Below are 122,705 nucleotides of genomic sequence, written 5' to 3' on the forward strand. Positions count from 1 at the left end.
TTCCTCAAGGCCTACTATCACTTAAGAAGAAAGGTATGGTTGGCCCAGTGTCACCCCAACACAGCAGCTTCCTTGTACCTGCGACTTCCTCGTGATTTCTGTTTGTAGACGTCAGGATTCTTAGTGCAGCCAGGTAACCATCAGTCAGGTCAAAGGATGATGTTAGTTTCCCCAGAATCTCCATCACCACCACCCTATCCCACTCAACACCCATCAGTTATTTCAAATAAACATACAGTGTTTGCTTTTAAAAAAAAAAAAAACACCGATAGACTGAGTTGGGGGTTAGTTCAGTGGTAGAGCATGTGCTTAGCATGTGTGAGCCCTAGGTTTGAGCCCCAGCACCAACAAACAAAATCCAAAACAAAATAAACCACCTTCAATAAAAATCCATTTCTTCACCTCTTCTAGCACTTAACTCTTTTCCCAAAGTCCTCCTGTATAAATGTTCTAGAATATTCAATGATGATCCCTTGAACCTCACCAACCCATACCGGTGAAGAGTGGAAACTCTACCACGCTCACCACCTCACATTTATAAGCTGTATTCCCCCATGCAAAGAGCACTTTAAATATTTAAAATGTCTCCTCATTTTTCTTCCTTTGTTTGTTTTGTTGGTTCTTTTTAGTTATACATGACAGAAGAATCCATTTTGGTATATTATACAAGCATGGGAGATGTATAATTCTAATTAAGATCCCAATCTTATGGTTGTACACAATAGTGAGATTCACTGTGGTGTATTCATAAATGTATGTAGGAAAATTATGTCAGATTCATTCCACTGTCCTTTCTTTTCCTATCTCCCCTCCCTTCCCTTCATTCCCCTTTGTCTAATCCACTGAATTCCTGTTTTTCCCCTCCCCCACTTATTGTGAGTTATCATCTACATATCAGAAAAAACATTTGACCCTTGTTTTTTCTTTTTTAGATTGGCTTATTTTACTTAGCATGATAGTCTTCAGATCCATCCATTACTGGCAAATGTCATAATTTCATTTTTCTTTATGGCTGAATAGTATTCCATTGTGTACATATGCCACAATTTCTTTATCCGCTCGTCTACTGAAGGGCAAGTACGTTGGCTCCATAGCTTAGCAATTCTGAGTTGAGATGCTGTGAACATTAATGTGGCTGCGTCACTGCTGTATGCTGATTTTAAATCCTTTGGATATACACCAAAGAGTGGGATATCTAGGTCAGATGGTGGTTCCTTTCCTAGTTTTTTGATTGCCTCAGTTTTCACTAAGGACATTTTAAGAACCAAGCTGTGTATACACATTTTTAATTCTTGATATATCTGTATAGTTTGTATCATTTCATTTTTTTTAATTTGTGAGATGCTCAACTAATAGTGGCTTTTAAAAAATTCATCTTCATTACTAATTAAAATATTCTCATATTCCATTTTATTTGGCTCTCATTGTTTTAATACTCTAGCTCTTTATTTGCAGCAGTACCTACATTATCTGTCACATCTACAGATAGTATCATTTCTGTTTTTAAAAAATATATTTTTTAGTAGGGGATAGGAAAGGTAGTAGAATACAACAGTCACTAATATGCCATTATGTAAAAATGTGAGTGTGTAACCGATGTGATTCTGCAATTTGTATTTGGGGTAAAAATGGGAGTTCATAACCCACTTGAGTCAAATGTATGAAAGATGATATATCATAAGCTTTGTAATGTTTTGAACAACCCATAAAAAAAAAGAAAATGGTTTTGGGATCACCACCCAAAAAATAAATAAAAAATAAAAAATATATTTTTAAGATTTTTTTTTAGTTGTAGATGGACATGCACGATGCCTTTATTTTATTTATTTATTTTTATGTGGTGCTGAGGATCAAACCTAGTGCCTCACACATGCGAGGCAAGCATTCTACCGCTCACCTACAACCCCAGCCTAGATAATATCGTTTCTTACGTTCTTATTATATACCAGGTACAATAGTAAATGCTTTACTATCATTTAAGGTTCACCATAACCCTAAGAAACTGCCACTCACAGAGGTTATGTCACTCCCAGAAAGTCTGTGCTAGCACTTGCTAGAATGTTGCACTCAGATCCAGATCTGTTTGACAGTGTAGCCTTTGTTTTTAACTAGAATCAGAAAATACTGGGAAACACTGTTGGCCTTCAGAATAAATAAGCTTCAGGGTTCTTGTTTTGTTCCAATTTTTACTCATGTTATTTTTTGAAAATCAACTCCTTTTTTACACTAGAGACCCAGTTGTGCTTTATGTATGTCCAACATGTTTCCACCTCAGTGCCTTTGAACTTAAGTTCTCACTTTGGACCATCAGATGTCTATGCAGCTTGCCCAGACCCTTCTTCCCTGATCTGCCTTCTCAAAACAGCAACCCCTTGCCATCTAGTCACAGCTCTCCCCTTACCTGGCTTACTTTTCCTTCCAGCATTTAATATTCCCTAATATGGCAGATAATTGCTTGTTAGTGTATCATCTGTCTCTCCCCTACCAGAGTGTAAACTCAGTGGGAACAGGGACTTCATCTATTTTGTTCCAAGGCAGTAAGACTATTGAGCACATTGTAGGTGCTAATAAATACCTTTTAAAAGAATGAATGGATTATGTATAAAAGAAAAAAATGAGTTGCCTAGGAACATGGAGAGAACTTTTCACTAACCCCCACAGATCCTGAGAGGTGAGCAAGGCATGCCACTTTAAAGCAATTAGCAACTACTAAGCATGGGGTTCAGCCTGCAGCCCCGTTCATGGATCAAGTTTGCTTTCTCATACCCTGACTCAGGGTATGAGTTGACTAATGCTGAACAGCTTGGGGTTCAAGGGAGCAGTCTTCTAGTCCAGTTGGAGGAACAATCCCCCCCCCGCCCCAGTGGCTGATATTGTTCCTGTAGATCGCATTTGCCTCTCTGGGCTATTCTTAATTTATTATACATTTATTATATAGCTATCATTCCTTACTATAACTTTATTTTGATGCTCAAATTTTCCTTCAAGCTGGCTTGAGGTTCCTTTTGACATGAAGGACCCTTACTCAATATATATGTATAGTATACTCTCTACTGGGGCACTTCTAATATTTTCTGAGGAGCACAAACAACTCCAGTAATAATAAATAAATAAAAACTACAATGGAAACTGAATTTTATTCTTTTTTGGGAGTTTTTTGGGGGGAGGGGTAGCCAGGCATCATGCCATCTGTTCCTTGTGCTTGATCATATTCAATATTAAAAAGAAGCATTTTACTGATGATGAGGAAATTGAGACACAAAGGTGTTTAGCAATGGGCCAAGATAATCAAGCTATCAAGCAGCTGAATCAGGATTCTGTCTGTATCTGATCATAGCCTTTCATAATTTTTTGTTTTGTCTGACCTGAAAGCCCTTGCACACTAGGGAATAACAAGAAGAGCAGAGAGCACTTTACACATGTGGAATTTTCTCTTGACTGCAGGTTCCAGGCCCGTGGTGCTCCTGCAGCACGGCCTGCTTGGAGATGCCAGCAACTGGATTTCCAACCTGCCCAACAACAGCCTGGGCTTCATTCTGGCCGATGCTGGTTTTGATGTGTGGATGGGGAACAGCAGGGGAAACACCTGGTCTCGGAAACACAAGACCCTCTCCATAGAGCAAGATGAGTTCTGGGCTTTCAGGTACATGGAGGAAGGTAGATATGGATGTCTTCAGGAGCACTAGGTAAAAAATTATAGCTTCTAGTTTCTGGATAATTCATTTTGGTTGTGTCATCAATATCCTAATATGATAATCCTGAATTTTCTTAATTCACTAGTAATTCTTTGGGGGAGATGGAGAATATTGGGTCCCCACATAGAAGGTTGGGTCTGGCTAATGGAGTGAAAATGCTCATTGGTGTCAGGTGATTGAGGCTGGAATGAGAGACGTGTAGACCCATTTCCTTGTAGGTGGGTATCCTGAGACTGGCTTCCATAAATGATAACAAGGAGAGTGCCCCCCAAAAGGAGAAGAGACCAGGTGACATATAATGGAGTGGGGGGACTGTTATACCTTGGGGGCCATTGATTTGATTAACATCTCTCATGGCCTAAATAGTTACTATTTTTACCCAAATTATATATTGATATTCAACCTTCTCTTTATACATTTCATCAAAGAGTTCCTGCCATGTCTTTAATATGTTTCCTATAAAGGAATCTGTATGACCTGCTGCTGATCTGCTAACTGGGTAAGAGGACCCCTCCATTAGGAGGTGGATCGTGTGCTCAAATAAATATTCACTGATGATCATTGTTCTATGATAACATCTGGAGAAAGCAGAGAGGTTCACTGACAGCCTGTAACCCCAGTGACATCCATGGATGGCAAGTTTGAAGCAAGTCCATCTGAGTGGCATAGTGATGAGCTATCAGGGCTGACCAGTCAAGAGCTTATTTGCAAATCCTGGGAGGGGGCAGTGATTCTGTCTGTATCTGATCATAATTTTTCATATAACTTTGTCTTTTCCCCTGTAGTTACGATGAGATGGCTAGGTTTGACCTTCCTGCAGTGATAAACTTTATTTTGCAGAAAACGGGCCAGAAAAAGATCTATTATGTCGGCTATTCACAGGGCACCACCATTGGTAGGTTCAAAGTCCATCAGGTTTGTATGCTCAGAACTGAGACATGAGCCTTTGGCACAAGCTGTGCCTGGAATCACTCCCTCATACTTCTTTCTGATTGGATGGTTTTCTCTTTAAAACTGAGCTGAGAGGAACAGGAATTGAATTGAGGGAGGGATGCAGTATGGTAGAAAGAGCAAGGGCTTTGAAATCAGAGAGATGTGGATTAAAATATTGTCTTTGCCAACCCATACCTAAATATCCTTCAGCAGATTCTCTAACTCCTCTGGCCCCAGTTTCCTCATCTACAAAATGGGGATAATAACTCCCTCTTAGCAGTGTTAGAACTGTTGGACTACTCAATATGATGATGTATGTAAAATCAGTGTCTACTCTCCTTTTGCTCTGGATGATTTTGTGAAAGACTTAATAGGTGGCCCATAGGATTCAGAACACTTACCTGGGGAGATGGAGATTGTGGTCATCTTAGCTCCTTATTGTATCAAAGTCAATAAGTGAAGTGTGATAGGCTTATATTAGGAGGCAGAAATATTTCAGGAGGCATGGCATGTGACGTGAGGAGGTGGCTTTCCAGAGAGAGATCTCTTTCCCCTCATCCTGAGGCCAAACCCTAAGATATAGGCCAGGGTACACTTTTCTAAGGAGAAAAGTGAGCAGTCACTTACTGTAAGTAATACTCATTCTTTAACCAGGACAGCTGGGTCCAGCCACCAGGATAAGGTTTATACTCATTATTATGGAAATATATAGTTTTGTAAACAATTTAATTTCGGGCCTCCTTTGGTATCTGTATTTTAATATCATCTTTATATCATGCAAGCCTTCATAATAATAATAATAGCCTTTTTCCAGGCACAGTGGTGCATGCCTGTAATCCCAGTGGCTCAGAAGGCTAAGGCAGGAGGATTGCAAGTTCAAAGCCAGCCTCAGCAAAATTGAGGCATTAAGCAACTCAGTGAGACCCTGTCTCTAAATAAAATACAAAATAGGGCTGGGGATGTGGCTCAGTGGCCAAGTGCCCCTGGGTTCAATACCTGATACCAGCTAAAATAAATAAATAATTGCCTTTTGTGAACACTTAATAACTGCCACCCCTTACATATGCATCATTTTGCTTTGTCTCTGCACAACAATATGTGAGAAAGATTTGTATCCCTATTTTATAGATAAATAATTTGTGGCTCACTGAAAGAGCTTAAACAAGTGCTTATACAGTAGGCTCTAAGCCAGGGCCTGTACCCATGTACTCAAAACTCATGCTAAATAATCACTGTGCAGTGAGGTCCATAAGGTGAGTAGGAATTATGTACACATTGCTAACTCCTATAAGAGTCTTTACTGACACCTCCAGAGACAATCTTAATGTCAAATTATTCCAAAAAACAAAAATAGATGACCTCTAGGATGATAGGTTCGTCATCATACTGAAAGCCTTATGAATGCAGGCCAATCGTGGGGATGCTTCAACCAGCCTTTAGTTAACTCGAAGGTTGCTTATTGTTCCCTTGATGTGACAATATACCATGCCATCAGTCTGAAACCATGTTTCTGAGACCTCAGTGGTCTATTCTGTCACTTTGTCTGTGGATGCTGACTTGCCAGGTGATTTGCTTCTGCAATCTTTCACAATGACTATTAAACATCGTCAGCAAGCCACGAGTTCACCTTTGGCTCTTTATCTTCAAGCAATAGTGGCCTCTTTACCTTTCTCTGAAATTACTCAGGTTTGGGCTCTGTCCTCAAGCAAGTAAGGAAAATAAAGTAGTTTACATACTCGCTTTGAGAAGTTTCAAGGAAAAAGGAACCACAATTAAAAGGGGGAAATCCAATATATATGTAAGGCAAACATTTTCTAAGAAAGCCCCTTCTGTGTCAAATTATTTGGATCTCTGCTATAAGTTGATTGGCCCTGACAAATATATCCTAAGAAAGGAGGCTGAGACTCCTGACAAACCTGGTTGGCAAAGACTAAAAAACATATGGCCCACATCCTCTGGTCACTGACTTTTATTAAACAGAGAGCACATGTAGTTTACCACACAGGATGAACCTGACTCCAAAGGAGAGTAAGCATTGCAGAATAATTCACTATTTATTCATTATTTTTATTTGATTCTCTCTTGTTTGTGTAAATCATAATGCTGCTGTCAGAATCCATTGAGGATGATGTGATTCACCAGGCTTCACACTACCAGTGTTCAATTTCACATGAAGGCAAGGTGCTGATGACAAGGCTAGGTGCTATTTTGAGAGGAAAGAAGGGGTAAAAAAGCATAAGGGTTTTCAAGTGGTAAACCATGGAGCTGTTAATATGGAGAACTTGAACATGCTTTGCATACAGAGAGGTAGTGCTGGGAGGGGTTATCTAGAGTTCTCAGATGTTGACATTGCTCAGGCTTAAGGTGGGGTGTAGTTTGTGTATTTCCACCCATTCCTGCTGATGGTATCACTGAGAGAGCAGAAGGTAAAAACATGTCACTTCTGTGCCTGCCTTTCTTTGCATGTGGCTGCCAAACCTAATCAGATGGAGGGAAAAGTAGAGAAAGAGCCTCTTCCTCATGCTCATCCACCTTCTAGGAACTAGCCTGAAGGCATGTGATTCTAGTTTTTCTCTGCCCAGCATTCTTCGCTGATTCCTCAAACTGCAAATACCACCCTAGGCAGAGCTTATGCAGGCTTTTTAAAAACAGACACATGGTATTTAAAATATAATGACAACATCCTGGCTTTAGGTAATTTCTCTTTTTCCCATGGGCTCCATAAAGATCTTCCCTAAATTTTGAGGAATTTGTCTCTATTCTACAGATATAGAAACTGAGTCACAGACTGATTTAACCAAGATCTTATGCCAAGTTTAAGGCATAAATAAGAAATGGAATCTAGTTCATTAGACAATTAACTGTCTATCATACTATGCTACAGTTTGGGTTCCTGAAAAGTTAGGGATCAAGGAAAACCAACCCAAACCCCGTGACCCCTATGCTCATTGTTACAGAACATACCTCTTACAGAGCAAGGTAATTTCTTAAATTCTGTTTCTTTCACTATAAAGTTGATTTTTATTTTTTAAAAAATAAGCTCAATTCTGGGAATTAGATGAGGTAAGAACCATGAATTTTCCCAGTAAAGTGTTCAGCATGTAATTACCCCAACATGTATATTTTTTCTCAAAGTCAAAATTTTTGTGTATTCAATAATTCAATGGAGAACTTACTGATTGAAAGCAAATATCATAGAAACACAGAGGAGTCTTTGCTGTTGCCCCTGCCAGAAGTTTATAATTTTATAGAATGATAATTAAGACACAATCACACTTAACTATTAAAATATTTTAACAAATATCCTTTTTACAGGTTCTAGGACATTTTGTGTCCATGATGACAAGTATTTCTCTCTTACAGGCTTTATTGCATTTTCCACGATGCCAGAGCTGGCTCAGAAAATCAAAATGTATTTTGCTTTAGCACCCATAGCCACTGTTAAATATGCAAAGAGCCCTGGGACCAAATTTTTGTTGCTGCCAGATATGATGATCAGGGTAGGTGACACCTCAGATAATCCCTTGTGTATGAAGAAGAGTCTTTCAGCCAAATTTTCTAAAATATAAACTTTTAAGTTATATTTTAATGTTTTTTTACTGCCCATACTTTAATGATTCCTATTTTACTTCATATTTTCACAGGGATTGTTTGGCAAAAAAGAATTTCTGTACCAGACCAGATTTTTCAGACAGTTTGTTATTTACCTTTGTGGCCAGATGATCCTCGATCAAATCTGTAGCAATATCATACTACTTCTAGGAGGATTTAACACGAACAATATGAACATGGTAAGTAGGAGCCTAGTCTCCAAGCCTAGTCTTCCAAGTCTCCTAAGCAAAGCGGGGCATAACTAGTGTCGCTCCGGGGATGTAAACTACTGTCAGTGAAGACAGTAAAGAGAAAAGATGTGCACCCAGTTATTTTACGTTTTAAAATTATTAGGAAATTCTACAAAGCTTCAGCAGGGGCTGAAGGTTGACCTTAGATTCCAGATGGAAGATTAGAATCTGGAAGTCAATAGAGGAAATGGCCATGCGTCATCCACCTCTTCTTTCCACTGGGGTCTTTTTGGTTTAAGTTCTGTGATGGGACATCTGAGAGTTTCAACTTGGCTCAGGCATAGCTATCAATTGGAGAGTGTCACAGGATGGGTTTCCTGCGGCAAATTGAGTTGGAGATTATTGTGTGGAATGATTTTGAGATCTGCTCTTGAGATAACACCCAGAGAAGGAAGGACACAAGATTTGGTGGGTGAAAATGTGAAGCATTGATGCAGTCTCAGGAAAAAACCTCAGTGGATTCTACAGGGATTCATGAAGATGGGGTGACCCTTCAGCCCTGTCCCAAGTTGGGAGGAAAGGGCTGGTCTTTATATTCCAAATCTCATTTAATGCAGACCACACTTGTAATGAGGGAGGCATTGGGCAGGCACTTCTCAGAAGCCAGGGTGATCCCAATCAGGACAGTTATTGGAGGAATGCCAGCAGCTGGAGGAACAGATCTTTAATTCCTGAACTTTATTGTTTTTCAGTTGATAATTTCACTTATAGCTACCATTTGATAGATATTCATTATGTGTCAGCTGCTACTCCCAATAACAAACCTATGCAATAAATATTATCAGTATCCTCACTTTACAGATTAGTATACTGAAATGTAGTGAGTTAAATTACTTGCCCAAATTTAAAAATTAAGCAGCAGAGTTAGACCCAATTCCAGAGTCCTCATTCTAAATATCTCTAGTATTATTTTTTAAGTGAATAAGTCAGTTCTAATGAGAAGCTATTCTCAGATGAAAAATGTAGGTGCCTGAGAATACATTTAGTGATATTTTATTGATGTGCATATGTACATTACTGTCTCATAGGTAATTACTAATAATTTGATGGTGTCTCTATATAGAGATTTGGTCTTGACAAGGTACATATCTTGTCAGTTTTTCCATGTCTCACAAACCACTCATGCTGTTTTACAGAGTCGAGCAAATGTGTATGTCGCCCACACTCCTGCTGGGACATCTGTGCAAAATATTTTACACTGGAGCCAGGTGAGAATGTTAAATTTGTAATCTTTCTAAGAGCTCTTGCACATTTTGTCTGGAATAGTCCAAGGATGCCCTTTTGACAGTTCTGGGGTTTGTGTTTATTCCATGATGATATGCAACCTGGTCACTGATGTTTCTATAGTGGACTTGATATAGATCAGGAAAATGAGAGGAAAGGACAGGAATGGTTTAAGGACATCTGCAGAAGATCTTAAAAATAAAATGGCCTATGTGAGAAACTTCTCTGTCTCTATCCACTTCAAAGACTGGCCTGGAAGAAATTATGTTTCCACATTCCCCTTGTGGCTTCTCCAACAGCAGAGTCAAGTAGGAACAAAGATACTCAGGTGGGCCTAGGGGCCCAGAGAGATTTTCACAGAAGTCCACTGCACTGTAGACTTCACCTATCATCTCAGAAGAAAAAGCTCTTTGTGTGTCTGTCTGTGAGGTGTGTGTGTGTGTAGAAAAATATTGCATGATCAAAATCAAAGAAAAATTCTAAATTGAATTAAGCTTTAGTCACTATCTCCCAGAATCACCACATTGCACAATTCCAGGGGTGGGCACTTTCCCATTGTAACCTCTAGAATTGTGTCAAATACCTACCCACGTGGATTACACTGAGGGTGCACTTCCTGGAGTTGCTAATGTGGTGGTCAGGTGTTTCTGCAGTCCGTCTCTTTCCCTGAGAGAGTCTGGTTCTTGCCTTTGCACTTTCTTAAAGATTATCCCAGAATGGAAGAGCAACTCAAAGGGTCTTGTTCTCTATTTCTCTCACAGTTTCAGATGTTACAGTAGCATATTTCCACTACCCCATCACCACATTTGAATATCTGGTAAATTTTTCTCTCCTAGGCAGTGAATTCTGGGGAACTCCGAGCATTTGACTGGGGGAGCGAGACCAAAAATCTGGAGAAAGGCAATCAGGTAAGAAAGACAAAGAGCATCTGCTGTACACATATCCTTTGGAAATGTGTGAGAAAGAAATTACAATGATAGGCAAGTTCAGGGGTGGGAATAAAATACAAGAGTTCAAGAAGGAAATGAGAGTTCATGTTTGACTCCATTTGAAAATGGAAAAAAAAAATCACAGCTTAGCCAAGAGACCTCTTGGCTTCTAGAATGGAATAGAAAGAATTTTTGCTAAGGCTTCCTTGTGAGCAAGACACAGTGCCTCTCTGGAACAAGATGAGGGAGATTTAGTTTAGGTATGAGTATTGTCTAGGAGGGAGAGTAGAACAATCCTTTTCTGATCAAAACAAGCAGACTGATGGGGATGGGAATATGAGGTTGTTGCATGACACAATAAAAAGAATGGCAAGTGAGGATTCCTGTATTAGTCTTGCCTCTGCTGTATAAGCTTGTGTGATAGTGGGTAAGCTGCTTTGATTCATCAGGACTCACTTAGCTTTAAAATAAAAAATAACTAAGATGGGTGTGGTGGTGCACACCTGTAATCCCAGTAGCTTGGAGGCTGAGTCAAGAGGATGGCAAATTCAAAGCCAACCTCAGTAACTTAGTGAGGCCCTAAGCAACTTAGTGAGACCCTGTCTCTAAATAAAATATAAAAAGAGCTGGGAATGTGGCTCAGTGGTTAAGCAACCCTGGGTTCAATCCCTGGCACCAAATATATATTTTTTAAATTATTGGATTAAGAAATTCTTAAGAATTATTCCTGATTACACTTTTAAGGAATTTGTAACTTGTAAGTTACAAATATGAAAAAGAATATTAGTAACCTAGCAAATACGTAGCCAGTGCTATGGAATAAATAAAAAATAGGAGTGTGAGGATCAGAATTGGATAAGGAGCTATTTTGGTCATTAAACTTTCACTGAGGATTATTGGTTAGCATAGATGTGAAGGTAAATAAATATTGATCATACAAACAAAATACGGGAGAAGAGTGGAAACAGCCTCATCTTACTCTGAGAAACTCACATCCTACTTAACATCCATTCTATACATCCATCTAGACAGAAAATGCTAGGAAACTGAACAGATTATGGAGTTATCCCTGGATAGCAAACTCTCAATCAGCTATCAACTACTTCTTTTTAGATCCTTCTTTACTTGTTACCTTAAAAAATATATATGTCTTTAGAAAAAGAGTTACTGTTCTGAGATAGTTTTAATTTATCAACATTTGTGGACTGAGTCCTAGAGAAATGATTCATGCAGAGTAGACACCAGAAAATGGTAATAGAAGGAAAAGGAAATAAAACACATAGAATGGGTTCATAGAATCAGGGCAACACGGACCTGGACAGGACATTTAGTTCAATCTCTTTCCATGTGGGATGAAAAAAAAATATGACTGACTCCATAGAATATTCCAACCTTTTATATCTAAATTTTTCTATGACTCTAAATTCTTAAGGGTGTCTAAGTTTGGAGCTGGGATACCATGGTGAATTTTGTGATAAGAAATGAGCCAATTCTATGGAAAATTCTGGATGCCAATTAATCTCAAGGACTCAGACTGCCAAGCATATTTATTAGCCCAGCTTGAAATTCCCAAGAAATAGGAAGATTATAACCCTTCTTTGGATAATTTGAGCAGAACAGGGAATTGGAGTTAGAACAGGCATTTAACTTGACCTTATTAAATTACCTGAGTGCCAGAGGCCAATTTGCGATTTCCCTAAGTGTTTGGAGATGCAGTCAAGCTGGGCATGTGCCAAGGGATGCTTGTGATCATTTAGTTTCTGTGAGGATCCAGAGGCCTTCCTAGCAGGATTTCTTGCCTTTCTATGTAGAATATTTCTAATTCTTGCCTGCTGAAGCATCTGTGAAATTATCTTTAAACACTAATAGTGACATTATTTTAAAATGTAATATATTTACTAGGAAATAATTAAACGTTATTCAATGTCTAATCCATAAGGTGTAGGGGATGGTGATGTTGCTCAGTGATAGAATGTGTGCAGGGCATACACCAGGTCCTGAGAAAAAAATATGACTGACTCCATAGAATATTCCAACCTTTTATATCTAAATTAGTCTATGACTCCAAATTCTTAAGGAACCACTCTCAGCACCACAATCACCCACAAACTGAAGGTAATGTTTTCTCACTTGATCTTGTAATTATCCCCATTTCATAGATGAAGAAACAGGTTTAATGATATTAGGTAATTTCCTTAAAGTAAGGAGCTGGAACAAAATTTTCATTTATTTGTTTGTTTGTTTGTTTGTTTGTTTGTTTATGTACTGGAGGGTGAACCCAGGCCCTTGTGCCTGCTAGGCAAGTGCTCTACCACTGAACTACCTCCCCAGCCAGAAGCTCTTAACTGGAATTCCAATGGCTCTAAAGCCCATGCATCTTTCACCACAATACATGCCATGTTTATTGTATTTATTTGAAATATAAATTATGAGCTTGGAAGTTCAAATATTTCAAGTTAAAACTATTTCAAGTTAAAACTATTCTTTCTCTCTAGCCAACACCTGTGAAATATAAAGTTCGAGATATGACAGTCCCGACAGCGATGTGGACAGGAGGTCAGGACTGGCTTTCAAATCCAGAAGATGTGAAGACACTGCTCTCTGAAGTGACCAACCTCATCTACCACAAGAACATTCCTGAATGGGCTCATGTGGATTTCATTTGGGGGTTGGATGCTCCTCACCGTATGTACAATGAGATCATACATCTGATGAAGCAGGAGGAGACCAACCTTTCCCAGGGAACTTGCAAGGTCACACTGTAAAGCCTCTGATACTGACAAGTTTGGGGGACAATCTTATGGGGTTAGGGCCAAGAGTAGAGAATTTTAAGGGGAATTTCCAGAAAAAGTAGAAGAGAGGGCAGAGATACAGTGTACATTCTTTGATATTTTTGCATTTGGCACTAAAACCATTATTTATTTTTTTTTTCCGATTAGTTAAACTAAACTAACTTGGTAAATTCAGGTTTTCTGTGCTATTAGATTTTCTATCATCTTGAAGAGTAGGTTCTTCCTGACAACCAAAAAGTATCTCTATATTCCCTACATCATTCAGGGAAACCTCCTTATAACATTTATTTTTTTCTGTAAGTCATATTTTTGAAGCAGTCAAGTAAAATGATAAATTGGGACAGACATTGAGGTCACAAATTTCTGAATTATTGTTAACTTTGACAAAATAAAATGACATTTGCACATTGTTACTATAGACAGGGTACTACCTAAGAAAGCCAGGATGCTTTAACAACAACAAAAAATCAAGGTACAGTGTGATTAAAATATGTTAAACATCCTCAGAATAGGGCCATGCTTTATACTTATATCTTAAAGAAGATAATTAGATAATTCTGGAGGATATTTATGAGTTTTCCAATAAATGCATAATGCTCGTGTATAGGACATATGTGTATATCAGCCCCTCAATTCTAGTTTATACCTGTTTGAGGGCTTATAGACTGTTGCTAGGAGACCTACTGGCCCAATTTTCTACCTCCAATAATTAAGAAAGGAAGAAAATATTTTACTGTCATGCACATAAAGAAATAAATTGTTCAGTATCTTATATTTTGATCATGAGAAAGTCACTGTTAGTCTCTACAACTCATTCTAAGGTAGATTTGTTTCTTTAGAAAACTGTTCAATTTTCACACAGTTTCAAAGAGTGCTGTTTTGAAAAATCTCCTCTGAAATCTATCAAAAATATACTGTGTACGTCAGTGGTATACTGTTGAAAGTACATTGGTGTGTGATGAAGGTATAATTTTTAAAGTGTACTGCTGTGTGAAATTTACATTTTTTTCATCCCCAGGCTCACCTGGTAACTCCGTTCAATGCTAAAGAATCTTGAATAATTTATGTAAGTCACACTTAAATTCTTCATAATCATGTCTACACTACTACTTCCCTCAGGGCCTGTACATAGTTCAATAAATATTTTTTGGATTTGATTTTTTTATTATACCTTTGTTCTGTTCAAGGATAATAAATCTTTCACCCTTAGACTAACTTGTTACCAAATATAGTATGGTTTAGTCCATGTCTACAGCTATACCTACGTGCCGAGAGCCATCTGTGAACTGTGCATAAACTAAAGTGATGTGGAAGCCATTAGGCAGGAAAGCCTGGAATCAGGAACTCCCAGTGGCAACTCCCAGTGGCTGGTTTGAGAATGTTTGGTTCGTGTGGCTTCCTATCCAGCTCCATCACAAGTTCAGCACAGCCTTGGAGATGAGATGACCCACTGGAACCACACAGCCTCTTGAAAATGGGTGTAGCTTGACAAAATGCCAATCAACCTGTTTATTGCAAGACCCCTGACACACTGAGAAGCAAGTCTCCTCCTGCTGAAACCTGACCCCTGCCTCTGATGTACTCCCCCTTTAATAAAGAAGAGGGACCATTTTTTGTTGTTCAGTTCCAGCTCCTATCAGGACTGGAAGACCTATCAGGTGCCCCAATCTACCTAATTTCTGGCTCTGGCTCTATTTCTTACTAATTATTTCAGACTTTCTAGTTCTCAGGAGGTTCACACCTCCTGAGCAGGAAGCTACCCTAGCAGGGTGCTGGTTGCCCCACAATACCTAAGTCAGACATATTTTAAAAGTGTATTTATTTCTACTCTGTCTTATTCACAAAGGAAATAAAATAGATATTTGATATTCATAGTATCTCACTTAAAAATACAATCCAGATACCACCTCATTATGTTTTTCTATTTTTTGTGAAAAATTTCTTCATCTGAATAAGTTCCATCAACGTTTAAAATTTTATCAATAAAATGAGCCAAACTGGAGCTTAGGGTGCAGCACTGGGCATGCTTAGACCCTGGGTTCAATCCCCAGCACTATGAAAATATAAAATAAATAACACTGCCAGGCAAGGTGGTGCATGCCTGTAATCCCAGCAGTTCTGGAGACTGAGGCAGGAGGATCTCAGTTTCAAAGCTAGTCCCAGCAAAAGCGAGGTACTAGGCAACTCAGTGAGACCTTGACTCTAAATAAAATACAAAATAGGGCTGGGGATTTGGCTCAGTGGTAGAGTCCTCCTGAGTTCATTCCCCAATACCGAATAAATAAATAAATAGATAGATAGATAGATAGATAAATACTAATGAGCTTAGTAATCAACTTACATTTACATGAGGATTTTAGTTTATTTTTTTGGTACTAGGGATCAAAACCAGGTCTTCATGCATGCTAAGCATACACTTTTCCACTGAACTCCCCTTGTCCCAGAAAGATATTTCTGAACAGACATTTTGATAGTGCCACATACTGTTCAAACAAAGATAATTTTTGTTTGTAAACTGAAACCAAAATGTCTAGTGGTATGCTGGTAAACCAGTACTGGGTGAGCAGGGAGGAAGAAGCTCTGCTTTGTAGCATTTGCTAATCTGAGGTATAAAGACACCCACCACTGACAACTGAGAGGTATTTTTATTGAAGTTGTTTTGATCCAAGGAATGTTTACACTGGACTCTCTAAACTGCCCCGCCACACACACACACACACACACACACACACACACACACATTTACACGGTTCTATACAAATGTACATACTTTGATTCTTCCTCTTGGTAGTTAAAGGACCCTGAGAGGAACAATTTGTCTCTTATTGCATGAGATAGACAGGATAGATTCTTCACAAGCCTGACACAACTGGGAGGAGAGAACTCTACCTCAAATAACACTGATGATCTTCCTCAGGAGAAACTGAGTTTGAAATATCAGTTTGGGGCAGAATTGGAGACACCAACAACTTTAATGTTTTCCCTAGAAGGATGGTGGCCATGGTATACTCTGCTGAGTAAAAAATATTATAAATGAAAGGCTCTTCAAAAACATTAACTATGGCAGCCATCGTTGTCCCATTAAGTCCAGGTACCCAGGTGGAATGGCACAGACCAGTAGTCCAAGATGGAGACAGAATGCAGTCCTTTAACTTTGTTGGTATCTCTATCTCTGAGGTCACAGGATTATAATGCTTTCCTTAGCATGAATTCAATCTGGGAAAATTTTAGTCTCTGTGCAATATCCAGTGAGCTCTCACCATTCTGAGGAGAAAAAGAAACTTCAATTATTTATTTCCAATAGAATAAAATGTCAATGCAAATATAAACAGATTAGACTGAGCCTCAGGCTTGGCAAGGCCTTTAAAGGTCGTTCAGTTTTAAAAGGAGTGGCCTAGCTCCTTTCTTCCTTAGAATGGTTAATTTTAGCATTATTCACATGAAAGGAGGTTGATTTCCTTCAACACAAGACCTGGATTAGAAGATTATGCTGCTAGGGGGAACTTCAGACTCAGGTTTGCAGATCCTTACCTTGTCCTTTATCATGGGGTTTGCACCGGCTTCCAGGAGCAGAGGGATGAGAGTCTGGTTTTTCATTTTGCAGGCATAATGTAATGCAGTGCAGCCATACTGAAACACAAAGGGCCAACATTGCAGCTCATCAACCAGGCTTTCCAAAAACTTTAGCACATGTTTCTTTGGCAACTATTCACATTTGGTAATGTGCGACTAAGCAGAACAGATTGCAAACCATCTTGTACTGAAAAGTTTTCTCCTCTCCCTCCAGATGTACATTAGTATCCTATATGCCATCAATATCTTCACTCCTCATTTTCCATTACAAATTATAGAATGTAACTATGATAACATATAAGATATATTTATAATAATATATGATGCTTAATTATACCAACATTTCTTTGTGGAATTTTATATATCTGGGCAAGCACTACCCTGATAATTTTACCATCTTTTCCCTTAGAGAGTTTCCCCATGGACCTTTTTGTAAATACTATCCTTTATGGTTTTCAATCAAAATCCTCAGTCAGAAGAAGGTAGCTGCTCATATCACTACAGAATATGTATAAGATCTTAGGAGTTTGATGTACAAGTCCACACTTAGTTTGCTATAGTTCATATTTTGTACTATAAATTAGCAGTCATACTCTGTTGGTACCAATTTAAAACACTAACCACAAGTTAAAAATATTTTATAACGGGGGAATTTGTGTTCAAAATTTGCCTTTCAAAAAGTAGCCAAGAAACCATAGTTTTGGTAAGAGAAAACAATATCCTCAACTGTTAAAACCAATAGAATTAATTCTAGACCTTATTCCCTGGAAATTATTCTGAGATCATAGGAAATTATGTTACAATCATTGATTTTTATCAAGTGATGGCATGATGAATGGAAGAAGGACTCTGGAATTTTCCATGTGAAATAAAGTGAGTCTAATTAGCTAAAAATATAAAATACTTCCTTGGGACTAGGAATGTGCTTCAGCAATAGAGTGCTTGCTACCATGCAGAAAGCCCTGGATTCAATCCCCAGCACCACAAAAACAAACAAACAAAATAAAACCTAGATTTTTTTTGAGTTAGAACTTGGATCACATGTTTGGTGGAAAAAGATGGTGCCTGTGTGCATGCACACGACACATGTGTGCTTAGGAATATAATATCTCTGTCTAGAGATAGATAAAGACATAAATAATTAGAAAAATATCTGGAGAGAAATTTTGACCACAGGCACAAATTTTAAATCTTTTGCATTCAAATGAAAAGATCAACAAAAACCTTCAAAAACCTCCAACGTAACCTTTAATAATCTCCTATTTTAATAAACTTCAAAGCTGTTTAGGAGAATAGGATGCATAATAGTAGTCTATACAAATTAATTTTTAAATTCTATTTGAATTAAAAGACATAGATTACATCAACTTATTGTCCTGTGCTCTCTCATGCAAGCTTGCACTGTCTTACCCACACAAAAATTATTTCCATTTAAGCCTTCTTCAAATTTAACAAAAACTAAAATAATGCAAAGAATTAATAGAAACAGGGATAAAGACATATTTTTTTTTCTCATAGAACAATGGTAATACACAGAGACTGTCAAAAATAGAACACTGTTTTCTGTAATCAAATTTCAACTTGCTTTTCTTAATATAACACTAGAAACCTAAAATTTTATCCAATTAATTTAAGCAAATAAAACACCATACAAAAAATGTTTGATCCACTATTAGCATTTAAGGGAAGAAGGTGAGTACAGAGGTGCAAGGATAAAAAGTCAAAACAAAACCTTACACATCCTTATGGGAAGAAGTCAGCGGATGCTGCTACAGACAAATGTTATTGTGGCTCATAACATCACTTGGATTTTCTTTGATCTTTGCCCTTCTTGAACTTTCATTTATAAAAGGGGCCTCTCTTAAAGGCTCTTGGCTGAAGAAGCAGCTGTTAACACCCAGTGAGCACTTACTAGGTAATAAATTTATAATTGGCCACCCACCTAAGTAAAAAGTGGCAGGCCTATTCACACAGTGGCATTCTGACTCCAATTTAAGCACTGAGGATGGTGTTGTTATCAAAGTCTTCCTTATCTTTATTTCTTACCAATGTCAAAACCAGTTCTTTTAAAGATGTTCTGCAATCAATAAAGATTCTGTACTCATGAGTTTAGTGGAAGAATATAAATAACCTCAAAGTTGCACGACTGGCAGTGAGTAAAAAGAAAACTAAATGAACATTATTTTGGAATGGCTAAAAATATAAACTTACACAGTCTTTAGCATCGACTTGGACGCCAGCATTAAGGAGCATTCGCACAAGAACCTCATTCTGCTTTGTCTTCGATACCTGTTGTAACAAACAGTAAGTGCAAGAGAAGTGGTTTGACAAACATTTTCTTCATCTTGTGTCTGAGACTATTGTAATCAATTGGCTTCATCTGAATCTCAACACTCCTAAACATCTCTCATCTTAAAATCCTTGAAGACATATCAGGTTGTGCTCTTGGAAGGGCAATCTCAGCACCCAGGCACTTGTTTGAAATGTACATTCTCAACCCTCACCCAGACCTACTATCTCTTGCTGAGGATGGGATCAGTTTTCTATATTTTCCTTCCTGATTCATAACTCTTCATAGCTTCTCATCATTCTGAAGACAAATCTAAGCTATTCAACATGATCCCTCTAGGGCTTACTGCTCTAATCCTCTCTCACAAGAGCTACCTCCTGGATCACCCTGCGTTAGCTACACTAGCTTGTTGTTAAGTCCTCCATTCCCACCAGGCTCCCTCTGGCATTATTGCACAGATGTTCCTTCTACCTGGAAGCTTCCTACCTCCCGTTTTTGCTTTGCAAATTCATCCTTCATATCTCAGCCCATGTTCCTCTTCCTCCAGGAACTTAGAGCCTCTATTTTCCTTGCTGCTTCCCAGTGTCAGACTTCCTGGACTTAACTGACCAGGTGAAGAAATCCTTTTCTTCTAGGCCCTCAACACCAATCACTTCTCTGTATCACCTGTTTCATGGCGATTTCTCTTGTGTTTGTCATTTGATTAATGACTCCCCACCATCCTCTAATGCTCACGAGGTCAACAGCTATGCCTGTTTAGTTCATCATGGTATCACTAATCCTTGTACAGTGTCTGGTTCATAACAGATCCATGAAAATACAGGTTGAATGATAGAACAAATGAGTGAAACCAACAAAGTTCCTCAGAAACTCACTTTTCCTTTTTGGTCCCTCAAGGTTCTGACTACCTGACAGAGCCTTCCCACTACAGAGGTTCATCTGAGAAAGCACAGCTCTCTCTACACATAAGGCATCAGCCCTTTGTCATCTGGAGCTATCCAGTTGTCTTCTCTCCTCCTTCTTCCTTCCTGTGTCACCTGCTCAACTGCCTTTTTTTCTCCTACCTTTCTTTGAAGTGACTAGATCCTTTCTGATCCTTTCCCCTATACTTGCCTCTCACATCACTTATTCCTTATGCATCACAAATTTACAATGTCAGGCTCCATTAATAAATAGTGTATGTGAGCAATTGAAGCCAGGCTGTTCATTGCAATCTATATTTTTGCCTAGGCCTCTCCAGCTTCTAAACATTGGACCATCTTAAAAAGCAGAGCTATGTGTCAACAAATTCCAAATGGGCCTTGCCCGTAGTTGTGATGTTTTTCTTCAGAACCTCTGAAAAAGTCAACAAATTACTTCTGACCCCAAATGACAAATATTCCAATGACGTGTGCTGAATACACAGTGAATTTCTCAAAACATTTTTAAGGATATAAGCAGATAATTTATTAGTGAATTAAAATTTTCCCTCTCCCATAAATTAAAAGATCAAAACCAACATTTTCATATTTAATTACAGTTCCTCAAATTCTGCAACATTCAGTATCTGAAGAAATAATAACACTTTCAACTGACTGAATTTATACTGGAGCTTTTGTTAAAAGGGAAAACTGAGGGAGGTTTGAGGTCAATTAGCTACAGAAAGGGGGGAAAGGTGGTTATTTAATTGGAATAAATGATGTATCTTTTGAGTCATCTCTCAAAGGTGGAACTGGCTACAAGAGAAGCAGGGGTGGGGGTTTGGGGGTGGAGAATCAGTGCACAGCTGTCACCATATTTGAAGGTAAAACAAAAACCCTCAAACTCCATCTTCTTCTCATAATATGAATACATTCCTACACCAACTATATATTCCCATTTAAACATGATTCAATACATCAAGGTAAAAGATGGGCTTCAAATTCCCCATAAATATCTTCTGTGTTTGTCGGCTCCTTGGTGCAAATCCCTTAGGAACTGTCTTCTATCTCATCACCAGGATGTGTCCTTAAATGTCAGTAGTTCATAAAGAGATGTGCAAAAATATAAATTCCACTGAGAGAGAAAGAGAGTAGTAGGAATAGGATTTTTCCCCTAAATTTTCAGAATTTTGTAGTTCCTTCAGATAAAACATAAAACTAAGTCAAGATTAAATTATTTTTATAGATAAATCTTTCACAGACTATTTTACCATTGGTCTACTGTTTTTGCTACCTTCTCTCACTTTACATAGTTAGCATTGCATGAATATTGGAAATGGTTTTCGTAGAATACGCTTGGTATTCTACAAAACTCACAGTGGTTCAACTTAGGATTTTTCAACTTTATGATGGTGGGAAAATGATGGGCATTCAGAGGAAACCACACTTTGAATTCTGAATCTTGATCTTTTCCTGGGCTGGTGATATGCACATGATACCCTCTGATGATGCTGAGCAGTAACAGCAAGGTACAGCCGCCACTCAGCCACACGGTCACAGGGGTCCAAGGACCCGTACTCTACAGAGTACGGTGTGGTTAAAATGTGATGTTTGGTAGGTGAGGTATATTAAATGTATTTTCTGCTTATAATGTTTTTATCTTTGAGAGGTTTATTGGGATGTAACATCATCAAACGTCAAGGAGCACATGTACAAACCAATAGCTTATTTTGTTATTTCTTTACAATATCTTACTGGCCTAGCAAAACTTGCAAATCGTGCATAGTTCTCCTATTCATTTTTCCTGTACCCTAATAAGTGTACTCACCATGAGAAAATACCCAATAAGCAGGACAGGCATCAAGAGGACAATGAGCAGATAATCAAAGAAGGTAAATCTTTTCTTCACAGCATAATGCAAGCAGGTTCTCTCTTTCTACAATTAAGAAAAGAACTCTTCATTTCACTTTTCATATTTGCATATTACTACATCAAAAAGTTCATGCTTTTTATTTTTATGGTACTCAGGGCATTTCTTTCTGTAGGGCTTGTCTGATTAATAAACTTGGATTTCCATTGACCAGAATATTGAACAGTCCAATCTAAAGGAAAGACAAAGATCAACAACAAACAACAGAGGTGAAGATGCATTTTAGAAACCATTGAAGTCTAGATTTTCACATTCATTTTAGTTTTTGAGGGACAAATATATTGAGATACAAATATAGGACTGAACTTAGTATGTAATGCCATAGTTATCCTTAATCAACTATGGTGGACAATTGTTCATTTAATGATATGTTTACAGGAAAATCTTAACCTCATTTCAATTTTTCCGTGTTCCCTCATGAACACAGACAAGAATGCACATAACTTAATTATTTGAATATATCAAGATTTATCAGGTGGTGGACTTAAGCTTTGAGGGGTGGTATATAGAATGTGAACTCTCAGGGGCTCATAATCAAAGGTGGCCAGAAAGATGTGCAAATAAGTATAATGCGAAAAAGCTATGGTATAATTGGAACACTATTCAAATCAATAAAAGGAAAGGGAATGTAGGAGAGAAAAGAGAAGTGAGTTTCTACTTGGAGGTAGCTCTATTCTTAAATAAAAACTCTTGTTTTCCTAATTATTAAGGTATACATGCTACCTGTAAACATTCTGGAGAGTAAAGAAGATTAGAATGATAGAATTCAGAATTATGCATTATCAAATAGTACAGAGTTAATTCTTGACATGATGCTATATTCTATCAAGGTTGTTGTCAATTCCATACACATAGAATTTTAAAACATAGAATCATATTGCATATTCAAAATCATATCTTGCTTCTTTCCAGTTTAGAGATGCACATTTAGAATATGTACATTTTCCATGCCATTAATATTTTTAATTACATGTTTGCAAGGATTGACTGACTGCTCATGTTTTTATTAGTATGTCATACGTATACATATTAGTGGAGCTCATTTTGACAGATTCATAAATTCATAAGACATTATTTACTCCATTTCAATCCCCAGTACTTCCTCATTTCCTCTCTTCCTCCCTTCCTCTGATCTCCTGCCTCTACTCTATTGGTCTTCCTTCTACATATTTATTTTTTTATTGGTGTGTTATAGTTATAGATGAAAGTGGAATTCATTGGGATATATTCATACATGTACACAGCATAATTAGTTCAACCTCATTCCCCAGTTCTTTCCTTTTCCCTCTTCTCCTCCATCCTCCTTGGCCTCCAACCTCTACTCTACTGATCTCTCTTCTACTTTCACAAGATCCCCCCTTTTTTGTCTTTTTTCCCCCCATCTAACTTTCACATCAGAGAAAACATTCAGCCTTTAAGTCTGGTTTATTTCTGAGTCTGGCATATTTCACTTAACATGAGACTCTCCAGTGCCATCAAATGATACAATTTCATTCTTAGTTAGGACTCCATTATATAGATCACATTTTATTTATCCACTCATCTATTGATGGGCACCTAGCCTGATTCCATAACTTGGTACTGTGAATTGCTCTGCTATAAACATTGATGTATCTGTATCATTATAGTATGCTGATTTGAGTTCTTTTGGATAACCACTGAGGAATGGGATAATTGGGTCCTGTAGCAGTAATATTCCTAATCTTTTGAGGAATCTCCATACTGCTTTCCAAAATGGTTGTACTAATTTACAGTCCCACCAACAATGGCTAAGTGAACCTTTCCCCTATATCCTCACCAGCAATTGTTATTTGTATTCTTGATGAATGCCATTTCAATAGGAGTGAGATGAAATAGCAATGCAGTTTTGATTTGCATTTCTTTGATTGCAAAGAATGCTGAACATGTTTTTATATATTTGTATATATTTTATATACATATTTTTATAAATATATTTTTATATATTTGTTGACCATTTGTATTTCATCTATTTATATCTTTTGCCCATTTATCAATTGGGTTATTAGGGTGTTGTTTTTGCTTTTTTTGTTTTTAATTTGTTTGTTTGGTGTTAAGCTATTTGAGTTCTTTATATATCTTAGATATTAATCCCCTATTGGAAGAGGAGCTAAGGACTGCATGGCTTCCTACTGAATGGAGCTTTTCTAATTGATTTAGGCAAACCCTCTATCTATTGGACATTTCAAGTTTTTAATTTCTTATTTTTATAAATATCATTGCCTGGATATCCTCATTCACAAATCTTTGTCAACGATTCTAATTCATCTTTTGCATAAGTTTCCAATGACTCCTTAGCATGAAAGGTATTGTGTACTGCCAAATTGTGCTCCAATAAGATAATAATAATTTAAACTTTCTCTCTGGTCAACATTTGATTTTATTTTTAAATCCTGATTAATTTGCAGACCAAAAAAGTATCTTTATGTTTTAATTTAATTCAATCTGTTTTCCATAGAACCAGTGTTTTCTATAGGCATCTGCTTCTCAATCACTAAGATCTTTGTTTGTTTAGTACTTCTGAAAATAATTTATCAACAGACTTAAGAAATGTAAAAGTATTGGTTTACACTATTAATGAACACAGACTAAATATCTGGGGAAAATAAAAAATATTAAACACTAAAACACCATTAGAAACATTTTAAAAAGTAGAAATTACAAACCAAAACTCTTCTGATAAAATGTCTATTAGTTTAAAATATGCCATGAAGTCCTTTTCATACTTATGATACCAGCAGACCCCAGCAGGCTGGCTGAGGTTCTTCTTTACAGAGCAGAGATAAGGGTGCCCCCTCAGCCCACCCTGAGCTGTCACATATCTCCCTCCCTCAGCTTCCCCGTGAGCACACTTCTTGAAAGAGGACAGAAACTCACAGAATCTGACTTTGGGTGGAACTGCTCAAAACAGCTTTATATACCTGGTCCTTCAACTGTGTTCTAGGGACATCCTGTCCCACACTGTACTAAGCTGCCTATCAGACAGAGCATAGTCATGACTTGCTTTTAAACTAGCCCAGAACTGGAAGTGTAACTCCATCTTAGAGCACTTGCCTAGCCCTGCATTGGATACCCAGAACCTAAAAAAAAAAAAAAAAGAAAGAAAGAAAAATTAAAAATTAAAAAGAACACCCAAGCCAAAAAAAAAAGAAAAAGAAAATAGAAAATGGTAAGCACAAGCAAGAAACTCCTGTAGTGATCAATTTTCTGATAACACATTGTTACTTTCTCCCAATAAGCTAGCTTTTAAATTGATATGGAAGGGGCAAGTGGGTCCCTATGAGCTGCTTTTCTCATTGAATGCATATGATATGATTCAGGACATTTATAATTATTGCAAAAAATGACTGCAGATATTTATTTAGTCTAATTTAAATGTTGCCTTTAGTATATGATGATGCTAGATGTTCAGAAGAAGTTCTAAAAGGATACTGACAGTAAGACACACATGCTGCTCTTCCTTGGTCCTGAAGACCCCAAGGTAGTAACATTGCAGCTGTAAGCACATTTTCTGTGTGATCTCAAGTAGCTTCAAGTCATGAGCTTATTTCTCCTTAGCAAATTTCTCAATAGCATTCTTTCATTCTATAAGAACACTATAGTGTCTTTTGGAGAACAGGGCATTAACATAGTAGGTAAAAATCTAACAAATAAAATAACATCACAAGATAAATATTTCTTTTCCAAAAAAATTTTCAATTACTTATATAAGAGTGAGCAAGAGGAGAGAAGAAAAAAGACAGGGAGGGGAAATGGAGGATGGGGAAGAAGAGAAGAAGAAAGGAAGAAGCTCTCTCCAGACAACTGAGTGAGCCATTCTCTTTCTCTTCAGAAGTACAAAGACATAATTAATCACAAAATATGCTTGCTGGTTGAACTACATTTTATTTTGCTTTTTAGCCAAATAAAATGTCCTTGGTATGTGTCAGTCTCTCTAAAGTAAGGCAAAAAAGAATTGTTAAATTGTTAATAAGGAGCTATAAGCAATGAAAAATTTACATTCACAAGACATCACCTAGAAGAGACCGGAATGGTGACAATTATATTTCCCACCATATGTCACAGCCTCACCTGGTTTTTGAGGTTGACATTAGCATTCCTTCTTAAAAGGAAGGAAACAATTCTCACGTGCCCTCGCCTGCAAGCACAAATGAGGGGGGTGTCTCCATTGAAGCCATCTTGAATGTTGACGTTGCAGTTGTCTTCTCTTACCCAATGCCACACTTGACCCAAGTCATTCTGGTAGGCCGCCTGGCAGATGGGCTGAGTGGAAAAACAGAGGAACTGTTCTTGAAACATTAGCATAATTAACCCCATACACAAACATCATCAGGTAACCACTTAAATTTGCAGTGTTTTCAAATTGTAATATATTGTCAAATAGATGAGTTTTTGTTTGTTTCTTTGTTTAGTTTAGTTTTTTTGTTTGTTTGTTTTGTTTTGTTTTGTTTTTGTCTCAGCTGTGCCTCTTCTTAAGTTAGCACATGTGTAAGCACACACAAGGAACTTCTTCCATTTTCCTAAATTGGTTGGCACATGAAGCTAGATAAATAGGGAACAAAGGACTGAAAAAATGAATGAAATTCTACCAATCCAACTCAGTAAGGAAATTGTACATTGTAGTCATGAGTAAATAGTCCTGCAGAAAAGCAGGATCTTGCTAAAGCTGAAGTAGGCACAGGGGAGGAAGGAGTAGAGGGAGCACTAAGAAAAAGAACAAGAAAAAAATAAATAAAATAAAAAGAATCACCTGGCTCTGAGCTCAAGGAACACAGAACAGTGAAAAAGACAAATAATATAAAATAATATAAAAATACCAGTTTCTATAGTTACCTACAACTGATTAGAGGCTGTTCCTGAAAAGCATGATGAAGAGCTCTGCACAGCACTACAGGCAGCAAGTCCTTAGCTAGCCTCATCCTGCCAGCTTTCCCCTCTGCTCCAGCCCTTCTGGACTTCTGTTCTTCAAATAACCCATGTTTCACCTCTTTCCTGTGGGCCTCTTCCCTGCCTGCTGTCCTGCCCCAAACACTCCCCCAGCCTTCACCTAACTCCTAACTCAACCTTCACATCATAAAATTTTCACTGTATCCAAGAAGTCTTTCCTGACTCCTAGCCCCTGCTATTTCTCCTTCACAGATTCTGACATAACTGTATCTCTTCTCTCACTTATTTACAATCCTATGTTTTAGAATAACATACATCAGAGAGTTTTGAGGCAGCACTGCATTGAAACTTAAGCTATTAACCTGTGGGGACCAGAGCTATGACCATTCCATTCACCACCATATCCCCAGTATTCAGTACAGCATGGGGCATGCAGTAGGCAAAGAAAATATTTTTAGACTGGTTTTATGGAGAAATTCTTTGTTTAAAAAAAAGATAATAAAATAAGTTTTTTGTTTTTATACAATGTATCTGTCACAGGGATAATGCTCAATTTATAGAAGGAATTACTGCTTTTCAAGTCAGTCTTTGTTTTACGAACCTCTGTTGTATACTAGTTAAAGGTGCTAGGGAAAAGATAGTATAAACCATGTTATTCTTAACCATGTGGAATCAATTCATCCAGCAGGAAAACAGGATGCATACAGACAACACAGTAAATAATGTAGTTTTGAGGGTTTTTGGCTTTTGATTTATTTTATATTTTATATTTTTGCCAACTAAATGTATATGTGTATATGTTGCTGGATATTGAACCCAGAGACTCATGTGAACCTAGCATGTGCTCTACCACTGAGCTACACCTCCCATCCTAAGAAAACAATTTTGAAGCATAGTTGAGTATATAAGACCTGCAGAAGTTAAAACAGATCAGTGACAAACTTGAATGGATCTATTTGCCAAGCAACTCAGTTTCTAACATAGCCAAATATATATGTATGTGTGCAATATATTATGCATATGTATAACTTTATATATATATATATATATTTACATAAATATATATGCATATATATAACTTTATATATTATTATATTTATGTATTACTTTCTATGTATATTATATAAAACGTTACTTTATATAAGCACATACAAATGCACATATGTGTGTGTCTGTATATTTTATATATATATATATATATATATATATATATATATATATATATTTTTTTTTTTTTTAAACAGTGTTTGGGTTAGAAATCAGGGCCTCACAAATGCTAGGCAAGCATGCTACCATTGAGCAACATCCCCAGCCCTGTAATAAACTTTTAAAGCTAAAGGCCTACTCATGAAAGAAAAAAAATAAAGGAAAATCAACTTATAACAATTATGAGACAAACTTCTGTACCCCAAAATGCAATAAGCATGACACATGGGTTGAAAATTTTAACAGAAATGCTCAATTATACAAATCGCCTATTCCATTACCCAAAGTCTTCCCACCATTCAGGTGGACACATCAGTGTCTCAGTACTGTCTGACTGACACAGACAGGACTGGAACAATTGAAAGACTGTGTATTGGTATTGGGAAAACAGAATGTAATTGTGGCTCTGTTCTAACTCCCTAAGTAACCATGGATAATTCTTTTCCTTGAGTGTATCTTAGTGCCCATGGACATGAAATAAAATAACAAGGCAAAAATTCCTTTGATTTTTCACATTCTATGACTTCCGAGACTTGAATCACAATCCATGCATCTTCCATATCACTGCTGGAGTCTAAGGTTATCCTGACACAAATAGTGCTTAAAATTTTTCAATGAATTTTTATGGTCTTGATAGCAATGCCCAGTCATTTGGATTTTAATAACAAATAAAACAAAACTAAATGCAACAAGATGATGTAAAGTTCTCAATTCTTAATTTTGCCAATTAAATGCTTCAGAACTAATAATATCATTTCACAAAAGACATTTTAACATAAACATAAAAATAGGGCTGGCTATATAACTCAGTGGTAAAGTGCTTGCCTGGCATGCACAAGGCACTGGCTTCAATGCCTAGCATGGCAGAAAAAAATATAAATAAATAGAACAGGATGTTTTAATAAAATACACAGAGATGATATAATCATGGGAAGAGTCAGTCCTTTATATTGAGTAAATTTATCTGTACAGAAAAATTCATTTCATTGTCCTTTTGTTATTGTTGAGACAGGGTCTCACTGTGTTGCCAAGGCTGGTCTTAAACTTGTGGACTCAAGTGATCCTCCCACCTCAGCCTCCTGAGATGGTTGGACTGCATATATGTAGCATCACCCTTGACTGTTTCTCTTTAAAATTTTCATCAGAAACCAGTGAAAATTTAATTGTAGCTTTATTAATAATAGTAGTAGCTACTAATAGTTACTTATTAGGAAACTGATGATCTACCATGAAAAGCATGTGGCCTTGCAGTTATTTATTTATGCAAATTTGTAAATATTTTATGTACTAATTTGACTTTCCATTTTTTCTTTAAAAATGTGTAGTTTTGCTAACACTTGGTTCACATCCCCATGGGAACTAAATAACCAGTATTTAACGGTTTTCTTGTTCACTTTGGTCATCTGTGTAGCCTACCTGGACTACAACCTCCAAGATCAAGACTTCTTTCTTTGGATTCATTGAAATCTTTACTAGAATTAACTAAAAAGACAAAGAGGGAAAGGTGGAGAGCTATCCTGAGAGAATCACCAGGTGCTTTGAAGTTTTTATCAATCCCACTTAAGCACTATTACTTAAAATATTAACCTTTTATGTTTAATCTTTCCTGGGCTTCCTATAGTCTAAAAACAAAGTTTCTGTTTATGAAAAGTTAAGTGTTGAGGCTGAGGCTAGCTCAGTGATAGAACACTAATACAAGGCCCCGGGTTCAATATCCAGCACCAATAACTAACTAACTAACTAAATAAATAAATAAATAAATAAAGTATCTTCCTGGATCATTGAAACATGCAAGTAAGTTGACAGGAATTGCACCAACAGCAAGATTCTATGCTGTTATGAACTCTCAATTTCCAGCAGGGAATGTTAGAAAATGTTAGAAAACCATTGACAACAGACAGGAAATTCAACATACTGGTGGCCTAGGAGTAGTAAGATCAAATTTTGTACAGCACAGTGGGGTGACTATAGTTTACAATAATTTGTCATATATTTTACAAACAACTACAAGAGAGGAGTTCAAAGGTTCAGCACAAAGAAATGATAAATGTTGAAGGTGCTGGAAATGCTGTTCTCAAATAGATACACATGATTACTTAAAATCTCATGTCTTTCCAACTATATAACCTACCACTCCCTTATCCACGGCCTTGATGCAAGTAAGTAATGGTATTTGTGCTTTCTATGGTTTGACTATGTCCCCCAGAGTTCATACATTGGAAGTTTTATCCACAATATGATGGTATTGAGTGGTAGGACCTAAAGGGAGGTGTTGAATCATGGGGACACACTGCCCTCATGAATGGCTTATGCATTATCTTAGGAATGGGTTTGTTATCACAGGAGTGGGTTCCTTGTAAAAGGATACATTTGTGTCCCTCTTGTTCTCTCTTTGCCCTTCCACCTTGGAATGATGCATCAAGAATGTCTTCACCAGATGGCAGCCTCAATCTTGGACACCCCAGCCTTAGAACAATGAGCCAACATATTCCTATTCATTATAAATTACCCAGTGCATGTCTGTCATAGCAGCTGGACTAAGACGTGTTATTAACAGCAATCTCTACAATTAGACACCAGTTTACATGAGGACAAGAATTGTGTCTGTACTTATTCATCATCGTTTCCCCCAGCATCCTGCACAGTGCCTGACATTATGCAGGCATTTAATGTGTGTTTGACAAGTAAACAAGCAAATTATAAGGGGAACACACATTTATTGAGGTGAGTAATTTCACTTAACCCTCACAACAACCTTGTAACATAAGTAGTGTTATTAGACTCATTTTGCACAAATTAAACTAAGATTATCTTTTTTGCCCACTGTCACACAGCTCCTAAATGATGGGGTGTTTTAGTCAGCTTTTTTGCTGCTGTGGCTAAAAGACCCAACAAGAACAACTTTAGAGGAGGAAAAGTTTATTTGGGGGCTCATGGATTCAATTATCCGTAGATAGCTGGCTCCATTCCTCCAGGCTCAAGGTGATGCAGAACAACAGGGTAGAAGAGTTTGGCAGATGGAGGCCACTCGCATGATGATCAAGGAAGCAGAGAGAAAATGCAACTGCCAGATACAAAATATATACCCCAAAGGCAAGCCTCCAATGACCCACCTCTTCCAGCCATACCCTACCTGCCTTCAGCTACCTCTCAATTAATTCTCATCAGGGGACTAATCCACTGATTGGGTTAAGGCTGTCATAATCTAATCATTTCTCTAAACCTTCTTGCATTGCTTCACACATGAGTTTTCAGGAGACACCTAATATCTAAGCCATACACAGTGTCAGTGACCAAACTAAGGGGAATAACTGCAGAATGCATATATTCTGCCTGCAATTATTTCAGCTTTAAAAATCAACCAGAAAAAAAAAAAAAAAAAACATCTTCTGGGTGCGGGACTTTGGTTTTGAGACTTGCACCCAACGTTAAGCTACAGTCTACACTCTCAAGATATTGATCAGTCCTCCTCAGCATTGGCCTGCTGGAGCTCAGTTACATATCTAGATACTTTCTTGAGACTAACCTAGGATTAGCAATATCTGTTAAGAGGTAAAAAGTTGTGGCTTCAAGAGAAACCTGAAAAAGGTTTGACCCAGAGGTCAAGAAGGGAAGTTTCAAGTAGAAACATAGGCTTAGATTTGAAAATTAATGGCTACCCAGTGATCAGTTTTCTAGTTTTCATACAGTGACAGGGCACAAAGCAGAATACAGGAGCTTCAGTACACTGTCTATGAAGATTTAGAAACTGTGATTGGAGAGGACTCTCTGGTAAGTTTGGCAAGGAAAGCTCCTAGTGAAAGCTAGTGATTACACAGGGTATAGTCAACATTTTGCACATTTTGAGAGCAAAATGCTGTGTGTTGTCATGTATTTATAAATACAAGTTCTGAAATTAAATTTTCTGATGCAAGGTTGGTTCAACATACGGAAATCAATAAATATGATTCATCACATCAATAGACTTAAAGACAAGAATCATATGATCATCTCAATAGATAAAAAAAAACGCATTGAACAAAATACAGTATCCCTTCATATTCAAAACACTAGAAAAACTAGGGATAACAGGAACATGTCTCAACATTGTAAAAGCTGTCTATGATAAGCCCCAGGCCAACATCATTCTAAATGGAGAAAAATTGAAAGCATTCCCTCTAAACACTGGAACAAGACAAGGATGCCCTCTTTCACCACTTCTATTTAAGACAGTTCTTGAAACACTAGCCAGAGCAATTTGACAGACAAAAGAAATTAAAGGGATACAGATAGGAAAAGAAGAACTCAAATTAACACTATTTGCCAATGACATTATTCTATTCCTAGAAGACTCAAAAAATTCCACCAGAAAACTTCTAGAATCTAGTAAATGAATTCAACAAAGTAGCAGGATATAAAATCAATATCCATAAATCAAAGGCATTTCTGTATGTATATCAGTGACAAATTCTCTGAAAGGGAAATGAGGAAAACTACCCATTTATAATAGCCTCAAAAAAAAAATACTTGGGAATCAACGAAAGAGGTGAAAGACCTCTACAATGAAAACTATAGAATGCTAAAGAAAGAAACTAAAGAAAACCTTAGAAGATGGAAATATCTTCCTTGTTCTTGGATAGGCAGAATTAATATTGTCAAAATGACTATACTACCGAAAGCACTATACAGATTTAATGCAATTCCAATCCAAATCCCAATGACGTTTCTCATAGAAATAGAAAAAGCAGTCATGAAATTCATCTGGAAAAAATAAGAGACCCAGATAGCAAAAGCAATCCTTAGCAAGAAGAGTGAAGCAGGTGGCATCACTATACCAGACCTTAAACTATACTATAGAGCAATAGTAATAAAAAAAAAATCATGGTATTGGCACCAAAATAGACTTGTAGATCAATGGTACAGAATAGAGAATACAGAGACTAACCCACATAATTATCTTGTATTAGACAAAGGTGCCAAAAACATATATTGGAGCAAATATAGCTCTTCAACAAATGGTGCTGGGGAAACTGGAAATTCATATCCAACAAAATGAAATTAAACCTCTCCCTATCTCTCACCATGCACAAAACTCAACTCAAAGTGGATCAAGGACCTAGGAATTAGACCAGAGACCCTATGCCTAATAGAAGAAAAAGTAGGCCCAAATCTCCATCATGTTGGATTAGGCCCCAACTTCCTTAATAAGACTCCTATAGCACAAAAATTGAGTCAAGAATCAATAAATGGAATGGATTCAAACTAAAAAGCTTCTTCTAAGCAAAAGAAACAATCAGTGAGGTGAATAGAGAGCCTACATTTTGGGAACAAATTTTTACCACATGCACATCAGATAGAGCACTAATCTCTAGAATATACAAAGAACTCAAAAATCTTAACATCAAAAAAATAAATAACTCTATCAATAAATGGGTCAGGAAACTGAACAGACACTTATCAGAAGATAATATACAATGAATCAACAAATATATGAAAAAATGTTCAACATCTCTAGCAATTAGAGAAATGCAAATCAAAACTACTATAAGATTTCATCTCACTCCAGTCAAAATGGCAACTATTAAGAATACAAACAACAATAAGTGTTAGCAAGGATGTCGGGGAAAGGCACACTCATACATTGCTGGTGGGACTGCAAACTGGTGCAGCCAATGTGGAAAGCATTATGGAGATTCCTGGGAAAACAGAGAATGGAACCACCATTTGATCCAGATATCCCACTCCTTGGTTTATATCCAAAAGACTTAAAAACAGCATACTACAAGGACACAGTCACATCAATATTTACAGCAGCACAATTCCCAATAGCTAAACTGTGGAAACAACCTTGATGCCCTTCAGTAGATGAATGGATAAAGAAAATGTGGTATATATACACAATGGAATATTACTCAGCATTATAAGAGAATAAAATCATGGCATTTGCAAGTAAATGGATGCAGTTGGAGAATATAATGCTAAGTGAAGTAAGCAAATCCCAAAAGACCAAATGCCAAAGGTGTTTTCTCTGATATAAGAATGCTGATTCATAGGATGGGGGGAGTATGGAAGGAATGGACGTACTCTAGATATGGCAAAGGGGAGAGAGGAGAAGGGAGGGGGAATGCAGGTAGGAAAAGTAGTGGAATAAGATGGACATCATTACTCTAAGTATATATATGAAGACACAAGTGGTGTGATTCTACATTATGTACAACCAGAGATATGAAAAATTATGCTATATATGTGTAATATAAATTGAAATGCATTCTGCTGTCATATATAACAAATTAGAATAAAATTTACAAAAAAGAAATTAAATTTTCTGTGACCCAATCTGAAATCAACAACTTAACAGCTATGTTATTTGGAACACTTACCTAAACACTTTGTCCCAGATCTCCTTATCATTCCTTCTTTATTAGGTCACAGAAGGAATTAAATGTGATTGTGCAGATAAAGCACTTAGTTCAGGTCTGGTTCATATTAAACCCTCAATTAGAGTTAGCAACTCTTATAATTATTAAAACAGAAGAAACCAGTGAAGATGGGCAGGGATGGTTGTAAAGCAGTAGATAACTACTCAGTGAAGAAATATTGGGACAGAGAACAAAAATGGAGTAATTGGCCTTACTACCTAGAAGGACAAATCCGGTCCAAGGCCAAAGCAAGGGAGCATGGATAGATATATGAGGTAGAAAGAATTTTACTGGATGAATTTTTTTTTTTGCCAGAAAGTAAAACAATTGGTCTTCATAATATATGTTAATACATATTTATTATAAATGAATAAATTGGCAGATACAGCTAGACAAAGAGCATTGAGTTTAGATGAATATTTAATGATATAGGAGATGTGATTGGAACAAGAAGATGAGACTCTTGAACATAATGGGCAAGATTTGGGACAGTCATAATTAAAAGTAGGAATAAAAGTATGAAATGGTTTTAAGCATCAGGTTGTAGAAACACACTGAGAAGCTACAGCTGGCTGATTTTACATTGCTTTTCTGTGACTTGCTTCAGCAAACCTATGGCCGAGGAAGGGTGGAGTAAAGGGGCAAAGGGTAAAGACTAGGAAACACGTCTGTCAGCCAGGGAAGTGAGAGGACAATGGTTTTCCATGAGATTCAGACTGAATGCCCCATGTTGGCCAGATGGAGACAAACTGACTTTACAAAAAAGAAACAAGCAAATAGAAAAACACAGGGATTAGAGCAGAGTAGAATATGGGATCTAATAGGAAAAGTGACCAGTTCAAATGCGAAGATGGATAAAGTCCCTCCTTTCTCCTGTAGGGACAACAGCCAAGAGCCCACGTAAGCAGAGGTGCCAGAGACAGAGGGCAAGAAACACTTCCGGTCACTGTGCTGCCTGCTTGGCCGCCTCCCTTCTCTCAAAGGATATGGCTTTCAAACTCCAGAACATGGTCATCCTCAGGCCACAGATCAAGGAATGGGTCAGCTTTTTCACTGCTGTGACTAAAAGACCTGACCAGCACAATTGTAGGGAAGAAAAGTTTATTTGAGGGCTTGTGGTTTCAGAGGTCTTCGTCCATAGAAGCAGGCTCCATTCCTCAGCGCTCAAGTGAGGCAGAACAGCATGGCAGGAGAGTGTGGCAGAGGGAAGCAGTCACATGATGATCAGGACGCAGAGGGAGAGAGCTCCACTTGCCAGATATATCCCAAAGACATGCTCCCAATTCCCACCTCCTCCAGCCACACCCTACCACTTCAGTTACCACCCAGTTAATCCCTATCAGGGGATTAATTCACTGATTGGCTTCAGATTGCCACAACCCAATCATTTCTCCTCTGAACCTTCTTGCATTGTCTCACACATGAGCTTTTGGGGAACACCTCATATTCAAACCATAACAGGTACTGTGTGCCAGAGGATCTCCCAAAACTTAGGCCTTCAGCATCTCTCCAGAGGCCACTTCTTGTGGGAGAACCTCAAAGCCAACACAAAAATTGGTGATGTGGCAAAGCAGTACCTAGAGAAAATCTTTTGATTCCAGATCTTGTGATCACATGCTGAATGATGTCATGGATAGATGCCAGGAGCAGTCAGCACTGGCTAATAGATTATGTTCAGAGGACATTAGTACAGGCAGAGGCCCTGGATCTAATGATGATTTTGAGAAATCCATTTGAAACACTTAAAGACTGTCTCAGCCATCATTGGATCCCTATTAAGGGCACTGTATATAACCTGGACTTCAACCCACCTCTTATGCATGGGATTGATGCCATTTCTCATGAATCATTCATTAGGAAGATGTTAAATCTGAAGTGATTGACCGTGGTCTAAGACTGTATAAAGACTTAGCAAAGCCAGTCACTGAACTATACAAGAACAGAGTAGTTCTGGGATAGAAACTAATACAATCTGGCCTTATGTTTACAAACTGTTCTCCAATAAGACCATACCTATTCAGGACTAGGGGTGTAGCTCAATGGTAGAGTGCTTGCCTAGTATCCACGAGGCTCTGAGTTCAATCCTTAGCAAAGGAAGGAATGAAGGAAGGAAGGGAGGGAGGGAAGAAGGGAAGCCGGAAGGAAGACAACTATTCAGTCCAAAGAAGCACACTGAGCCTGTCCAGAGGAAGAATCAGCAAGACACGGTCATTCATTCAGTCGTTGTTTGTGTAATGCTGGTGCTGTGTCCATGTGAGAAGCTATCAGCAGTGGTTTGCAGCATCTTTTCTAGTTTAAAAGGTGAACTGATAGGAAAACAAATGGGAACACAGTTCAATGAAGAAGCCCTCTCCACCCTTCAAAAAAGGGTTACCGGCAATGTTTAAAGTATCTCTGCACATATGTCAAGTTCTTTGCAATTAAAAAATACATATATATACTGGATTTCAAATGGTGTAAGACCTGAACTCTAGCTGTTCTTTTTTGGGGGGATGGGGGAGGGGCAGGGGGATGGCCATGTTGTTTCTATGGTAGCCTAATCACAAGTGTCCTCAACTCATTTATCCTGGTAGGACTGAAGATGCCTTCTTCCAGGAATCCATGCTCCACAGTATCTTTCCTTTTTGACACATTTTTTTTTTACTGTATTTTCTTACATTTGTTTCCCATCTTCCTAGGCTATTAAATACTACAGATAGTTATTGCATTTATTCCTCTTAAATTCCTCTTTGTATGCATCAAGAGATGGGAGACTATATTAAATCTCTTCAATACACTAAGACCTGAGCCATGTAGAGGGTTTTAAACTGTTGGTCCAACTCTCATGGGCTTGCACTTCTACTCTTACTGTGAAAAAATTTGCTTCCCAAGAGTTTGGGGAAGCCTTTAAAAATATTGGGAAACCTAATGTTCACCTAAATGTTGCAAGCTTGTATCTTAGGTATAAATTAATGGATAATTCAAACGAGGAAAGTGTGCACTTTTTCAAAGCAGAAAGAAATCTTAAAACTTCTTTCTCTAGTTCCCTGTGTGCTTAGCAGATGATCCAATGTAATGGCTGACTTTTGAATTTGGGGGAGAGGTATAAGAAATGGCCTGATCCCTGATGCATACCCTACTCCTCCATCCTCCTCTCTCTAAACGCATCTTCCTCTCTCTCTCTAAACAAAAGAAGACAGTATCAGGCCACTGGGTTCCAACAGTAGTCCTACCACTGGGATTGTCTGGCTGTTGAGGGTCCTTTGCTAGATGACACCAATAAGAGAGAAACTTTTCAATGGTTACTGAAATATGGTGCTCGTTTCATGTTCAATGTCCTTAAAAATCTATTTCTTCAACAAACTTCCTACTTTTCCCTTAAATTCTTCTGTAAAAATTAAAGTTATCTTGAAAATATTTTGACACAAGTAAAATTAATGGAACATCTTTTCTTGGGTTTCCTTCTAATGCCATGCATGCAGTTCCTTCACATTAAAGTAAATAATGTGAAATTAAAATAAATAAAACAAGTTTGGATGATCTCTAAGATTCTGATTTAACTTTACATTCTGTGATTCTACCCAGCTCTTAATTGAGTTTGCTTTCCACTTATTTGGACATTGATAATGTTGCTGTGTTTATCCTCCAACACAGAGACTGACTTATGATAGATGCCATTTATTCAAGGCCTACTGGGTGAAAATAATTTTAGGACCTTTATTAACATTTCAACCAATCTTTCTAGCATCATATGAGATAAATAAAGAAATTAACTTATACTGAGATGTGAAGCATCTTGTCTGGGCTCCTGTCACCAATGAACACTGCAGGTAGGATTCAAGTACAGGTTTTCCAGACTGAGAAGCATGAGTTTTTTCCTGAATGTTAGATATCTGTGTCTTACTCCAAACAACCCAGGGCACTGACACTGCTGAGTTCTGCTTGTGGCCTCCTGTCAAGAATAGCGAAGTTCACTAAAGTGTGTGAAACTGTTCCTATTTCCATCCTTTGTTTAAGTAAAGGAAGCTACTGGAAGAGAGTATGAGCCTTTGTTTCTCCTCCCAAAGTCCTTATCTATAAATAGAAGGAACTTAGCCCACAATACTCTGTGGAGGAGCCAATCTCATTGAGGCATCCTTAACCATAGTGCCTGCCCATAGGCCTGGGCTTCTTGGAGATATTCAAAACCTACTCCCTTTTCTACCTTGAGATCAAAGCAAATCATTCCCTGGCTCATACCTGCAAGCAGATCTTGATGATAAACTAATCCTTGGGAAAGTGATAGCAGGGAATGAAATAGTAGTCAAGCATCTAACAAAGGACAACTCTTGACTATTATACTGTTGCCTATATATATTATGCATTTTCATGGTTCTGAATGCCGGATTCCCACTTTGTCCCACCATCTGCTTGTCATGCAACAACTGTGTCCATAGTCTAGGGAGATCTGCTTCCTGTCTTGTCTTCTTTCCCCAAGGATCTCTCCTCTGCCACTTTCCAGCAGCCAAGCTCAAGTTAACTCCAGTGTCACCCTGGTCATATCCCTATGTTTGGTAGGGAAGGGGAAAGAATAACTAGCCTTTAGTGAGAAAGAATTCTTAGAGGTACTGCTGTGTTTTTTTCCTGCAACACTAAATGCTGAGATGGGTAGAAAGATGCCTGTGCAAATCCATAAATAAGGTCTTTATAAATTTTAATTCATCACAACCTGATTTTAGTTATTTGAATGGTTTTAGCCTGCTGGGGATCTTTGTTTAAATCATAAAGACTATATATTTTCAAATGTGTTAAGGTATAGTCACTCTAGGTAGTTCTCCCATACTAAGTGCATTAAACACATTGCCTAATTAAATCTTCAAGAATTACCCAGTATAACAGTGTAATAATATTATTTCAATTATCTGGTCTTCTTATGTTTTAAAACTGAAAAACTCCTGTTTATTTAAACATATGCTTTCTTTCATATACCTCTAGGGATTCATCAGGATATTCCAAAGAGCCTTTTTAATACCTCTCCCTGGTTAGTGTTCCCCATCCTCATGACTAGGTGAAACAATATATTTGCTCCTGGAATGTTTGCTTTGATCATGAGACTAGGAATGACAATCAGTGTGTTATGGTGGCAACTGCACACTGGGTATACAAAGGGCGTGTGTCTCATGTATACGCTGCTGGATTATGGAACCTCAGCAGGCATTCATGTACACCCCGTGAATTTCATTTATTTACCTTTAATATAACAGGCAGTGTCTTTTCTTGCTGCAGATGATTTGTCAGGCAGGAAATAAAGAAGGTCTCCTGTTCACAGTATGAGTGGCTTTCTCTCTATCCTCCTACGGTTTTATTAACTCTCTGGTCTATTTGGTGAAGGCCCCAGTAATGGAGACTTAAATATGAGAATGTGCTCTGGTCATAAGTTATCAATCCTTTCTATATCTAACTGACCCAGTCTGGTTAAATGTTGGGAAACCATGGAGCTGTATTTCAACTATGAACAAAAAATCTGCTTCCTGCATCTATGGAAATGCATTAAAATTAAGAATTGTCATAAGTGTCATACTTATCTTTCTTGTAGAAATCTGCACAATTCTTGCCAGAATAAATATCATTATCCATATGCTTCAGGATATTTCTTAATTTGATGGGGGTAGGGTATGAAAGAAACAGGGTAAAACATTTCCAAAAGAACAAAGATGGTATGCAGATGAATTCCTTCCTCTGGTAACAATTAGTTCATTCTAGGACAGTGTCATTTGCTAAATAAAAGATTTCCTGTTTGAAACTTCAAAGGAACAACCCACCCTGGAGATGCTCCCTGGGGAACAAACTACTTTGTATTCACAATTTAGAGAATAATAAAGGGAAAAAAATTAAAATTCTGCCTTCATGTAAGCTCCAAGGAATAATGGGGCTTAAGAGATTTTCTACTTCTATGGGAATCTATACTACAGATTTTCACATATTCCTGTTTTTAAGATGAACAGATCTCAGGGGGGAAATTGTTGAATTACAACATTTCACTGTGATCCCTCTCAAGTTCAAGTCTGTTTTCTAACCCAGGGACCACCTGTCTTTCTGGTTTATTGTTCTGTGAAATTACAGGGTGTGTTTGCCTTTAGTCAGAGTGCTTTACCTCAGTGTGACAGGTGTTGGCCATCTTTGAGACAGGGCAGGGAAGGCCCTTATTGCATCCACCAAGGTTTCCTGCCTAAAGAGCAGCTTTCAAAAAGAAGTTTCCACGGCTGACCAAGTTCAGGAGATGCTGACTCCTCCCCCAAGCTTTCCCTCAACCTCCACACAAACAATAAATAGGCTTGAACTTGACCAATATATGACCTCACTGGGCTGGCGGTATAAAACACCTCCACCTCTTTAGCAAGCGAAATGCTGAAGTACCTAACCACTGTTGGCGGTGTGCAAACCTCGGCGCTGAAAGCAAAGAACTGACGAGATGGGTGCAGCCGTCCTCAAGAGTTTTGCAGAAGCCCATTGCGCCTGTGCAAGCCCGCCCTCTTTTTGGCGGTATAAGCTTTGCTCCGCCTGTCTGGAGCAGTTTGGAGACCCTACCTCAAGTTCTCCCTTGCTTGAACCCAATAAAGCCTCCCTCAAATGACATCGCTTTGTCCCTTCATGATTTCTATCTTGAATTAAGCAAAAGAACTCTAAAATGAGCCTCTGACACTAAGAGCTGAAAGTTGAAAGATGAAACCAGTAACATCAAAAAGAGCTGCACTTTACTTTTTCATTTCTATCAGAAATTGAGAAAAAGAACCCTATGATGACTGATAACATCTTGATTTGGGTGTGTGCGCTTAAAAGTACCTAATCCTGTGATCTGTTTTATATTTCATATTCTGTTTATTATCATTTTGGTTATCTTGCTTGAAGATTGATACTTTTCAATTTGATAGAAATAAAGTTTTTTCTGCTTGGAAAAAAAAAAGTTATGATGAGAGATGTCAATTTGTCCAGGGATGAGAAGTCAAGAATAATAGCTGTGTGGAAAGGGAATGAGTGCTTATTTGGAGACAGAGGTTGAAAAGGAGAAGGTTTGTGAATATTAAGGTCATAAAGAATGACGTCAGGAGACAGAAGGAAAGGGCAAAGCGTGCTTCAGAAAGGTGGAAGGGGGTCCTGGAGGGTGGTTGACAGAAGCTGGAAGGTAGAGAAAGTGTCACCAGCAACAATAGATGTCGAAGATATCAAGAAATTGAACCATGGTCAAAAAAAAAATGGTTATGGTGGGCATAGAGTAAAGGGAAATGACCACAATGAGGGAGGGCATGACAACACCTGGCCAAGACCATCTATCAGTAAAGACGCTGAGGAAATAGACTAGTGGGTGAGGAAAAGACTGAAGAGCAGGAGTTTTTACCTAGCATGCAAGAGTTCTCATGGGCTAACCTGTGAATGTGGCTCCTACAGCTGTGCTCTGCACAACCTTTGAACCAACACAGAATTAATACACCGCACTCACAATTTGATTTTTCTCTTCAACCTCATCTATACTCTCCCTCTGCCTCACAGCATTCCAGTTCTTCCATGTTTACTTCTGTCCTCGGGTGTTGTACTTACTTGGGAGATACATTGCTGGCTTTCTGCTAGGTCAGATTAGGTATCAGCCCACGTGTCACCTCCTCAGAGAGGTTTTTCATGACCATTCAATCTAAAGTGATCATCCCCCAGTCCAAGGCACTCCCTATCACATCATCTTGTTAAATTGCACTGATCATTAATGAAATTGGGAATATTCCTCATTTCCTAGAGGGGGAGGTGTCCATGATGTTTTTCTGTTTTTTTCGGTGGGCCAACTGTGCACAAACTATCGCCTTTACACATGATCTTACAGGTCTGATCAGGCCAGTCTCCTCACTCCTACCATTGGACTCCTTGCTTGCAACTATTCTGCCTTTCAAACTATGCTATCTGGCCCAGCTCATCTTCAAGAATTCTCTTTAATCTCACCTACTAACAGAAAGTAGGTAGTATATAGAACCTCAAGTAGCTCATTGGACTTTTTCCAGTGGTTTAAGTTTAATCTACCTAACGGGATTACAACTATCCTAAAGTTAGACTTCTGTAGTGGTGAGCATGAATATGAATAAAAATTATTTATTGATTGGTGCACAAATCCACCTGACCTGGCTGAGAACTGAGGTTAGAGAAGGGTTGAGGTTTTTAAAGTAATATATCATGTGATATATTACTAGTTGTCGGTGTTTTTCTCTCTGATTATCAACCATGGCTAAGTGTAGGGCATTTTAAGACATGGCCCAGGCCTTACAACTAACCAATTAAATCAGAATTTGTAGGAATAAGGTGAAGTCATTGGTGGTATTTGAAAGTTCCCTGGGTGATTCTGATGCATAGTGAGGATTGAGAATCTCTGCAAAGGTAAAAGAAATAAGGCCCCATAACGGAAGTAAAGCCATAACATAACATTGAAACTCTTAAAATCATATTAACTAAGGAGCATTCAAAAATCTGGAAACTTGAAATTTTAGGAACAACTTTTTGTGCCTTTATTCTAACCATATGTTTCCATTTCACTTTTCCAGGCACTAAAATTTAAGAAATGTCTATGGTAGCATAAGCCACACAGCATGTTCACAATTACCTGTATGTTATTTAACATAATCATATTTTAACTTGCTCCAAGTCTAATAGAAATAAATAAAATCTGGGAAAATATTTGATATTATTTTAATCATCTAGAAATAGCTGAACTGCTTATACCAGTATGGACATCTCTGAAAGTAAAGCTTTCCCCCAAATTTTGCCTGAGCCTCAGAGGAAATCTGTTTTTAGTGATATCAATTAGCCAGAAAAGGGTATGGACATTGGTGCTAGAATTAGTTGGATTATTTTGGTGTCACAAATGAGTTTTGGTTATTACTTTGAAGTCTATTTAAAATAATTTTGGCCACAAAAGCATGAAAACTGAGCTGTTGTAAATTAGGAATTGCCTATATTCAAGAATTTCTCCCAAGGGTGATTGATTGGGATAATTTTGTGTCTGGCTTTATGATTAGGTAAATTCTTTGGAGAGAAACAAATATTTTAGTTTTCACATTCTTATAACTTCTACATAATCCACTCTTTTATTTTCTACAAGGTAGATACATGTTTATTAAACTGACATTTAAAACAGTGAAGGTATCAATATACCTTCATCAATAGCAGCTACCATACTAGAAATCATAAAAATCATAATAGCTTGACCTAACAAACCAGAAAAAAAATTTCAAATTACAATACTTGATAATTTAAAATTATAATACTTGATAATGCTTTATAAAAGAATAGATACATAGAGAAAAATAAGACCTGTTAGGTGCAGGACAGGCTGAGTAAGCTGTCTGCAGGGCATGCCAAATAAAGTTAGCTGCAGGATGACCTGACAACTCAAACCCTGTGTCTGGCTCTTTATCAACTATTTGCTTCAAGCCCAAACACCCAAGCCCCGGCTCAAGGCCGAACACTTAACCCCCCTTGTGCCAACAAGGCAGCTTGCAGACCCAGAGACCTCATTAGATTTGGGCTATAAAAACTCCCTCCTGCAGGGCCCCTCTCTCTCTTGCTCTCTCTCTTGCTTTCTCTGTCTTTCTCTCTTGCGCGCACTTCCTCTTGCACGTGCTTCCTCTCGCTCTTTCTCTCTCTCTTTCTCTTTCTCTCTTTTCTCCTCTGTTGCACTGCTGCAATAAAGCTCTCTTGGTCGCTCTGAGTGTTGTGGTCACTTTTCTTTCAAGACCCATCTTAGATCTTAGGTGAGATTTAAGCAAAGATCTGTGATGTTTTAAGTGGACAGAGTCAAGTAGCTCTCAGGGAAGGGAAACCTCCCAAAGAGAACTTAATTGTTAAGATCTTGACATAGGACCTGGATTGCATTTCCCTAGAACTACAAAAGAGGTCAATGTGGATGCAAGGGCAAGGAGAGTGGTAGGACATTGAAAATGCTTTGGGGACCAAAGAACATAGGCCTTGTAGATCATGGTAAAGACTTTGAATCTTATTCTGTTTGATGAGAACCTCAGTTGAGTTTTGACATGATCTGCTTTAAGTTTAGTGATTCAGTTTTGAGACTTCCCAGTTAATAAGCATGTGAAGCATTTTGCTGCAGTATTTTCTGAATTCCCAAATAGTAAATACTTCCCACTCATCTCTTTTTCAGAGGTTTTCCAAGAAAAGGAGTTTCTAAACTTAATAGCTTTAAGATGAGGGGAGCTAGGCACTAACAAGTATTCATACAACTAAGTAAACAGTACAGACTTTTAATTAAAATAATTATAATTTGGACAGACTCTATGAAATCTTTATTTTAAAAGTAAAAAATTTCTGTGACACCTTAATGCATCTCAAATAATCTTGTCATTTTAAAAGCCAAATGGAATTTCTTCAGTTGGAAAAAGAAAACTTTCAATTTATTTAGTTGAAAATGATTATTCTAATATACATATGCAAACAGCTATGAAATAAAGTTTATCTTATAAAATGTAAAATAAAGTGATTTCCTCCTTATTAATGGGCAAGATTTGGGGGAGTTATTCTTCTTGCTTTCCTCCTTGAAATTGGTGGGGCTGGAATTTGAAAACTAGGCTTTCTGACCTCAGAGGTCAGCTTTTAAACTATTGTACATTCCTGCTTGAGGCTCTTAGAGACAGAAGTGAAACTTCTGGAACACAAACCGTTGTGTCCTGTCCTGTCCTGTCCTTTTATTACAGGACTTAAGAAACTCAAGTTTCTCCTCATTTACCACATTTGGTTAACCAATTAGTTAACCTCATGTGTAGAAGTTGAATATTATTAAGTTTTTGCCACAGTCCGGCTGCAGCAAAATAACCGGGGGGTGACGAATTACTTGTGTACATTGATACAGCAGGAGTAGGAGCTGTTTATTGCAGGACAGGAGCAGTATTTATACATTCCACACAGCTTATCTAATTAACATAAACTAGATACATCAGTCAACCAATCAGGAATCTCCACACTTAATGGCTTGCTTTTGTTACTTCTCAAACCACTCCCTCTGGCATTTTGCCAGGCACCATCCAGACTTGTTTACGAACTCTAACATTCCCCTGGCAAAATGCCAGGTGTTATTTTGACTTGTTTACAGACTCCAACAAGTTTTCATTTCCAGAATTTTAAAAAAAAATCTACCATTTGACTGAAGATGTTTATGTTTATTGAGTGTTACAAGGTCAAAAGATGTTCGAGGGAGTTTTTCCTATAATATTTCCTTACTTCTCTTGCAGAACCAAACCTTTCTATAATGATCTGGGGATCCTTGGCTGTCTCCGTATTCTCTCTACCTGAACCCATCTGTTTCTATGGCTTTACATATATATGCATATAACTCCAAAATGATTACCTCTTACCCAGCCTCTCCTTGGAGCTCCATTCCTGTATCCATGCTGCATCCCCATCAGGGAAGTAATATGTCCAAATAGAACTCTGAAACTCATTAGTCCCTCTGACCCTCTCATTAGCACCACCATCACCTGGCTAGTCTAGGACAGAATCATGGGTATCAACTTTAGTTAATAACTTTCATTCACTCCGCTTCTCCAAACCAGCCAAAAATTTGTCCACAGTCTACTACACTGATCTTTACCATCACCACCACCATCACACCACACCGACTACCACAACAGCTTCCTTTCAGGTTCCCATACCTTCTCTTGCATCCTGTCAATTTATTCCCCCACTGCTGACAGCGAGTGCTTTGTGAACATTAACAGGATCATGTTATTCCCTTTCTTAACATCCTTTTATTGCTTTCCATTCTGTTTAGAATTAAGTCAAAATCATCCATCATGGCCCTCAAGACCTGAATGATCTGTCCCTGAAGACCTCTATAACTTCAGCTCCTAGCACTCTCAAGGCTTGTGGAAACCAGGATTTCCTGCTAAACAGTGGGAGGGTGCTGTTAAACTGATATTCTAAACTGGCATTGTTGAGAATCATTGGGACATGGTGATCTTAAAAAGCAAATCAACTTTTAGTCAGTTTTATTGGTCTTCAAATACCGTATGAACAATGCATCCTCTTGGCTTACATCTAGAGGGACTGCTCCCCCCAGCGCTTCCTTTGCATACTTCTCGATTATTCCAAGCAGTCCTGACTCATTTGTGCTTTAGAATCTCCACATATACACTCTTTCAGTCTGTCACACTTTTTCTAAACTTCCCAGGACTAAACTCTTACTTCTCAAAGCTCAGCACAAATGTCACTAAGAGGAGATTTTCAGGTGAAATCTAATTAGATATATATACCTCTCCTCAACCCTCTTGTATACTCTCATAACCTTCTTGCTTCCTTGATTCTTCTTTTCACTATCAATAATTACTTTTATCAAGAGTAGGTTCATTGTTTTATTGGTTTGTGTTCTTTGTTTGTTTGTTTACATTATTGGCTCCAAGAAGTCAAGGACTATTTTTCTTTTATTTACCACTAATTCCAGGAATTAGCATATGCCTGGAATGTAGTACGTGCTTAATAAACAAATTAATTAAATAAATGGATAGGTGAAGCAATGAGTAAATGTATAAATTTTCAGTCCTAGTTGCTTTTCACACATTAAAGTTTTCATTTCCTTTCTGAAATGAGACTTATCACAAAACTATAATTTGTAAAATTACTTACAGTATTCAAGGAAAGAATTATAGAACCAATGAGATGGAAAACCCATACTCCTTTTGCATATAGAATGCCAAAAACTTGCTAGTGGCTCAATATATAAATAAGGCAGATGGAGTGCTTGGAAGATTTGAGGGAGGCAATTTTTTTTCCATTGTCTTTGTCTTGCCTTTTCCCACATCATAGAATAACCCATTAAGTGCTGAGCTGAATCTCATGCAGTTCTTCTTTTTTTTAATTTTTATTTTTTTATAAATATAAAAACTGTTCACCAGAAAGGTTAAACAACTTCCTTCCAGTTTCACAGAATTCCTGACACAATCAAGACCAAACTTTAGGTGTTCTTGACTTAGAGTTCCAAGACCTTCCCTTCAGCCATATCGCTATTCTTATCTCCCCTGTGTTCTCCTCCTCCTTTGCATCGATGAGCTTTCCTAATAAGCCCTTCTCAGCCTAAATTGTTCTCTCTGGATAGGGTATGTGTCAAAACAATCCCTCATTTCTTTGAAATGTATTCCTTTTTTTTCTATGGTAATAGGAGCTTCTTTGAAAAAAATAGATCCGTTCCTAAAGAATTAATATCAAATGTGTGTGTATGCATGAATGTGTGTGTGTTCACGCATGCCCACACGTGCATTTTTCTGCTCATAGCTAATCTTGTAATTAGACCTTCCCAACACTTCAAGGCATATATGTAACAATTTTCAAGTTTGGGGGCCCATGTCCACGGCTGACAAGGCCAACAGTCTATGAAAGATATGTAGATCTGCTAACAAGCTCTGTTCCTGAGCTTGTTAAGTCCTCAACATCTTCCTTTTTCCCAACTTTTGTAATATTTTTCAGTACAGCAATCTTTTGCAAGGTGAGAATAGATTGTATCTAATGAGAACCTTGGTTTAGTTTACCTATTCTTTAATTGAGGGAAAAGGGCAGTACCCTAATGAGGAAGATCCCTGGCAGGATAGTACAGTGGTTAAAACCAACCATCATGGGACTGCAGATGTAGCTCAGTGGTAGTTATCTGCCTACCACGAGTGAAGCCCTGGGTTCCATCCCCAGCACTAAAAAAGAAAAAAAGAAAAAGAAAAAAAAAATACTGACGTCTATCGAGCATGGCATCTCTGCAAAGATAGAAAGTAGTAAAATAACTTAATTGTTGAACGGTCATACAAGAACTATTTTCCTGAGTGGACAAGCACAGGTTTCATACCCCAGTCCCTGACCTCTAGCCAATAGATCCTTTTCAGCTGCATATATCTGGCCAAGTTACTATATTTGCCTAATTTCCTCATTTGTAAAATAAAGATAATAATATTGACTCATAAGATTCTTGTATCATATGAGTTAATATGTACCAAGTGTTTGGGAACAGAACCTGATATGTTACAAACTCTAACTTAATGTTTGTGATTATAGTAAATATTATATTTGATAAGGGTTTAAATGAATCAGTCTTGTTTAAAGTCCAGCTTACATAATTGGTTAATTATTCCAAAGCTCCATCTTTTCAGTGATCTCTAAATTTATCCTCTAGTACAGTTTGTTGGACCCACTTTGAGATGCTCTCTCATTTTCTCCTTCTTTCTTATGAATATATTTTGCATGAGCCAGGCCTGTAATCCCAGGGACTAAGAAAGCTAAGACAGGAAGATTGCAAGTTGGAGGCCAGTGTCAGCAAATTAGTAGGACCCATTCACAAATTAAACAACAAAGGACTGGGGATGTAATTCAGTGGTAGAACAACACTGGGTTCAATCTTCAGTGCAAACAAACAAAAATAAATAAATAAAATATTTTGTGAAATTATTATCAATACAAGCTTTAAGGAAAAATGATGTCTATGTCTCCAATCCAGAGGAGCTTCCTGCACTCAGAGTGAGAAATAGAATTTTCACTTAAAATGCTTTTAAAAATAGCCACTTCAAGGCAGCTTATGTCTAGGGATGAAGCAGACTTTCCTCGTCTCCTTAATGGATGGCTCACAGCATTTACCAAGGAAACAGAGCTACCAGTGCATAAAAAATGCGGAGGTTACGTTTAAGCATTTAAGAAGTTACTCCAGAGCTTCTTAGCCTCTTCAAAATCACTATGAGAGAGTCCAACCACTGACTTCAGAATGAGACCAGGGGTTTCCCCTAATTCACACCCGTAACTCCCACCTACAGACAGAAAAAGCAACCAAAGATTCCTTGCAATCTCAGAGAACCCACTTCTCTTCAATATCTTCATCCATAGCTCAAGTCTGACTGTTCTGATCCTGAATATTTCATAGCCTGGCATCAGTTCAGGTATCCAAATTTAACATCACGGTGAAATTCTGAAAATTAGGAAATCATATGCCAAAAGCAAAAGCATCTTTCTAAATGACTAAGACCTCCCAGGGGATTCATGCTTTGTTTCATATTGCCAGCTCTAGAGCAAGTGGGGAGGTTAGCAGAATGACATGGAAGGGCCCGGAATCTGCTTCCAACTGTGGTGTTGAGTTGCACAGTGACAACATTTATTTCAACACTATTCATGATTCATTATTAATCATGAGCTTTGAATAATTACCTATGAGCTTCAAGTAAGTTGGTACTTTCTAAGGTGAGTGTGTGTGTCTGTGTGTATTGTATTTATTTTTAATTTTATTAGAAAATTTGAATTTACTTTACCCTTAATATTTCTGGGAATATTCTCATTGATACTTAAAAAGTAATTGAGCATGTCCTGCCTGGCCTGGCCTTGACTCAACCACTTGCCAAATCAACATCCAACTAACAATCACACTGCTTTTGTAGTAGAGACTTTTTTTTTTCTTAATACAGTAGTTCCCAAGGCCAAAGGTAGAGCCTGGCCACTCAGTGTGGTCCATGGACCAGCAGTGTAAGCATCAGGAAACTGAAATACATAATCTTAGGTCTCACCCAGACCTACAGAATAAGAACCTGTATTTGAGCAAAACCTTCAAGTTATCCAGATGTGCATTAAAATTTGAAAAGCACTAGCCTAGAGGAGTATTTATCTCTCTCAGGATGGTGCTAAGCTGATCACCCACATCAGAATCACAGGCAATGCTCCTCTTAAGGAGTAGTATTCTGGACCCTTCCACAGACTGCATCACTGTCTGGGGTGGGTGCCCTTAAAACTGCATATTAAACAATCTCCTCTCCCTGATGCTTAGGCATCTAAAGTTTAGAATTACCAGAGCAGAATTTTAGGACATTATCTGTTTTGTTATTTTCATATTTCTCTTCATGAGACAAATCACTGAGCAAGATATACTTAGAATGGTAAACCTATCAAACTGTACATTTACTATAAACACAATCACACAAACACACATATATGCACGTAGCCACACACAAGTGGCATTAGAAATAAGTGCAAATATACTGTCTTTAATGGTAGGTCAAAATCATCCAAGGAGGTTCCCTAGATCATTTGGAATGGAATGCAGACTGACTGGTTAATTGTGTCGGAGAGGGGAAGAAGTAAGTCATGACTAGTTAATGACATTACACCTCCTGTACTCTTGTTTAACATAGTTCTTTGTACTCCCTGCAACCTCATTAGAGATTTATTTGATTCCAGTAACTTACTTTCAATACAAGGAAAGAGTATTTTCTATCTAGCAGATATTAAAAAAATACTCAAAACATCAAAAATATACTGCTTTCCTCTCTGTTCTATACAGTGGTAGTCTTTATGAATAATTGCTTAAGGTAATTCTTTCAAATACCAAGGTAAAAGGTATTACTGTATTCATGTGGTTCCATAGAAGAGACAATCTTTTGATTTTGATGTTTAGAAAATCCAGTTGGGTATAATTTTTACTTTCCCTTTGGATGTTTAGCAGGAGAAAAGCCCACTCAAACTCAACTTCACAAGGTCCAAGTCATCCCAATAAATGAAATGAGTGTCATATGGCTCTCAGCTCAGATCAAGCTAACATTTTAGTATTATGGAATAACTTATGCTAAAATATTTAACACCAAAAATTCTAGCACACAGGATTTTATTTTTTCTAACTTAATGCTCACATAAAAAGTTAAACAGAAGAAAGGAAGACATAAAACCAAAGATAGGAAACTATACTTTAAAAGCATGATCCATTTTTAATACTTTTGGAATTCTACATGCAGAAACATGACATACCTCGGAGTACAGGATTCCCATTCTGATTCTTCACAGGCTTACTTCACCTCTACAGCTTCTTGAGTTCTCTGGAGGTATTTCTGATGAACATTAAAATCCTTCCTGAAGAGAAAGATCCCTAGAAGCCCAAACCTGTGGCAAGCCCTTTCTTTCCACACTTGTGAGAGTTTTTTCCCAGAAATGCAGTCAGCAACACACCTTCTAGAGAAACCAGACTAATGAAAAAAGGCATTGGTTTACCCTGTAATGAAAGGAGCGGTGTATCACTTCACCTTACAACCTGAGGAGCCGGTTTCTGAGTCATGTTTACTCTGCCAGTGGTAAAGTACAGGAAAGAAGGAAGCAAAGTTGGGGTGATGTGGGGGCAGGGTGGTGTTATTAATTGGCAGAAAGGACTTACGGTTCAAAATAGGATATGTGTGTAGGACATTTTCTTATCAAAATCTAGTGTTTCAGTGGTCATTGGGAAAAACTATAACAAATTCACTCAGGAGAGCTAGCTGTATGTGCCTGCAAAGGGTTTGACAAATAATACTTAAATTCCCCAAAAGTTATTACTAACAAGTATCACTTTGCCAGCTATTTAAACAGTCTTATAAAATAATAAATGTACTTTTCATTTAAATTTTTAAATTGATACATGATGTTATACACATTTATGGGTATGATGCGATAATTTGATACACATATATAATTCATAATCATTCAACCAAGAGTAAGTAGCATTTCCATCTCTAGTTGTAGAGTGCTTGAATTTATTTCTTCTTTCTGTGTTTCAGTACCATTATTCAACCTTCTCTATCCTGCCCCATCCCAGTCCTTCCTGGCCTTTAGAGACTGCTTTTCTCCTCTCAACTAAAGTCAATTATCATGCATTTAAATTGAGTCATCAATTTATTTGGTTAAACATGCCAATATGCCAAATTTCTTAAACTTTGTAAACATTTTATTTACTACACATAATTCCAAATACTTGTGCATTTTCTCTTTACTTAACATAATCATCAATTGTACTATTTTTAACTTCCCTGGAAATAAAACACACACACTCACACACATGCACATTCCCATGAAAGAAACAGTTTAAAGCAACAGTGCATCCCTAGCAAATTGATCTGATTTTCCCAGTCAAATAAGGTTCCTTAGAGGCCAAAGATTAGGGTCAAATCCAAGGCCTGTGCCTACAACTGTTCACAGAAATTCTTCCTACTCTGCTAATGGACACAGGGAGTTATTTTTACAATTGTTATAACAGGATTCGCACACTCTTCTGTGGAGTTGCCAGTGAGGCCACTTCTTGGGAGTTTAAGAATTAGCAATTTGTCTGTTGGAGGAAATGGAAGCCTGCAATACCTACCAACATTGCAGCCATTTCCTCTTTGGCTTGGTTTGCTTGTGCATTTCCTTAGTTTCCTAACACATTTCAGTGTCTTCCAATGGACTTAGAAAAACATTGGTCTTCCTAGGTACTTCACTCTCTGATGCAAATATTTTGCATAAAAAGAAACCCCTGTGGCCTCTTTGAACTAACCTGTGTGGACAGAATTCTTCATCCTCACAGCCTTTTTGCTAAGATTGCTACTAGCTGCTTCTCCTTGCCCAGTACTCCTTGGGTGAACACTGAGCCTAAGGTTTCTTTAGTTTTCTATCAGGATCACAATTTGTTTAATTAGATTCTGCATGTCTTCCTTAATGTCATCTAGTTCTAAGGGAACAAAACTCATTATAATGACAAAAGATTAAGTGTTTCAATGTAGGATTAACTAAAAATAAACCAAAAAAGGGCAAATTTTCTCATTGCAATTGATAAAACTCTTGCATTTATTCTAAACCAGAGAGTATGAACCAGGGGTATTCTTGCCCCCAAGTAGACTTTTGGATGTAGCAAAGAAAAATACAGAAAGTTCAGTTTTACTGGAATTTCAGATACATATCTGCAATACTGAATGGGACATAGTTATACTAAAAAAAAAATGTGTTGTTTAATTGAGACTCAAGATTTGACAATGTCTGGAGAGACTTTTGGTGGTCACAACTAGGCACGGGAGCTTGCTACTGATATCTCAGTGGGGAAAGGCCTCGTAATACTGCTCAACATCTTACAGTACACAGGATGAATTCTCACAGCAAAGAATTGTTCATTCCAAACTAGTGTAAAACTCTGGTCTAAGCCAACAGGTGAAGTAGAGCTGAAGGAAGAGTGCTTGATAATTATAGAATGTTAGAATGGAGTATAGTGAAATATTTCTGAAAAAAATTCTGATAATCAGTTTTTTGGGGGGGTTTGTTTGTTTGTTTTTGTACCAGGATTGGAACCCAGGGCCACTTAACCACTGAGACATATTCCCAGACCTTTTTTTTTTTTTACATTTTATCTAGAGACAAGGTCTCATTGAGTTACTTGGGGCCTCACTAAGTTGCTGAGGCTGGCTTTGAACTGGTGATCTTCCTGCCTCAGCTTTCTGAGCTGCTGGGATTATAGGCATGCACCACTACGCCCAGCTGAACAAATCATTTATAAAAAAGCATTCAGGATACACTCTCTAGCAAATTGAGCCTATAATTACAAAGACAAATCAGGAAAAAGAACTTCTAGGAAATTACTTTCACACATGAATGTCTTCTGTCAAGAATTAATGTCGGGCTGGGGATGTGGCTCAAGAGGTAGTGCACTCGCCTGGCATGCGTGCGGCCCGAGTTCGATCCTCAGCACCACATACAAACAAAGATGTTGTGTCTACCAAAAAATAAAAAATAAATATCAAAATTCTCTCTCTCTCTCTCTCTCTCTCTCTCTCTCCCCCCCTCTCTCCCCTCTCTCTTAAAAAAAAAAAAAAAGAATTAATGTCAACATTCATTTGATCCTGGCTATAGATGTGGCCAAACTCAGCTGACCAGCATCCAGTTCTCAGTGAAGAATGACTGGCTCCTGTAGGGTCTGTTCCTAAAACTTCCTTCAATAAGCGTTCAGTAGAGCTTATCAGGCTGAGTGTACTACACAGAAACTCAGTGCTTTATCCTGAAATCTCCACCCTCAAATATTGTTTAATGGCCCCATTGGAGGGATTTAACTAAGAAATTGTCATGATTAGAATTTTACTTAGAGAACAAAGGTCAATCTGTCTGTTATGTAAATGGTGAATTCAACATAGGCAAAAGGAAGCACCCAGATCAATTAGTAGGTGCATGAATGCATTAGGCCAACTGAGAGATCACAGTAACCCAAGTCAGGAGAGCAGCCACAAGGACTGAGAGAATACGATGAGCGCTAGAGCTTAGAAGGTAGAAATAACCGACTTTATTGACAATGAGTTATTGGCTATTATTTCCTACCATCAAATGCACCTTTATATCATCTTTCATTCTGTGATACTGACATTGGTGCTCTGAAAGCTCCAGTGCCTCCCTCACTCCTACCCCCTGAAATCATAAAGCTAAAGAGGAAGAGACACATACTCATTCCTATGTGTTTTCTGATCCTATCAGCATTATCCTGGCAATGGCCCTTCATCCTAGAAACAGGAATGGGTCCAACTTTTTGCCACACACCCAGAACCAGCCTGCTCATACCCTTCAGGGGGGGCAGCCCCAGCTGTCACTCACTCAACCCCATATAGGGAACTCCTCCCTGGAGATTCTGAGGTTCCAACAGCAGCCAGGATATAAAGGCTCGAGTCCCAGAATTTCAGGGCCCTTTTCTCAGTTCTATTAACTCCAATCCCTGGTGGTAGCTGCTGCGATTCTACCCTTTACCCTGGTGCTGTCTGTGTTTTTCAGTCCTCCAATGTCTACTTACCAATTCCTTATATTAAATTCATTTGGTTTCAATAACTAGTGTGCTTTTCTTTTCTGGATCCTAACTAACACAGTACTCTGGAGATGTTTAGGAGCTAAAAATAATAGGAATTATGCATCTAAGACACATGAGAGGGCTAGGGATGTAGCTCAGTGGTAGTGTACTTGAATACCATGTGCAAGGTCCTGTGTTGGATCATCAACACCCCTCTGCCATGCCCCCCAACCCCCAACACCCTTCAACCCCCCACACCCCTCGACCCTCTACACCCCCTCGACCCCCCACATCTCCCATATGGGAAAGAGAGCAAGAATTGTGTGCGTATGTCTGGCTGGGAATTTTGATAGATTTTTGTTCTTTTCACAGAAATGAAAAACACTGAGGAGCAAGATCAGGGAAGGGCTAGGGAGAGGACCAGTTCAGATTTACAACATTTGTTTAAAGGACATAGGTGAGTGGGAATTCCAATAGGAAGCTTGTTATTTGATTCTGGGCTTTAGAGCAGAAATTACACTTGAGATTATAATTTTTAGTCATTAATAATAGATTAATAATCCTCAGTATAAGAAATGGAACAGTCTTTTTTTTCTCATCTCTATGTTTTCCATCTCTTTCCATAATTCTCCTGCTTGTGAATGCTATTATTTTGTTAAATTAAATACAGAATTCAGAGGCCAAATTGCAATGATAATTGTTTCTTTACACTAATATAGAAGCTTTACTCTTTTTCAAAGACATACTGAGGCTCCATAAAATGTTTAAATAGTTCATTTGAGCCAACAGTGATCCATAAATTGGGCAGCTCCAAACCGGAAGTGGTTCTGGAGGTCCTGAGAGGGAATGCAAGGCAAAGTCTTTCCAGGGGTAAACATGGAAGTAAAGCAAAAAATTGGTTATGCCCTTGCCTCACTTGGTCTATTCTAGTCTCTTGTTATCTGGTAGTTTATGATTGGGCTAACCTTAAATTTCATTTTTTCTTTAATATAAGAATGTACAAGAAAGAGCCCCAGTTAAGTTGTGCTTTTGTTTGTAAACTAGGCAAGATTAAGGTCACTCATGAGGCCTAGCTGGCTTTGTCTGTTCAGGGATTCTTCAGGCCTGGTCTCCACTTTAATGTAGTATTACTTTAAGATTCCCAAACTTGAAAAAAAATCTCATCAAATTTGAAATCAATTTTGAATTTTCCTAGTAAATAAGAAAGTTTTGATAATGCAGGGGTAACTGGTGTCAGCCAGCTCCTAAAACGAAAATATCCATGTTGTGAGTTTAAATGTAAAATAGGTCATTTAATTGCTTAGCACTTATGCAACACTTAATTCCTTGGTGTGTTCTACTTTTGTGTCATCACCTACTGTGTACTTACAGCATTAGTTGTCATCACATGTTTTAATGGAAACATGGAGAGTAAATGTCATACTCAAGGTTCCCTGGTCATTGGAATGCTATGATTTATGTTTCCTAATTTTTGAGATGTCCTAACATACCTGAGACAAGGGAGTTCATTTATATTTCTTGTTACTTAAAAAAAAAAAGGAAGAAAAAAGCTAGGAAGTAACTCTATTACTGATAAATCCTGTTGCATTGAGCGACTATTTCTGGAAATAGTCACCTACTTCTGCAAACTGTCTACTACTCTTCCCGTGACTCAGGGATCTGCTGGAAGACTTTAATTGTAAGCCTCTTCCTATTTGTAGTAAAGCCAGTTTCACAGTATGAGACAAACCATAGTGTTCAGGTGTGAGCTTACTACTCTGACCTAGGATGAAGAGGCTGCCTACTTTATACTTTGCACAATAATGTGCTTTTAGTCCTGTTGCCTTTTAAGCCTGAAAAAAAAAAGAGATAATGTATGTCAATTCTCTGGTAGAGCCTTACCGTTTATTATATTATATTACACTCTGATTTGTAAAATACAGTCTCAAGTTTTGGCAGAGTTTGTCACTTTTTTTGATCTGTATTATCATAAAGAATTGTTTGGTGAATGGAGAAAGGAGTTTTCTTTTCAAATTTCTTCTTCTTGTTTTATTTTATTTTTTACAGTCCTGGGGATTGAATCCAAGCCTTGCATATGCTTTTTTCTTTTTCTTTTTCCAATTAAATTGTTATTAAGGTCATGTCTGTCATCCTGTAGTTGGCCGAATTCCTGTCCTTCCTCTTAAAAGCTGACCTACTTCCCCAGTTCTTGGCTAGGCCCAAGTCTTTCCAACCAAGCATTTATCCTTGAATAAGAAGTTGTATCATGTACCACTCTATGAAATCAAAATGTTCTTTATTTTCTTCTATCAATTACAAACCCATCACAAGAAGTAAACAGACTACTCACTAATCTGAAATGGTACATCTTAACATGTTGACTTTAAAATTGCTTTCAAAATGCTAAGAACTACACAGCTTGTAACAGACTTACATGCCAGAAACCTGCGCTTCATTCATGGCCTACCACTTTATGGAGATGCTTGCATACTAACTTGCAGAAATTGATTTCAATGTTCTTAGTCTTTCCCCCCTCCCCTATTTTATATTTCTTACATCCACAGTTATGATTCAAGCCACATATATGATGCATTGTTTAAAGAGATTAATGAAGCTGTGACATACAGGGATTCTACATAAGTTTTAAAATATATTTTAAAAAATCACACTCTATTTTTTTAAAATCAAATTGTAAGTAGTCTGAGCCATACTTTTTAAGACTTTGAAGCCAGGCATGGTGGATGCATCTGTAACCTCAGCGGCTTGGGAAGCTGAGGCAGAAGGATCACAAGTTCAAAACAGCCTCAGCAACTTAGTGAGACCCTAAGCAGCTTAGTGAGACTCTATTGCAAAATAAAAAATGTAAAAAGGGCTGGGGATATGACTCAGTGGTTAAGTGCCCTTGGTTTAATCCCTGATACCACATACACACACACACACACACACACACACACACGACTAAATAAATTGGTATTGGTTGATTTCCCTGGGATTTCCCCTTCCTTGGGATAAAGGCACTCTTGGTGTCTGGCACACACAGTCCCTCTATGCATTTTCTCTGTCATGGCCTTAGTATCACATTTTTCTTTATGTAATGTACTTGAGAATAACTTGGGAGCCTGCTTAAATGTAAATTCCCACACTCACAGAGGCAGTGAGCTAGAGTCTCTAGGTGAGGACCTGAAGACCTGTGTGTATTAAGCTTTCCAGATGATTCTGAAGCTGGAGGTCTAGGGCCACTTTGAGTAAAGATGATATTTTATCTTTCCCACACAAAAGCCTGGAAAAGAAGTAGTACAGTGACAAATTTAACATTTTTATCTGGCTTCACATACAGTTTTACACTTGTATTTAAATGTATTTGAATTTGAGATTCTGAAGATTTTTCACATAAAATGAATGAAGTTGTAGAAGAAATAATACCCTCTACCTTATCACTCCTACTCTTTCAATAGCTACACTCACTTTCTGATGAATGCTTTGGAGGCCAGGGTTTCATATTCATTAGGGTTATGGGCATGAAGTCTAAAAGATCCCTTATGATAAGAAATCTGTGAAATAAGAGCATGAACAGGCTTATGTCTGAATGGTTGATTCTAGGATTTTGACTTACTAAATTTCCTAGACACTACAATTTTATTCCTTAACTATCAATATTTGGGTTTTTTTTTTCTTATTTTAAATCAAACATTCTCAGTGGGGGTGACATTGCTCCCCCAGGAAGTGAAATTGGTTCTTTTTTTTTTTTTTGGTGGTACTGGGGATTGAACCCAGGACCTTGTGCATGTGAGGCAAGCACTCTACCAACTGAGCTATATCCCCAGCGTGAAATTGGTTCTTAAGGGGGGAAAAGTCTCATCCTTATGAACATAGCACAGACAGAAATGCAGTAATTAAGGGAAGAAAAAAATATTTCCTCTATTCCTCTGTCCTCTTATGTTCTGTCACCAGGGCCTGTGAATTAAACTGAAGGGCACCCCCCTTCTCCACAGAAAAGCCCTCTTCACCATGGCTGATTTTAGGACTGTCAGCAAAAGAGTCTCTGCAAAAGAGTCCCATGTAGATAAACTTCCTTTTTTCGTGTCGTCCTGTTTTACTTGGCCACTGGCCGGGAAGATACCAGCACTCCAGGTGCTGGACACCCCCTTATTAATTTTTCACAAACATATCCAGTAGAGTAGTTTGTAGAAATGTGCAAACAAGGCCTCTGGCCTTGAGCTGGGCTTCACAGAGATGTCTACATTTTTAAGATAAGTTACAATTGGGCTCCATGGTGAAGCTGGCAGGGGGAGGAAAGAAAGGGGAGAAGAAGCTCTCCCCTTCTCAAGTATTGTCCTTGAAGGGTTAACTTGCCCAAAACAGTGAAAGAAAAAGCTGCTTTTATGTGAACTTCTGCAGACTGTGAACTTCTGAGTCCCTCCCCTTACATGCTAGATATAAAACTCATGGTTCAGGGTATTAATTGATTACAGCAAAAGCTGTGCCCTCTGAACTGGGTTGCAGCCAAATAAAACTGTTTCCTGTTACCTTCAGTGCCTTGCCTCGTTTGTCTCTACAACAAAACTTCAAAAGAAAGATTAATAGAAGAAAAAACAGCTTCTTTACTGTTCAACAGCCTACACATGGTAAACCTCAATGATAGTAACTCCAAGGGAGTTGGAATTCACATTAATAGGAGAAGAGAGAAAAGCACTTATAGGAAACATTTTGGAAAGATAAATAAGTTTTCAAGAGAACACACAAGAGATAATGTTTGTGAAAATATTTGTCTCTACAGGCACCAGTGATATTTCTATTTTCTTTGGGATCATAAAGTTCCCAAGAAGGGACTTAAGGTAGATTTAATTTGCTGTTTCCCTGTTGGGAGTGGAACCCAGGGCTTCACTCATGCTAGGCAAGCACTCTACCACTGAGCTCTATTCCTAGCCGCCCCCTCCCTTTTTCTTTTCACTGAAACAGAGTCTCCCTATATTGCCCAGGCTGGTCTTGAACTCTAGATCTTCCTGCCTCAGCCTCCCATATAGCTGGGATTACAGATGCATTCCCTGTGCCCAGTTCTTAGCCCCCTTAAAAAATAAATTTAAGAAATTGCAAACTAGTACATGACACTAAAATTACTATAATGGTTACTTTTGAGGAATAAAGAGAAAGTACTTGAGAGGAAAATTTCTGGAGTGTTGGAAATATTCCATTTCTTCATCTGGGTTATGAGTTCACAGATGTGTTCACTTTAGTTTAATTAATTGAATTTATAGTCTGTATATGTTCCCATACATATGCTGCTCTTAAGTTAAAAATAACCTCCTACACACATGCGATTGAACCTCCCACCCACCTACACACACACACACAAGTCTAGCCTTCTACAGGACAAGGACTTAAACATATAATTAGTTCCCCAAAATGTGACCCCTAGAACCTTGTCCCATAAGTGATCTTTCTCTATTCCCTCACCAACTCGAAGAGTTCCCATCCTCAGTCTCGCTCTCCTCTTGTTTTCCCAGGTGGTGATGACTGGATCCCTCTTAAGGGAATAGAATGACCCAGACACATTTAGCTGGGCCTCATGCCAGCTCTGACTCACCCCCAGCATCATAGGAAACCATCTTATTTTAAAAGCATGATAGTAAAACCTGGAGTCTGGTTTGATTCCTTCTCATTTCCTAGAGAGATTCTGATGTGTGTTGATTTCCCCTCCTATGGACAGGCCATGAGTAAAAAAAACAAACAAATAAATGAACACTTCATTCAATTCAGCTAGAAGAAAGCAGAAGTATATTTAACACTGAGAGTGCCATCTGGCATATGTTTGAGAAATGCCATAAACAACTCTGCTCAGAGCCTGAAATTTAAAGCCTGTCTCGGTGGGATATTACAGATCCCTTTCTTTGGAACTAATCTCTGAAGAAGTCCTAAAAATTGCTACTATGTGTCAATTTAAGAAGCAGAGTGAGACTACTACCCAGTGGACATTTGTCTGTTATTTTACAATTAGAAGCATCTGACACCTGGGCTCAGCATTAGAAACCCTGAAGAAAAGAAGTTGAGGCTCTGCCACTCCATTCTGGTGTCTACCTCCAGTTTCTAAAAGTAGTTATGGCAACCGTTCTAGCATAAAAGTGCAAGGATTATGAAAGGTTTGAGATTTTATGCTACTTGGAGGCTAAGAAGTAGCCAGTTTTAGAAATGCTGGTAAAAAGCATGAGACCCTCGGGTCAGGGACACAAAGACTCTGTTACTCATGATACATTAAGCAAGGCCGACCTCAGCGCATACACCTATTCCCCTTGACCCCAGTTTGCATGGGAGTGATGTGACTGGGTCTGGCCAGATGTCTAAAGTGTTGTGGGTGTGTTATAGGAGAGGAACCTGGATCTTTTATTGTGGGCAGTACTCATGCCTACCCTTTCTCTGTAGGAAAATACTGTGTCTCCACTTTCTAAGGCTTTTACTATACAAACATCCTTGAAAAGATAATCCGGAACAAATGCAATAAGTGCTTCTACTTGAAAGATGTGCAGAAATGCACGACACCAGTGGAAAATTATTTCTTAAGACAGGCTTACCAATGTTGGTCAAATTGGAGGTGCTAATCACAGTGACTTAGCCCAGTGATGCCAGGGTATCGTCATCAGACCAGTTCTGCAGCATAATTCCAGTGTTGGATCTGGCTGCGTTATCTTCAAACCAGATTCCTAAACCTGTGTGGAGTTTGTGAACTCTAGCCAATAATTTTTTTCTTGGATCCTGATTCATACACTAAAGAAAAAAACACTACTTAAAGAAAAACGCCTAAACATACCCATTTCTTGCCTTTTATTTTGGTTAGATGTTGGATAAATCAGCTGCCTTCCCATCTACAAAGGTCAGGGGTAAGGTCTCCCCTGCGTTCAATCTTAAAACAAAGTTGGTACTTGTATCATCCAGAGAGCCTGTATCATCCATGCACAGGCTCTCTGGATGATACAGGTACTAACTTTCTGAACATCAAATACACAAACGTCAAGGACATGTTATCTGAGGTGGGTTAAAACAGCCACTCCTGAAGATGCTGAACCCCCAGCCTGCAAGTTTCTAGAAACTTGGAGATTTTATCTTAAACTATCTAAAGAAACTCAGCTTCCAGACAACCATTGATAAGTTTAACCATTTGTTAATTGCTTATTCTGCAACAATGCCTCCTGGAATAGTGTTTTTCAGTTCCCATAAGATATAATTTATGTTCATTGATTTGTTTAAGAATCTGCATATGAATTGGACAATAATCTCCATTTTTATACTTCTTGGTTAGCACACATTTTCATTCTGGGAATCTTAAAAAGCAATTATTGTACTTGGAGCAGTGCTTCTTAAGGTCAAAATTTAATACTGACTTTGTCTAAAAAGTGTTTTGTATTGTCCTTATAGTAAATTTTTTTCCCAATAATTTCCCGTGGTGAATTGTAATATTGCATCCTTTTCCCTCTTAGATGAGCTGCTTGCATTATATTCCTACTTCTGTATTTCACATTAGTTAAACATCCCAATGCACCTTAGATTTAAAGACTCAAACTACTGAAGATGGGGTTTTTCAGCTTATCTCTGGCTTTACCATTCAATTTAGAAAGCAAGATGGACACCTAGATGCTATAAATTACAGTACTCAATGTTTCTTTAAAAAACATACCATTGGGGCTGGGGATGTGGCTCAAGTGGTAGTGCTCGCCTGGCGTGCGTGCTGCCCCGGTTCGATCCTCAGCACCACATACAAAGATGCTGTGTCCGCTGAAAACTAGAAAATAAATATTAAAATTCTCTCTCTCTCTCTGTCTCTCTCTTAAAAAAACAAACAAACAAACAAACAAAAAACATACCATTTGTGGGCTGGGGATGTGGCTCAAGTGGTAACACGCTCGCCTGGCATGCACGGGGTGCTGGGTTGGATCCTCACCACCACATAAAAATAAACAAATAAAGATGTTGTGTCTGCCGAAAAATAAAAAAATATTTTTTAAAAAAACCATACTATTTGTTAAATTTTATTTAAAGCACACTAGCAACACTTGTTTTTTTTTTTAACAATTGGAAATTGTTAAAAATTGTTTCCTTGTTTGTTTTCCCATAATCAGGTAGGTTTTATTCCACTTATATTTTATAAATAAAAAAAGACATTGTTAGGTTTTCTTAACACTTGGACCACTTGTATCATTTTGCATTTTATTTTCAAGTTTTTATTCCAGCACTTTTATGTTGGTGTGTGTATGCATATATTTACAGTTGTATTTTCATTTAATTTTTCATTTGTTCTAATTAGTTATATGTGACAGTAGAATGCATTTTGACACATTGTATACAAATGGAGCACAAGTTTTCATTCCTCTGGCTGTACATGGTGCAGTCACATCAGTAATGTAATCATACTTGTATATAGGGTAATAATGTCTGTCTCATTCTACTGTCTTTCCATCCCCACAGCCCCACCGCTCCCCTCACCCCCTCTGCACAATCTAAAGTTCCACTGTAGTATGCTGATTTTAAGTCCCTTGGGTATAAACTGAGGAGTCGGATAGTTGAGTCAAATGGTGGTTCCATTCCAAGTTTAAGTAAGATGCTTTTGAAAAGTCATACAAAGAGTATTCATTATCAATATTTCCATGTGATATTTCCACATTATTTCTCTCTGCACATTTTCCAGTGTTTAGATTAAAATGTATATTTCATTTATATCTTGATTATTTTTCCAGAAAGCTTCATATCACTTTTTTTTTGAGTGTCAATGCTTCTAAAAGTGGGGAAAGGTAACAGTTTTATGAAAGAATTTTAAAATATTGTTTTTCAGTTTATTGTTTCACTTTCCTATTCATAGTCCTTAGGTAAAATATTCCCTTCCTAAAAGTTAGTTTGAATTGGAGGGCTTCTGTAGGTTTGGCTGGGATGGGAGGGCATAGAGGGGATATGACTATGATAAAATGTAAAGTTAGACTATGTGTCTAAAGTTAGACTATTGTCCTAATTGATGGACATGAAAACTAACACAGTTGCTAATGTGCCCTGAAACTATATGACCTCCCTCCCCCCCAAGAAGAAAAAATAATATGGGGATTCCTACTCAAAAATGGAATAATCCTGTTAGGTCAAGATGACATGTCATCAAAAGATACAGTAGAGACAAACTTAACAGGATTATTACTAATGCTAACAATGGTGTTTAGTATTGTTTACTACCTGTTAGAAACCTTCTTGATCAGTACTTTAAATGTATTATCTTATTGAATTATCACATAAGCATTGAAGTAGATAATATTATCATCATTATTTTAGAGGTTTGGAAATTGGGGCTTATAGAGGTTGAGTAACTTATTTAAGGGTAAAGAGCTTGGAAGTAGGAGAACCAGGACTCTGGAAATACTGCTCTCAGTGCTGGGTGTTTAGAAATCATCCAGCAACAATGTATCGAGCTGGCGTAATTGGATGTAGAATTCATATTTTAAGAATATATTTAAAGATGTAGGAAAATGTTCACCATACATTAAGATAAAAAAGTTATTAAAGAGCATATATATTAATACTAATTTAATAAAATAAATATACATTGGGGCTGAGGATGTAGCTCAATGGTAGAGTATGTGCTTGGCATGTGAAACAACTGGGTTCCATCCCCAGCACTGCAAAAAATAAATGGACTGATATGTGGAGGTGTGTGTGTGTGTGTGTGTGTGTGTGAATTTTGTTTCTTCTTTTTGAATCTTTCTTTTTTTAAATAAATTATGTGGGCTGGGGGTATAGCTCAGTGGTAGAGCATATGCTTAGCATATGAGAAGCCCTAGATTCAATCCTCAGCATCAAAACTGTACAAATAAATAGGCCGAGTACAGCCATGAATGCCTGTAATCAGTCTTGGGAGGCTGAGGCAGGACTTAGTGAGGGCCTAAGTAACTCAGTGAGACCCTGTCTCTCTCTCTCTCTCTCTCTCTATATATATATATATATATATATATATATACATATATATATATATATATATATGTATATGTCTGAGGATGTGGCTCAGTGGCTAAGCACCCCTGGGTTCAATCCCCAGTACCCCCAAAAACAAACAAACAAAAAACACACAAACAAAAAAATATATATGTATAAATAATTTTTTGTGTGTATTTAAGGTTATACAAAATATTGTTATGGGAAACATTTAACTAATAAAAAAGGTTACTGTAGTGTAACAAATTAATATATCCACCATTTCACAATTAAGAGAGAGTATATATGTGTGTGTGTTTGTGTGTGTGTGAGTGTGTGTGTGTCTGGTGATTGAACACTGGACCTCACACATGCTAGACAAACATTTTACCATTAAGTTACACCCCTAGCCCCACTTTTGTTGTTTTTTAGGCAAGAACTTGTACCCAGGTACACCTATAATCCCAGTGACTGGGGAGGCTGAGGCAGAAGGATCTTGAGTTTGAAGCCAGCCTCAGCAATTTAGCAAGGTCCTAAGCAATTAGAAAGACTGGGCCTTGAAAATAGAATATAATATGGGCTAGAGATGTGGCTCAATGGTTAAACTCTCTTGGGTTCAATCCCTAGTACCAAAAACAAAAACAAAAACAAACCTATAAAATCTACTAATTTAGCATGAGTCTTAAATAGAGTACAATTTTATTACCTATAGTCTTCATGTTGTACATTGAATTTCTAGACTTGCTCATATCCTGGTTCTCTTCTTTAGAAATATTCTAGTTTTTTTGAATGGAACCACCATTTGACCCAGCTATCCCACTCCTCGGTCTATATCCAAAGAACTTAAAATCAGCATATTATAGTAACACAGGCACATCAATATTCATAGCAGCTCAATTCACAATAGCTAAACTGTGGAACCAACCTTTATGCCCTTCAACAGATGAATGGATTAAGAAAAAGTAGTACATATACACAATGGAATATTACTCAGCCTTAAAGAAGAATGAAATTATGGTATTTGCAGGTAAATGGGTGGAGTTGGAGAACATCATGCTAAGCAAAGTAAACCAATCCCCCAAAATGAAAGGTTCTCTCTGATAAGTAGATGCTGATCAATGCGGGGAGGGGGCATAGGAACAATGGAAGAACTTTGGGCAAAGGGGAGTGAGGGGAGGGGAGGGGAGGGGGCATGGGAATAGGAAAAACGGTGCAATGAGATGGACATCATTACCCTAGGTACATGTATGACTGCACATAGGGTGCGACTCTACAACGTGTACAACCAGAGAAATGAAAAGTTGTGCTCCTTTGTGTACAATGAATCAAAATGCATCCTGCTGTCATGTATAACTAATTAGAACAAATAAAAAATAAACAACGGGTATATGAAGAAAGAAAATATTCTAGTTTTATATAAGAAGTAGATAGTTGGCTGTTTGCCTCAAAAGTTTGATTGGGTAATTGTTTAAATGTCATTCTAAAAAGCCTAGGGTAAAAGAAGAGAAATGTTTGTCTCAATCGAAAAAGAGCAGTAGTAGATATGATACTAACTGTTTCTCAGAGGCTCATCTTAGAGACTTACTGTGGGAAAACACCTTAGTTGAAAGCAGGAAATGCCACCACAAAGTACGTGGTTTGGTTTGCTGTTTTCTTTGAACTGAGATCACTGGGGGAACAGCAGAGGCTTTCTCTCAACTTTCTTACCTGCCTAAGGACTCGTCCTCCAAAAGGAACTCTACTGTCATGATTCCCCAGGAATTTCATCAACCAGGGAAGATTAAACCTCTCCTCATGGAAGAGGAAACTAGAGGGTGATACTTGCCCAGAGGTGATACTTGTCACAGGCCACACCTCTTGTGATTCTGAGGGCCCCTCATCTTATTTATCATCCCCTAAGTTGCCTACACCTCCACTCCTCTTTCCCTGATGAGGAGGGTATACAAGTTTCTAGAGCTCCCTGGGTTTGGGGGTACTCACGTTTCATTCATGTGATGCTCCCATGCACATAACGAATGTGGACACCTTTTTATCCTGTTAACCTACCCAGTGCCCATTCATTTCACAGAGTATTACAGACCCTCAGAGGATGGAGGGAATATTTTCCTTTCCCTGAACTAGCATGCAGAGCCTCTCTCCAAATCATCTTGAACACAGTGGCCTAATGCCCCTTGCAAAAATGGCCTTTCACAGTGTTTTGTTAGTGAGAGAGAAGGCGGGTGTCCTTCACAATGTAAAATATTAGTATTATACAAGTAATAGATATTCTTTGGAGGAAGACTGAAAAAATTAAAAAAGAATAGCAGTACCAAGAATAGAGAAAAAATAAAAAAAATTCCAAGATCACACAAAATACCATCCCCCATGAACCAAGAGCTCCTAGAATTCAAATCATTCTCCAGGCTCTAAATTAATGCTAGAATTAAGATATCTCTATTGCAACAGTTTCCTTTGGCTAAGTCAATGTAGATTTTAATCAAGGTATTCCCAAATCTTAATGAAACATCTGCTGATAGATGCATTATGTCTCCTTTGTCTAGCCTGCATTGCAAACATCTCTGTTTGGCTCTGACACAGGGGCTGAAAAAGTAATCAAATGTTTACAAGTAAAGTGTACCATTGTCTAGGAAAACAAGTTAAATGGACTGTAAATACATAGACTTTGTCTTCCCTTCCTCCACAAAAGCTTTTATTATTGCACGAACAAATGAATTTTCAGGAGAGTTCAGGGATGTCTCCTTATGTCTCAGTTATGGCTTGCTAACTGAGAAATCTCTTTTACTACTAACCATGGTGATAATTTTTTTGCCAGGAGACCATAGAGTGCTGATCACTATGCTAAGTAAGCACTTTAGTATACAAGTTCAGTGAATATTCACAAACTCCCTTTGAAATAGGGCTATTGTCCCTGTTGTACTGATGTGGACATGAAAATTCAGAGAGGTTAATTTACTTGTCCAGACATCATGCCATTGTAAAGTGGAAGAGCTGAGATTCAAACGCAGGTCAGTCTGACTTCAAAACATCTTCTCTTAACTATTGGAGTAAATAGGCTTGTTTTACACCAAGATGGTTCATGTTCTTGGTTAAAAGATCCAAATAGGGAGAAATGTTTTGGATTGTAAAAGATACTATAAAAAGGTCACCCACTCAAACTTAATTCAGTGAAGATACCACCTGGGAACGTAAAAATTCAACTTGTTCTTATAGCCTCTGCAGCATATGTCCCTGCTTATCATTATCTCAAGAGCCTCTTGAGACTCTTCCAATGGCTCAGGGCACCAACTCCCATCATGGCTGCACCACCATCTGTGTTAACGAGGAGGTTAATGTAACCTACATCACAGGTCAACCAAGGCAAGCCCATTGCGCAGAACAGCACCTAGCATGGATAAGGATCTCTAAGGTCAGCAGTTATCAGTAATGTTACTCACTCTCTGATGCCTGAGTTGTCATTAAGATCATCCTTTCCTGCCCCTCTTCCTTGCACTGCCCAGAACATTTGTTAAGATTCAATTCCTGATGCACAGGCCTTCCTCATTCACACTCCTTGAAGCCTCTGTGCATTATTTGTGTTTCCTGTCACTATTTGACAAATGTTACCCAAATCTACACCATGAGGCTAACATCTCAAGACTTCCAGGCATTTCTTCTGCATTCATATCAAGGACACCACTGTCTGACTACAGCCTATACTATTGTTTGATTTTATTTTATTCTTTGCATCTCAAGCAATGATAACACCACTCCTTTTGTAGTCCAGGCTCAAATCCTGTCCATAGACTGTCCTATAGCTGACATAGTGCTAGATGCTTTATAGATGTGATTTCGTTTAGTTGTCATGAAGTTCTATTATATTTATTCTGCAAGAAACTGAACCTTAGAAAAATGAATCCATTTACCCTTGAGGTATAAGCCTTCCAAACAAAAGTGCTCTGCCCATTTAATGTCCAGCTTTCACAGATTCACTTGTTTCTTGATGATTTGGACAAGATTCCCATTTGCTTCTACCTGCTGAGTACCACTTTAATTCTGACCAATATTGTCCCCCGTTTTGCAGATTGCAGACTTCTCTTTTCCATTTCATTCTGTGAACCACTTCCAGAAAAACAATCTTCTATCCTTTGGCCTAATTTATGCTCTACTATCTAACAGAATAGCTAAAGGAGCCAACTAACATCATGCATGGGGCAGCAATGTACAATTAGTAAAGGTAAAATTTAACAAAACTAGCAAGTGGCAAACTAATTACATTTTCTGACCATAATGAAAAAGACATGAGACTAGACTATAGTGCTGTCTTCAGTGACCTGGTCATGTTGTCCCATTTTTAAGATCTTAGTTTCCTTAGAGTAAGGAAGTTGTACTACATGATATCTCCAGTGAGTTCTGATCCTAAAACTTGAACATTCTGTTGGTTTAACAGTCATCCTATTTTCTAATTTGAGGAAAAGTAAAGATTCTTCTGATAAAAAATATTAATTAAAAGAGAGGCAATCTCAATAACCTTTTAGAATTTTCCCTTCTTTTTTAGAGAGGGGAGAATGTTCTTTGTGTTTTACTGAAAACATGAATAATATTATGACAGAGTAAATTATAGTGGTAAAGTTCCGCAGTTCATCAGAGAAACTGAATTCAAGTCACTGTATAAAAAGACAGATTCATGGTGATGTTGTCCCTTGGAGAACAAAATTCCTAAGAGACTGGTATACATTATATAGTTTCATTCAAGGTGTATTCAGTACTATCAAATGGTACATCAGTTGCTATGTACTGAATTATAGATATCCTCTCAAAATTCATATGTGGAGTTTCTAACCCAAATGGGATTATATTTAGAAATATGGCTTTTAGGAAGTTATAAGATTAAATGGAGTCTCATGATAGAGCACTTGCATAGCATACACAAAGCCCTGGGTTCACTCGCCAGCACCAACAAACAAACAAAACAAAGTTAAATGAGATCATCCTGATTATGTCCTAATCCAATGAGATTGGTTTCATGCCTCCCCCCCCTCCTCCCACACACCCACCATGTGATGACACTGAGAAGACAGAAGTCTGCAAGCAAGGAGGAAGACCCTCATGAGGGTTGAATTATCTGACCCCATAACCTTGAACTCCCCAGCCTCTAGAATGTTAAAATGTGAATTTCTGTTGTTCAAAACACACAGTATGTGTTATTCTATGCCATCCTGAACAGATTAAGATGTAAAAATCATTAACATTATGAGCATAAGTGTTAAGCCCAGCAGCACATACCTACGTATGTGTTGAGAGAACTGTTATTTTTAGTATCTGTCTCTGGAAAATAGCATGTCTTTGCTTTTATATCCATAGAGAACTTGAAGAGTTGTGTTTTAAGGTATTATTTTTCACTACAGTAAAATTTGTAGTGATCTCATTTTTTAATAAGCAGAAGATATTGTTTCTGTGCTGACAAAGTAAATAAGCAGTACAATGCCATCTGTGTATCTAGTATGTTTTCTTTTAAAAGGAAGCTGTTCAAAACACCTGAATAGCTGTTAAATAATAGCAAAAGCCTATGATGAAAGGATTCCTATTACACTGGAGCAGCCCCAGGGGAGATATGTGTGTTATAGGGTATGTTTGAAGGTGAGGGGGAGGGATGCTGTCCCATCTCCACCCCACTCCCACTTCCTTCCACCTTTCTTTCCTTCCTAATACTTGCTTTGCATCTATAAGTCAGTCTGCAAAAAATGTTTTAAAACATTAACACCCCAAATAAAATTGATATTTGGTCTTTTGTTAATATCTTATTAAATCCAAGGGAACAAATGGTATTGGAGAATTTACATTTTTCATTCAATATCTGCCCATATATGGAAATGTTTAGTAGTAGGAAGCTTTATATCTGCAAAGCACTTTATAGTTGTCAGAATGTTTGCATATTCGTCAGCTTCATATCTACCTCAAGCGTTATCTAAAGTCATCATTCTTATGTTTCCAATGAGAATACTTAGGCTCATGTACCTGAGATCCAGGACAGTTTGTAAATAACAGCAGGGGAGTAGGTTCCAGGTATTCCCAAACCTCATGCAGTTGACAGAATAGAGAGACATGATGGGTATAAAATTGTCCAAGTCCAAAGCAGAGAACACCAAAATAAAGCATAGAAATGGGGAAAAAAAATCAAGTGTGCTTGAAGTTTCTATTTTTGAATTACTTTATTCCTGCATTTAGTGACACAGGTTAAATTCCCTTAACTCTTCAAGTGAAAAATTAATTATTTGGAACTTATTAGCTCTTTAACAGCATAGATCTGTGATTAATCTCAAGATTTCTTTACATTTCTTTTCTTTTTTTCAGGTGCTGGGAATTAAATCCAGGGTGCAAACTAGGTAAATACTTTATCACTGAATTACATCTGCAGCCCTGGTTTTTCTTTTTACAAAAATTTCCTGTCTAGCTTGGTAGATGACTGGACTCCCCTATCTGCACCTGCTTTCGAGTGGTGAGATCACACATATAGCTCTGGGACTCTCCATCACAAACCCAAGAGAAAACTGCAGTGAAAAAGTCAAATAATGCACTTGTGTTTTTATGAAAATGATATTGACCTTGCAGAGTGTCTGAAAGAATTTCAGGAATTCCTAAACTATACTTCCAGAACTATTGATAAAAATAATATCAAAACAAGGGTTTTAAGAACAGGTGTTTTAAGAATATGATTATTTCTGAGGCATATACTTTTTAAAATTTTTTTTCAGTTGTTGAGGTATTTATTTATATGAGGTGCTGAGAATCAAACCCAGTGCCTCACATGTGCTAGGCAAGCACTCCACTGAGCCACAACTCTGGCCACCAAGGCATATAGTTTTAAGTATACAATAATCTCTGAGATAAATATTTCCTCCAATTTAATTGGTTGGCTATTTTTATATTTGTTTTTTCCTGGAGACTTTGACTTTAAAAACAATCCAGAAATAGGAAATCCTAAATCTGAAGGAACAAGGATTTCAGCCCCTTTGGGGTCAGCAAGAATGCCCAGTGTCAGGGCTTGGCACACTTTATTTGTCCACCTTTCTGTGAACATACTTAGAGGAGTACATGGACATAGTTTTAGCTTCCGGATAAAACCAAATTTAACCCTACATACTTTCTGTTTGTACTATCACTTCCAAGAAGTAAGATCCCACCAGGGGGTCCACAGATGGGAAATTAAGAGACTATCCTAAGCTCTTGGCTTTGGAGTGCCCCAAAGCGAGTAGTAAACCTCCATGTTTTGACCAACCAGAGGCAAGAAGGGAACTTTTTGTCTTGAATACCCACACCCTGAGGGTATTCCAAATTCTTAGAACAGATCTATCTTTGGTGTTGTGAGACAGGAAAAAATCTGAATCCTGGTTCCAGATTACTCATCATCCCGTGAGAAAGATATTAATGTTTCGTCACTTGTCTTCAGTTGGGACAAACTTAAACATGGCATTGCTTGATGAAGCATTTTAGAATGTAATGCTCTATTTCTACAGATGCCATCGACTAAGCAAATGACAGGGGAGTCATAATCCCTTAATTCATCACTCTTCTTTCTGAAATAATGTGCCGTCTCTTTCTGGTTTCTTTATTCCCAACTTCATGCTCCTCCGAAATATTTATAATGTTCCTATTAAAAGTGAGGCACTTTGATAGACAGAATTTCATTTTTATCTGACTGCCAATTCTGTTTTTATGTATTTATTTATTTATTTTTGGTATCAGGGATTGAACTCAGGGGCACTCAATCACTGAGCCAGATCCCCAGCCCTATTTTGTATTTTATTTAGAGACAGGGTCTCACTGAGTTGCTTAGCATCTCGCTTTTGATGAGGCTGGCTTTGAACTCCAGATCCTCCTGCCTCAGCATCCCAAGCTGCTGGGATTACAGGCGTGTGCCACCATGCCCAGCTCTGTTTATTTTTAATTATTACATATTTCTTCTTCCTAAATAAAAGGAAAGTATATTCTTTAAAAAAATTAAAATTATAAATAAAAGAGGTAGATATAATCTCCAATGAATTTCTAAGAGGAAATTTTAATAATTTTTCCCATAGCTTTTCTTTTGTTTTTACCTATTTGAGATTATCCGAATATTATCTTTACATTCTTTTGCTTAATATTGTATCATAAGTAGATTTAATGTCTTTAAAAATTCATTTTAAACATTTGGATTCCCAATGTTGGTGATGAATATTTCAATGGGAAAATCTTATTCCTCATTTCATATTTCCTCCCAACAAGTTGCTTCTTAGAAGTAGAATTACTGGGGGAGGTGGGTATACACACTTTACATACTGAAAAATTCCTTTCCAAGCAATGTATCAAAATTACACCACCAATAATTTTGCTGGATAATGCACTAGATAAGGTGCATTTCATTGCACCTCAACTGGTAATAAAGGTATTTACAAGCAATCTTAGTTTATGATTGGTAAGGGGGAGGCAGTCTATTCTGTAAAAAAAATTGTATTTTTTGCTTATTATTTAGATTGGATCTTTAAAAATTCAAGTAGAACTACAAAACATACTAAAATTCTCTAAAATAAAGGTTATATAAACATACTTTGATCACTCTTCATTGACTCAATTAATGACTCAATTAATGAATCACTACCAGAATTGTATCAAACCTTTTGTGGTAAACACTGAAACAATTTTTGGCTACCTTAATCAGAAGATAAATGTATTTGGAGACCATCAAGTGGCATATCAAAGAGACAGGGAGGCTGGAGAATCAGGCTCACCGAATAGGCAGGGAAACTTGGCAGCTGGAATCAGAATAGGTTACATCACTCCAACAGCCTGCTTAGATACCATTGGCACTGCCATGATGGACACTACCACCTGTCACTTCAGGCATTACTGTCCCCAGACATAAAAGTTACTTCACGGATGATGGAGTTACTTTTATTTGTTTTTGGTACCAGGGATCAAACCCAGGGGCACTCATCCACTGAACCACATCCTTAACCCTTTTTATTTTTATTTAGAGACAGGGTCTTGTTGACTTACGTAGGACCTTGCTAAGTTGCTGAGGCTGACTTTGAACTTGCAACCCACCTGCCTCAGCCTCCCAAGTCCCCTCCTGGGATTGCAGGCATGTGCCACTCAATGTGCCTCGCCTGACAGGGTTACTTCAAAAACATCTCTTCTTGAATCACAGAATCCAGATTCAAAGAATGAGAGAAGACTCTGATTGGCTGAACTTAGGTCACATAATGATGTCCCAGCTGCTAGATGTGATGAGTTTAAACGATCATTCTGCCTTAGCATCCCAACTTGCTGGGACTGCAGGTGTGTGCCACTGCACTTGGATTTTTAATAAGAATTGGCTGCTTGGTAGTAAGATCATCCATGCATGATTAATGACTACTATAAATATATGTGTGGAATTCTTTATTCATAATACTTTTTAGGACTCTGGTTAGCTTTCTTTTTATTTTAAATATTTTTAGTTATAGATGGACACAATACCTTAATTTTATTTATTTTTTTAATGTGGTGCTGAGGATCAAACCCAGTGCCTCACACATGGTAGGCAAGTACTTTACCACTGAGCCACCACCCCAGCCACTGGTTAGCTTTCTTGTCACTGAATTCTAAATTGTCTAGTAGATCATGAGATCCAGTCCAGAATTTCGAACGCAAATTTCTACCAAATCCTTAAATGTCAGTGAGATGGCTGGTAAATGGACAGGAGTGGTGGAGATTGCATAAAACTGAAGAGCACCTTCACAGTCTAAAGGGAACAACTGCTATTCATCTCCAGCTGATGGTTGCTAGACCTTCCAAGGACCAAATACTGTCCCATCTTATAGCTTTTCAGAAAAAAAAAAAAAATCTGAATTTTTGTGAAATTTCCTGATTTTAGAATTTGGAACCAAATTCAAACCTAGAAAAATACCATCATTGCTTCTTAAAAGTTAAGGCTGCCAACTGCTTCCATCAAACCTCTTTATTTAAGAAAATCAATGCAGGATGATGACACATAAGATGAAATGCCTGAGACCAAATAGCTTGAGAGGTGACAGATCCAGGGCTAGAAGTTTGGATTCCAAAGAAAGCCAACCATCCTACTCTGTAGTCGCTTCTCCCATTTGCAGTTAGCCTCCAAGCCAAACTCAAGAATAGTGCCTGAGTTTTATCCAGTACCCGCAGCCTTAGTAAAATATTTACAAACTAATAGAATCTGTTCAGCCAAAAGAAAGAGTTTTTGATATCAGATCAGAGTGGCTTTTATTATTTTTTGCCCCCAGATGTGAATTTAACTTTAAACTTCTACTTCTTTCTAGGCAAGCAACCTAAGATAAATAACTTTTCTTCTCTGTATCTTTCTTATGGAAAATATCCGAGTACTTTTTATACACGGGGTTGTAACAGATAAGTAAGATTGCATTTATTGAGTGCTTGGCACAATGCCAGGACCATTTTTTTTAAACACGAATGAAGTGATAATAACAATATAATAATATCCAGGAGCTAGGATAATACGAAGTTCAGAAAGGTGTGTAGGAGAGATAACGTCATTCTTGGTGTGCATGTCCATTTGTGGATAAATCTCAAAATGGAATTCCTGTATAGGTGCGAGTGGGGTTTTTACCAAAACCCTATCCGTTGCCAATTTCACTGTCAAATCCAGCTGCATTACAGCTTGTGTGCTCTGAGGTCTTCAAGTCACCATTCCGGTCCATCTGGGTGAAAGTGATGGTGGGGAAAAAAGGGGGAGTCCAGGTGGTCCCGGGCTGGGCAAGAGGCGTGGTTTTCAGGTGGGTAAGTAGCACCCAACCGTTTCACGTTCGTTCTAGGCCATCCGCAGGGCCTTGCTGCCACCTGCGAGGTTTTTCTGCAGAATGCGGGAGGCTGTGGCCGCGGAGGAGGGGGCGGAGGCAGAGGCGGAGGCGGCACCCAGGGGCTGGAGCAGGGGAAGCCAGGACCATCGCAGTGACAATTTCTTTTCCTGCGGCGGCGGCAGCAGGGAGAGCTGCTGCAGGTTGCTAATCAGCGGGCCTGCGCGCGGGTTTGCAAGGACGCTGTTCCCCCACGGCGCTGGGCAGGTGGGCTACCATAGGGAGGAAGAATAGGAGAAAGGGGAGCAACATACGACCCCGAACGAGTGGAACTAGCAAAGCTCTTCGGCTGGCAGGGAGAAGCGGGAGGAAGCACGCCGCGGAAAGCGGGTGGGCGCCTCCTAGCTGGGTGCCATTATCAGTCCGCTGCAGTACCTTCCAGCAAAAGCCACCGCGGCCGGGGCTGTAGCTGCCAGACGGATGCCAAAGCCACACGGCACGCGAGCGGGCAGCTGCCGCGGTCGCCGTCCCACGAGGGCCCCGGACATCAAGGGCTGCTGGTGAGTAGACGCGCGCGCGCGCGTGGTAGAGTGTGAGCGCGCTCCGGCACAAGCGAGTGTGCACGCCTGGAGCGTGTGTCTGGTGGCTCGGCGCGCTCAGGCCCCTCTTCCGCTGACGGCGTCGGGGCGCCGGCTGGCTCCTAGGGGAAGATGCGCTCTGCTGTCTGCCTGCTTCCTTCCAGCCAGCGCTGTGGTCCGACCGGCTCCCGTGCGCTCCTCCGCCAGCCCCTAGGGGTTAGTTTCACCTTGATGGGGGAAGGCAGAGGCAGGAAGCTGTGGTTCCTGGTAGGGGGCGGGACTCTGGCTCCAACTTGTACCTGGGTGCGCGTGCTTTTCTTGTTCAGACTTGGAATGCAACCGTGAAAATAATGTCTACATAAAGATCACCGTTCTGTGACCGTGCGTGTGTGCAGAAGCAGGGGGGCAAGGGTTGGAAAGACTGACATTTACTCCTGCAAGGCGTGTGGGACGCCTTTCTAGATTTTTTTTTTTTGTGCCTTTTCAGAGCGACCCTTTAAAGACATTTCTGCCATCCGAATAACTTTAGCCTTCACTGAAAACCCCCAGTAAAATGCACTAAGAAGTGGAATGTCAACAAAACACAATTCTCCAGAACTCTAAAACAACCAAGTCTAACGTGCTTTTGTTCCCGAAGTTTGATAAAAGAAAATTGCATAAAAGAAAATTGCCGAAGGAATAAATAATTCAGGAAACTGAAGCTGGTCTAGAAGATTGGAAAAAATCTCTAGTATTGGGAGGAGGGAGGAGGGGCGGCTTGCTTTCCGGAAATCAGTGTTTGGTAGCAAGTGAAACAGACATCATTCAAAGTAAGTGACCATACTGCTTTTTAAATATCCTGTTAATCGCTGAAAATAAAATGAAGTCTTGGATTTTAAGACATTTTCAGGAATATGGAGAATATTTCTAGGATGCTGATTTATGGTTCATGATTCAAGATCCTGTCAAAATCGGTAAGGAAGATTTGTTCCAGCAGATAAATTACACCTGAATGTTTGATTTCCTGTTTCAATTTTGGGGGAGGAGTTTTTTTTGTTGTTGTTTGCTTTTCTTTTTGCAGTCCTGGGGATGAAAGGCAGACCCAGTGGCAAGAGCTCTACCACTGAGCTACATCCCCAGCCCATAGGCATTAGTTTTCTATGGTTGTTTTACAGAGATTAAACCACTATGTTTTATGGTTTTCCCACACCTTGTTTCAGTTGGCAATTTTATGTTTTTAGGATGGATGGTAAATTTAAGTTCAAAATGTACTCCATGACTGAATTATATCTGACATATTTGTAGCTACACTATACATGTTTTGTGTTAATTTTAAACATCTGGAGTCAATGTCTTTGAGCCCTAGGCTCTTCTTCTTACCTTTTGCTCCATTAGTGCTTCTTCTATTAAAAGGCATAAATGTTACTGGAATCTACCTGGAAAATAATGACTGCATGCTTTCTGTTAAAGTTTACATACAGCAAATGTTTGCCACATGGAAATACATTTTTGAATATACTTTAGTTGTAATTTATGCATCATCTGTTTCTTGGGAATATTTTCTTCTTTTTTTTTGGTACAAGGGATTGAACACAGGGGCACATAAAACACTGAGCAACATCCCCAGTCTTTTTAATTTTTAATTTTGATACAGGGCCTAAGTTGTTGAGGCTGGCTTTGAACTTTCAATCCTACTGTCTCAGACTCCCAAGCCACTGGGGTTATAGATGTGTGCAACCAGGCCTGTCTTTGTTTCTTGGGAATTTTGAGAAGAAACTTGTTTTCATTCTTTTGTAGAGTAAACACCATTTGGACTATGAAGCAGATACTAAGTCTTTTACCTGTATCTCAGTCTTCAAGACCAGTTTCTTGCCTGCTATTGCCCTATTTCATAGTATTTTTAGTGCCTGGGTGGGGTTTGGAGAGGGCATTGAGAGGACTTTCATGCGTCCTCAGCAGACAGATTTGCTCCTGGAAAGAGGGTGTTTATGGGATTGGTTCCTGAAAAGGGTGCATAAAAATACCTAAAGAGTTGTTGTTAAAAGTTTTCCTCTTCTTACTTTTAGGATATAGGACTTAGTTTGGTCACATCCCTCCTTTTTAAGGACTCTTTCAAGGCCTATTTATAGCTACAATATAAGGAGTGAGATTGCAGTTTACAGAAAAGAGAAGCCTGATAATTCTTGCTCAAAAATATGACAGGAAATTATGCAGATGCTTTCTGGGAAGTGCCAGGTGCCTTCCTAGTGGATACATCTGCCAATTAAAGACATTTTAATTAAGCTATTGGATTTGTGATTCTAATAATGGAATTTTTCTTGGCTTTATAAAAAAAAAGTGGCTTCAGTTAAAACTATGTGAAATGACTCATGGTTTTCCCTGAAAATATTAGTTTGTTTTTCCATCCCTGAGGGCTAATGGGTTGCAGCTGTTTAATAAATATATTTGTTAAATGAATAACAAATCCTAGAATGTCTTTATCTTCCCAACCTAACTACTCTGACCTTTCTGGTATTGATTTTATTCTAGTCATAACTTTAAAAGAATCACCAAACCTTTCACCAAATTGCAGCCCCATTGATACAACCAACTAAGAAGACCATCTTCCTCAAGTGAAGGAACAATAACAATCCCTCTAAAACTATTATATTGGTACCTGTTGACTTGCTTATTCTAGCTGTCTGGATATGTGAACTATCCAACTGGCTGTGTGAGCATACGTTCAGAAATCCTGAGTTGACATCAGAATGTTCAACTCAGGAATAATCTGGATGGGTCTACATCTGGGTGTGGCTTTTGTCAGAAATTATTTGCATTTCTAAGCAAATCAGATGAACTTCTAGTACAATCCTGCATCTCATCATGCCAAGCGGAGGGGAGGGTTGAACATTTGGCAATTGACTAAGTCTTTAAAATACATACTATTTGATGATTTTTCTAAATTTTAAATTAAATCCATGTTATTTTTGTCTATTGGTGCAGTTGGTTTAGAGACATTAATCCAGGCTGGTGGGTTAATTAGTAACTTGTGTTTATTAAAAGCAACTCCTTAATATAAATTCCAGTAATTCCTGTGTTGTGATTGGCTGTTAACGTTTCAAGGAACTTTGGAAATGGGTGCATTGTTCCGTTTGGAATACAAGAAGATTATGCCTTCCTTTTGTTTTAGTTCTGACTTCTCTATTCACTAGAGGTTCTCTGTGAGATTCAGAATCTAACTTCAATATGAAAGATTAGAAAGCTATACAAAGTTTACCTAAATATTAACATTGCATTGTTTAATAATAATGCAAAATTTCATCAATATTCTTCCCTTTATATGCTTCTCTGATCAAGTTTGTTTCATTTTAAATAAAATCAAGTGATATTTTCAAATTTTTTATTGAGCTATGTCCAAAAATAAATACATAACATAAAGAAAATGCTTATCAGCATTCTGAAGTAACACAAATACTGCTATTCTCTGCATAATCAAACATGGCCATTCATATCAAGTATTTATTTGATAAGTAGGTACTTGGGCCCTTGAATAAGAGTTAAAGGCATGTTCCCTCCATGACTTATTAAGGTCCTTGAAAGCCAGGAAGAAGAATTTTTATTGTTAGATGGTTGTAGGTTCCTTGACAGAGAGTAAGGGATGAAAGCATCTTTTTGTGAGAAGACTTTGGCAATTGAGTGGGAGTGGAATAATAGAAGAAAGGAGGGGATGTGATAATCTGGCGTCAGGTGATGACAGTATGATATAAGAGCCCTGGGCACTGAGATGAAGAAGGGAAAACTTCAGGGAGTCAGACATCAGAGTTCTTTGTTGCATGTGGAAAGGACACAAGTATGATCACTAACATATTCTACCCCCACTCAGGCATCACCAGCTGATCGCTGCATTTCTTCTTGCTGGGCTCTGGGTAACCTGGATATTATGCAAATGTTTGACAAGTATTTCCTAATAAATGTTAAGGATTGGCCTTGTGCTGTATGCCAGAGATAGTATTAAGCAGTACTTGGAATAACATATGAAATCTCAAGGATGATTAGTGTTAGGAAATGAAATCCTTTTGCCACTGACCAATTGTATATCTCTGTGCAAGTTACTAACTTCTTGGAGTCCCCGTTTCTTCATGTTTCAATTGGGATGTTAGTTTCTATTTCATAAGGCCCAGGAAGGAATGCATGCCTAAATAAGTATAAATGAAAAGTGCTTAGAACAGTGTCTGGCAAAAAGTTAATGTTTTATGTGTTTGTTATTCTTGTTTTTATTAACACATAAAACAACCTTATGTAATAGGTACCACTTTACAGATTTAAAAAGTAAGACTCGAAGAGGCCAGGTAAATTGCTCAGGGTCATAGGCTGGTAGATAGATGATAGAGGTGGGAGTCAAACTCAGACAGTTTTACTCCAACACCTGCTTTCCTATCTTGAATAGATTCCTGTTTCTTATCCCACATGGTAGGTGCTAGGGATACTGATTCGAGTAAAAACAGTGTGGGATTGTTCTCATGGAGTTTTAGAGATCTAGTCATCCCTAATGTAGATTTGCTATCTTTAAAATAAAATTAGCACACAGGTTATTAGCTACAGTTTTTTTCTCAATATTTTCATATTTTATAATTTTTTTGAGGTTCTTTGTCAAAAAGTATTATAGTTTGTGTTTTTACATAGGCTTTAAAAATTTGTTATTTTTGCCTAATACCATTGACATGCATAGCAGTGTTCAGTGGTTCTTTTCTGGAGGCAGTATTCTCCATGGCCCTAGAGTCTTGTATCTCTCCCATTGTGAGCCTGGTGAAGTGATGATGGCATTTCTAATCATTTTTTTTTTCCAATTAATTCAGAAAATTCTACAGAGTAGTGGCAAAGTAAATTTTAACTATTCTTTAACTTGATGAAATTATTGTGTATAACTATAGGAGGTCAGATTTTAATTATAGGTGGGAAGAACGAAAATTGTCAATTTCTCCAGAGGTTCTCTAGAATGGAATCTGCCATCACTGATTTCCATATTTTGACATTGTTACACTAATGCTTATAATCTTTGTTCTCATAAATAACTCACAAATCTATAGTATTGTGGGTTTCCCCTTCCCACACCCTTCTCTCTCTTTTCTTTTCTTTCTTGGTCTGAGAATTGAACCCAGGGCCTTATGCATGCTAAGAACAGGCTCTACCATTGAGCTACACCACCAGCCCCAGTTTTGTGTTTTTCTAAGTAAATGCCAGTTTTTCCTGGTTTTATATGACACTCATGGATAGAATGAATTCTTTAGTGGAGGAAAAGTAAAATAAAATCCCATCTTTTAAAATATACTCTGTATTCTTTGATTTACCCTTTTGTGTAAATTATGCATCTTATGATTTAGTTAAAGTTCCATTCATTCTAGAAAAAACTTTTCAAAAATTTCATGAATTCAGACTTGATTAAGGATGACCGAACTGGAGGTTTATTGAATTTGGTTTTTTGTTTGTTAAAGTTTTGCCATCCTTAATGTTTTAGTGTCATTCTAGTACTGGAACCAGAAATTCAGCAAATGCCCAGATAAGAGATAAGTGCTAAGGGACCCATTACAGAATAGTCATTTTGTTGGTTTGATTTGATTCACTGGCTTATTTTGGAAACATGAGGCCAGCATGACTCATTTTTAACCCTTCTAGTTCCGTGTGAATACTGCCTGTTTTGCATTTCCCCATGTTCAGAGAGAAGTCCCAGAGTGGGCTCCTTTTGTGAGCACTGTGCTTCTAATGCCAGTCAATAATTTCTGTACCTTTAATTAAAAGCAGAAGGAAAACTACAACCAGTAATGGAATTATGGTTAAATTCATCTCATTTAAGGATACTGCCTTTTCATTTTTCCTGTTTTAGACAGGATAATACTCTGTCATTATCTATCACTAGAGCCATATGTTTTTAACACTAGAAATGCACATTTCAACAACTGAGAAAAAAGGAAGAGAGCTCATTCTTGCCTGGGGGTCCGTGCTTCTGTCTTCTGGTGGATTGACTCTGTCCTTTTTTCTGATCTCTTTTTCTCTGAAAGGCTGGTTTATAAATTGTCCTACAAGGTAAGTTCTCTTTAATTATAGGCACATTATGGACATGATGGTTGGAATGAGATTAGAAAAGAAAAGCTTGGAAAATCTTTCATGTGTTAGTGTCTAACAGCACAGGAAAACTCCTTTCTGAAACTATAGTACTTTATATATAAGTAAAACTAAAACTACTTGAAATCACTGGTGGGGGTGGAATTTTGCTTTTCCAATTCATGAAAAATGCAAGAAATCAAAAAGTGGATCTTGAAAGAAAATATGTATGGCATATTTTATGGTATATATAATCATTTTCCTTTTGTCAAGTGTGGTGTTATTGAAAGATGTAGAAAGGTAACTAGGACAATGATTCTCAAATTATCCCCCCCAAAATAAAATGTCCCCCATCCCACCCCAAAGATTGTTATTGAGAAGGTTTGGGTGGAGATGGAACCCTTCCTTTCAATAGTCTTCTCAGAAAATCCTGACATAGGTGGTCATAAACTATACTTTGAGAAAAAACTCATTCTGTACTCAATCTTTTGCCTCTCCTTTTATGTTTTCAGCATTTATTCTTACTGATTTCCATAGACATTCTCACATAATAACATATTTCAGTACAAACACCTCACTATTGTCTTGGAGTGCTTATAATGGAGTAAAACACTTCCTCTCATCTTATTAATAATTCCTGTTTTTTTTATGGACAGAATCAGTTGGTAGTAATATGTTAGAGATAATATTATATGTCCTTCTGAATGGCAGACGATTAGATAAGAGAAGCTGAGGAAGACATAGGAAGAAGTGATAAATAGTCTAATAATTCAGAAGGAAGGAAAGGGAGTCTGATTACACTGAGAGCCTTCATGGGCTGTCCAGTCAAGGTGTTTAAACTCCCTCTGGTAGGTACTATGTTGACAACGAGCATTTTCGAGCAGGGGACGCATCTGATGGAAACAAATGTGCTCCTCAGCAAGGGCCACACAGTATCTAGTTCAGAAATAGAGGATCAAGAAACAGGGAGTAAAGCAGACTGGTTTGTCACCATAAAGGCAGAAGAGAACAAGGATGAGGATTTGGGTGCAGAATTTGGTGAGATCAACTTTGAAGGCCTTTGCAATAGGGTTCTCCAATTCTGTGTTCCTGAACATAGCTGGTAAATTGATATTTCCAGCAATTGCATGGTAATGATACTTTAAGACTACTGTGTAAGTCAGGTTTTTGTGGTGATAAAAATACCTGACAAGGACAATTTAGAGGAGGAAAAGTTTATTTTGGCTCATGGTTTCAGAGATGCAGTCATTGTTAGGCTGATTCCATTGTTCTGGGCCCAAGATAAGGCAGAACATCATGGCAGAAGGGTTCAGTGGAGGAGCACAGCTCTGTTGATGGCATCCTAGAAGCAGGTGGGTAGGGGCCACAAGGAAGATGAACCCTTTCAGTGCATGCCCCTAGTGACCTATCTCCTCCAAATAGGCCCTACCTGCCTACAGTTATTACCCAGTTAGTCCACTCAGATTAGGATGGACTGACTAGGTTGTGCACTTATAATCTAATCATTTCACCTCTGAATATTCCTGTGTCAACACAGTAGCTTTTGGGAACACCTCATATCCAGACCATAACAACTATCAGTTTCTCCCACACATAGAAATTGAAGAGACTAGGATTCAAATCTAGAACAATTGACTCAAAGCTTTAAGACTTAAAAAAATTTATAATTTGTCTTTTTATAAAGTAATACAGACTGATAACAAATATACAGAAATGAATGAATTGGAAATGAAAGTCCCTCGTGATCCCACCCTTGAGAGATCAGCTAAGAAAAGAAATCAGCACATGGTAATGATATGTAACTTTAAGACTACTGTGTAAGCACAGGTGTTCCAGACTTTTTTCTTCCAAGTACCAATATAAACTAATACATATACATTCATACTCCAAGGATGAAGTCGTGCTTTGAATGTTAATTTACAATTTGGTTTTGTCACTTAATGTTCTAACTTGAGCAAGTCTGTGGCTCAGTGCACAAACATGTGGGTCTCTTCTAAAGGCTTGATTTTAAGCCAGAGATTTTTTTTTTAATATGCCCTTTTATGGCTATTTATTTTATTTTATTTCAGTTTCTAATGTAAGTATATTTATACCACCTAATTAAATAAAATATATGCCACAAAAGTGGACAACCAAACAAAAGCCAATGAAGAAAATATACATCAAACTCTCTCATGCTATTGGATTCAAACAGGGACATCCAATTGTACTTAAAAATAAAATAATAATAGTAACTAGCTTTTATTAGTTTTTTTTTACTGTGTACTAGGTACAGTTGAAAGAATATTACATGCTGATATTAAATTTTATTCTTCACAAACTGTTATGATGAAACTACTCTTACAGTGGTCACTTTGAAAATACAAAAAACTGGTAAAGAATCCAAAAATCTTTTCCAGGATCATAGATTTATTACTTGATACCAGGATTTGAGTTTTGTCTTATAAAAAGCATTATAATAAATTTATGTATACACACATTGGGCATTTGTCACTCATTCTGTGCCTGGTCAGATGATTTTTTCTAGGACCTCAGATCTAGCACAATATATGGACTATATCAGACACTCTGTAAATGTTTCTTGAATATTATTAATTCCATTAATATTCCATGATTTTAATTTTTTTCAGATTTTGCAGCCCAGATAAAATACCCAGACCAGAGCATTCTCTTTGGCTGTGATATTAGTATAGGCAACTAGATAAAAGATTTAAGTCTAGAGTCAACAAGATTTGATTACTTAACAACTGTGTGGCCCTATGCTATTTCTTTTTGTTTCCAATATTTTAATATTTTTAAACCATTGCTGCTCTGTGTGTGTGTGTGTGTGTGTGTGTGTAGCATTTGGGCAGAACAATCTATGGGGAAATCTTAGAATTGGAATTTCTTGGTCAATAAGAGTGTTTATTGTAAAAAAAATGCCAGTTTTTCTTCTAGTTCGACTTCTAGTTCATCTATTGCATGTAGTTGTCATGTCTCCTTAGTCTTTTTAAATCTGGAGTTGTTGCTCAATCTTTCTATTTTGACACTTTTTAAAGAATACTGGTACTTCCAAGTACCAATATAAACTAATACATATACATTCATACTCCAAGGATGGTGGTTTTATAGAAAATCCCTTGATTTGGATTTATCTGATGTTTCTTCAGGTGTATTGTAATCAAGAGTGCGCCCTAATCTGGTGGTGGTCAAAGGTGTCTTTCCTGAGGAATCTGGTTAAACTAACACTGGGAAGATGAATCAGAAGCAGAAGTGTGAGCCAAGGAGGGGGGTATTTTCATTGATTTTGCACAGTGCATTTTAGCAACCCAAAGGCACAAGTGTGTAGAGAAGGGCAAGTGAAAGAAGGTTGGCCAGGAATGAGCTGGGTCAGACTCAGATTTGCAGGACCTTAACACCTGTGGTGTTGAGTTCTGCAGTTTCAGTGACCTGCAGTCAACAAAGAAGGATGAGTACAATGCAAGATATTTTGAGATAAAAAGGGACCACATTTGCATAAATTTTATTGCATTATGTTAAATTTGTTCTACTTTATTACTAGTTATTTTTGTTAATCTCTTACTGTGCTTAACTTACAAAATAAACTTTGTCATAGGTAGGAATACTAAGAGGAAAATCATGTGTAAAGTTTTGTGCTATTCATTGTTTTAGTCATCCACTGGGGATCTTGGAACATATTCTCTATGGATGAGGTGGGGGGAACGACAATAGGATATTAATAGTGATGGCAAGCCACTAAGGAGCTTTAAGCAAAGAAATTGACAGTATTCCAGTCAAGTTTTTAAAAGATCACAACGCAGGTCGTATATCGAATTAATCAAAGAGGAGCCAGCTAGAAACAAACACACCAGTTAGAAGGCTGTTCTAGCAACGTAGACAGTAAAGGGCAGAAGTGGTTAGGGTAAGAAGATCTTGAAAAGATGGTGAGAAGATGCAGATTGGAGAGATAGTTTAGAGAGTGAACTGAGATCCTTAGATATAGGTGGCAGGTAGGACTTGAGATTGAAGGACAGGCAGGGAGGGGTAGGGAGGTGTTTCCAGGGTTTGCCATTTTGTGTAATCCATTGGGTGTTGGTTTCATTTGTGGAGATGAAAGATGCATTTCTTCACCTTTTGACAGTGAAATTAGAAGCATCACCATCTCCAGCTTCCTTAGATGCTGATGTTTACAATATTTTTCCTTATTTTTGCTCCTATATTGTGTTATATTCATTTAATTTCCAAGTTCTATGATTTTTCTTCAGTGTCCTCTGTAGCTATTATCCATCTCCATTCCTTTCAGACCCGACCAACCTCATTCCACAGTTGCACTTTTCTCCCCTTTGGGCGGCTACTTGCTGTCCTCTCTCCAACTTTATCCATCCCTGTCAGATGATTTAAATCTATAAATGTGTACTGAGTGCCTGGTTTGGGCAGATCACCTTATGGGTGAGAGTTGAGAGTTAAACAAGAAGGTAAAAATATATGAGAATCAATTCCTGATTGTAATTTGAAGAGAAAGAAAAGGACATTTTACCTGGTGATGAGGAGACAATCTTGACACACTCCTTATGTAAAAATAAATTATATAAGGATCAAAGCTGTTTATACAAAAATGCCTAACCATCAAATTACTGGCAGAAAATAAAGGTAGATGTATTGTAAAATTTTTATGATCAGTGAGTTTGAAGACCTTTTAATGAATGTTCAGGGACCTAGATGTAGATACCATAAAAAAGATTGATTTGGATGGGAGAAAAACTTAGTCATTGAGCACCGGTCTGGCATGCACAAGGCCCTAGGTTTGATCCCTAGGTTTGCCCCACAAAAACAAACAAACAAACAAACAAACACCCACACACACCAGCTTAAATTTTTACATTTTATATAAAAACAAAACAACTTCTGTCAAGCAAGAATTTTTACTTATTTAATAAATGTAAGGAATGATGGAAACAGAAAAATCTCCATTTTCAAATATCACAGTAATAATTGTTTTGGGCAAAAATCATCTTTATTTGCTAAAATTAATGGGTAACAGAATATTTTCAAAGCAGTATGGAGATTTCTTGGAAAACTGGGAATGGAACCACCATTTGACCCAGCTATCCCTCTCCTTGGTCTATACCCAAAGGACTTAAAAACAATATACTACAGGGAAAAAAACAGCCACATCAATGTTTATAGCAGCACAATTCACAGTAGCCAAACAATGGAACTAGCCTAGATGCCCTTCAATAAACGAATGGATAAAAAAATGTGGCATATATACACAATGAAATTTTACTCCGCAATAAAAGAGAATAAAATCATGATATTTGAAGGTAAACGGATTGAGTTGGAGAAGATAATGCTAAGTGAAGTTAGCCAATCCGAAAAAAACAAATGCTGAATGTTTTCTCTGATATAAGGAGGCTGATTCATAGTGGGATAGGGAGAGGGAACATGGGAGGAGTAGATGAACTCTAGATAGGGCAGAGGGGTTGGAGGGGGGAGAGGGGGCATGGGGTTATAAATGATGGTGGAATGTGATGATCTTATTATCCAAAGTACCTGTATGAAGACACGAATTGGTGTGAATATACTTTATATACAACCAGAGGTATGAGAAATTGTGCCCTATATGTGTAATAAGAATTGTAATGCATTCTGCTGTCATAAAAATAAAAAAGAAGAAAAAATATTTTCAGAATCTAAAAATAACTACCTACAACATATTACAACATACTTTTTTTTTTTAAATGGGGCTGAGAATTGAACCCAGGGCCTCATGCATGAGATATCACTGAGATATCCCCTTGACCCCAAATACTTTATAGTTACAATTGAAAATATAGTATCTTCATAGGGGGGAAAACTACAGAGGTATCAATGGTCAAAGTTAACATTACCAATAATCAGATAAATCTATGATCTATGTCTCCTGATGCACTAAGAAAATATATCCTTGCCCTAGAAGCATTTTTGCTAGCAAATACATAAATCTCATCATTTCCTCTATTTTTTCTTTGTAGCAGTTGCCATCATTTTTATTACACAATTGTGTAAATAATTGTTTAAATTTTTACCTCTCTGTCCGTCCCAGCATTTGCTCCTAGCAAATATGTCTCTTTGCTTACCATGTTTTTTTTCTTTTGTACTGGGGATTGAACTCAGGGGCACTGACCACTGAGAAACCTCCCAAGAAATACAAAATCAAAATATTTTGTATTTTATTTAGAGACAGGGTCTCACTGAGTTGCTTAGCACCTCACTTTTGCTGAGGCTGGCTTTGAACTCATGATCCTCCATCCCACAGCCTCTCAAGCTGCTGGGATTACAGGCATGCATCACACTCCCAGCTCTTTGCTTACCAGTTTCTAACACAACACAGGGTTCATAAACAATGTTGAATAAGTGAATGAATAAATAAACTTATTTGGAGCTAGCAGTATTTGTGGGAGAGATGTATTTATCCTTGGAACATAGTGAGTGAGAAATCACAGTTGGATATCTTGGTGGAAATGAAGGGAGCACCATTGGAAGGTATGCTGCTAACATTCAAATTAAGTTGAAGCCATGAAAAAAATGTGTCCTATAGGAGGTGTGTCAGGAGTAAAGATGGAAAATTGGTATTTGAAATGTGAATTGAGGGTTGGGGGAGGAAAAAGGAGAATAACCTCTACTTCGCAGAAGCCAAGTCATAAAAGTTTGTTCTAAAGTAGAAAATATTCCACTGATGAAGGCAAGGCATTTAGAAGGTTATTTGTAACAATCTTAGAGGACTTTTATTTGATGCAATATTTAAAGTTTTAATGTGCATAAAAATATCGGCTGTTTGGTAAAAAATGGAGATCCCTGGGGCATCCTATCCAGAAATTCTGACTCAGTGGGTTCTATAAATCTATTTATTATTGCCAGCACCCACCTCCTCCACCAAGTTACTATGATGCAGGTGGTCCAGGAACCACACTGTGAGGAAACCATGTTAAAGTTAGGGGGATGTCACAGGGCAGGAAGGCAGGGAGGGAGCAAATGGTAAATGAGTGGGCTTTCCTGGTAATAAGGGGTTCTTCAAGGACTGAGGGTGTAGCTCAGTGGTGGAGCACTTGCCTAGCACCTACCACCACCACCACCACACACACACAAAAAAAAAAAAAGAAAAGAAAAGGAGCTTTTTTTTCAAGAGTTGTAAAGTGAATTGCCAGAGAATATTATGAAAAGGCACTGTCTTTTCTTGGGGGTTGGAGGTTTGTTCACTGCATGGAAGAGATTGTCTAATGTAAAACCAAACACGAGTGTAACTACCCACAGTGAAAATTCTTGTGGGTGGGGATTTTTGGAGAAGCAGTGGACTGAACCCAACTTTGGAGTTTCAGGCAACTAGCAGGCAAAAGAATGATGTCATTTAAAAAATTTATTTGTGATTCATTTCACTTCATTGCATTAGGTATCTATTGGTGGTGGTTTCTTAAAAGCAAATTGGAATAAAAAGGAAAGTATATTAAAATGTAAATTAAAGTTTGGTGTCTCATGGGTGACTTATGTTTGGAATACATAATCTCTAGGAAACTTTAGTATTTTAACAGCAGGCGAGTAAAATTAACATCCCCATACAATTTATGATGAAAAAAATCTGTGTACTGGGGCTGGAGCTATGTTCAGTGGTAGAGCCCTTGCCTAGCATGTATGAGGCACTGGGTTCGATTCTTAGCACCACATTAAAAAAAAAGATCCGTTGACAACTAAGCAATATATTTTTAAAAATCTGTGTACAAATATAAATTTCTCCTGGACATCTCAAATTTATTTACCAAATGTTTTATAATTCATATTAATTGAATCATCACATTAAAAAATCATCACCTCAGGCTTCTAAGTTAGAACTTTTTTAGTATATGAAATATCTTTCAAATACAACAAAATTTAGAATTTATCTTTAAAACCAATAAATATTTTGAATTGAACTCTGTCTTGGTAGAGTTTGAATTTGTTAATAAAATGTACCAGGTGTTCAGGCCTCAGACACTAAGCATTCTTCCTAAAAGTGAAGGGAACGAGTGCTCTTTTATTTCTTTGGCAGGAAAAAGGTTATGAGTCATACATTTGTAACACTGAACTAAAATCTTCATTTTTTTGTAGTAAATCCTATCATTCTTACCTAAGGCTCAAGGATTTGATCCTTCCCTGGATTTTACTGATACCTCTTAAAGTCCAATTTCTAATTTTCATGGGTGACTAAGACTGGTTCTGGGTTCCTGTGCAACTAGTTTTGGATTCCTGTTTCAAGAGTTGCTCAAGTTTCCTATTTCTAGGCTCTCGTTTTCTTATCTATAAAATGGGGAGTGCTTACTGACATCAAGAATTGTGCTGCTTTACAAGCATTATCTCATTCTTCCTTTTTAGCACCTGTAATTTGACAGTGTCTACTGTCAACTCTTTGTATTTGGGGAGCCTGTGATTCTGGAGTTAGTGGTGGGTGAAGTCAGAATTTGAAACCAGATAGTCTCAACCTGGGTTGCACCTCTAATCAATAAGCTCAACTGTGTCCTGTTTGAACAGGCTGTTGTCAGGGTATCTGAGATCATGTGTATTAATGTCTGATTTCAGTTAACCAGGGAAGGAAAGCTGTCTATTAATGGTACCTATTATTATTGCGACAGCTGTTTTGCTATGGTGGTTTGCATTGAAGGTGACATGTAACCTGACAGTAGTACCTCTCCTGACTAGAATCACTAGGACAACTGTTAGATAAACTGAATGTCTGTCAAAAATGAATTGCCAAAAAGCAAGTAATTGCACATCAACCATCTGTGATATCTATAATAACTTTCAGAAATCATTAACCTCATTTCTTTAACCATTTGCTGTGAGAAAGGACGGATTTTCTTTGTTTCCTCCCTGAAACCTGGGGACTATAATGGAATTTCTTATACACTTGACTTGCACTTCACTTGAGTTCTTCTGGCTAAGTATTATTGTCTTCCTTTAAAGGATGAAAATAAGTTGAACAAAAGGGATAAATAGGATGTAGTAGGCTTCCCTAGTGGGAAAACCTGGATTCTCCCAGAGATGTTTGTAGACCTAAAACCTGAGTTCTTGGTGCTTAGGGGACCCAGTCACTTCATCCTGGTATCAGAATAAAAATTTTGTATTGCACTATGCAAAACAGTATTTTTATGGCCAAACGTATGACTCCATTGCCCTTAGGGTAGCCTAGATTTGCTCAAAATAATTTAAAACAAATATCAGGAGTGGTTTACTTAATACTCTTTTCTGTAGCAACTGCATTCTTGCTGATCAGATCAAATCTAAACTAGCCTGTTGCTGAATGTGTATCCTGAATATTCCTCTAGAGGTAAGAGATGAGAACCTGGCCCTTAATAGATACTCATTGTGTTAGTTAGCTTTGCATCCCTGTGACCAAAATACCCAATAAAAACAACTTATAGGAGGGAAAATTTATTTTGGCTCACAGGTTTAGAGGTAGGTCAAGTCCATTTTGTGGGGAGCCCAAGGTGAGGCAGGACATTATGGTGGAAGGGTATGGTAGAAGGATGCATCAGAGAGAGAGGGGAAGGGGCTACATGGAAGATGAACCCTTCCAGGGCATGACCTCAACAACCCATCTCCTCCAACCATGCCCCACCTACCACTTAGTCCATTTAAACTAGGATGGGCATATTAGGTTACGGCTGTCATAATCTAATCATTTCGCCTCTGAATATTCCCTCATCAAACCAGAAGCTTTTATATGCAATAAAAACTATTTCTAATATTCTGGTCAAGTTGTATATTTCCCCCATGCATTTTGATTTTATCTTTTCATTTTCATTCAGCTCAATGTCTTTTTTATTGCACTGGAGACTTTCTCTTTGTTCTTTGGAAAGTATATTAAGGATATGTTACTGACTTTTCAAGTCAGACTATTTTTTATAATTTTAATTTTTAGTTATAGATTGACAAGTTATAGTTGTGCAAGTTTAATTTTTATCCTGCCAATATTTTAGTACAGATAAATTATCAGTCTTGGTCATAGCACATTTCTGATTGGTAGGTAATACAGATTAATATAGAAAATTCAAAAATCGTCTTTGTTTTCAGGTCTGAATTTTTAGACTCTTTCAAAATGGACAGACAAGGATGGGCCTTGATCTTTTTTTCCCTACAGCGGGTTCAATCTGTAACAGTGTGACTCAGGAGAGTCTTCTTTGTACCTGTCATTTAAAGCATGGGAATAGCCCTTTACCTCCCTTTATCTAAATCAGATTAGGTCAGCACAGCCCACGGCCTAGGTTACAACGATTTCCTTTAAGTATTGCCAACTAAGTAAACTGCAGGGTGTTCTTCCTGGAAGACATGAATTCTGTAACCAGAGAATGACTGTTGGTTTGGCCAATTTAGAAGTGAGACACCAGAAAGTGGCATAAGGTGTTCTCACCCCTCCCCTGCTGGCAGATCACACCTGCTTATCCAGGTCACCATGGCACTCAGGGAGCAAAGGACATAGCTGGGTAATGGTGGTGCCAGCTCTTCATTCAGTACATGGTCTCCAAGGAGACTGTTCACTGTTTGGTAGTCTCCTTTCTGTATTCCAGAAAATATTACTTTATGTATGAAAATGGGTCAGGAGCTCAACCAAAACAAAAAGGGGATGGTGGTGGTGGAAAAATTAAGGATGAAAAAATTCACCAAATTGGGCTGGGGATGTTGCCTATGAGGTACTGGGGTTTCACCTCTAGCTCCACAAAAAAAAAAAAAAAAAGAAGGAAATTTTGGTAAATTAAGGCCAAAAAATAGGCACTGCACTAGATCAGATATCTTCTCTGTTCAATCTTGGCATTATTTGTTGCTTGTTTTAAAGAGCAGAATCATAGAAGTTCTTCCATAGTCTCTTGGGGGACTTGAGACAATTGCGACCCAATAGCCATAGTTTTATCTCATCCCCTTTGGACAGGCTGGCTGCTCACTTGGTTCTGGAAACTACTTGTCAGCTGGGCCCCAGGGACAGGGGTTGAGCTCCATGTGCTTATTGTGAACGCACAGGGTTATGACACCCAGGTTTCCAGTCCTGGCAGGAAGCAAATGCTGCCTTACACATGAGAAAGGTCAGTTAAAAGAAGAAAGTGGTGGTCTTTGAAAGCTACGATGAGGAATGGGTTAGAGATAAAAACTAGAAGGCAGAAACTCTAAAGCAAAATGAGCCTCCAGAAGGTATCTTACAGGTATCATGGCTGTCACTCAGATGTCATCAAATCTCAAGAAAATGGGCTGTTCTGGGGTGAAGTTTAGGGAATCAGGTTGAAATTAAATCAGGCATTTCTGATGAATGTTGGTTGTAAGCCCCTATGAGTGGGATGAAGGGGGACCATTTGTGAAGGAGGGTAAGCCTGGGAGGTGCTCAGGAAGAAGGCATCATAGGCAAGCTAGGAATAGACCAAGCTCACAGCCAGGCTTGTCTGACTGCAGGGCTGAGTTTGCACTTGGCATTTCCATAGTGTACTGGACCTCTGCTTTGAAAAAGGAGTTATATTTTATTCTTGCGTGACATTGAATACTTTCCATCTGCCTTTGACTTTCTGCTTCAGTATATTTCTGATTCTCTAAATTGCACTGTGCACTTTATATTTAGCCCTTGAAGTCATCTTCAACCAGTCTTCCCCATGTTGGTTGCTGAAGTGTGAGGAATTAGAGGAGACGCTCTGCCAGCTTCGTGCCAGTTCTCCTGTGCTGTTAATGTCACAAGGATTACTTCCTTTCCTGAAGTACCTTTTACTTATAATCATGGTACTCAGGTTGTTTGCCTTTCCTCCTGCTAGAAGAGGAGAGCATAGATGAAAATGCCTTCCATTTCTTCATCGGAGGCTTGACATTCTATTTGTGGATCCACTGCTGGAATAATTATTTCAGGTGCTCAGCCCTAGGCCTGGGTGTGTGTGTGTGTGCGTGTGTGTGTGTGTGCTAGAACCCCCCCACACACCCCTTTTAGGAGAATCTGGAAATCTGAATTTTTATATGAAAATCTTACAAGTTTTAAATGTTGATAAAGGTCGGGCAGGATGTAGGTGAGCTGAGAGAAGAGGGAGGAGTTATTTCTGTTACTTCCTGTACCTGGGGCAAAGGTACAGAGGCAGTAGAGAATGTGTGTTTTCCTTATCAGTACTGACCCTAGTCCCTGTGGGCTCTTCTGAATCACCCTTTCTAGGTTAAACCTGCTGCTTTTATCAGGACACAGGTCCAGTTGACTAAAGCAACTCGAAGTATTAAATAAGATATAAATTATTTCTCTCCTAATGGTCTGAGTGTAGGCAAACTAAGGTGCTCCTTTTTTCTTCTTGTTTTGCCTTGGCTCATCCTCATGACCCAACATGTTTCACCTTTGTGTGTACATGGCAGCTGGCAGGAGGGGAAGGGGTGGGTGGAGAAGGCCATGCCCTTTTTTTGCAGGGCAGGATCTAGATGGTACCACTCTGTTCACGCCCTGTTGCCCAGAATTTAGTGATGTGGCCATTCCTCACTCAACGGAAGGATGGAAAATGTGGGTTTTAGTTGGGCAGCTATATATTAGCTAAAAATTAAGCACTTAATCAGAAAGAAAGAATAGGTATTATGGGAAGCTTTGCACTTGTGGGTTGCAGTTTCTATGAGGTAAGGTATCCCTTACCGTATTCACTGCTTCAGTTTTGTAATTATTTTAGCAAACTCTAGTAGCACACATGGCAGGTGATACTTGCCATTCATTTTTCCTGTTTTATTAGTCTCATGGCCTACTTTATTTCTGGTTCACTCAACATTGCGTGATGAGTCTGTAGTGTTGGTCTTAGAGCAGGGGTTTTCAAACTTTTTGTCCCCTTAAAATTTACTAAAGAGCCGGGATTGTGCTAGTGGTAGAGTGCTTGCGTAGCATGTGTGAGGCACCACTGGGTTCGATTCCCAGCAGTACATAAATAAATAAATAAATAAATAAATAAATAAAAGTATTGTGTCCATCCACTACTAAAAAAAGTTTTAAAAAATTTACTAAAGATACTGAAAAGTTTTGTTATGTAGGTTATATGTATTTATTATTACTGTATTAAAGTTAAATATTAAATGAGTATACCAGTAAACATTCCATTAACTGTTGGAAATCTCCACTATACAACTATGAGAGACTGATGTTAAAAAAGCAAATAATGTTTCAATAATTGTGTGAAAATAATATTGACCTTTTAGACTCCCCTAAAGGATCTGGAAAGACTTGGGCCATATTTTGAGAGTCTCCAATCCAGAGAATATAATATTGATTTTGATAATTGTTTATATTACAACTGAAGTGTCAGGATTAGATGTTGTCACATAATTAGTTGTTCATAAAACAAGTGTGGCTCAGTGGTACAGTTCTTGCCTAACATTCTCGAAGCTATGAGTTCAGTCCCCAGCAAAGTAAAAAAAAAAAAAAAAAAAGTCAACTGACCAATGTTTTATATTTAGGAAGTGCTTGCGTTTTATATTTAGGAAGCATTGGTTTTCATTATTACTGGATAATAATTTATGTGTGCAAATTAATAGTGAATTTTTTTTATCTATAATAGTTTAATCCATTCAGGTGTTCAGGATGAACTAAACATTTTATACTTATAGAAGCTCATTACATTTTATGAGTTTATTTTTGTGCATGCTTATTGTTTTGGGCCACTCTGCCCCAAATCCCCCTTTTCTCACTTGGCACATCCCATATCCTCTTCTAGAAATGAAAAGTGCTGGAGATGTCAGGATATTCTATCGCTTCTGCAGCCAGGCTGTAAGCATATGACCTAGGCACTACCAGTCAGACACCTCCATGTCATTCTGTGAGATAGAAACTAGGGACATGCAGAAATGCTAGGCAGCTGCACGATGATACCATGGCAACAATTCCCGATAGAGTTGTGGAAACTGGTGGAACAAGCTTCAGACTCCCCTGCTCCTTGGCAACAGAGATAGCGGTGGGGTTTTCACCAGACCAGTGCTTCTGTGTGATTTGGGCTAATGTTCCTGAAATTGTAACCTCACCATCCCCCATTTTTCTGGTTCTTCTGGAAATATGTGATCTTTTCATTATCCTTCCATGAATTCAAAAGCCATTGTCTTTGCCTTTTGTTAAGAATCCTGTGTGGTCCATTATCAAATATAGTGCTTCTCAAAGTATTGTTTGGAAGCTGAATAATTGTCTTTGTGTTTCCAACATTTAAAATTATTTGTTCTATGTTATGGGTCAGAGGAACTTTTTTTTTTTTTGTACCAGGGATTGAACCCAGGGTCGCTTAACCACTGAGCTATATCCCCAGCCCTTTTTTTTTTCTTTAATATTTATTTTTAGTTGTAGTTGAACATAATAACTTTATTTTATTTATTTATTTTTATGTGGTGCTTAGGATCGAACCCAGGGCTTCTCACATGCTAAGCAAGTGCTCTACCCCTGAGCCACAACCCCAGCACCCCCAGCCTTTTTTAAAATATTTTTTTATAGACAAGGTATTGGTGAGTTACTTAGGGCCTCACTAAGTTGCTGAGGCTGGCTTTCAACGGACGATCCTCCTGCCTCAGCCTTCCAAGCCTCTGGGATTACAGGCATACACCACCACTCCTGGCTTGGAGTGGTTTTTAAAAAAAATAATTCTACTCTTTACAAGACCCTAATCAATGACTAGTCAGTATTTCCTTTTTATTCTGTCTCTAACTCTTTTTTTAAAAAATATTTTTAGTTGTTGATGGACCTTTATTTTATTCATTTATTCGTATATGGTGCTGAGAATTGAACCCAGTACCTCACATATTCTAGGTAAGTGCTCTACCACTGAGCCACAACTCTAGCCCCATTTTTAACTCTTAATATCTTTTTTTTTTTCTTGTTAACTTCTTATCACTGAGAAGTGGTAATCCCCAGTTGGTTGCTGCCAGAATTGTTCAACTCAAGCTCTGGCTCTTTCCAGGTCGTTTCTTTCTTGAATATTTTTGTAACCTGCAGGCTTGGGGCTTAGGTTAACTCCAGGGATGGTGCAGATAATGAGGGAGAAGAGATAAGTGACTTTCCTTGAAGGGTTTCTCAGCCTTGGACTTGGGCCAAAAATAGCCTGGAGGGGCTCATTGATCTACTTAAGAGATTTGTAGAATAACAATGTTAGATTTGTAGAATAACAATGTTATAATTTAAGAGAATGTAGGCTCCTTTCCCTGGTTCCTAAATGAGGAAATGAGTGAGGAGAAGGTACATGTCCAGAGTCACCTCAGTGACTCAGTGGGTTATAAAGGACAAAAGAAATCTAGAAGAAGTGGGAAATGGTGATACAGAGATTGATGTGCATTAGCATAAAAAGGAAGGAACTCACTGAGTCGATATTTGAACTTGGGTATCACTTCACACCTTTGAGCCTCAGTTTCCTCAATGGCAAAGTAAAGATTCTAATAATAGCTAACATTTATAAAATTGACTATTACTTCTTCATTTTACAAATGCACAGAAAGGCTATCTAACTTACCAATGGGCATGCAGCTAGCATATTGATTTTGGATTGCTACTTCACACATTTCCATGATCTCATCAATATGCTTATAATCCCACAGTTGTGTGGGTGAGGTATCAGGGCCCAGCCTCCCTGAGTCCTCTGCTCACCATCTCACAAGGCAGGGGTCAAGGTGTGGACCATGGATTGGGGTCCATCTGAGGTTTGGGCTTCTCTTCAAAGTTCATGTTATTATTGGCAAAATTAATTTCCTAGTGGCTGTGTAATTTGTGGCATTTGGATCTTCTATACCAGCAAAAGAGCATCTCCTTTGAAAGATCTAACCTCATTAGGTCAGGGCCACCCAGGATAACCTCTCTTGATTATTTGAGCATCAACTGATCAGGGTCCCCAATATCTCTGCAATATCTCTTCACTTGTGCCATATAATGTAACATAATCATGGGAGTAATAGCATCGCCTTTGTCATGTTCTCTTGGTTTGAAGCCAGCTACAAAGTTTTGTCCGTACCTGAGGGAAGGAGATTAAACAAACCCATTGTTTCCAAGGAGCAGAAATAACAGAGCCTTCTAAGACTCCTGCCTACCACAACTCTAAACTGAGTTTAGACCCTGTGACCTAGGTAAAGAGTCCATTGCCCCAGAGTTCATGCTGTTAACCACAAAATTCTTCTTTCTTCCTTTGAAGAAACTGAACCTATTTTATATCCAAGCATAGGGTTCTAAATAAAATAACACCCAGCAACTTCATCCTGGGTGCTCATCAAATATTAATTCCCTTCACACCTCCACTTTGAATGTACAGCTTCAAGAAAACATAACCGCCTACGATTTTGTATTTTCCTGACCAGATTTCCAAAAGCCTCTCTAAACACTCTGGTTATGTAAATTATTTCAATGTGTTGATGTTTTTTTGAACATGTTATTTGGAATTTGGGACTTGGGTTCTCCACAAATAACCTTAGCTCTGCTTTTGTCTTTGAAACAGATGAAGTGATTGAGAAGAAACAGTGAACACCTTCCCTTTTTGTAGACAGAACAACATGGAACAGCCATTTACTCTGAATTCTCTGGTAGGTAGCAGCAGCTGATGCTTTACATATGGTTGGAAAACCCAAAATGAAGAACAGAAACGGGCCCAAACAAATGTGAAGTGAGTCACAGTTGCTTTAAGAAGTTCAGCACTTGTAGTTTTTCATGCATCTGTGCGGCCAGCAGTCTCCTTTGAGGAAGTGACTAATAAAGCCATCTTCACAAGACTTAAAAATAATTTTTTTTTCACTACAAAAGTATAAGATTTTTAATTAAGGTAGATTCTACCAGTGTAGTCCTTTGAAAAAACACTGAAGAGAACTTGAGAGTGGTATCACAGCGGTTAAAGCTCTTTGTGCCTCCGTCTCTTTACAGATGAAAATTGGGAGTCTTACCATGTATGCTAATAGCTGAGGAAAACATATTTGATTTAACACTCCAGCTTTGCTTTGGGATCCTCCTGTAAATATCTGCATTCTTGAAACTCTTCTTCCTCTCACTTTTTCCCTTATGGCTCAGCAATACACATACTTCTCTGGCAATACCTTAGAAGAGTGTGTATAATCTCTGTGAAAATTATTTGTGCCTTATGAAAATTGTAGACAATATTTTCCATGTTCCCAGCCTACCACGATGGCTTGATAGATGGAAGTGATACTTACTTTACTCCTGACTCTCTTCGCTACCCATGCCTGGCAACCCTATAGAAGTAGCCCTGTAAGCAACAGTGTGCTAACACCCCATCACACCCAAACAGTGAAATAGAAGGCCTGGATCTTGCATCAAAATAGGTTGTGACCTAATGTTTTTTCTCAGCCTCAAGAAAGTCCTTCACAGAGGCTTAGTTATTTTCAGAGCATTTTTGAGAAATAAGGACTTACTTTGCAGGAACTTATTTGCTGACCCTGTGTTGGGAATAATAAAGGTTTGCCCCATGTCCATCTTTGCAGAGGAAGGAATCATCCTCATAGTGTGTCTTACATGCTTTTTCCAAAACGTTATATAGATCAATTTTATTTTTATCTTTAGGGAAAAAGATAATCTAAAAATAGCTTTGTTACTTCCTTTTCTGTCTTCCTTACTTCCTTCTCCCTTGCTTTCTTATTCTGTCTGTCTCTCATTTTCTTTTTTTTTTTCCTGCTTTTCTGGTATTAGAGATAGAACCCAGGGTCTTATGTGTACTAGGCATATTACCTGCCACTGACTGATAACCCCAGCCCCACTTTTTCTGTTTTATTTTATACATTTATGGATTTATCAGCTCTGCTTCAGGGAATATGCCTCATCCTAGGGAACAGAGATGAATGGAAAATGATTCCTTTTAAAACTCCAAGGAGTTTTGAAGGGAAACATTTATACAGATATAACTAAGACTCGGCAGACTGTACAGTAATGAATGTGGGCAAATCACTCTTACACGTATGGGAAACCAGAAACCCCACTTAGAAAATGCTCTAATTTTTATAGTTTTTTTCCCCCAGTTATTTTGTGATGTCATAGAGGCAATTATCTGTGGTTGAATAACAGTATTTTCATTTGTTGAGCTTTATAAGTGAGTATAATTAGGGGAAGTGGGTGGATTGCAATAGTGTTGGAGACATCTCAGTTGGAAGCCTCTGCACACTCACTCCCTGAGTTTCAGGTTCCTGTCTCTGATATGGGAAAACCTCCAAGAGTTTCTCTGAAATTGCCATGTTCTTCAGAGATTAAAAGAACAGCATAACAGGGTGTGGATCATTGTGTGTTTTTTTTTAAGTACTTGTACCTTATTTTTTAATTGTCATAGAATATTTTTACATATTTATAAGGTATAGTTTGATAATTCAATTGAAGTAGGGATAATGATACAATCAGGATAATTAGCATTTTCATCTCCTTAAATAGTTATCATTTCTGTGACACTTTTCTGGGTACTTTTGGGTTCTTCTTTTCTAATTATTTTGAAATATATAATAATAGTCTATAGTTACCTTACTTTAGAACACTAGAACTAATTCCCGCTATCTAATTATATTTCAATACCTGTTATCTATTGAAGGAAGTATGCTTTAATTTGACATGATGCTAGGAAGGGATTGAGTTTTGGTGTCACTGCCAGTCATACCTTTTAGAATTCTGACCAAGTAATCATAGATTAAAAAGTACCAGGTGAGGATCAAAATTGCATGTTCCCTTTATTATTAGTAACTTGGATCAGAAGTTTTCTCTCCACTAGAGCATGTGGGAGATTCTTCTTACTGCTTCTGCCTTAAATTGACCAGGTGTTTCAACTCTGCCACTGAAAAGGGAGCTGTAGACCCTCAGGGAGAGGAAGCTCAGGCCCCAATAGCTTCCCTGGGGAAGAAAGATTGGGAAAGAGGTTCCACCCACCATGCTCCAGGGCAGGTCAGAAGAGTAACAGCAGATGTGAAAGGCAAGGCCTGCTTCTGATTTATGGAACCTTGAGAAGCAAGTTTATGGCTCTCTGGTTATATATTAAGCCTTTAGAAGCAAGAGTCATTTCAGATCCCTGGAGTTCTATTTGCTATAAAATTAACACCAAAGTAGACCAAATGGCATTGGAAAAACTCTAAAAGTCTAATCCATTGCACTCTACCCATGAAAGTTGAATCAGTAATTCATAACTAAATGGTTTCTACCTTGATTTCTTTCATAGCATTTTACAAATATTCGTCAAATACTCTGCCCACACTACAGTCAGACTTACAACCTACCCTTAACAGACCAAAGAGGCCTCAGGCAGCTAAATTTGCATTGGGTTAGCTCTGTTTTGGTGCATGAAATAATGGGAGAATGATCTAGATTGGAGCATGCGGAAGTTCCCCTGGGAACCTAGTTAAAACATATATTCTCTGGTCCACTTTCTGAGATCCTGAGGTTTTAGATGCAAGTGGGGCCAGTTAGGAATTTGCATTTTAAAGAAAGGCCCAGTTTGCAGCTGATGCTGCTGTTGTATGGACCAGGCCTTCAGACACTCTGGTAGCCTGTGGAGATCAAGTATGGTCTCACAGCTAAATTCACTGCCTGGAATACAGCCAGGTTCAGTTCTATCTTATTGTTTATGGCTGCATTCACATTGGGAGATATGAATTCAAGTTGCAAAGGGCCCTTAATAGAAAAAAATTTTCTTTTTTTTGCCTTTCCCAAGCTCAAATTTCTTATTGAATAATTGAGTAATTATCCTAAATATGCCTACTATATGCATTTCTAGATAGAAATATATTTATTAATAAAATTCAAATATAGTAATTAATATGTGTTTTTTTTTAGTAATTTGGTATGTTATTTTCTTGGTCAAGGACTGATTAGCAGCATAATTGCTCTCATGTGGAGTTCTAAATTTTTTATACTTACCAACATGGAGATGGGGTTCTTAATGCTTGGAAAGGCTTCTGTTGGACTTATTGGAATTTTTTTTTTTTTTGGTTGGTTGGTTTGTTTTCTTTTTATTAAGTGAAGATGTTTGGGAGACCCTGGAAGCTTCTTTTTAAAGTAGATATATTCTGGAATAGATCAAATCCTCATAGTAATTTTGAATCCAAGCTACCTCCTTCAGATCCTTCAGGATAGAATGATATGAGTCCTACAACGGCAGGAATTCCTCTCAGGTCCTGCTCAGCATGACCTGGATATAAATATCCGGGTATATTGATGGTCAATGGTATTTTACCTCACATGACATGAAATATTTACAGACCTAGGAACTGCTGCATAATTGTACCTTGAAACTGAAAAAGAAATCTTACTCCAATAAAAATGTATGTTTACACTGGATGTGTGTTTTTTGGTGCAAAAAGATTTTGTTTTGATCATATCTTTAACTCTCTTGCTTTTTTTTTTTTTTTTTTTTGTGTGTGTGTGTGTGGTCCTCGGGATGGAAATCAGGGATGTTCTGCCACTGAGCTACGTTCTCAGCCCTTTTTATCTTCTATTTTGTGACAGAGTCTTACTAAGTTGCACAGTCTGGGTGTGAACTTGTGGTCTTCCTGCCTCAGCCTCCCAAGTCACAGATGTGCACCACTGTGCCAGGCTCACATCTTTAACTCTTATGAAAAGATACCCTTAGTTCTTGGTTTCAGTTTTTATTATAGAAAATACATCTGCTAATCAGTCATATTCATTTCTTATTATAATCAGAAACTTCAATTTTGCTTTGCAGAAAAAGTTAGCTGCCATGCCTGACCATACAGATGTCTCCCTAACCCCGGAAGAGCGAGTCCGGGCCCTCAGTAAGCTGGGTTGTAATATCACCATCAGTGAAGACATCACCCCACGCCGCTACTTCAGGTCTGGAGTAGAAATGGAGAGGATGGCATCTGTGTATTTGGAAGAAGGAAACTTGGAAAATGCCTTTGTTCTTTATAATAAATTTATAACGTAAGTCTTGTTGGAGGCCTTTAAAATAAGAAAATTGGAAAAATACTTACATGATATTTTGATGTGGCTGATTGGGTACCAGGAAATTTTCACATTCAAACCAGTTTTATTATTTGCAAAAACATTAAATGTCCAGGTTTTAAAGTTAGTAACAAGTTTACTGAAAGACATTTAGACACCTCTGAGACTTAGATGGGAGCGATCAGGTTTTCCGTAGGCCAGCCTGGAAACCTGAATGTCTCACTTTTCAAAAGTAACATTTCTTGTTTCATGCCTTTCTTCCCTCACTGGAATGTAAGGTTTCTAAGAGGAGGAACTGTAGTATAGCTCCATCCATAGCACCTGGAACATGCCATCAGAGTTTTTAAAATTTGATTTGGTGAGTTGAGACTAGGGGACAAGTTGGGGAACTTAGGAAAGATGTGGTTCAGGGTAAGGATACAGTCATTTCATTTAGTCCTTAGTTTTTTTCTTTAAAGAAAAGGCAATTGGGCTGTGTAAGAATTGTATCTATAAAAGGGTATTCAAAATGTTGAATGAAAGTGGCTACCTCGAAATAGCCATCCCTGTAAAAATGTCATGTTAGTAACATGTCCTTGTTAAGAGGTAACAGAAAGGGTCTGGGGTAGTGGCTCAGTGGTAAAGTGCCTGCCTAGTGCATCTGAGGCTCTGAGTTCGATCCTCAGCACCACATATGAATACATAAAAAAAAAAAGTATTGTGTTGATCTACAACTAAAAAAAAATATTTAAAAAAAGAGGTAACAGAAATGGGATTTTGAGTTTTCATACAGGTTTAGTGACTTAATTGTTAGAAGGATCTACTGTTAGCTCGGTGTAGTGGTGCATGCCTGTAATTCCACAGGCTCAGGAGGCTGAGACAGGAGGATCTCAAGTTCAAAGCCAGGTCAGCAACTTATCGAGGCCCTAAGAAACTCAGTGAGACCCTGTCTCTAAATATAATACAGAAAAGGGCTGTTCATATATATATATATGCATTGTGAAATGACTAAATCAAGCTAATTAACATATTCATTACCTCAAATGCCATTTTTTTATAGCAAGAATATTTAAAGTCTACTCTCTTGATAATTCCCAATTATACAGTACATGAATACCATGTTGAACATGGGCTCTCCTAAACTTACTCCTCCTAACTGAAATTTATATCCTTTGACCAGCACCTCCTAACTCCCTCCATATCTCCAACTGCTGGTGACTACTGTTCTATTTTCTGCTTCCTTGAGTTTGACTTTTTAAAATCTCACTATAAGTTAGATCATGTATATAATGACTCTGTAGATCATTTGTATTTCCTTTCATTTTTTATCATTTGTATTTCTTTACCTTATAATTTCACAAATTTATTTGGGGACTTACCATAAAAACATTTCAGAAATTGAAAAGAAAATATTTTAAAACTGTTTTCCATGATTCTACCAAGGGCAAAGTTCAAAGTGGTTTACATAATAATCTATAAATTTCTACATTAGTGAACTATAGAATTTAACTTGGAAATTTAAGGAATGGTTGTGGTTGGAAATCTTTGCCCTACCTGAGTTAAAGATAAGCAATAACTATGAAATTGAAGGTTCCCTACCACCATTGACAACCAGGACTTGCCAGAAATATTTGTTTCTGAACTATGTTACCAATGAATAATATTTATTTTACTTTCTCCATTTTATACACAGTCCTATGGAATCACAAGTGTGGTGAGAAGGAAAAGCCACTATTCCTTCCTTGAGTTACTGAGTAATTAGAATGCTTGAATTATAGTGTAAGCAGTGCAATAATTTGTACTTCACTTATGCTTCTTGAACCTCACTGCCTCATCTATGAATGAAGAACTTAATGGAAGAAAATCTCTGAGGTTCCTCCAGCTCTCAATGTCTAATTTTACTCTGTTTATAAGGTTTTAGGCAGTTAACAACTTTTTTGTAGCTTCTGTAAGTCTTAATTTTATCATTTGACAATTGGATATTACCATTCCTGTTTTCCCCTATAGCCTTGTAATCAGATGAAATGAGTTGATAAATATGTATATGTGATCTGTAAACAATAGAATCAATAATTGCAAGATACCACGTAACGGTTGGTCAAAAATTACATTTCTAGCCCATTGTGATAATGTTACAAATTTTTATTCAGTAACTATTATAAACTGTAGTTCAGGCTGGGGACACATCAGTGCACAAAAAAGTATTCCCACCCTTGTGGAAACAGTGTCTTCACTTTATCTGAGAGCTGTGTACCTGGTTTTCATGAATTTACCTTCAATTCTGCTGTATCTTGTTCCTCCAAAAGAGGTGACAAATAATTAACTACTAATTAACACCTCCCAACCAACTAGGGATTTAGGTTGTCATTTCTCTTAGTTTTGGGTTTTCAGTTTAAGAGTTTTGATTCATACATGATGGTGCTACTGATTCACGAGCGGTTGGTTGAGTCTTTTTCAAGGGTGAGAAAGGATTATATATTTCCAAACTCTTACACACATGAGAAAGATGGGGCTCTCGTGGGATCAAGTGTCCAGGGCCTGGGAAAGACCAAAGTGACTTGGTCTATATAGGGAGTAATGTATTCTGACCCTGTTAGCCTCAGTCCTTAATTTGCTGAGTCTAACTGCTCCAGAATGCCAAAACAATAACCATGCCAACTTTACTGAGAAGGTAGATGAAAAGTCTGTACTTTAAATGATAAGTTACTAAGCATGTCATTTTTGAAAAGGATGCTCATTCCCATCTGTGTTAATCAACTTTTCATTACTGTGGCCAAAATACCCGACAAGAACAACTTAGAGGAGGAAAAGTTTGTTTTGGGGTTCACAGCTTTAGAGACTCGGTTCATGTTCACTGGACTCCATTTGCTCTGGGCCTCAGGTGAGGCAGAGCATCATGGTGGAAGGATTGGTGGAGGAAGGCTGAAGGAGAGAGAGAGAGAGAGAGAGAGAGAGAGAGAGAGAGAGAGAGAGAGAGAGAGAGGAAGGACAAGGTGTAATTGCCAAAGGCACACCCTTAGTGACCTAGTTTTTTCAGTCACGCCCTGTCTGCCTACAGTTACCACCCAGTAGTTCATTCAAATTGTTAATCCATCAAATGGATTTATTCACTGATAAGGTTGTAACTCTCATCATTTAATCATTGCCTACAAGCCCCACCTCTGAACCTTGCGATAATGAGGACCATGCTTTCAACCATGAGCTTTTTTTGTGGAACACTAAAAGTCCGTAACACTGTAACCATAACACTGTCTTTGGGCTTTTGCTTTTATATAATGCTAAGGATATGTTTTTTCTTTCTCTAGCTTGTTTGTAGAAAAGCTTCCTAGCCACCGAGATTACCAACAATGTGCAGTGCCTGAAAAGCAGGATATTATGAAGGTATTGTGGGATCAATTCTCTGCTGTGGGATCAAATGCTCCATAAGTATCCATTATTGATTTCCCTCCTGTTTCTATTCCTCCCCATCTCTTCCTCTGGAGAGTTTGAGCACAAGAAATTCATTCCATTAGGCATGATGTTTCGATTTCTTTTTAGACATTTAATGATTATGACTGAGCCAGTGTGAGGTCTCTAATTGATGTTGGGGGGAAAAGAAAGACAAAGAATGTGCTCAATCACCTTCTGACATGTTGAAGGAATTATTTTACAGTTCCTCTCAGAGACAGAGAGAATGGTTATATATTTCCCTGTGTTTTGATTAATCTGTACAGCCCTGAACCCAACTATTTGAAAATCAACATTGATTTTTAAGGCAGCCACAAAGTTCTAGCCACAGTCATAATTGCATAATGATGCTTCAGTCCATCACAGATCACATGTGTGACAGTGGTCCCATTAAGTGATATTGCCTAGTGATGTCATAACTGCCTTAGTTTGTGTGTAAGTATACTCTATAATGTTCACACAATGACAAAATCATTGAATGACACATTTCTCAGAATGTGTCTCCATCTATAATTGGCACATGACTGTTTACCTCTTAGAGAACTGGTCTTATGCAAAATAAAATGTTGGGGCTGGGATTGTGGCTCAGAGTGCTTGCCCCGCACATGTGAGGCACTGGGTTTGATCCTCAGCACCACATAAAAATAAATAAATAAAATAAAGATATCATGCCCATCTATAACTAAAAAATATTTTAAAAAATAAAATGTTGACAGGGTGGTCTGCCTTAAATATTCTCAAGGAAAAGAAAGATCGTTGCAATGCATTTATCATAAACATTCACTTTAATATCTTTAGCTGAGAATGTATCCTTTTGAATAAACATGTACAGTGTTTCCCATTTATTCCTCCTAAATGGTTTGTGTTGCTCTTATAAGGAATTAAATCACAGCATGAAATGTTTAGATGACTTTTGAAAATTATGTTATCACATTATGGAATAAAGGGTCTCCTACCAGTCCTATGAAGCCTGAGGCTACCTGGAAGCAGAACTCAGATTTTGTCAAATGGTTATCTACATTTTTTAAAATGTTTATAGTCACTATGTTATTGTGTCTTCATATAGCATTTCCCCTCAGCTCATTTAGCCTCAGAGAGTTTTGTATGGAAACCAAAAGTCCCAGGCTGCCAAGGTGACTCTTTTCCTCTAATGGAGGGTTGTTCACATTTTATTGGTAGGAGAAAACTTCTGTACATTTCTCTTGTTTATGCCTTTGTTAAATAAATGGATAGGTGAATGAATGGGTGAATTAATGAATGAATTGAATGACAATGGATTCAAGAAGAGAAATTTTGGTGGAAGAGCCTGCCTAGAGGCAGGAGACTTGGGTTCTAGTCCTAACTGGACCACTAGCTGGTTTTCTGACCCTCAACAATCTCCCCAGGCCTTTGTTTCCTCATCTCCAAAAGGAGAGTAGTGATTAGACCATATCAGGTTTCCCAGATCCTCCTGCCATTAAGAATCACTGGGGAAGTTGTTTGAAATGCAGATTTCGCAATCCTTTCTCTATGTTAATTCTGTAGATTTATGATTAGGCCCTAAAATATATTCTTATGAATTGTGACTCAGCTGCCTTCTACACTCTGACATGTCTAGGAATCTCTACCCATCAAACATCCTCCAATGTCTATGATGCTGCATGATTTACATATAAAATGTGTGATTCTACCTACTCCTTAAGGCACCTGCCTAAACAAGTATGTATCTAACCAATGGAGTCAATAGTCTAACAAAGGAATATATATATATTCTTTTTTTAAAAAAACTTCCCTGCTGAAAGTTATATTTTGGAGCCCTAGAATGGAGAAATTTATTTTTCTGCCATTATCTTTGGTTATTCTTGTCTTGATTTCTAATACACATGCCAGCTGCTTTTCTTTCTCAGCTAATGATTGGAACGAGCATACTGAAAATCCTACTAATCAATATGTATATATATTTTTAAAAGAAACTGAAGGAGATTGCATTCCCAAGGACAGATGAATTGAAAAAGGACCTTTTAAAGAAATATAATGTAGAATACCAAGAATATTTGCAAAGCAAAGTAAGTCAATTGCTACATTTATTTCATGACTGTTTTCTTTGCATATTTTTTTAAAATTTCACTTGTATGTTTTCCAAATGTCATAAGCATTTAAATTAAAGATTAAAGATGCAGTAATGTGAAATCAGTAAAAAATTTATGTTGGTGTCCAAGTTAAGCACTCTCACCAAAGATGTGGTATTTTTCTTTCCCTACAACATCTAATAAAGCAGTGCATTAGAAAATAGATTTGCTGCAGAGATTTAAATAGCGCTTTTGACCAACTTTTGCCAATGTAACCTTGAGCCAGATGGCTGGGTTTTTTTTTTTTTCCAGATGAACAAAGGCAGTAGGAAGTAGAGGGAACAGTGTGTGGTTTCTGATGTATCTAATTATAAAGGTCTTGGAAATGTAATTTTGATTCTTAATCATTACAGTCAATATTACATTGTAGATAGAGCAGCTAACCCTGTGGCTATAATGTAATCATGGCACCAAAGGGTGGTTTTTCCTGGATCATTATTAAATAAAGAGTGAAAATGATAATGATATCTAAGAGACAGGCATCAAAAGAAGAAATTGACCAATTTATGGGTCACATATGACTGTGGAGTACTTAAAATGTGACTAGTGTGACTGAGACACTGAATTTCTAATTTTTAAAAAATTTCAAATAATTTAAATTTTAATAATCACATGCGGCTAATGGCTACTAGATTGAGCAATACAATCTAGAGGTGAGATATTTTGTTCCATATGGTCTGGCCAGTCAAGCTGAGTCAACAACCCTGACATTGATTTTCCAATATTCAGAAGCACTGGGGAAAGGCAGAAACTGATTGTCTCTGGTAAAATACAAGTAGGTTTAGAACAGCTGTCTTAATCAGATTAAGGGGCTTTTGCTGTGATGTGTGTTTTTCTTAGTGTTTCATGAGTGTCCTTGTGAGGGTATCAAGCTGTCTCATCCCAGTTTGATGATTTTGTTTTGTCTTGAGAACTAACTTATTTTTTTTTCTTATGGCATCCACATTTTTAGAACAAATATAAAGCCGAAATTCTCAAAAAGCTGGAGCATCAGAGATTGATAGAGGCTGAAAGGAGGCGTATTGCTCAGATGCGCCAGCAACAGCTGGAATCGGAGCAGTTTCTGTTTTTTGAAGATCAACTCAAAAAGCAAGAGTTAGCCCGAGGCCAGATGCGAAGTCAGGAGACCCCTTCACTGTCAGAGCAGATTGATGGAAGTGCTCTGTCCTGCTTTTCTGCACACCAGAACAATTCCTTGCTGAATGTATTCGCAGATCAAGCTAATAAAAGTGATGCAACCAATTATGCTAGCCACTCTCCTCCTGTGAATAGAGCCTTAAAGCCAGCAGCTACTCTAAGTGCTGTTCAGAGTAAGTGCTGACATGCTTCCTGCAAAGACTCTGATGCTCCCTGATGGAACCATTTTTCTGTAGCATCTTGGAAGGTCTCTCTTTATTTTATTACTAATTGTGGTAGGATCCCTATATTAAATGGTGTGAATTGCAGATGACCCTTTCAGCACTCTCTGACATTTACTATATATTACCTTTAAATTTCAGGAAACATGCCCAATGATAGGGCAAACTCTGTAGGACTGAATTTTGAGAATTCCAAGCATTTTTTTCCTTCCATGTGTTTTAATCAAGAAGCACATATGTTTTTAAGGTAAACACTTACCCAGAGAAGAAAGGAAGCTGCTGAGTAAATCTCTTATCCAGATTTTTGCTCAATAATAAAATGTTAATTCCAGGGATGTTCAGCCTTATCCCTGTGCTGAGAGGGTCTCATACACATAAACAGCTAAAATCCAAACGGCATATGCATTTCTGCCAACAGTTAGTGCTGCTTAGTATTGTTAGATCAGTGCTGGCAAGTTTCTAAAATCAAAAGAGATCTCTTCCTGATAGACACTGTCAGATGTGAGTTTCTGTTCTCATTTTCAGAGTGTTATGATAGGCAACTATTTAATTAGCTACTTTGCTGCTGATCATTTTTAAAAATGTGCTTTTGCTTACAAATTTTCATTAGGACATAAGCAACTTATAGTAAATACATTAAAGAATATTAAACCAGGGGCTGGGGTTATAGCTCAGTGGTAGAGCGCTGGCCTCAAACATGTGAGGTCCTGGGTTTGATTGTCAGCACTACATAAAAATTAAAAAAATAAATAAATAAAGATATTGCATTCATCTTAAAAAAAATCTTTAAAAAAGAATATTAATACCATGTCTTATAAGGTACAAGATGCATTTTCTACATCCTATCTATTTAATGGTATATTTGCTGTGTGCCAAAAGAAACATACACATTCATGGAAGATAGTTGTTCCAGGGCACAAAAATATACAAGTACTTGCACTTTACTATTTTGTTTATAAAATAATTTATGTAGGAAATGTAATTTTACCTTTCTTCTAATCAATGTTTTGAGAGTTTTTAAACAAAACATGGAAAGTGAAGATTTGTATTTCGTTTTTTTCTCCTTTTTTGTATCTTAGATTTAGTGGTTGAAGGACTGAGATGTGTAGTCTTATCAAGAGATCTTTGCCACAAATTTCTGCTGCTAGCTGAATCTAATACCATAAGAGGAATAGAAACCTGTGGAATACTTTGTGGAAAGCTGGTATGTTTTTTTTTTTCTAGATCTATCTGCACATGATTTTTCAAATAGTAGTAGGGCTTCCTTGTGATCTGCAGAGCAGAATAAAAACATGCTAAGGGCTGTAAATATAATAAATTAGCCTTAAAATATTAATCTCCTAAAAATACAACCATTTTTCATGGAATAATCTGAGAAAATGGATTGGAAAATTTCAGGGGCTCTACATAAAGGCCTGTTTGAAATAATTTACCAAGCCATAAATTAAATCTTTGTTAATAGAAGATCACAAGTATTCAGATTTCCAGATTCATCTTGTTTGCTACATCATATTTCCTTTACCATCATTAGTTTCACTTGTGTTCATATAATTGACTTTCTACCTATTCTCATCTATGGCAGGTACCCTGCCATTGTTTTTCAGATACATGTGGAATAAAACTGGAATTTTGTTGTTTTCTTTGGTTTAAGGCAATAGTTTTGGCAAACCAAGATCTATAAGCAGTGGCTCTATTTTATTATGGAAATGTTACCAGAAGTATGTGATAAAGGGCAATGTCAAAATAGAAGGAGCTAAGCGAGGATGGGTTTGGTTTCTTACCACAACAAAGATGAGCAATGTGTCTTTGGAAGCATTTTTTTTGTAATTTCCTCTGGGTATCAGTTTAAATTTCTGGATGCAGGCACATTTTCAGTCCTCAAAATTATTGCTTGAACAATATGTTTTATTCAACTCTCATCCTCCTGCTGACTTCCAGTGTTTAATCATCTCTTTCCACCAGGAAAGGGGAAGCCACCTGTGATGAGCAGTGAGTGACCATCATTTCCCACCCACAGTCACCTTGGTTGTCCTTCAGGGGGTTGAGGGCTGTGGAAGCTTCCTCTCCTACATCTTATGTTGTATTTGGTGTGATTGATTGGTTGATTCATTCATTCATTATTCATTCCATCTGCCTCAGACATTTACTAAGTGTATGTGCCAGCACTGTGCTAAGCATTCATTCAGCAGCCTGCAACAGCTTTGGTCCCTGCTTGTAAAGAATCAGACAGATGACTAAGTGGGGCTGAGTGCTCTTGATGGAAGCGCAGGCTATCAAGGGAATGTGTAACTGGGGAACCTGACCTTGTGGGCAGGGATGTGGAGATGAGCTTCCCTGAGGAGTGATTTTGAAGCTAGGCCTGAAGAGTAAATCCAGCAGCCCTGAAAGGACTGGGTGGAATGGAAGGAACAGTTGTAATCAAGGCAGAAGGAGCAGTGCCCAACTGGCAGGAAGGTCCTAAGGCTAGGGAGAGGATAGTGCTGGGGATGGATGGACATGCCAACCTGCCTTGGGCAAGACAGCTTCTCACCACCAGTGACTCTGCACTCTGGGCCTCTGGCTGAGGATCTCTCACCACCTGGGAGCCTCACTTCAGCTCTTATCTTTTACCTAAGGGGGATAATTTATCTTTTATTCTGTAACTGTGAAAGCCAATATATTATTTTCATTGTGGAAATAATAGTGAGTCTTCTCAATACTAGAAGAAAGTTTATAAGTTTTTTAGAGAAATTAAATATAATTAATAAAATAAAACCCAAACCATCAATCTGCATAACTCTTAGAAATGCACTTTAGTAACACTACAAAATTATTTAACTAGCATCTCTCCTTCCAAAGAAACCTGCCCTTATTTTGTTCTGATTTTATCCATTGTAAATCTGTCAAGATATTATTTATTAACTAAATTGTCCTGGACCCCCACTTCCCAGAAGGGTATTTTCTATTTATAATAGATTTGCTACTATAAAAGTGGGTTTCAAGTTCTAAGCAACTGGCTCTCAAAACTTGGGGCAAAAAATCCACTTTTATATTTGGGACATTTTAAATTGTGATGGAGTGTATAGGGTGAGGGGGGAGCCAGGTTGTAAGGGAAAGCTTTAGTCTTGTGGCAAAACATTTCCCATTTTTTCCTATTTAGTATTTACTGTTCTTTTTACTAATTGTCTTTCAGACACATAATGAATTTACTATTACCCACGTGATCGTGCCAAAGCAGTCTGCTGGGCCAGACTATTGTGATGTGGAGAATGTAGAAGAATTATTCAGTGTTCAGGATCAACACGATCTCCTCACTTTGGGATGGATCCATGTATGTTTGACTTGTTGGATTTCAGTTTATTTTGTAAGGCATATTATTTTCCTCTTTGAAGAAATTTAGTTTTACTTAAATAGCTTATTTGTATTTTTTAAGTATAATAAATGCTATTATATTAAAGCATCTAATTCAGTGTTAAGCTGTATATAAATCTGTCAAATATGGATTTTTTTTTGTTTTTTTGGTACCGGGGACTGAACCCAGAAGTGCTTAACCACTGAGCCACAGCCACAGCCCTTTTTATTTTTTGAGACTGGGTCTCTCTAAGTTACTTGGGGCCTTGCTAAGTTTCTTAGGCTGGCTTTGAACTTCCAATCCTCCTGCCTCAAGCTCCCAAGCCACTGGGATTAACAGGCATGTGCCTCCATAGCCCGCTCAAATTGGGATTTGAAGAGGGGTATTTTATTTATTTATTTATTGTATCATCCATAGTTGAGAAAGAAAACCTAAAACGTTTGGAAATTAGGTGACTCTTTCTGATGATTTCACATAGTCTAATGGAGGCTTAGTCAGATTTTTTTTTTTTTATAGATTTGACTAAGCAGTTACAATATTTTCTATGGGTTTACATTAGATTATCTAAAAAAAATTCTGAAGATGTTTCATTTAAGCAGCTTTTGTATATATCAGATAGGGTCCATTTACTTCACTGCACTGCCCCTATAGGTCAAGAAGAGAGAGAAAGACTGGGAGCAGGAAAGAAAATATCACAGTGTAAACAGCCATGGAATCGGATTAATGGATAGGACCAAGAACATTGGGTTCTACCATCCACAAGGCCGTCATAGGAGCAGGAAAGTGTTTGCAAATCAAATAAACATGAGTTTAAATCTCAGCTCTGCTAAGAATTTACTTGTGGGAACTTCAGCAAGTTCCTTAAGAAATGTGAACATCAATTTTATCATCCATAAAATAGGGATCATAATAATTGGATTCATCCTTAATGAATTCCTTAGCATATTTTTCTAGGGGCTCAGAAAAAATTGTGACTGTTATTATTGGTGATGATACTTTATTTTTCTGTCTTTTCCATTTGGTCTCCTAAGCTGGACCTGGGATACTGTCTTAATTCATCCATGCTGCTATAACAACATATCTGAGGTTGAGGAATTTATAAGGAACAGAGATTTCTTTCTAATAGTTCTAGGGGCTGGAAAGTCCAAGATCAAGGTATTGGCAGTACTGGAATCTGATGAGGCTGCTCTCTGCTTCTAAGATGGTGCTTTGATGTTAGGTCCTTACACGTTAGAGGCAGAAGAGCAAGATAGCACTCCCTTCAATCTTGAGCCCTTTTAGAAGTATGCTAATAGTCACCTCCCAAAGGCCATACCTCTTCATGCTGTTACATAATAGTCACCTCCCAAAGCCATACCTCTTCATGCTGTTACTTAATAGTCACCTCCCAAAGGCCATACCTCTTCATGCTGTTACACTAAGCTTCAGCAAGAATTTTGGAGAGAACACCATCATTCAAACCATAGTGTGTGGACAAGTCATCCCATGCTTGCTGAGATTTCCAGAGCACAGCTTGGATGATGGCAAGAGTCCCTGAAAAATGATGTGATCATTTTGTATTCTTGTTTATAGAGAAGCACTGAGTAGGGTCAACATACACAGACACATGTCAAGTATTTGGTACTATGTGATTTAGGAGCACAGAGGAGACTGTATTCCCATTCTACCTGTAAAGCCTTGCTGTGTGCTTGAAAATTGCTCTGTTTTAAAGTTGATATTTAGCTTAACCTAAGTACAAAAATGTACTTTAAAGCAAAACAAATTGAAGTATAGAAATTGTAACAAATTAAAAATGATAGTCTTTTAAACCACACATTATATTGACAAGTCAATGGTAGTTTATCTTTGGAAGATTTCTTTTGATTTGCATTCTCCTTTTCTTTCTCTTAATGTGACTATTTAAAGCAATTTCCAAATTAAAAGCACATGCTTTTTTTTCCCTATAATTTTCTGTATATAGAATGCATGCCATAATGAATTTAGATTGTTTAAGTAATGAATTTGGCATAATTATAGAATTCTAGGACTTTTACTTAATTTATTTTTCTGTATCAAATTGTGATTCAATTAAAATAGGAATATGTTACATTTTTAAATCTCAATGATTGCAATAACATTTTTATGCTGGTTTTGACGGAGCATAATAATAGTAACCAATTCCAGATCTCTTTTTCAGATCTAAATTAGTCATAGAAAACAGAGTCTGAATTAGAATCAGACAGACCTGGAATAGAATTTAGATTTCTGGACTTGACTAGCTTAATGAGCTTCAAGGAGTTGCTCTCCAGCTTACTTCAGTTTTTTCAGCTAGAAAATGAGAATAATGACAGCACTGATCTCGTCTTGTTATTGTGAGAATTCAATGATATAATTCTCAGTCAGTGATTAGTTCCGTGCCTGGCACATTATTCAATTGCTGTAAATGGCATCTGCAGCTATTATCGTTGTCTCCATCATCATCATCATCATCATCATCAGTGTTGTTTCCATGGACTCAGGGAATGGCCACACCACCCTCCCAGGAGACCTGTGCTCATTGGATAGAAGTGACTCCTGTTGGCAGACATGAAAGGCTCAGAGAGTCATGTTGGGTACATTCTTGAAAATAAGTTAATGGGCAGAATGAGATTTGCCTGTTTGACAAACTGCTGCCTCCACAGCACAATTGTTCCTTTGACGACTACTTACTTTCTCACCAAGACATTGGAAACACTATGTTACTCAAAGAAAGCATTCCCAGATAATAGGCTTTAAACCTTGTATTCATGCTCCTACTGAATATTTGGGTTCTTTAAGTTAGGATAGAACTGGGGATGTAGCTCAATGATTCAGCACATGCTTAATATGCATGAGGCCCTGGGGTCAATATGTAGCACATGCATGCACACACACACATGTGCCCACAGACACACCTACGCACAGAAAGTCTGGTAATTATGTGATTCTTTATAGACCAAGAATTATTTTTCCTTGCAGAACGTGTATCTTTCTATAAATAACCATGTGATTTTACCTTTATTCTATAAATAGGTAGAGAAGAGTTTTGAATCTTGCATTTCTACCACATACCCTGCTTGTGTAAAGGCATTAAGCTATTATTATGGGCCTGTGCCCTTAGTTAATAATGACAACATTAAAATAACAAGAACAGAGTCATAATAACAGCTAATGACTTTGGCTCCTTTCTTTGTGTTAGGCACTATTCTAAGAATTTTACATGGATTATTCCATTTAATCTTTATACAACCCCACCAAGAAAATGATTCTCATACGTTTTTATAAATGATAAAATGAGCAGGAGGAGGCTATGTGATCTTCCCTGTGTCTTTTACCAAGTGAGTCATGGAGCCAAGACCCAGACAGTGTGCATCAAAGTAGTTTTTTTCATAAATAAAATTGTCATATTCCATTTTCAAGGGTCATTAGGTTTGAATGTGAATTTTTAAGTCATTATATATGCATTTATTTTTTTATTCACATATGAACCTCTCACTTGCCTCTGATAAACCAAAGTTTTTATTTAGCCAGGAACTTTGGAAGGTTTCTTTTGATTTGCATTCTCCTTTTCTTTCTCTTAATATGAATATTCAGTTGCTGTGCATGATGACCCCAAACACCTTCAACAATCTACAGACTCCCACCTTTCTGTTTACAGAGAATGGTGATCCATAAAGGATACACAGTAATGTGGAAAATTCAGTGAACAGGTTCCTTCCATGGTTTTGCATAGAAGTATCTGTGGTCCAAGGTCTCCAGTCCTTACCAGCTACTAACCAGGTTACTACACTTTCCTGAGTCTCAGGATTCTTATACATAAAATTGAAATAATAAAATAAGTATCATGGATGAGTTTTGATGATCAAATGATAATCTATTTAAATCCTCTGGCAAGTCATTTTCTAGCTCTTTCCCAACAAGAAGGAAGTAGATAACAGACTTGGGAGCCACTTCTCAAAATCGTAGTTACTCCAAATAAGCAAATAATAGGAATGCATAAAAGGAAAGATGATGTCAGCAAAATATTTTTAAAAATCCTTATTCGGCTGTGTGCAGTGGTGCACACCTATAATCTCTCAGGAAGCTAAGGCAGAAGGATTGCAAGTTTGAGGCCAGCCTCTGCAACTTTGTGAGACCCTCAGCAACTTTGTGAGACTGTCTCAAAATAACAGTTAAAAAGATTGGGGATGTAACTCCATGGTGGACTAAGCTACCCCTGGATTCAATCCCCATTACCTTACAGGGAAAAACATCCTTATTGGAATAATGATGGTAAAATAAAATAAAAAAATCAATAGAATTTTTTTTTTGAATAGGCTATGGCCCTGGCTAAGCCTCAGCTGCCCTAATAAGTTTGTCCTCTTTCTGTTTTACAGACACATCCCACCCAAACTGCTTTCTTATCCAGCGTTGATCTTCACACTCACTGTTCCTATCAGCTCATGTTACCAGAGGCTATTGCCATTGTTTGTTCACCAAAGCATAAAGAGTAAGTATAACTATGGAGGGGAGCCCAAGGAAGGCTTTGGGATCCTGGGTCCATATGTGTCTACACATAGCTTGTGGTCTTTGGGGAAAAGAATAGGTAGCAGCTGGCTCTTATATGCTAGTATCTCTGCAGCCTTTGGTTTTGAAGGTCCTTTCAGTGGTAAAATCCTAGTTCTTTCCTTGATTAATAAGACCTTGAAGTGGGTAACACTTAACTGTTATTTGCAGTTTGATTTTCAAGAACCTATTTCTACTGCATTATGTCCTATCACAAGAAATTCCACAGACTTAGGCTCATTACCTCCAAAATGTCCCTCGTTTGGGGAGATCAGATATTGCAGAGTATGGTCATAGGAATCAAATGTATTTTGGAGTCCTTACTTGACCCTTATGTCATAGGATAGACACCTGACCCCTGTGAGTGTCTGCCCATCCTGGATTGATGAGAAGGTGATATTAGGTGATGGCGTATGTACAGTTCTTAGCCTAGTACTGAGCACCACAGCAAGCCCTCAATAAATAGTTGCTGTTGCTATAAATACCATTATAAGAAAAATTAGAAATATCTCCCCCTTGTAATTTCCTCTGTGGGGGGATCTTCTTCTGATCTTTCACACAACAGCACAGCTGCCTGACCCATTATGGTCCTGAAGGTGTTACTTCCTCGTAGGTTTCTCTCCTCTAGACCAGTCAGGGAAATACTGGTTTAGAAAAACCACAGTGGAATTTCTTTTTTGTGTTTTCTTCCTCTGTCCCATTTGGGGACTATGTATGCTGTGTCACTGAAGTAAAGCATCTGGAAATCCCGAGTGGTCCTGAATTTTATACCTTTTTTTTTTTTCTTTTTGACCCTGAAATTTAGCACTGGCATCTTCAGGCTCACCAATGCTGGCATGCTTGAGGTTTCTGCTTGTAAGAAGAAGGGCTTTCATCCTCACACCAAGGACCCTAGACTATTCAGTGTGAGTACACAGTATTAGTTACTTTTGCAGGTATTTTCTTGTTATTATCCCCCCACCCAAATTCTCTTTTAAAGGAGAAAAATAATAGCAGTGTGATATGGAGTGAAACACTATACTGCTTAGTTCAGAGCTTTAGCACAGAAAACCAATCTTGTACTTCTTTGATTTCTTCTATTACTTTATGTATAACAAAATGTTAGGATTTCCGTAGTAGGGTTGATATGCATAAAGTTACCTCTATATTTGTTTATTTGTGTGGTGTTGAAACATTTTATTCAGTGTCAAAATAAGCAAACGGTTATTACAAAAATAATGATCTTAAGTGTCTCATGAATTCTTTCTGCTTCATTTGGATGAATCATTTTTTAATAACCAATTAACCAATTAAAACTGTAATTGTACTTTTGGATAGCTTTGTACAGCCCCAAAATACATTATTTGACTACATCTTTTCTTTCTGCTTGCTTAGAAGTTCTATGGCTACAATATTAGAGAAACATTAGAGAGCTCAGAATTTATTTAAAATGGAAATTAGTTGGCAATCTGTAAATATTTTCTTGTTGAAAATGAATAAAACCTCATATTTGTTCTAGTTGGAAATATTTTTTTTAATTAGGAAATTTTTTTCAATTAGAAAATCTGCGCTTCCTCCCTAAAGAGAATCATCTGTGAAACATTATGATGTAAAACCAATTTTTTCTTTCCTAGATATGCAAACACGTGTTGGTTAAAGACATAAAAATAACTGTGTTGGATCTGAGGTGATATGTTCCGAATATAAGCACCATCAACACCAGACATCTGCCCATGGACATGTGGTGGCTGGATTTTCTTAAGATGTTTCCAGAAATTACTGATATTTTATATTTATACATTTTAGACCAGAAAGTTTGATATTTATTGCTCTTGCACATTTTGAAGTTTTCTTTTTTGGGTTGCTCTGTCTTAAGAGAAGTCACATGGTGTTAAATCAAATACCTATTAATGTACCCAAATACTATCACCAGATAATAAATTGTGCTGCAAAAAATAAAAAAAATTAAAAAATGGTTGGTGTTTATGGGGATCTCTGCATACATGTTCAGACCTTTAGGTGTTTTGCTATATTAAAAAAAAAAATCATGTAAAATGTAATTCCAAACAAATTCTGTGTGCAGGTGGTCTGTACAGCAAACTGTTTCTTGCTTTCCTGTGAAAAGAAACATGGCTGCAGTCAGCAGAGCCCATCCTGTGTTTTCAGTGTTATCAAATCCCAGACTGAGAGTCATATCTGAAGTGAATCATTGTAGGATATGAGGTGGCGGGCTTCAACTCAGGGATCAGGTGTCAGAGGACCTGGGACAGAAGAGGGTTTATTAACTTGATTTAGAAGAGTAAAAGCAGAGGAGCTTAGAAGAGGAACAACAGCAACAAAAAGATCTCAGCTAAAATCAGAACCTGTTATCGTAAAAGTTAAAAGGGGTGACAGGGAGAAAAACATGAGGCATATGATGAGATAACTGACAATACTTAGCCAAACAGAATAAATTTAAAAAGAAAACAATTTAGAAAGATACTTGTAATTTGAAGTATTTATGTTTACCTTAGTGCACAGAGAAGAGGTGGCCTAAATACAGTGGCATGGACTGCTGAGGCTTGCTGTAGCATTTGTGTCTGTGATTTAGATAATGAAAGCACTTACTAGACCAAAAGGTGCAGATTAAATGGAAGTAATGGGTGTTTTATGTATACTTTTATCAAATTAGATTGCTAGAGGAAAACCTGAGAATGGAAACATTGTGGAAAAAATTCAGCTACAAATATGAAAAGAGAAAAGTGAAAGTGATAATGCTGACTACTTTGAGGACATGAACACCAGTTCTGCATGCACCACTTCAGTCTTGGCAGAAATTGCTCCCAGGCACCTGGGGAAATCCTGAGCTGGTTGCCCTAGCTTTGATGAACCATACTTGGCCACTGCTTAGTTCCCTTTCTTATCCTTTGGGGTCTTAGCTGATTCTAGTCTAGCTTTCTTTCCCCCAACCCCAACTCTTCCAATAGTTTTACTGTCTCTTCTTGGATCTCCATTTCTTTCCAACCCGGTAAAACTAATCCTATCTAATGTCCTCTATTCCTCGTGTCTAATATGCTCAACCACAGCTATCCCACTTGTTGCTTTCCTCCTGGCATTATATCTGAGGTGTCTGAACAGTTCATGTATACATGCACAGTACTGTTATCATTGGGATGTCCAGTTGAAGTCCAACTCCTTGGTGTCCCAAACAGAAAATTGAGCAAGACACACAGAAGTAACAGATATAGTACAGATTTATTGAAGGTGAAGGTAATGCTCCATTATGTAAAGTGGAGTGGGCCTTGCAAGAGAGAGAGGCTCAAGGCCCCAGTGTCTGGATATTACAGTCTTATATCCTGAACTGTGGGGTGTTCTCTTCTCTATATGGACCTGATTGAAGACCTTACCTCATTTTCTGATTAGAGTATCTGATTAGAATATTTTCCATTCCCTACCCCCCATTGGTTATTTTGGAGAATCTAATTAGAATACTACCCACTTTACCTGCATGGATCATTTTAAAATTTTAACCTGTGGCAGGAATTGTCATGGTGATAAGTCCTGGCCTTGTCAGGATAATGGGATTTATTGTAAATGGACATGACTTCTTGTCTTGTCCTCTCGCAGCTTATTTCTAACCTGCTATCTCCTCCATCTTGGTGTCTGAACTCTACCTAATTGTACTAATATCTGCTTTTTAGTTCGGTGATTTCTGAAGGAGGGGTATGCCCTGTGTTCTGTACTTGGATAAGTTAATGTCTTCTTCCACTTTATCTGTTCCTCAATTCCAGAAGCATGCTACACAAGTTCTGCTTCTTTTCTTTTATGAAGAACTGGTGATGGGCAGATGGATGACTTGTTCTTGTTATATGACAACCTGTAGCCTTAGAAAGTTCAGGTCTCAGATTTCAGAAGAGAGCTTGGCTTGCCCTATGCCTAGGGACTTGAGTCTATGGGCACCTCTTGCTAAAGGCAAACTGACCCTGCAAGGCTATCTCCCCTGCTCTTTCTTAAGTGTGCTGTCCTCAACTTCTAAACACTTAAGGACACTATGATATTCTCATGTGCCTGAGCAAAGAACAAGATTATATAATTTATTCTAGCAAAAATAACTGTAGGGACAAGTGGCAGTTGAGAAATGAGTGTTATCTTCTGTATAGTATTCAAAGATACAGTAATAGATCAAGAAAATGTAAAATGACGTCTGAGGAAAAGTCTTCGAATATGGAATGTTGCCTAGAGACACAAAGGATTCAACTGAGAGCCGAGAACATTTAGCTTCTTAGATTTCCAAAGAGAAGCTATGAGTCTGCAAAACTAATTAGGCCCCTTTTGAATAGCAAATTAGAAGGGAACCTATTTTATTATTAAAAAGGTGTATTGTATCCCCTACACAAGGGAGGCATTCTTGACACTTAACGTTTCCTTTAAGGAGATGCAAAACTTGAGAACCAAGGTAAAGTCTGAGGAAGTTTTTTTTTTTTGAAGGGGCTGTGATTTTTTTATTGCCAAGTTCAAACCCAGTTAGTCAGCAGACTTGTCACAGAGCTGGACTCTTGGAGACAACAAACCACTGACCTGACCTTGCCTGGTAGAATGAGTCCCCAATGCT

The 122,705-nt window shown here is 37.8% G+C and overlaps 3 protein-coding genes, 1 non-coding gene and 1 pseudogene across 8 annotated transcripts in view; 3 read left to right on the plus strand and 2 right to left on the minus strand.

Moving 5' to 3' along the window:
- Lipm (lipase family member M) overlaps nt 1-15,118 on the plus strand; it is a 20,753-nt gene extending 5,635 nt beyond the window's left edge. Inside the window, exons 2-9 of the mRNA XM_046456794.2 lie at nt 1-33; nt 3,445-3,643; nt 4,481-4,590; nt 7,992-8,128; nt 8,273-8,419; nt 9,607-9,678; nt 10,531-10,602; nt 13,119-15,118. The exon at nt 1-33 is cut by the window's left edge and continues 85 nt beyond it. Of these exons, the coding sequence (XP_046312750.1) occupies nt 1-33; nt 3,445-3,643; nt 4,481-4,590; nt 7,992-8,128; nt 8,273-8,419; nt 9,607-9,678; nt 10,531-10,602; nt 13,119-13,388 (1,040 nt within the window). The 3' untranslated portion in view covers nt 13,389-15,118. The remainder of the gene's footprint in view (nt 34-3,444; nt 3,644-4,480; nt 4,591-7,991; nt 8,129-8,272; nt 8,420-9,606; nt 9,679-10,530; nt 10,603-13,118) is intronic.
- A 923-nt stretch (nt 15,119-16,041) lies between these two features.
- Ankrd22 (ankyrin repeat domain 22) lies at nt 16,042-51,663 on the minus strand. The gene is made up of 6 exons (XM_046456793.1): nt 51,372-51,663; nt 26,197-26,388; nt 22,006-22,113; nt 19,200-19,277; nt 16,947-17,045; nt 16,042-16,679 (listed from the first exon to the last, which is right to left on the minus strand). The coding sequence occupies exons 1-6, from the start codon at nt 51,390-51,392 to the stop codon at nt 16,602-16,604; spliced, it is 576 nt and encodes a 191-aa protein (XP_046312749.1). The 5' UTR covers nt 51,393-51,663; the 3' UTR covers nt 16,042-16,601.
- On the plus strand, nt 35,467-36,643 carry LOC124101081 (adenylate kinase 4, mitochondrial-like; annotated as a pseudogene).
- Nucleotides 51,664-58,889: 7,226 nt separating the features above from the next.
- Trnav-cac (transfer RNA valine (anticodon CAC)) lies at nt 58,890-58,962 on the minus strand. Its single transcript has one exon. It is a non-coding gene; the product is annotated as a tRNA-Val (tRNA).
- A 17,035-nt stretch (nt 58,963-75,997) lies between these two features.
- Nucleotides 75,998-120,089, plus strand: Stambpl1 (STAM binding protein like 1). 5 transcript variants are annotated; one of them, XM_046456780.2, is made up of 12 exons: nt 76,000-76,423; nt 76,929-77,250; nt 98,929-99,013; nt 103,132-103,349; nt 106,655-106,730; nt 108,746-108,841; nt 109,857-110,214; nt 111,342-111,466; nt 113,435-113,572; nt 117,967-118,079; nt 118,941-119,040; nt 119,749-120,089. In XM_046456780.2, the coding sequence occupies exons 3-12, from the start codon at nt 98,984-98,986 to the stop codon at nt 119,803-119,805; spliced, it is 1,311 nt and encodes a 436-aa protein (XP_046312736.1). In that variant the 5' UTR covers nt 76,000-76,423; nt 76,929-77,250; nt 98,929-98,983; the 3' UTR covers nt 119,806-120,089. The 5 variants fall into 5 exon arrangements, with proteins under 5 accessions (XP_058439220.1, XP_046312736.1, XP_058439217.1 ...); XM_058583234.1 differs by lacking the exon at nt 76,929-77,250; XM_058583236.1 differs by lacking the exons at nt 76,000-76,423; nt 76,929-77,250 and adding an exon at nt 76,513-76,657.
- The last annotated feature ends 2,616 nt before the right edge of the window (nt 120,090-122,705 follow it).

Source organism: Marmota monax, unplaced genomic scaffold (genome assembly GCF_021218885.2).
Source record: "Marmota monax isolate L192 unplaced genomic scaffold, Marmota_monax_Labrador192_F-V1.1 WCK01_AAM20220418_F8-fsc00166, whole genome shotgun sequence".
NCBI lineage: Eukaryota > Metazoa > Chordata > Mammalia > Rodentia > Sciuridae > Marmota > Marmota monax.

Bases quoted from the DNA above. Each gene is read 5' to 3' on its own strand.
- Ankrd22 (XM_046456793.1), bottom strand. From the start codon at position 51,392: ATGGGAATCCTGTACTCCGAG. The intron at 26,389-51,371 runs GTATGTCATGTT...TTTTCCACTCAG, and splicing joins TGGGAATCCTGTACTCCGAG to CCCATCTGCCAGGCGGCCTA. The intron at 22,114-26,196 runs GTGAGGCTGTGA...TCTTAATTGTAG, and splicing joins ATGTCAACCTCAAAAACCAG to AAAGAGAGAACCTGCTTGCA.
- Stambpl1 (XM_046456780.2), top strand. From the start codon at position 98,984: ATGGAACAGCCATTTACTCTGAATTCTCTG. The intron at 106,731-108,745 runs GTATTGTGGGAT...TATTTTTAAAAG, and splicing joins AAAAGCAGGATATTATGAAG to AAACTGAAGGAGATTGCATT. The intron at 113,573-117,966 runs GTATGTTTGACT...TCTGTTTTACAG, and splicing joins TCACTTTGGGATGGATCCAT to ACACATCCCACCCAAACTGC.